At 38.0% G+C, this 144,020-nt stretch overlaps 6 protein-coding genes and 1 long non-coding RNA gene across 24 annotated transcripts in view; 4 read left to right on the top strand and 3 right to left on the bottom strand.

Moving 5' to 3' along the window:
* Positions 1 to 31,922: 31,922 nt before the first annotated feature.
* Positions 31,923 to 43,336, top strand: LOC134537625 (uncharacterized). Its single transcript, XR_010076014.1, has 3 exons — positions 31,923 to 32,849; positions 35,073 to 35,171; positions 39,998 to 43,336. It is a non-coding gene; the product is annotated as an uncharacterized LOC134537625 (long non-coding RNA).
* On the bottom strand, positions 41,920 to 48,724 carry LOC134537624 (uncharacterized). Its single transcript, XM_063378284.1, has 3 exons — positions 48,470 to 48,724; positions 45,264 to 45,422; positions 41,920 to 42,515 (listed from the first exon to the last, which is right to left on the bottom strand). The coding sequence occupies exons 1-3, from the start codon at positions 48,509 to 48,511 to the stop codon at positions 42,336 to 42,338; spliced, it is 381 nt and encodes a 126-aa protein (XP_063234354.1). The 5' UTR covers positions 48,512 to 48,724; the 3' UTR covers positions 41,920 to 42,335.
* A 94-nt stretch (positions 48,725 to 48,818) lies between these two features.
* Positions 48,819 to 89,886, bottom strand: LOC134537623 (uncharacterized). Its single transcript, XM_063378283.1, has 4 exons — positions 89,713 to 89,886; positions 57,424 to 57,491; positions 54,189 to 54,347; positions 48,819 to 51,886 (listed from the first exon to the last, which is right to left on the bottom strand). Exons 2-4 carry the CDS (start codon positions 57,466 to 57,468, stop codon positions 51,704 to 51,706), a joined length of 387 nt encoding a protein of 128 aa, XP_063234353.1. The 5' UTR covers positions 57,469 to 57,491; positions 89,713 to 89,886; the 3' UTR covers positions 48,819 to 51,703.
* On the top strand, positions 64,656 to 116,122 carry LOC134537621 (asparagine synthetase domain-containing protein 1). 8 transcript variants are annotated; one of them, XM_063378279.1, is made up of 9 exons: positions 64,656 to 65,004; positions 73,645 to 73,733; positions 107,006 to 107,199; positions 107,914 to 108,208; positions 109,605 to 110,218; positions 111,313 to 111,492; positions 112,517 to 112,758; positions 114,830 to 115,013; positions 115,487 to 116,122. In XM_063378279.1, exons 3-8 carry the CDS (start codon positions 107,053 to 107,055, stop codon positions 115,002 to 115,004), a joined length of 1,653 nt encoding a protein of 550 aa, XP_063234349.1. In that variant the 5' UTR covers positions 64,656 to 65,004; positions 73,645 to 73,733; positions 107,006 to 107,052; the 3' UTR covers positions 115,005 to 115,013; positions 115,487 to 116,122. The 8 variants fall into 8 exon arrangements, with proteins under 8 accessions (XP_063234349.1, XP_063234347.1, XP_063234350.1 ...); XM_063378277.1 differs by having other exon boundaries at positions 107,002 to 107,199; XM_063378276.1 differs by lacking the exons at positions 64,656 to 65,004; positions 73,645 to 73,733 and adding exons at positions 106,469 to 106,517; positions 106,617 to 106,662 and having other exon boundaries at positions 107,002 to 107,199; positions 115,487 to 116,121.
* LOC134537622 (thioredoxin domain-containing protein 15) lies at positions 97,075 to 106,309 on the bottom strand. The gene is made up of 6 exons (XM_063378281.1): positions 106,084 to 106,309; positions 103,927 to 104,048; positions 102,551 to 102,721; positions 99,994 to 100,196; positions 98,650 to 98,780; positions 97,075 to 97,492 (listed from the first exon to the last, which is right to left on the bottom strand). Exons 1-6 carry the CDS (start codon positions 106,130 to 106,132, stop codon positions 97,269 to 97,271), a joined length of 900 nt encoding a protein of 299 aa, XP_063234351.1. The 5' UTR covers positions 106,133 to 106,309; the 3' UTR covers positions 97,075 to 97,268.
* Positions 116,123 to 119,735: 3,613 nt separating the features above from the next.
* On the top strand, positions 119,736 to 128,164 carry LOC134537619 (U1 small nuclear ribonucleoprotein A). 2 transcript variants are annotated; one of them, XM_063378271.1, is made up of 6 exons: positions 119,736 to 119,841; positions 120,838 to 120,927; positions 122,656 to 122,828; positions 124,463 to 124,730; positions 126,592 to 126,697; positions 127,854 to 128,164. In XM_063378271.1, exons 2-6 carry the CDS (start codon positions 120,861 to 120,863, stop codon positions 128,011 to 128,013), a joined length of 774 nt encoding a protein of 257 aa, XP_063234341.1. In that variant the 5' UTR covers positions 119,736 to 119,841; positions 120,838 to 120,860; the 3' UTR covers positions 128,014 to 128,164. The 2 variants fall into 2 exon arrangements, with proteins under 2 accessions (XP_063234341.1, XP_063234340.1); XM_063378270.1 differs by having other exon boundaries at positions 119,740 to 119,906.
* Positions 128,165 to 131,740: 3,576 nt separating this feature from the next.
* Positions 131,741 to 144,020, top strand: part of LOC134537616 (vinculin) — a 53,322-nt gene continuing 41,042 nt past the window's right edge. For 2 of the 10 annotated variants that reach the window (XM_063378261.1, XM_063378257.1), the window contains exons 1-7: positions 131,742 to 132,098; positions 135,050 to 135,157; positions 135,392 to 135,537; positions 137,725 to 137,920; positions 139,398 to 139,542; positions 140,383 to 140,582; positions 142,558 to 142,746. In XM_063378261.1, the coding sequence (XP_063234331.1) occupies positions 132,042 to 132,098; positions 135,050 to 135,157; positions 135,392 to 135,537; positions 137,725 to 137,920; positions 139,398 to 139,542; positions 140,383 to 140,582; positions 142,558 to 142,746 (1,041 nt within the window). In that variant the 5' untranslated portion in view covers positions 131,742 to 132,041. Of the gene's footprint in view, positions 132,099 to 135,049; positions 135,158 to 135,391; positions 135,538 to 137,724; positions 137,921 to 139,397; positions 139,543 to 140,382; positions 140,583 to 142,557; positions 142,747 to 144,020 lie in introns of all 10 variants that reach the window. The other 8 variants (XM_063378259.1, XM_063378260.1, XM_063378262.1 and 5 more) reach the window with 8 other exon arrangements.

Genomic DNA, 144,020 nt, shown 5'->3' with positions numbered 1-144,020 from the left:
TAGACCTGAAACCCCAAAATGTATAACTTACGTAAAGTTAATAGGTGTTACGTGCACCTATTCAACTGAACAATGAATGATGAAGTTTATTGAGTGTGATCCTAAGGACATAATTTTTTTTAATGTAATTACTTGAAACATTAATGGCTATGCCTAGCCTATAGCCTACTTGTTCAAATAAAAAAATGTCCGACTACATCGCACCTACTTATAAAAAAACCTCGGAATAATATAACTACACCCTAATGTTTTTTTTTTCACGTTATAAAAACTTAAATGTTATCATACTTTTTTTTCCTTTCTTACCCTTTATGCCTTCTATATAATTCATCTGGCCCTTTTAAATCCCTTAGCTTGCCCATACACTCCCTCTACCCGTGTTTAGATTTTTTGTAAAAATGTTTGTTTAACATAAAATACCTATCACAGTACCTTTGATTAATGTCAGTTATCAGGTTATTTGTACTTTTTGTTAAACTCATGAACCGCGCTTTGTAAAAAAAATGTTGCCTATGTCCTTATATAATATACCCAAAGTCCGGGTCGTTTCAGACAAAAAAAAATTTTTTTTCTAATCTCTCTATGATACATTTTAGACATACTATATTGAAGGGATTTAGATACATATTACATTTTGAAGGAATATTAAGTTAACTATAAAATCTATAACAATTAATTTTTAGAAGATTAAATCACCTAAAATACATATTGATTCGATAGATTTCTTTCGTCTGTTTCATCCTTTATCGATCCAAATAAAAGGTGGTTTTAGCTTAAAAATATTTATTTAATTAAATATAACCTTAAAATAAAAATGTTACAATAGAAGTCAAAGACTCAGATTCATGTTATAAAGCAATACATTTCTTACAAATAAAATGCATTTTATAAATTCTACTCTACTGCCTGACAAACAAGAAAATTTTCAAAATCTTTAATATTTCTCAATACCGCCAGTCTTCCTGGAGTGTAAAGTGAGTCCTTTGCATGTCTTGACATGTATTTTCAGGGCAGTTCCACATGACAGTCTGTCATCACACATGTCACGCAGCTGAGAGTTCTCTATTTTTATAGAAAGAACAGTGATATATTTCATGATGCCTTGCACAGAATATGTGTGCGAATGTCTTACCACAGTTTAATCCTATTAAATATGCAATCAGACCTTCACAATTCTCGATGTGCCTTTCCAAGTGACTTTAGTGTATGAACTGACTATACAATACCTGTTGCACTGATATTTAACACATTTGGAGTTATTACTACAATCGTGTATCACACACTCGCGAATCTTCAAGTTTACGATGTTGTCACAGTATAGGCACGGTTGTGTGATGGAACACCGTCATTGTTGCTTCCTTGGTGAACATTGCCGTGGCTACCACCCTATAGGTACTTTGCCGATGATGGTACACCTTCCATCGAGGTCGACACACACATTTACGTCGCTGTCACCCGGGTCTCTGCCTAGTCCTTGATTAGATTCCCAATGAATGCACTTGTAAATAAAAAATACAACACATCCTTCTTCAGTGATGCCCACAAGCAAACTGGCCCCCCACTTCCTATGCCTATTACTCCTACCAGTGTGATGTCATTGCAGCCTTTCCGACCACTATCTTGGGACACACATTCACCAACACCATCGACACACATTCACCACCATCAATGCACTTTTCAACACACACTAAGACTCACTGAAACGCATTCACCATCATAGTTAGGTACACAATGCGGCACACCATAACACTCATTGACACACGCCTTGACACACACGTTCACCATAATCGACGCACATTCACCATCAACGACACACGTTTCGACACACATTAACACTCGCCGATGCACAATTCTACATACATTCACCATCATCACCACACAATTCGACACACATCAACACTCGCCAACACACAATGCGACATACATTCGCCATCACCAAAACTCATTTAACACTTTTGACATTCATTTCGACACACATTCACCATCATCGACACAATCACCTATGCAAGCCAGGATACGTTTGCAGGTTCCAAGATGTGAATGGTAGATCAATTTCTGATTATGGCATTTGGAACTAAGCATGAAATGCGATAAAGCTATCGTGATGTATTTATAATAATGTCTCTAATCTTAAGACTGACTTTTTTTTCGCAACTTTTGTATGATCGCCTCTAGACATAATACACAGAATGTTCCAGAACTCAATTTCGAGCCGAGACCAGTTGATAGGCCAATTAATTTCGGTTCTGAATTTAAAAAGTTTTAAAATATTACAATGCTTTTGAACTATAGGCTTTATTTTTTTAAAGATTTAAAATCAAGTTATTATTATTGTGACTAAAAGCTATTTTTACGGAAGTCTGAATGACCATACTATTTAAAACATTTCAAAATAAAATCAAAAGTGATTTATTATGGCGGGAAAAAACTCTTTGAACGACTTATACGACAAAACTTTCAATTGGGTTATTTTGTTAATCATACTGTTAAAATCTTATCTATGCTAACTTGGAACATTTTTTAATAGATACATATTTTTAATAATCTTTTTTCGTTAGAATATCAAAAAAATTTTAAGTATGAATAATCAAAGTTGCCCGGTAAAACCTTCCCCCCACCCCAAAGTTTATGATGTTTGATTTTATTTTAAATTGTTATTAATTAAGTGCTCATAAATTTGTGGTCATAGTATCTGATAATTTGGTGCAGAGCGGAAATTTTAAAACTTAAAAAAAAATGCCCGTTACTAAAAAATTATGAAACTTTTTGTCAGAACCTTGATTAACTGGTCTTTAAACTGTTCTAGGTTTGACGCGGAGCTCTGGGTAATTCTGTATAAAAATATGTTATATATGTTTACTAGCTCGTGTAGGCATGCGTTGCAATGCCTCAATCAATATATTTTTTTTATTTGTTTGAAGTAGGTACACATATATAAAAAAACTCTCTCTATCTCTCTCTAATTCACTATCTATAGATGTATATATCTATACCTCTATCTCTATCTCTCTATGTATATCTGTATATATCTCTATCTCTATACATCTCTCTTTATCTCTCTACCTCTCTGTATATATTTATCTATATCTATAAATTATATCTCCATCTATATCTCTCTCCTGTATATACCTGTATCTATATATCACTCTATAGCAATGAAAAATATTAAAAATCTATGTTTTACCTATCTATATTTTTATCAATTTTTCTACCTGTCACAGATGTGACAGATACCTATATAAAAACATGTGCGAATGGGTATCCGAATGGATCGGTGTGTCAAAATTTCAAAGCAATCGGTGAATAACTTTCATTTATATTTTTATTTATATAGATATGTACGTATTTTTTGTGTGTGTAAAGTAACTGGGAAAACGTTTTTACTGTGTATGCTCGACAGCCGTGGAATCTCAGCGGACTACGTGGTGCGACTAAAAAAAACAGCAGCTCTATTTCCATAAACTTGCTGGCGGCTGGGAAATGACTCAATTCGCCTATTACAGAGATCCCCCGGAGCTCCGGAAACAGCCCGCCATTACGTATACGCCCGCCTTGTTGACACTGAAGCCGGGGCGCCATTTGCATGCCAGATGATACGGAATAACCTTGGTGGGATGGGGGGAGGAAAGGGGGCCTCCGCCAATTTGAATTTCATTTCCGACGACGACGTTCGTGCGGTTTCGTGCGGCATCGGTTGAGCTCGGGGGAATGTTAAAAAAAAAAAAAATGCACTCCTGTATAACGGATGATTTAATATTAACTTTTCATTACGCGGAATGAATCAAGATCGAGTGCCAATTTTTTAAACATATATATATATATATATATATATATATATATATAATGAAGTCACGAGGAAAATTTATATATATATATATATATATATATATTTCCCTCGTGACTTGATAATTGTCTGTTTATCAGGACTTAAATAATTACTTAATTCTAAATTACAGTCTGTGACGTGTAATTAAATTGTCTCAATTTCGAAAGTTCTCAAAAGTATAACCGATGATCTACTGCCACTTTTCTTCAGTAAAAAGTGCAAACATACTCCATGTTTTGCTTTGTTACCACTGTGTGTGTGTTTGCTGTTGTAAAAGTAAAAGGTAGGTTGGGTTGGGTGTGTCACATAAATAAAGAGTACAGCCGTTATTTATGGTAAATTTCCGCACGTGTAGATGATTGTAACTAAAATGAAAGATTGGTTATGCTAGATATTATTACGATATAGGTATTTCCGGAGATGGTTGCTAAGCGCCTGTACTTAGGCTACACGCATTGCGTATTCGAAGTCCATGATGCCTATAGCCGAGGCGTCCGTTCCATTCCCAGGCGGCGAACTCCCATGCAGAGAGGTTTAAGAAACTGGCGCAGCGTTGCGAGAAGTTTTTGGAACTGAATGGCGATAATGTGAAGTAGATATGTGGTAAACTAAAACTGTCAATAAATTTTTTTTTTTCTCATGAGTTTATTTTTTTTATGACAAAACGGAGCTCTTTTTAGATATAGACCCCGTACTTTTAAAATACATACTTCTAGTACGTGGAAACGTATAATATCTCTGAAAATTTGTTTTTCTAACCTTACTAGAACTAAGTTTATTTGGAGGAGGGTTAGGGAGGGACCTAGGTAGAGCCTACACGCCTAGTCGTGCTGGGATTAACCATGCAGGGAGAGGGTCGCATGCATCGTGTGCTTTGTGCGGGGATTGGCCAGCCACGACAGCCATGGCTTATTGAAACAATGCTAAGTCGGGCCCCGGGTCAAACACAGGGAAAACCCTGGGCACAGCCATGCGGGTTGCAATGGGCATGTAGGAGAATACAAGAGACAAGAGGATGGTCTGGATGAAGAGTTGGTAGAGGCAGAAAAAAGAGTCTACCATTCGCGGATTGGGGTCTCTTGGACGCTAGGCTTGCTGTCGTTCTTTATTTCACTTCTGGATTTCTATAACCAAGAGACGCAACCCCTACACTTCTCCCAGTAGCAACTAACAACTAAGGAAAGATGATAAAAAAGCTAATTAAATACCTGTATATCCCCAGGCACCTGATTCATATTTTTTACAACTGCAGTGCGTCTTGCACATACCTCCTCTGTTCGTAAAACAAGTTTTATATAGGTATACGTATGTGTGTGTTGAAAATTAATTATTTGTTTTAAAAAATTACTGTATTTAATTTTGCATTATTTTGTAGGATTTATATTGCCATGCAATGAAAAATAAACTAAAATTAAAATATAACTTATAATTAGAAAATTTTAGATTCAGTTGTGTGAGTGTTGATTTCAAATTTAAAGGAAATGCGAGGAATCAGAAGAAAAAAAATGCAATCAAAAATATTCTGACAGTAAAAGGGTTGAAGTTTGGCTACTCTAGCTACTTTTCTTTTGGACTATGATTGGATGTAATAGAGATAGTGTTATACTGTTTTTTTTAAACTTAATGTTGTCGTTATTGTGTGTGTGCGTGTGTGTATGTATGTGTATGTATGTGTATGTATGTATGTGTGTATATGTATATATATAGGCCTATGTGTGTGTGTATATATATATATACACACACCTAGTCTAACCGCGAAACTGCACGAACGAGCGGTTAACCTCGGATCGGGGGTTAATGAATCGCTAGCACATGATGCATGCGACCCTCTCCCTGCATGGCTAATCCCAGCACGACCAGGCGTATAGGCTTCGGCCTGAGACGCACCTAGGTGCCTCCCCTAACCCGGACCCCTCCCAAATACACTTAGTTTTAGTCAGGTTAGAAAAAAAAATTCAGTGAATCGCAGGCTTGCCATCATTAGGCTCTCTCGGAAGTAATGCGGTGCTCGTGCGGTCACGTGTGCCACCTGTGGGCCGGAAGGAAAGACGGACCGACGAGTGCTCGCGAGGCGGACGTGAGACGAAGAACACGTCATCAACTTTCACTCGTGATAGCCACTCGTTAGGGAGCGACACGTCTCTCTTCCCCCCCCCCCCCCTTCATCATGCACCCCCTCTTCCACGGCCCGGCCAATCCTACGCCGTAAAATTGAAATAAAAAGTGAGCGAGTTTTTCAGTACTTGCCAGTGATATTTAACTTCTAACCTCGGTAACGAGGAAATCCGTGTGTTCTCGTGTTGCAAATGCACTTACAATACGAAATACGGACACGAAACTTTATAATTCTTAAAAAAAAAAAAATGCCGAGCGTGATAAATATACGTAAATTACGTTTTCGACTGCATACCTGGACGCGAACCACACGCAGATTCAGCATCCACCGCCAGAATTCGCTGCCTGAGCAGCTACTGTAAGTCACTCGATTTGCAGAGCGAAATTTTAAACGAAACATCTGCGATAAAAACGAAAAAAAAGACCCGAGGAAAAAAAATTCTAACCACCTGCTTTGGACCTGATTTTCTGCTAGGAAATGTAATAAAATACTGATCGTGTTGTCAAAATTCATTAAACAGTTACTACTATAAAGTTTCCCTTTGTCTTCAGAAACAGCACCGTGGTGGTTATATATTTCCGTTCCTTGAATCCCGTCGCGTTCACTAAATGACTCCCGCGAAATGCCGTACACCGAGGGCTAAGATGTTACAGACGGGAACTTGCTGTGGGCTGTGTCGGCACACGGGCCGCAAGTTTTGAACGTGAACAGCCTTCTACGTGCAGATGGGAAGTTCAGAATTGGGATGAACGACGTCCTTCATCTCAACCTTTCTTCCTGTACCCGCAGAATGTGGTCCGCTAAGACAGTACAAGTTGCATGGGGTTTGACCCCTGGTTTTTCTTTGGTAACCCGGCTCTCTTAGGCGTAAGCCCCTACCCAGGATGTCCACAGTTAGTACTTTCGTACTAGATCTAGTACTTTTATAAGTTTTTTTTAGTGGTATAGTACATTTACGTTCAGATCTAGTACTTTTTTTCTTTAATATAATAATATTACAGTAACTCCAATATGTTTTATTATTAAGCTTAATTTTTTTTAAAAAAAACTATGGAATATATGTGTGTGTGGTGTGATAATTTAAGTTAGAGCATTGCAATGTCATAATAACTTCCTAAATTGTTAAAACCATAACAAAATATAATTTAGTGCTATTTTTTTTTTTCAAATCTAGTACTTTTTTCTCGCCTAAATTGGTACGAAATATTTTTTTTCCTTGTGGACACCCTGCCCCTACCGGCCTGGGGCCCCCACGGGCGTGGATACGGAACACGCCGTATACGCGAGACAGGAGAGGTGTTACAGATCCGGCTATGTCCAGAGGCTGAGGCCATCCCATCCCAACTTAGCCACCGCCTACACTCAGCTAACCAGACAAGCGACTGCGTCCTGATGAGCTCTTGGACGTTGTGGGCACTGCTGGCGCCTACCCCGTTGTGCCACCATTCAGCATTTGCTGGGTATATGCTCAATATCATATCGTATTTTTGTTTTGTTTTTAAAGGCAAACTGAAGAGCTGCTTAGTTTTTTTTTATCAGTTATATTTACTAATATATTTGTTACGGTAGACAAAATTATATAACTGTTATGGTGGATTGTTTGTAATTCTTTATCATATATGAAATTTGTGATGTATTTCTGAACTTTCAATATTGTTCTACCTACCACACTGGGACCCCTCAGTCACCTAGTGGAGGACTATCCAACCTCTCCGCTAAGACCGGCTGAGGCCAGTTGCGTGCGCTGACAGCGAGTGTGTCACCACAGCCGCGGCGTCGAACCAGCGGCTGAAGGAGTGCCTCCCGTCACCTCCACGTGTCCTCCATTCCTTTTGCGGTTTGGGGGGGAGTGGGGGGGGGGGGAATGATTGACGGTTCCGCGAAAAGGGTTGTTTGTCAAACATTTTGGCTTGAAAGAGGCGTTGACTCGGTGTAAGGCCGTCAGGGCTCGAATTAGTAGCACATTTTTGCAGTCGTCACGAGCTGTTTTTTTTTCTTCTCATCTTCTTTTCGTGCGATTACGATTTCTATAAAATCCCGAAATGCCTCGATATTGCACTTTCTTTGCGCACTATTCTCCATATTTTTTATCTGTAGTTGGTTATATCATAAACTTTTTTTTAACTTACAAACATGCGTGGTTAAATAGTACACTATTTTTTTTTTATTCAAACACGGTTTACATCTTATGACGTTTTAAAATATATTCTATTTTCGTTACACTCCACTTTTCAAACTGGCGTCCAGATTTCAAAGACGTATCCACGTCAATAATTAACGAAACACGCAAATCGGAACTCGGAGTACGGTGTAGTATTTTACGAAGGATTTATCTGAAACCACGAAGTATAGCCCTTCGTTTATTCCCGTTGTATCCTTCGTCCGTAAATTTAACTGTAATTCCTAACAGTGTATACCAACACAACTAGCCACTGATTTTTTTTTTTTTTACTTCTAATTCCGTTTCCCAGCTGCCTGGTAATGCGTGGTTGCGTTAGAACTGTCCCTCTTCGCGATGCTGCGCTGCGCGCTCATTAAATATTCATTAGCTCCCGCTGGAGAGTGCTGGTGAGGGGAGAAGGGGCAGAAATATAATTCGAAACAGTTAGAGCGGGAGCGGCGGTGTCTACATCTGGCTCGAACTACACAGACTTCGTTTCGATGTTCTTGTACGATGTGTACACAGAATTGATAAAAATTCGACCGCATGTTCATCACAAAATATAGATTTAAAAAAAAAGCACGTGAAAGAGTTTTTTCAGTACTGGCCAGAAATGAGTAACATCTAACCTCGGTAACGAACTAATTATAATTTTATGATGAAAAGTACGTTTACGATGTTATTTAAGTGAAGTAAAGTTATTGAATATGATGAGATAAACAAACGAAAGCACCACCTACATGTTACTTTTTTCCGAAATATAACTCCTTATAGGGGTAAAAGGAAAAATTTTTATTTTACGAAAAAAAAAAAAAAGTTAATTTCTGTGAATCTAGTAGAATGGAAGATAAAAAAACTGAGCATGAATAAAATACGTGAAGAGTCACCTAAGGGGCTTCTGCTACAGGGTCTAGGGTCCTGATTGCGGATTGTGTTCGCCATCTTGGATTGTGACGTCACGGCGGCCTTATTAATGTCAAATTTATATAAAGCCTAGTGTTAAGTTAGCCAAAATTCTTTCTGGCAAAAAATTTTCATTTAAACTCGCTCAGTAGTTTTTGCGTTATGGAGAAATTTTTAGACCAACAGACAAGTAGATAATGAGTGGTGGCATTTTTTCATGGACACTTGTAGTGGTATTGGGTTTGAAAAATTCACTAATTCTGATTGATACGTACTCTCTAGTCTTAATATCTAGAGACCCGGAAAATTCGCGGGTTCAATGACCTCCAGGATAGACTCCAATATCCTCTACACACTCGGGCAAATGCCAACTGTTCATTGGCTGCTGACTTGTGAGTCGTCTCGACTGGGTGGCCTGTGATTCGACACTTCTATGAGTGAGGGTCTCTAATTGGCCCTCAGTCCTCCAGATTAACAGTGAACCAATGACATAAGCAGCACTAAGGTATAATTATTTGAATTTTAGCATAACACGAAATGAACCCGCGAATTTTCCGGGTCTCTATTAATATCCTAGCATTGCAAATAAAAACTTGTTTTAAAACAGCGTGATGTATTTTACTTACATTTAAACTTGATATCAGGAGATTATAAGTTGCGGGGTGGTAGCTTTGCGTTGCATACTCAGTGTTAATGATGTACACCTACTATCTACTCCTGATAACCTTATACATATATCATACGATACGGCTCGCTCGAAAATCCTTTAAAACGAGCAGGATTGCTGTACTGATAAGAACTGAGAATATTGGCTGATAATCAACGAAACTGTAAATTGTAAACTACTGTATTTGCTTTTATCAGTCGGAAACGCTGTTCGTTATTCGTCCAAACATTGATGTTAGTATCAGTGTTATATCAGGAGTTTATAAGATTACAAGATGTAACATTCTTGTATGCTACTAATCTATACTGATAAAAAATGTTCATAGAACTAAGTCTGTTCATTAGCCTACATCAAATCTTAAAAAAAATTACGAATCTACGTTTTACATTACATATAAAGGTTTGAATAATTTTTTTTCGCCTTTTTGTTTCAGCATTACTTAAAAAGTATTGAATGAATTTCAAAGAAACTTAATTTGTTAGTAAGACATTTCACTAACTTAAATCCTAGACTTTACGTCATTACGAAATCCCACCCTTAACGGAATGAAAAAAAGGGATATATGTTGTTGAAGTAATTAATTAAGACTCCGAAGCTAATCAAGCAGAAGTTAGGATTTGGTTTATAAATACCAAACATATAGTAGATGCCAACTTCATTTTACAATCCTCTGAAATTCCGCCCCAAAGTGGTGAGAACAGGTAGTTAGTTATAGTTTAAAGAAGTGGAAAAACATATCTACAAATTTACCAAAAACGTTAATTTTCCCTTTGTCTTTGTGAAGTTTGATTCGCGCCATCCGTCACAGATGGCAGCACCGATGTTACACATTTCCGTTCCGCTCACGAAATTACTCTTACCAAACACATGCCGAGAGCTGAGGTGCTGCGCATCTAAAAGTATTTACAGGCAGTTGACTACTACATATTTAACTTTCAAACTTACCATAGCCAAACAACGCAGCATAATACACGGGCGTGTTTTTTTCCGCCTATCACACGCGCGCTTCCTTAATTAATAATCCAGCCCCGCTCGCAAGGGTTGTTCTGGGCCGTTGTTCAGTTGATACCGCCAGTTAACACACCACAAAACACGGCGCAGTTTATCATTAAGCTCTATTTTACATCGTGTGACGTGCTCTTCCCTTCGCTTATTAACGCTTGCTTTTGTGTGCGTGTGTGTGTGTGTGTGTATTACGTGTGTAGCCGGTGTTTTCAACATCGCAGTTAAAACAAACCAACCCCCAACCCCCTTCCCTTGAGCCAACGTGGAGATTACTGCTCGTGCCCGTAATCACGGGAATCATAGTTTATTGTTATTTATGGACTGTAATTTGTGAGATAGCCACCTGGCATTTAATTACCCCCCACCACCCTTCCCAGCTTATACCAGGGTGAAACTTTTCGAATGAAGACATCGCAATCATCCCGCCGTGGGTACTGGAAACATTCTACAGCTTGGGGTATTTTCATTTCCTGTTTTTTTTTTTTTGGGGGGGGGGATGCATAAAGCGTTAAAAAGTACAAAATATACAAACCGTGGAACTGCAACATAAAGTTCAATTTTCTGCCCGAGCCCAAATGAAAAATATACTTGCGCTTTAACCTGCAAGTCCCGAATGAAAGAAGCTCGTAATTATGACGATTGCTAACCAAGGACATTAAGTGTGGTAATATTGTGGCACAAACGCCATTAGGATCTCGTTTTAATGGAGAACGCTTTGCAACCTGAGGTAGGTAGGAATTACCAGCGTTTTACGCGGGCTCCAGTTTAACCCCTTTACATTTTTTCAACTGTTTTATGCGGAAATTTGGGATTTAGTGATGTTGATTCACAACTAATGATCGAGTGAGCGTACATATTCTCTGAGAATAAAGCTTTAAGTATGCGAGCGTGTTAAGGAATGTATGCAAGGTAAATACAACGTTGAAGACATCGAAAAAAATAACTCAAAAAATAACAATAATTGTAAATACAATATACCTACCTTCTTGCGTGGTAAACACAAAGATCGTACCTACATACAGTATTGATGAGTAGAATTGTAAGTTGATTATTAAGTTGTAGAAGAATATGCAATTATATTTTTTTACTTTTTAGTGCATATTAATTTGTTTTGGAATAGTTTTTAAAGTCGGTTTTTTGGTTATAATTTGTGTTTATTTATTATTATTATTTTTTTTAGTGAATCTGAGTAGCTAAACTAATTGGTCTGAATATGGGTAGACCTACTAAACGTGCTGCTCATATGAGACAGCGCCGTTTAAATGAAACAAACGAAAACAAGGAGAAACGCCTATCTCAACAGAGGAAATCTACCTCGAGGACAATTTCACTGACTCAGCGTGATAGGCTACACGATCGTCTATCCAAAGAGACAGAAGAGCAACGTGCAAACCGTCTCAGCTTGATCCACGTTACGGTAGGTGACAAAAATATCCGGATAGCCTATAAAATATTCGGCCGAGTATCGTTAATTTGCTCCTAAGAATTGAAGAGTTCCGTTACTTTGTCATGGATCCCATAATCCTAACCTAACCAAACTTTCATCAAACTATCCTTGAAGTAGGTACATCCTTTCCAATAAAAAAAATAATGATCGAAATCGGTTGGCGTGATATTGAGTTATTCATCCATTTGTCCATACTTAATGCAAAGTTAAGACGTATGGTTTTCTAATGGATGCCATTGTCAGAACTGGACCAAATTGAAATGGGACCACACGGGAAGCACCTGCTTTCAAATAAAAAAAAGAATCATCAAAATCGGTTCACCCAGTCGAAAGTTCTGAGGTAACAAACATAAAAAAAATTACAGACGAATTGAGAACCTCCACCTTTTTTGAAGTCGGTTGAAAATAAAAATCTGACATTTAATTTAGTGCTAATGTACTTCATGTGATTTTTTCTTACACTTCAAAGAACTTTAAAATAAGATAAAACTATTGTTTTAGTATGACTCTTCAGTATGTCGAAAGTGCGTTAAAAATAATTATAAAAAAATTTCATGATGAAATTTTTACTTTTAAAACTTAAATGTTGAATCAGCTAAATAAACTTATTATAATTAGCTTTAAATTGTACAGCTCGCAAATGACATTTGATAAATATCTCGTGACTATGATTGGACAGCTATCGTGTTTAGCTCGCAGAAATTAACCTTAAATAATAGTAACGATTAGAACATATAAAATCTACCAATTTAAAAATAAAACTAATCTCCGAGAAATGCATTCACATGACAATAAGTAGAATGTAACTGTTTTAATGTAAACTATCTAATTGCAAAAAAAAAACGCACACCTTAATGGAATCACTGTGACTACAAGGCACCAGATGGCCCATCACACACTATTCCTTTGATCCTTCCACATTCCTAGGTTAAACTGAACTGTTACGTATATGATGTTTTATTACAATCATGTATTTCTTATGTATAATGTACTCACTGATTATTAATGTTCTCTTTGTGGTATGTATCCACTGTTTATCATGTCAGAAATCCTGAATGACCGCTTCATCAAATAACTTTATTAAATATTTCCAATCTTCCCATGGAGTTATTAGGTATGTAGTTTCTGCATGTGAGCCTTATCTCTTAGAAACAAAATAAATTAAATTAAATGAATTATTTAACATGAATTGTGAGACCGGGCTGAAAAGCATCCGAATTCACGTCAGTGTTATTAAGATATCGTACACTGTAAACATTTTTTTTGTAAATGTAACTGAAATATTAATGTAAAATTAAAGATATTTGTAAATTTGTATATTTACATAAAATTAACTGTATCACTACAAAAAATTATGTTCTCAGTAATACTGACTGGGTTGGGATTCTTACCCGGGAATTTATACTTTCTGTTGTCCCAGTACCTACATTAGTTATATTGTAAACCGTTCCCATTGTTAACTTCACGCATTAATAAGCATAATAATACAAAATGTATTCAAGTTATTGAATATTAGATTATTTTTTCAGTGGTATGAAAAAAAATAATGCTTGTATAAAACATATGTTAAAAATAAATATTATGCGCCAATTTTTGTAAACGAGACTAGAAATATTCAGTAGGTACTGTTTCCAAAAACATATGTCATACATGCAAAACTAACCACAGCAATGTGTTGTACAAATTCTTCTTGTAGTATTATTAACTATTTACTGTCAACTGTTTTCCAAAGAAAACTTTCTGAAAGTACAAAATTATTATTTCTTTGTACGTATGTTGTTTGTTTTTCAGTTATATTTCTTTCAGCGCGTTACGAAAAAGTTATGATAGTGAAATTTTACGATGTACGCGCACCATTCAAATAAATTTTCACTGGATAAAAAAAGGCTACATACAAATAAAAATTATAAATGTGCTTTAAATCATATACGTTATGACTAATATTGAATACTGGTCCATATTATTAAACACAATTATTTATTGTATATATTATTGATATAAATTGTGTTTATAAACTTTTTCACGTGTATTTATATGCGTGAGGTTTCGTTTCCGTATGTATAATTTATTTTTATTATGAATGATAAATTATTGCATTATTATTTGATAAATAATTAAAATTAATAAATTATAATTCATCTCGATTATGTTACTAAATTAAACAATTAATTTTATACACGTGTTTATATTAAAATTGAATACTGAGTTTTTTTTTATACTTTACCAACCGTATATGTAACATCACTCCTGTCATTTTCATATTTTTATTTCCATTAATTATTTGCATGAAATATTAAAGTTAGTTTTTTTTTATACCACGCCAAGTAAGTATGACTTCTAACGCGCGTACGTAAGTACCTATGTTTTAACGAGGCCGTTTAGGCGTATCGTCTCGCTGAACACATGCGCCGAGGGGCGCACACGCCTTGTTATTAGGCCCCGAATCACAGGCCAGGAACGAACACCCCTACACGTGTTTGCCGACCGGACGAGCCATGTTTATAAAAGGCGCTCTCTCGCGCCACCAATTTACCCGCCGCTCGCAGGGGTGTGAGTTTCTACACGTCGCCGCGTGATTAAATTCTTTCCACCCTCCTTCCCCCTTCCCTAACTAACCACCTTCACTTCGACGATAGGAATCTCGTCTGAAGACGGGGCGTGCTCTTCTTCGCGTCTTCGCCGTCGAGTGACGTGGTCGGAGGGAATAGGGGTGGGGCCGATGGAGTCGCGCTCGCCGTCAGACGTGTTTGTTTGGGATATTACCACCCCTTCCCTTATACTACACCCGTGCCCAAACAAACACCACCCCCGCCATTACCGTCGTAATGCCTGCCAAGTACCGCCGCGTTGCGTCCCGCCGAAAACAGCGAAGGCAGCGGATCGAGACATCACTTGGTACCTCGTTAAACGTGGCTCGGGAACCTGAACGGCTCGTTACGATGATAAAAGGGTCACGGGACTTAATTTGAAAGGCCACCCGCCTGCCTGGGCACATACACACGTGGTGTGCAGGGCTTGAAGAAGAAACCACTAGATTCGGAGAACTGATCAAGCCAGCCAGCTGGTGCCTTGTTTACGAAAAGCTTTTTTTTTTTTTAAAAGAATACACACGCTGAAGGCTGACGATTAGTTCCATTTCCACCAACTTCGTTTCGGAACAGTGTTTTCATAAGAGTTTTCAACATCTGGTTCAGATTCTCGAGAACGCTCAAGGGACTTTTATCTCAAGTTCTCCGCCGTTAAATGTTATGTAATTTTATGTTGAGCCCCAACTTCAATAAAGTATGCCAGCCTTGGGGAAAAAAACATTGTAGACCACAGGTCCTAGAGACGTTTTCAACTTATTTGTCGGTTGAATTCAGACTCATCCTGCATATCTCCGACCCGGCGGCAACCTTGCACTCGAATACAATTGTGTGGATTGTGCATTCATTAGCTGTGAATGGATAACTGGCTGCATTTTCAACCATGCATTGGACATATTACACTATGAGACTTGCTCTGATGGTGACGTCATTGTTAACAGTTACAACATTTTAATTGCAGCATGAATTTGTTTATGATTTTGATTCGTTCGTATTTTTCATTTCAACTCAGTAGGGAGGAAAATTGACCACAATTTTTTTTTTCCCCTAGGATAATTATTAGTAAACTTGTAATTGTAACCTACCTATACCTTTTCAGGTTGGTAGAAAATTACAAATAGACAACTAGGTTCAGATGCGTGTTTATTAGCTTATATTATCAATAACCCTGAGTTGTTAGGAAGCCCGCAAGTAAATTACTTGTAAACTTACGAGTATTCATTAAATGTTTACATACAAGAGTGTTTTTGCAAAACACTTTAACTGACTTTTAAAATTATACTTGTTATTCACAAACTTGTAGACTTGAAAAACGGGCTCCCAGGTGACCTTTTTGGCGGGAAGGGGGGGAGGGCGTAAACCGCCCTCAGTGACGTTTTCTTGTGGCAGGGTGATTCGTTGTTCGCCATTTGGTACCTTCCTCAGTGCGAGCGTGAAATGACGGTACAGCACCCGGTCTTGTGTGGCTCGAATGAGGAATAACCCCCAACCGAAACACTGAATGACCACAGACATGTAATCTCTTGCTGTGTTAAGGGGCCCGTCTAGTCGGGAGAGAACCTGTGTCGGTGAGGCGGGATGATAAGCGCGACGCTCGCTGGTGCTTCCAGCGCGGTGTCGCCTCTGAACTGGCGCGCAGTCTTCTCGTCGTGCACAAGAAAACTAAGATATCTGAACACCACGATATCTACCGTGTGTTTCATGCCTGAAATTTAGTCTGAAAACACGCATACCTATTTTCACTCTTCAAAAAAAATAGTTTAGAAATGACACGTGGAAACAGAACTACCCATCCGGTCTCAGAATATTTTTGAATACGTTTCGTCAACATACACCATTTGAATATCTTGAGCGGTTTTTAAATAGCGTGGTTTTTTTTTTTCTGAAGCTCTGCACGTTGACAGTATGCCCAGATAGGCGGAGCCACTAAACATATTCCAATAGGTGGCGTATAATGGTGACGTCAACGCGAAACGTCCACTTTTCATACCCCCTTTTATTTTACTTCCTTTTTTTTATGTGTGAACATCTTAGCTCTCGGTATACAGCATTTGGTGGGAGTAATTTTCGTGAATGTGACGTAAGTACGTGGAACGGAAATGTGTAACCACGGTGCTGCCATCTGTGGCGAATGGAGCGAACCGTAGTTCACACAGCCAAATCGGAACTTTGTAGTAGTAACTGTTAAATTAATTTTAACAAGATGGGTATTCTTTTGAATAAATTTCCTTGTCGGAAATCAGGTCCAAAGCCGGGGTATGGTATTTTTTTCAAGTCTTTTTCGCTTTAATCTGAGCCCTATTTATTATAAAGTTTAACATTTCCCTCTGCAAATCGAATTATTCGACAGTGGAAGTAGCTGCTCCGGTAGCGAATTCCAGCGGTGGGTTCGGAAACTACGTGTGATTCGCGTCCAGAAATCTGGTTGAAAACACTGTTTTGCGTGTATTCATCACGGCCATCGTTTTAAAGAATTCTACGTTAAATTTCGTGTCCGAATTTCGTATCATGAGTGTATTTGCAGCACGAGGGTACGTTAATTTGCTTCATACCGAGGCCAGCGCTGTAAGACCCGCTCACTTTTTTTTTATTCTTCTCCCCGCGCCCCGCAGATACGACGAGCCTGATAAGTGAATTAAGTTATAATCTCGAAGAAGAGATTTTCGCGTGCGCGCACTGTGGTTACCGTAATGGAGGTTTTGGGCCATGTCGAAGGAAAAAAGGAGGGGGGGGGGTGGAAGAAGTGGTTTACTCGTGTGTACAAGACCCGCCTCGAGTCCAGAGAGTGCTTGTTTTAGCTGATTCGTGGAGGTTTTTCGGGAAAGCGCTGTGGGACTTCCTAATATCTCGTTCAACATCCCCCTTCCCCCCCACCTCCTCAACCAGTTCACGGAATTACCGAGCGTTCTTAAATTGGTGGATTTAAGAAGATTACACCCCACCGTCTTGGATGAAAAAAAAAATTAAAATTGGTCAAGGCTTGATTTTACAGCTCTACGAACCCCAACCTCCCCCCCCCCCCCCCAGTGTCCTAGCTCTGGGCCATCGTCTACGTCAGTGATGTCTAACCTCACTCATTTCGAGGGCCACGTAGCTACCTAGGGACTGGAAAAATTCGCGGGTTCGATGACCTGCAGAACAGACTACGCTGGTCTCTTGTACAGTCGGGTCAATAGCACCAGTCCGCTGGTTGCTGACTCGTGAGCCATCTCAGATACATTGTAAAAAAGCTCATCTATTAGTTAATAATGTTCGCAGGCTTTCACGGCCATTGTCTGAAGTAGCTTGGCAACTGCTCTCCGATGATGGCGACTGCAATGTCGACCGAAACGTTGGTGAATTATTTGCCAAGGACATACGGCTACAACCCAGAAAAGCCAAGCTACTTTATCTATTAGGATTTATTATATCTTAGTTCCCACTTGTTACGACAGACGTTACAGGTTGTAGTCGAATTAGCCAGTAAACACTCGAAATTCTGACAGTGTGGACACTGAAACCTGGGGGGGGGGGGGGGGGGGGGGGTTGTCTAACGCGAGTCGCACGCAGAATTTATGGCCCTCGGAACACCGCGGCGCTGCACGATGAAAGAAACCGCCTTACCCCTCCCACTCGCAAAAAAAAAAAAACTCCGATCCAAATCTTATCTCTCGCGCTTCAGGGCTGCGCCCGTCCAAAAATAACCTTTTTTTTTCTTTTTTTGTTTTACCCGCGGGCGCATGCACTCGATAACTCTCTCTCTCTCTCCCCCCCCCCCCCCTTCTCCTTCTCTTTTTCGTCGACGTGCTCGAATATTCGATATTTCTGTTCGATTTCTCGACGGATAACCGGAGGAGGGAGGAAAAAAAAAACCTCGAGGGGAAGAAGTTGGAGCCAATTTCACGAAATGACTCGGGAATCGCGGTCTGATGGAGGGACAATTGGCCCGGGCCGGAGATAGAAATATGGAAAAAGGGAAAGGGGGAAAAAAAATGAAATAATAAAAACTTTGCCCATTTCGACGCACGGTCGCTGTGAAGGATGGATGAGGGTGTGGGTCGGAGCGGGGGAAGAGGGGGGATGGCTGTCGGGGTGAGACCCGGAGCGCGGGAAACAATTAAGGACAGTCTTGCCGGAGACGGGATCCGGCGGCCAAAATGGCGGCCCGCGCGATACCATCGTGCGTCCGTCCTCTCCTCCCCGTAGGACGCTGCAACATCTGCAGACCTTCGACGACGGCTTTCTGAGCCCGCCTGACGAAGAACGTTTTTCTTTTTCCTTCATGTTGTTTCTGCATATTTATTTTTTCGAAACTGATTCCCGTGTAGCGCGGGAAAATAAACTTAGTATGACGCTATAAACGTTTCGCTTTGTTCACGTTACAAGCCTACATTGTTCGCGCAATGTTGTCCGCAGTTGTACCGTGCCTTCTTTGCGCGGAAGGACCTTAAGAGTTTCTTTGAGTGTACGTATTTCGTTTTGCGTGATGGTCGTGATGATGATTGATGTCACGATGATGGTGATGGTGATGACGACGGCGACGATGAGGGCCACAGCAATGGCGGACTGGGGGGGGGGGGGGCAGTGCGCAGGCGCGAAGGTCGAGGGACACCGCGACACCACAGCCCTGAACCCCCGGGGCAGGCAATTCTGCACCCAATGAACCGGCGCGGAGTCACTACCCGGAAGCCACCACGCTCGTGCGGCGATGGAAGGAAGGGTCGCGGGTTCGAATCCCCAGCCCCTCGCGGCGTGCCCCACGGTAACTTACGGACACCAGTGTTCAAGCAGCTGTGAGACCAAAAATGTGGGCTAATCCTGGCGGCCCCTTCGTCTTACAGCCTATCGACGTAAAACCACGTTACAATTTAATGCATGTTTTTTTGGACATATGCCATTGCAGTTTTGCACTGTTTGTCATGGAAACATTCCCGAAATTAAAAAAAAAATTAAGATAAAAAATTCACAGATAACAAGACTGAATCAGGTGATTTTGGACAAACGGAACAAACGAAACTGCATTAAATCAAAATTCCTCATTGCATGAATCATTTATAGAACGTGCCACGTGACCGAGAAAAAAAACCCTAAGATATAATTCCCATTTCCATTAGTACGTTAGCTCACGTACATAGCAATAAATGCTATCTTCTCAGTGATTTGTGAATAAAGACGTACTCATTTACTGTTTGCTATTACGAATAAAGAACATGTTAATGAGTATTCACTTTGGCAGAATTATAGTGTTGACGTTCGCCATACACGTTTCATTCCTTCAACGCACATTTTCACTTTGTCTCACGTCAACTACTAAAAATTTAGCTGGCATTAGCACTGAAATGAAATGCTTCTAATCATTCTACCGTGTAGCTTTGCAACTGCCGCTTAAGGACTATCACGCGAAATGAAGAAAGCGTACAAGAAATACAGTACAGTGATACATTTTGCTGCTTCCGTCCCCATTATTATTATGTTATTTTTATACGCGGAAAATTTTTAAAAAATTTAGTTTTCGTTTTTTTTATTTAGTGACTTTATAAGCCTAAACAAAAGTGAGATGTCGGAATACTATTGTCTATTTATATTCTTCGAGTGGGTTTTCGAAATTTACCAATACGTCACGGTGAATTGTGTTAATGTATATTTCTATTATACTCGAGTGATTTAGGCCTTTTATAGTAGGTAAATTTTAGAGGTGAAAACTAAATGAACAGTATTACAGTAAAACACGTTTAATTGGATTAATTTATGTTATTAATTTAATTGGAATATGTTAGTAATTTAATTGGAATAATAGTAATTAATTGGAATTATAGTAATTTAATTGGAATTATTTATCTTAGTATAAACGAAAATAGCTAACAGCATAAATTTATTCGTATAAAATTACTGATGTATTAATTAGACACTACCTTGAATCGCGCAGCAAATATTTTTTATAAATAGAATTTTAATGTCGTATGAATAAACTGTACATACCTATATGCAAAATTTCTATAGTCCCGCGAATAACAAAATAATTTCTGTGAAACAAATCACTTTGTATTTCTGTTGATAATTGTTTTATATTATTTCTTTTTTAGCTTAAAGAACTACGCAATAATATATTTTCAGAAAACATTTTCCCAGAGATTTTGTGTGAATTACAAAATATTTTCCATGGTAACTTTAACGTGCATTATAAATAACTCTCTGCAACAAGCCACTCCTACTATAATTGGATGCTAGAAACTGGCTATAGTACAGGAACAATTCGTATGAAACTTATAATAGTACTTGCAATACTCCATTGAGTAAAAATAAAAACGAATTCCAATATAGAACGAAGCAAGACGGGAACGATGGAGGGCAGAACCGAATTTAAAATGCTACGAAGAACGACTGATATATGGCACTTCTTGGAAACTAATCTTCTTACGAAAATACTCCAGAAACTAAAGTCATTTGACCGTAACTTTGCCGTTTTTCCTTTCGTCTCCGGAAGGGAAAAAGTTGGTATTTTACCACAGGAGGGGGAAGGGAGGAAACGAGGTCCCGTTATGAAGAGGAAATAAATAGCTGGAAAGTTTTCATCGTTTCCTCAGGAATCAATTTCCCGGGAGCTGAATCTGAACCAGCATTGGCGAGAAAACCACACAAAGAATTTAAGCGAAATACGCGCACAAGACACCGCAAAATCCATGTCGAACTTCCCTCGCCAAGAATCCTTTAAAATTATGACTTGCTAGTGCCAAATGTTGCCCAATAGGCCTACACACCTACATACAAGAGTGCAACAGAAACAAAAGTTACCCAAAAATATTAGATTGAAGTACATCAGTACGATACAATTTGATATGTGAATACCTACAAGCGCGGAATAAATTCGGTAAATACCATTTTCTGGACATACGCCATTGAAGTTTTGCACTGTTTTTCATGGAGAATACTCAAAAACAAGCCTAAATCAACTGATGAACAGATGGATCCAACGATGGAACTAAACCGGTATTATGGACAACACAATGACGTATAGCACAGATGAAAACATTCAGTTCTTAAATATTATGCTGTTATGACATCGTCTTTCCATGATAGAAAGTGCAAAACTGCAATGGTGTATCTCCAAAAAATTGTATTTGATCAAAATTTCCCATTGCATGAATCTTTTAAAGAAAGTAAATTCGATAAAGCTGTCAATATTTTCGCCGGGTGTATAAAGTACGCAATAAACGCAAAAATTAAAAAAATTCGAATAAAGTCATTTTCAGTTACGGTACCTGTTTAAATGGTTAGCAACATTGTCTAATATTAAATGACATTTATCAAGACGTGTCGTACTAAAGACAAAACCTTTTTTGCAATAAGGATTTTTTTGTGTTAGCAGTGCACCTTCTCAAGGAAATTGTCATTATTTTAAATAACGATACAAGTTGCAGGTAGATACGTTTTAGATGTGTTAGGTAAGTTCAGGAAAGCTGGGTGGCAGATTTGAAGTTGAAACTGCAGAAAAATAAAATGTCAGTATTTTTAAAAACTTTAAGCAATTAAATATTAAAAAGATTTGTGAAATGATAAATGAATAAGGAATTTTTTTATAATGTTTTATATCGCAAGGATGACAGTGTGTTAACTTTCTTACCTTAGTTTTAGAAAGAAGTTGCTTTTTCAAAGGATGGTTAACTAACGAAATAATATTTTTACTGCATTTAAAATTACCACTTTATTTTACCACGCAGTAGTTTCTTACTACAGACAGTTTTGTTTATTTATATAAACAATCTTATTACATATGTAGGTATTCATCGAAGATTAGTAGGTACCTACTCGTCATGGACGTACGTACCAAACAATTAACTGTATTCAATGCTACAAATGTACAGCTGCTTTATTTTAGCCAAATTCGTGTTGCATGTGTATTTAACTTAAAAAAAAAAAAAACACTCCGAGCTATATTAAAAACTGGGCTAACTTATATGATCTGATCCATTTCAAACCTAGGACGGACAGAGAAAAAGAAAACCACCGATAGCAAACTTAGTTAGACATAAATGAGGCAATTAAACTAAGAACAGGTATCAAATTTATTTTCTAATTTACTTTAAAAGAAATCACACTGCCAAAATTTGTCGATACCAGCCGTCTAAGCCTTTGCTCCAGAGAGACGTCACAAATTGTTAGACAGAGACTTAAGAGATAGCTGCGCAAAAGCACACAGTTATGGTTTCACGATGCGATGTATAGAACCCAATACCGGACACTAATGGATAAAAATTAATAATATGGATACAAGCGCTACCTTGCGAGAGATGTATAAAACTTTGTTTAGAAAAGTGGAGGGATATTGCCAAATACTATAAATCACTCTCATAAAATCAGGGAAACCATTCAGTTTAGCGATCCTAGCGAGAGTGGTTTCCTACTTCGGTTTGAAGGAGATTTGTTATGGTTATGAGTGTCGGTAAATATTAAAACATTTAGGGCGATATCCGACATTCCAGTAAAGTAGCGAATAATAACTACCTTGTAGGGATACGAACGTTACCATCTCGCAGAACGTGTTCAACCCAATCCCTGTAAGGTAACGAAAAAGCATTCATTTTAATAAGGGATCGTCCATTAATCACGTGAGGCTCGTAAAAGGGGGGAGGGGGGTCGGGAAAAATCACGAAATATCACAAGGAGGCAGGGGGGGTGTAGAGAGATATCACGTGTATTTATTTAATTTTTTTCGCGCAATTTCTACTAAACCGAAAAGCGACGCGTGACCTTGACTCGCCGTAGCTAGGCAACAATATCCCCACCCGCCGTAAAATGAACCACCCGGCTCGGCTTGCCAGTCGCCAGTAAGACTGTGATTTTGGCGCCGAATACATGCGTAAATCACATATAAGCCTTTCCTTTATTATTTTTATGCCAGTGAGAATAAACCTGCAACCTTAATGTGTGTCTGGACATTTTTATCACTGTGCTTAATTTTCCAGATTTAAATTAGATTATACCCATATTTAAAAATAATATTCTGAAATTTTTAAAAATATTTTGTACCAAAAAAATACACGTGATTTATTGGGGGGGGGGGGGGTTAAAATTTGCTAAAAAAACATCACGTGATTAATGGATTACCCCTAAACTGTACCCATCATGTGGCTAGAAACTGATTTCAATGCTCTCTAGCGGGCGTTTGGCAACCATCGATAAATTTGGTACATCAAAAATCCTACAGGTTGAAGCACTATCGCGCAAATAAAATGTTTTCATTTTAATTTTCTCAAGTACTCTTAAAGTTGCGTTTATTTGTTTTTATGACAGTTAAAGTGTATAAAATGTTTGTCAGAATAGTTTCGCGATCATAAAGTTTCATTTGTCACACTAACACACTTGGTACGTCTCCTGACGATCAAAAAATTAATATAAACGAATTAATGGCACCAGAAGCGGGTCCGCTATTGGAACGAAATCAACGAAACAGCAAGCTCTGGCTGTATCCGAATACATAGGGATGCGTCCTTAGCACACACATCCCTACATCCCTTAGCAAATGCAGCCACAATGTAGAGGACGCATTTCTAATGGATGGATAGTATCCGAATACTTTTACTGCTAGCACCACCTGTTGACTGTCAGTCGTACTAATGTTTACGCAGCCATTTTGTGTAGGGATATCCACGAATATTCAGCAAAACGTAAATAATAAATACCTACCAATTAAAAAATAATGTAACGTGTATGTTATACAGGTACATGTTAGCGAACCAATTAAAATACATTTTATAAATTGTAAACTTTAAAAATACTTATGAGTTTTGAATTATCCTTTAAGTTTAAATTCGTATTTTTATTATATTTATTAACGCCTTCATTTTTTGTCTCTGTTTAAGTTATCACTTTCGCTTATAATGTTTTTAACAAATCTTATGCTGAAAATCTGAAGTAATATTATACACAAACAAAATAAAACCCGATTCCGAAGCTAATGGATGTAGGGACGCGTTAGTGGATGCGAGTGTCGCATCCCTAGAAATCTCGAATTAGTGGATGCGTGAAGGGATGCATCGGCATCCCTTGTGAGAATTCGGATTCAACACAAAGATGGCCGCGTCCACTACGATGCACTTTTAGTGGATCCCTTAGCTAAGGGATCCATTAGGCCAGTATTCGGATACAGCCTCTGAGCATGCGCGAAATTTGAGCGACGGATAGGATACCACAGGCGTGCGCACGGTAGGTGCCACAGGTGCCTTGGCACCACCATTAGGGTTAACGTTATTTTATTTTTTACAAGCACAAATAATACATACTTACAAAAATCCGTATTATTTCGAAAAAAAATATGTTTTCCAATCGTGTCGAGTTACAGATATGTGCTCATAACACTATCAGTATATCAATTATCAATCGAACTAACTATACACATGGTAACAAGCCAGTTGCAATTACTTGTGTTGTACACGCGGGCCGCGGCTACGAAACTTCTGAAATGGAAATACTTCTCATAGTTCTCCTCGAATTACATAGAATGCGCGCTCGGTGTCCACTGTTCACTCCACTCGGCAAGCGCACGGAATAATAGCCGCTGTCCGCCAGGGTTTATTTTAAAAAAAAGAGAGAGATTTTAGTTAGTTAAAAGGATAGGCTTACTCGATTACTTATATGCAGTCAGGGGCGGAGCCGGGGGGGGGGGGGCGTTAGGGGTTAACCCCCCCCCCTCCTTAGCACCAAATCTTTAATTAATTTCTTATTCATAACTCAAACAAATTTCGTATTAAAATTAATAAAAATTTTACCATTACTATATTTAAATTTAAGTACCGAAAACTGCTAAAATGGCACTATTTTACACCTTAAAATCCAAATTTTCCCGGGGGAGGACCCCCGGACCCACCGCTTTAATACGGGGGGGGGGGGGAGGCGGCATGCTTCTTAATACCCCCCATACACAAATCCTGGCTACGCCACTGTATGCAGTCGCCGACAAAACATTTTTGTTGTATTCCAAAAGTTAAAACTTTTGCCCACTCTTATTTGTGTATTTTTATTATTTTAATATTTTACATATTTAAGGTATGTTACAAAAACTCCCTTGATTTGTTGATTTTATAACTTAACATTTGAGAATGTTTTTTTCTAGCATTTATTTGGCATCTTCAGAAAACATGTAAGTACGGTTTTTCAAAGCCACCAGCATGAATTCCGTGCAAACAATGTGTGCAATTTACTTTATGGCTCAACAAAGCTTAAAACTGTAAATAGTTTAGAAGTTTTCCTGGTGATTATAACGTTCAAAGCCATAATTTGTCATAAAAAATGTTAAAATTTTTACATCTGTGTATTTAATGTTTTTGTTCGGAAACACCTTAAATAGCACCATTTTGCGCTTTCAAATCCATTTCTTCCGGGGGAGGACTCCACCTCCCGCTTTAGACTCGGGGTCCGTGAATGACAGTGCTGTTGTGTAATCTGGCACCACCACTACTGAAGTCCTGCGCACGCCTATGTAGGATACAAAAATCCATTGCCTAAGAATAAGGGAATGTGTATGCCCTATCGTGCATTTGGAATATGGTTAGGGTACAGGTGTAGCACATTCAACCCCTAAACCCTTATTTTTGTGTTTTGGAATATCGGCCCGAGGAGACTTGTGTAAATATATTTGAGAACGATTTTTATGGCTCAAAAGGTTTAGTTAATATATCAATATATGACGTCGTACCGACCATGGCCTTTAAGCCCGTGCTCCGCACCGCCAGTACCGTATCCCGTTTTCGGAGCGCGCCCCTTGCCCAGCCGGATTGAGTCAGGCGAGCGCCTCGGGCGTGACCCCAATAGACAACAAACCTCATTAACAGTCACCGCGGCCACTGGCCTTAATTAAAATGCCCGTAAATGTCGGAATAGGAGAAGTCCCTCTAAAACAATTCACAGTGGGACAACATGGTAGTAAATTTACAGTCGCCAACTTGATGTCACAATTTAAATAATTAAATACATTAAAACTATTGTTAAGCCTTAAGCACCCAATTACCAGGTGCTACATTTTAATTGGGCACCTGGAACATGTTTTAACTGGTAATATAGTAAATTAAATTAATATAAGTTTTTTGACGCCGACTCACAAAGAAGAGAAAGTTTCTCTTCCTTGCGAGGCGGCCATGTCCGGCAGTCTCGAACCACTCCGCGCCGGGAACAGACGTGTGTCCGTGGGCAGCATCCAAGTTTCTTTCATTTGATTACTTTTTATTCTGTACTAAATCTTTAAATTTAAAACCTTTTGTTAATTCACCGCTGCCCACGTCGACTCGGCGCGTATTTTGCGGAGCCGGGCCTATCCCGACCGTCTTCAGTGTGATACCGCGATACGTATCATAGCACAAAACGTACGGTACTGGCCGACTCCAGCGAAAGTGTTTTTACTTAAGGACGCCGTGCATATGCCTGCCGGCTGCACACACGTAAGTGTTTCGCCGAATTTAGGAGCCCGCTCATAGAGCCCCCCTGCACCCGTTAATGTTCGGCGCTGGCCGTCTCCAGCGAGCATCGACTCGCGTCCCGCGAGACTGCCGCGGTAACCATTAGTGTCGCGTAGTGTTTTTTTTTTCTGTGTTAATTGTGTAACGGCTAGACGTCGCCAAGTGTTGGTGAGAGTGTTTTGTAGCGGGACTAGATTAAAGGTAATTCTCACCAACTCGTGTACACTAATTTTCCGGAGTCTCCCGTCCTCCACACGGCCGAGCGGCCTTCACAATCAAGGGAGAGCCATTCAGGGTAGACTCAAGCCGTGTACCTGGCGGGGCACGCGGGGGCAGAGTACCCACGACCCCACACCAACGGCCTAGCAGCCCGCTAGCCTGGCGCCCCTCCGGACAACTAGAGCATCGCGACGCCCGTAGCGCCCGTCAGGTACCCCCCGGGCCTTTCACAGAGGTCGGGTGACGGCATATATGCATAATGAAGATTGATGTTGACGTCGTCCCGACCATGGCCTCTAAGCCTGTGCTCTGCACTGCTAGTACCAGATCCTGTTTTCGGAGCACACCCCTAGCCCAGCGTGAATGAGTGAGGCGAGCACCTCGGGCGTGACCCCACTAGACTCAAATAAACTTAAGGGCACGAAACCCCGGGGGCTCGACCCCATAAAACAATTAAGGAACAAGACACTAGGACACAATTATTAATTAACAGGCATTGTGTGTCGTAGCTACTCTGTGCGAGCACCGCACGCACGGAGCAGACAACGAACCTCATTAACAGTCACCGCAGCCACTGGCCTTAATTAAAGTGCCCGTGACAATGATCAAGTCAAATTAGGAGATATCCCACTAATTCAGTTCACAGGGAGACAATATGTTAATAAATTTACAGTCGCCAACTTGATGCCACACTTCAACAATTAAATACTCTAAAACAGTTGTTAAGCCTTAAGCACCCAATTACCAGGTGCTACCTTTTAATTGGGCACCTGGAACGTATCTTTAGCTTATAAATTATAATAGAGCAAATTAAGTTAGTATAAGTTTTTGGTGCCGACTCACAAAGGAGGTGAAAGTTTCCCTCCCTTGCGAGGCGGTCATGTTCGGCAGTCTTCAACCACTCCGCGCCGGGTCAAGACGTGTATCCGTGAGCAGCATTCAATTTTTTTCCACCGATCATTCACTCTGTACTTGATTTAATATCCAAACCCTTTTACTTCATTGCTGCTCACGTCAACTCGGCGTGTATTTCGCAGACCCAGGCTTATCTCGACCATTTCCTTAGTGATTCCGCACCGCGTCGCGGACCCCGCAATTTATGGCACTGGCCGACTCCAGCCAACTCGCTTTCGCTAAGATCGCCGGGCATACGCCTGCCGGCTGCAACCTCAAGTAAGTGTAAAGTGTAATTTAGGATCACGCTCATTGAGCTGCCCTAAGACAGTTAACTTTCGGTGCTGGCCATCTCCAGAGCACTAGTAACCGCGCCCCCGCGAGACTGCCGCGGCAAATTCACAGTGTTATGTTAGTGTCGTGTTTTGTTCTGTAATCAGCATGTGTTAATGTAACTGTACAACGGCTCAGATACCGCATAGCGCATTCGCATAGTTTTTGTAGCGGTTCTACCACCACGTAGTGTATATAAAGGGAGTACAGCGTACCCATGCGTACCACCGGAGAAGTCCGTGGATTAAACACCAATTTAACATAAACTGTGTCGCTTACGATTATTTCGCACCACTCCGTCCTCCACACGGCCGAGCGGCCTCACAACCAAGTAGGGAAGTTCAGGATAGATTTCAAGCCGCGTACCTGGCGGGGCACGCGAGGGCAGAGTACCCACGACCTATCACCAATGGCCTAGTGTCCCACTAGCCTGGCGCCCCCCCCCCCCCAACCCGGACAACAGCAGTACTGCCAGGCTTTCTACAGAGGTCGGGTGATGGCAATTTGTGATAATTTGCATGTTTTAGAATGTGTGTGGTTCTAGTAGTGTGTACTATGGTATTAAATCGGCATTGAAATCAGTTGGGATATACTTTTATAATGTATCAGGTGCATGGAAAAACTGCATAATATGTGCTATATATTGCTTTATTAATTAACAAAATGAAAATTTATGTGAAATCATTCTATTTATTCCCCCCCCCCCCCCAAAAAAAAAAGACATGTACCTAGTTATACACTTGTACATCTATTTCACTCTTTAAAATTTTCCCTTAAAATTTATCAAAGAATTTGAAACATTTTTTGTTCATATAAACATTAATTATTAATAGGTGTTAATCCAACCATTTGCTAAATAAAGATATAAGTATTTTTAATTTATGACTGCTTTAATTAACCATTATGTCAAAGAGGTTATACTAACCATCATCAGACATGATCAAGCATCATTTACGCTAGGCGAAAAAGTGGCTTCACCTACATCACAGCATGCCATCTCTTGACAATTCCTAACTCCATGGGCCCCGAGAGTCCATAGGCCTTAATAAAATGAAACTAGTAGGCCTAGCTGGTGACCTTGTGTGGCCATGACCTATGCCCAGACTAAGCCTCTGTGAAGAGCTAGCCATGGAGCCGATGTAAAAGTATTTAGAAAATGTATGCTATGGATTAAACATGGCCATTGGTGAATAAAGTCGAAGGGCCATGCTGTGCGAATGTGACTAGCCCTGACTCGAGATGATGGCGAATTGACCGAGGCCGTGGCCTCCTTGCACTACTCTGGCTCGCTTCCCATGTAAACATGTCTTGTGTAAGAGGTATACTGCAAGCCATGTTCTCAGTCTAATCACTTTAATCCAGAAAGTTGTAATTAATGAACATATAATTACTGAAATAAAAATATTGTCTATAATTTCTTGATTACGTAAATTTTGAGAAATAATTCAATGACAAAGCTGTGTCGATTGCTGCGCAGGAGACAGTTCAGTTATCGTTGGCGGCGATCGTTCGCCACACTACACTACGCTACACTACAATGAATCACTGGGGCGTTCTGATCGCACACACTCTGGCGAGTCGCCGATGCCACAATGGGTGTCGTCAGAATATAATATAGCCAAAGCGAACAAAGTCATTGCAAAAAAAAAAATTACAAAAAACACAAAACGTAAATCAAAAAATATTTTTCATATCATTCACTTGACCTCTTAGCTTTTTTAAAATAATTTTTATTGTGTTTGTATTTAATATTATTTATTTTGATACTTAAGCAAGATTTATTATTATTTCTTTTTAATTAATTATCAAAGGAATTTTTAAGTACTCTGGAGAGATTTGTATTTTAAAAATGGCCAAGTTTTTGGTAATGGAGGTTTGACAGAATTGTAATATGTTACATGTAGTTTTTTGGGTGGGTTAAATGCTAATGAAAAGAAGTGTGAATAATAGCATTTTAGTAAGTTCTTATCACAGTCATTTAAATTTAAATAATTGCATTCATTAATTTTTTTTTATGTGTTCATGTTTGTCATATGACAGTAAAATATTGTACTCTGAAGGAAATCCTAATTGATCCTTTCCCGCCATCAGCATGTACCTAATTTTAGCCACATTTAGTGGTATTTTCGTAGAATATTTTCCCCCTCTTGTGCAGAATATTCTAAAAATACTATTGACTTGTATAATAGCTCAGATAAAATTATATTTTCAATAAATTTATGCGTACTTGCCAATATTGTCCATGTTTATTATTTTACGTGGTAAAGTATTACCAAGTTTTCGACCATTAAGTAAATAGTTTTTATTTTTTGTATTGTACTTGTGAAAAATTTATATTTTGTTTGTAATTATGATGCAATTAGTTATTGTGTCCCTAACTCTAATTTTTAGGTAGACCCTAAATCAAAATTTTAATGCAGGTTTTTACGGAACATGGGGAAATCGTTTTAAGTGCGGCTTCTCCATATAAATAATATAAGCGTAGAAGTTTTAAAGAAAAGGTTTTTGAACAAATTGATAAAAATATATCATTGCCACCATATAAATGAAAGAATTTTTTTAGCAAACAAAGATTTTGTATCGCATATCGAAGTCTATCACTTGATGCTAATGGCATGATCTTTTGATCCTGAATACATTGTTCCTGTGGTACATGATTCTTGCTGTTGTAATTTAGTACATCGAAGGATAATTAATATAACAAAAATTGTAATGTGACAATGAATTATGATAGCATTAGCAAATCAAATAAAAATCTGGAAATGAATTTTTTTCACATTGTATTGTAATATATTTTTGTTTTGGCCAGAATATTTCAATGTACAAAATTAAAATACAAGCATCATGTACTACGGGATAAAACATACAGGATCATGCGATGAGGATCAAGGGATGAACTTGGATATGTGATACAGAACAGTTACCCTATAATGCATACGCTCGTGTTCTTAAACACGACACTACTTAGAAATATTTATGCCTACGTAAAGTTAGGGTAAACTTGTCACGTAAATATTGGGTTGTAGCCAATTTTACGTCAGTGAGGAATATTGTTTATTTCTTGCTTGCAGAAGATGGCTAACACAAATGATGAACTTGCTTCCGACTACATAAATTTGGAAATAAAGGTGAGGTCACATAATGAAGTGTATTTATATAAATTTAATACAAAATAAATCAAAGCAAAATAATGGTTGTCAATATCTGTTCTTATTATGAGGTTCATTAAATAGTAACGAGACATTGCTGTAGCTCAAAAACTGTCTATTTAATTAATATGAAACTTTCATAAGTTAAGTTGGCATCCTTGCAACTGTTATGATCAACTGTTGGTTATGATTAAATAAACAGTTTTTGGACTACATCAATTTTTCTCGTTACTTATTGAATGATGCCTCATAGAAAATTTTCTAGTAATTAGTGGTTCAGGAAATTTACATAAATATTGAAAGTTCAGCTTTTTCAAAAAGAGTTTTTTTTTACCATTAATTTTTTATTATGTATTTAGTGATGGGTAGTGGAAAGTTTCCAGTCGGAAATTTCCTGCCGAAAACTTTCAAAAATGGAAAATTTACAGACCTCATGGAAACTTTGAAAAAAAGTGGAAACATTGGGAAACATTGAATTTTTTTTAGCTGTAACAGTTGAGTGCTGTTGAGTATATATGCAAAATTTCAACCGAAATGGAACACATTGAATAAGGTATAGTTTTAACAGAGTTAGCTCAGTACCAAAGTAGAGAAGGTATGTGGGCCAAAGAATTTCTTTGGATGGCGCTTGAAAAAGGTAAAATTGAACCCTGTACTTGGTGGAAAGGTCTGTGTGGTCATACACAGCTGTCAAAAGTAGCAAACAGAATCTTAGGTATGCCAGTAACCTCTGCTGCTACAGAGAGGTCTTTCAGTACACATGGTAGTATACATACAAAACTAAGAAACCGCTTGACCACTGAAAGAGCAGGTAAAATATCATTCATTGCCCACAACTGGAAATTGTGTCACCACATCCTGGAGGACATTGAAAAATTGGAAAGGAAAGATTCTATTACTGTCATTGTGGAAGACAAATGTGAGAAAGTATAGCAGAATAAAAAACTACCACAGTGTGTTTTAAAAGAAGACAGTGCATCTTGTTCTAACAATGAAACAGAAGAGGAAGAAAACAGTGATTTCAGTTATGAGGACAATGATGATTTCATTGGTTTCTAAGACCCAATATGACTTAAATAAGGACATGTTTGTTTCCAATTCAGTTAAAACTGTAACGTATGTATGATTTCTTATTATGAATGCAAATAATTGTTGATCAATATTTTTTTTAGTGTTCTATTTGTTACAACTTATTTGTCTTTATTTCCAATCAGTTGATAAATTGTAATAATATAGTGTTAATATTTTCAAATCTATGTAGTCAAATATTTTAACTGTTATTGACCAGGTAATTGTTTTTTCAGAAGGAATCATTTCTTTTAAATCTGCAGTTAAGTATTCTTTACCTTAATTTTTCTTCCACTACATTAGCTTTTTGTAATGTTGAAAGCAGCTGATTAAATAATTTTCAGATTTAAAAACTGATTAGGCCTACTTGCAATGAATTTGTGAACTGTATTTGTAAAAAGAATAATTCCACCTAAATGTTGAAATTAATTTAGAACAGCACCCACAGTAAATTCTACATCGCTAACGAAAGATATTTTAATGTCCTCTTAATACTGCAACTATGAATATTGTATTTTACAATATGAAAATTTCATACAGTAGAGACAGTCACATGTCTAATTCTCTGAAATGGTTATTTATAAACCAACATCAAAGTTTCCTAAAATTTCCTATGTTTTTCGGTTTTTGGAAAGTTTCCATGAAAATTTCCAGGAAAATTTCAGATAGATAAAATTTTGGACATTTACCCATCCCTATGTATAATTAACACTAGTTTATTATCCTGCAGGGTATTGTAATATTACATCATTCCAAGCAATTTTATATCTGTACCCAATTATTAATTTAGACCTTCAAAAACCTTATACTAGAATAAAATCTAGTAGCCTGTCAGAAAATAACACAAAATTTAAAGGTCTATATAATAACCATCTACTATGTATAATTCAGTTTTTTGTTCCAAAAGTAACTTAAAATTAACATCTTAAATAGATTAGTCAGAAGAAAAAAATATAAAGAAATATGTAAAAAAAAATTTCATAAAATACCCAGGCTAAAGGCAGTGAATACATTACAGTTCATATTTGATAGGTAGTAAAATTAATTATTCTGTGAATTCCAAAACGTATTAAATTAGTGGTAACAAGTTAGTAACAATCCTAGGACACAAATAGCAATCAAATAAAATCTGTGTATGGAAAGTAAAAAAATATAGAAATAGGTACTTTGTAAACAGAGAAGAATGTCCTGAATTTAAAAATTAATATGTAAAAACCTGCTGTAGTATTATTATGGCATGCATAGTGTTAGTCTATTGTAGATGACAAAAAAAAATGTATATTGTTGGTTAATTCACATTTTTTGGGAAAAGTGAGACTTAAATTTTAATAAATAAATTAAAATTATGTACTGAAAACAGGGGCGTAGCCAGGGGGGGGGGGGGTTTAGGGGTTCAAACCCCCCCCCCCCCCTCCTTTAGCAAAAAATCTTTAACTAATTTCTTATTCATCACTCAAACAAATTTCATATTAAAATTAATAAAATTTCTACCATTACAATATTAAAATTGAAGTACAGAAAAATTCCAAAATAGAACTATTTTACACCATGAAATCCAAATTTTCCCGGGGGAGGACCCCCGAACCCCCCACTTTAATACGGGGGGTCCATGCTTCTTAACACCCCCCATACACAAATCCTGGCTACGTCACTGACTGAAAATAGTGTTTTGAATACAATACTGGCCTGTTAAAGTATTCTTTTTTATGTTGGAACCACAATAGTGTGAATGTCGCGACAGGATAATTTTATAACCAATCACTTTCGACACATCCGTGAAGTCAGCTTGAGATAAATGCTGGGTGCAACGTTAAGAAATAAACATGAGAGATTTTGGTTTTGTTTTGTTTTGTTGTACTAAATTTATTTTGTGAAATCTTTAAAGTGTATTTATGAACCATTGTTTTTCCAATGGAATCTTAAATTTTATTTTAACATATTTCTTTCAACCAAGCTGATTAAGAAAACCTGCATGCATTAATGGCTGTTGTATGTTTGTTAGGTATGCAATATTTAATTATTAATTTTGGTTTGTGGAGGTTGAGAACCGCATGTTCTCAATAACGCTGTACTATTTTTCTGACCTGCATTATTACGGTACTATTGTCATCGTTATTCCAGCTTTAGCATACATGGACTCATTGTTTTATACTGTCAAAAAAAAATTTTACTTCTGAATTTTAACACATGAAATAAATAAATCTTCTTTTAATAATGAACTAGTCTACCAATATATTACAGTTAACATGAAACTTGTGTTTTTTTTCCCAGACTGAAATTAAGGAAGAAATTGAGATATTCGACGAAATGGCTCACCTTGATTCAGAAAGCACTTCTACAGTTTTGGAATCTGATGCCAGTAAACCCCAGGTAATTACTGTGAAATTTAATTAAACACTACAGGGCCACGGTTATGTCTGGTTTTTGATTTTGGCGTTAATCAAGATCAGTACAGTACAATGGTATTTAAACTCTTTCAGGCTATTCGTCCAGTGAAGTGGACGATTTATATCTCCATTATACCTGGAGTTTATCAAACCTTTAATGTATGGGTTAAGGTGTACCTGCTTTCTAGTGGACATCATACTATGACTATGAAATAATAAAATTTTATTTTTATTAATTATTGTAATTATATAGTGTAAGAACCACAAAAAAATTCCAAAAATTAATCAGTTAGCTACATCTAAGAAATTGATAGTATTATTGAAAGGTTTACAAGTTGTCATAAATTTTTCTATACAAGGAAAAAAAGTTGAGCATTGGTCTTATTCAAAAAATCATTTTGGAAATGTAACTGTGAAATATGTAAAGTAACCCACTATATAACAAGAAACACTGTTCTGAAATGAAAACTGACAGTAACGATAAACTCTGAGCCAATTAAAAATGCCGGCGGCACAGTGATGTGACCTGGTTGCCAATGTCAACATGAAACATGCGATTCGATTGGTGTCGAGTTGCAGAATGTGTCGAACCATAGAATGCCGGGTTAAATGAGTTTCACTGTAGTGTTAATGGTTTATACTTACTTGAAAAAATCTGCAGGTTTGATACAAAAACATGAAATCAAGTATGTCATACTGAACTGTTAGTAATGCAAAACATCTTGTTGGGCACTAAAAATATATTTTTTTATGATTTAAAGTGACAAATCCCTAAAGCATGGTACAGTAAAATACTTTTTAATTCTGCATGTTTAGGACTGTATCTGTGTCAGATTAGTGATTTTACTGCATTATGAAAGGTAGTAAGAGTTTTCATGGAAACACGAAAGAAATATTAGTATAAATGATGATCTCTAAAACTATTTGTAACAGGCTGCTCATTGACTAGAGAAAATGAATGCTGCTGTTTAAAAAAGTTTCTGACATTACATTGTGAAGGCTATGTGATTCAGTTTTCTGCTTTAAAAAATCATTATGTATTATCCACTCGAAGCGGCTAATTGATGCCAGAGTGCGTGTTATATATATATATATATATATATATATATATATATATAATATAGTTAAAAATATCTCTGGTTAGCGAAATTAACCGTAGTTGCATGAGGGCTAAAGCTAGATTTTGTTTGGTATCTTCAAAGGAACTCTTTATAAATAATCATAAGAATGCCATCATGAAGTCAGTATTGTTAGGGATATTAACAAGACATCAGCAAGGAATTAGCATGAAAACATCATTATAACCTAAAAATATTTTGCGATCCAGATGGGATATAAAGATGTGAATATATTACACTCACATTTTACCTTTATAGCTTACATAATTTGCTGGATTTAAGAATACGGTAGTGTTTAATTTATGGAGTACCAATTTTACTTTGTAATGAGATTCAAAATTTGTGTCATAAATTATATTATGTGCTTTTTTGCTTGGTGAACACAATTATTTTTTTTTAATTTTAGTGACATGCTTATTGATTTTTGTAGAAACATTATTACTTTACTCTCATGATTGACCTCGATGCCATATACTGTTATGTGATCAGAATATTATTTCAACATGCAGCGGGAAACTTTTAATGTCAAAAATACATAGTATCTTAAACATGGGATTGTTGAAGTCAAGTGTGTCTTAATTAAGTTTACTGATGCAGGAAGTTTTTACAAAATGAAGGGGGCTACTTACCTCAGCACTTCAGGTCTAAAGAAAGGTCTGTAGTGTTTCCAGATCCTGCCCTCCCCAGATTGTCTAAGTATTTTTGAGAGGAATAAATGTTACTATTTATGTAAGTGTGATTATCAATATTTTATTTTTTATGTAGCTATAATTTTATGTATGTGTTTCATAGTGTGTGAGTGACTTCTTATAACTTAGCGGTGTCTGCGAAAGAAATTGGGTCCAACACTGAGGCGCCAAAATAATAGACAATATTTTATATCGCATTCTATGATGAAGAGAAACTGAGACCTTCGCCAGGACCTTGGGAGAGCTCTCTGATCAGGGAATCACATTACCTTAGATGCAAGAATAATCTTTGTCACCAATAGGAAGGCAGCTTTTCTAGGGAAATCCCCAGTTAGTACTGTTTTATGTGTTTTTTGTACTGTGCTTTGTTTTTGTCGGGCGTTGTTAGCACGCCAAGAGGTCACACCATTTCAGCAGTTCAGCAAAAGGTAGTGTGCATCTTAAGAAGAATGAAATCCGAATGCATTTCATATCTTTTACTTAAGAATCACTATTAACAATTTTGAGTTATTTAAGAGTCCTAGACAGAACTTAACACCAAACCACCTGCAATGTTGGGCGACATATTTAGAGTGTTTATGTATGTGCAAGGAACAGTCGTCATCTTAGCTGGGCACGATTGTGACTTGTTACAAGCCATAGAGTATTGTTGGCGACACTTGCTTATTCATCAAATACATTTTTATGAGATTTTTTTTTTTTAATAATACATATTGACCTGCTGAAACTGAGTAAGGTAGGGAGCATTCTCTTTAAAACTTGTATTAGCACACAATCATAAGCAGCGATAGTGCAAGTAAGTGGCAATTTTTATCTTAATTGTTCAGTTCTGAAAAAGCACTTAAGGGTCTTCAGCCTGAGATTGCGTTTTCTCAAACATTCTTGGGGGAGGACATCCTAGCCACATGCCTGGAGGGTACTCCACTCCATACTCTCCTGGGCCCAGGGTTATCCCCCGCCCAAGGGGCGTCTTATGGTACGCTGATTGGTGACCCCTGTATCAACCATGCCATTTGCAATATGTGCACCAAATTTTTCATATCATTTTCACCATCAAAAAGAAAACACCCGGAATTCTTATAAGCATTTCTTCAGTGGCTTAAAAAAAAGAAAAAAGAAATTATCTAACAAAGGGAAACTTATTTAATATGACATGAACTTAAAATAGCCATGTTTTTATTATGAAAGGAAACCCAATTTCCACACTCCTGAACATAAACAAATGTTGGACTTATGTAGAGACAGTACTATAGATACAGTAGAGTCTCGCTAATCCGGACTCCGCTAGTCCGGACATCCGGTTAATCCGGACGGATCTAAAAAAAAAAAAATGATGAAAAATAATGTTGTGACAAAGGATAATAAGAGAATACATTTCTAAGAGAGGGTCCTCTTGCCCTCAGTTGCGGGGAGTCTTACCGCTAGTTTTCCGCTCATCGTCTGTTTTCCAAGAAGTGACTCACTCTATACCTGCGAGTTGTTTTGTTTTGTTCCCTTCAGTCGACTGTTACTCGTGCTGGTGATAGGTGCTCGTGACAGTTTTTTTTATTCAGTGCGAGTGTTGTATTGTGTGCACTTATTAAGAGCAACGTAATGGCTACTAAACGTAAGAACGTAACTGTAACAATGGAGCAAAAACACCAAGTCTTATTTCGTATTGATGCTGGTGAATCATTAACTAGAATCGTGCAAGGTTTAGGAGTGGGAAAACAAACTGTTTCTGATTGGGAAAAAAATTGGAAAAATTGAAGATTTTTGTGCCAAAATGGTGAGTAAAGACAGTCTGGGTAACAGAAGCACGTTAAAAAAACCAAAAAATGAATTTTTAGACGAGACTTTGTACATTTGGTTTTGCCAACAACGTGAAAAAGTCGTTCTGCTCTCGGGCATAAGATTACAAGTGTTCGCGCTCAAACTCGATGAAAAATTAAATGTTAAATTAATTGTAAATTTAATGTATTATATTATTTATAAGTTACATACATGTGTATTTAGTTTCTTAAGTACTTTATAATAAAAAACAGTTGATTTTTAAGCATAAAGATTTTTTTAGCCTATAAAACTTGTTTTTGATACATTTTAAAGTTGATTACAGTTAATCCGGACTTTCGGTGGGCCGGACAGGGTCCGGTCCAGACAAGTCGGGATTAGCGAGACACTACTGTATTTGTAAAATCTCTGTTTCAGCTTCATACTTACAATGGCATGTCTTAATTATTTATCAGTTTTATTACTATGCAATTAAAATATACTTAATTTGAGGTATATATTGGACCAGGTTTATTGATCTCACTCAGTACATACTTATGTACTTAAAACCAAGCACTATTTTTACTTAAGAACTTTTGGGGAGTAACAATTTTAATAACAGTAATATTGTATTTGTAAGACTAGGTTTATAAACTACGCAAGGTGCAAAAAGTTCAACAACTGTATTTAAAATACTTGTAACTACACACTACACACAAATGTAATGCAAGCATAGACTGACTTTCAGATTGTGTTTTCGTCTTCCATATTTTAATTGAAATATTCTGAAACCTTTCAAGATGATGATACATGCATAGAATGCAATGGTGTTTTTTTTATTATATACATCATTTAACTCGTTAAACTTTCACACAGTGTAAGAAAATAATTCTTAAAATCAAGTTATTCATAATTTCATATGTTTTCATTGGCAATTTGTGCTTTATAAACGCCTGATTCAACAATTGAGGTAAAGTTTAGTTAGTGGTGACACTTGAGTGGGAGTTGGAGGTATGCATAAATATTTTTTGTAAAATATTGGTGATATATCGCTTTAAAACTAAATTTCCAAAATATGTTAATATTTTAATACTGCATTATTCAAAATTATTTTCTTAATTATTAAAAACAAAATTAACCATAAGTTTTATTTACAGTTCACTCAAATGTTATAAATATTTACTCAGTTAACCTTCATCTTTCAGTATAACGAAGAAAAAAAAGTGGTATCACATTTATTTTATGTATTTCAGACTGTGACTGTTCAGAAGTTAGTCACGGTAAAAGAAGACTGCGATGAAATATGTGAGAACATTGAGGTGTGTGATGGACAGCCAGACATTTTGTCACCTTTCAAAGAGCAGACACCCGTCTGTATCGATTCGCCATCGAATGTTGTTGGAGGCGTGAAAGAGGAAGAGTCCCGCATCGAGTCCCAGGCAAGTTCAGCTGTCTGCGAGCCTACGCGCGGAGCGAGCTGCGAGCCGGCTTTGCACGGCGTTCGTGCCACTGCGCACGTGCTGCGCACTTCACCCGTGCATTCGCCCTCATGGCCGAGGAGAGTAGGTGCCACGCCCACCCAGCTCAGCGCTGCCACCCTGTGTGCTGCGAAGCACCGAATTCCCCTCAAAAGTAGACGCGTTTCGAAAAAAAGAGTGACGTTCATTGAGGAAAATTATTTCTTAAACAAGGCGAAAGCTTTGAGGAGGAGGAGGAGAATGCTAAATGGGGCTGTGATGCAGTCTCTCTTATCGGCTCTCGTTCGAATAGCTTCAAATTACAAAGCACAGATGAAAGCAATAAAGAAGTTAAAAGATATGATTGACAAAGTTATCGTACCAAAAAGGGCGGAGTGAAAATCGAGAGTGAAGAAATCAAAACAGTTTTTACGTGTTTTAAGTACAATATATATTTTAGTGTAATGGGATTTGTGCCCCCATAAAACCTTGAGTTATACAACTGGGTACATGTTGAACATCGCAACTTTTTGTTTGAAACAATACTATGTTGATTCTCAAAGGGAAAAGTGAAATATGATGAGTTGTTTTTTACCTGTGGCTGTTAAAATTATTTTGAGTGCTTGTTTACCTCACTCCATGAGGATTACCTTATTACAAGTTGTTTATCAAGTCCAAAAATGAGTTATTGGTGGCGTGGCCATTGGTACCAACTAGTTAAAAATGCAAATTTTTAAAATTAGAATACTGTTAGTAATTTTAAGAATCTTAAAAAAGAGTACATTGGTCGGGTAGGTGTAATTTTTTTTAATATAAATAATATCTCTAATGTAAATATAGTGACGTAAATATATGTTGACTTCAATAGCGTAGCAGAAGCTGTTTTCAGAAAGATGGAGACTTAAATGTCAGTATATTACAGCTGGGCAACTGTTTTCTATCTTTGTTTTCCATTTCAAATGAATATTGAAATTATTCTTGACATGGAAACCAATTCAGGTTAGGAAATGTAATGTACAACGAAGTCCATATCTTTTTTAAAACAGTCTCGGCTATGCTGTACGTATTCCTTAATGATCTCTGGAGAACCACAAGATCAAATTGCAGCTAGTATCAAGAGAACATTAGGGCAGCAAGAATGATCAGGGCAATCTCTCATGGAAAACAAACAGTCTCGGGTATGAAATTGAAGCACAACACAAATTTATGTCACTATATTTACATTACCGGTAATGTTTACAATCAGTTTACGCCAACTGTTAGTCTGAAAATGCCATACTTCACATGTGGCTACCATAACCTAACCTCTACTTAAAATGGTTATTACAGGGAAACACTTGTTCAATGCAGTGAGCTCTTGCAGAATGATTAGAAGACACTTGATAGGAAGTAATGAGATGCAGTTTTTAATGTTTAAAAAAAAATTGCTGACAGTTGTGAATTCAAAATTACCTTTAAATGATGTTGAAAGTTACACTATGGTTTTTTTACTAAATCAATTGCAAATATGTATGGTTTAAGAAAATTAATTTTTTCGAAAGTTGCATTGGGTGATGAAAAATTTCTGTCAAAGTGTATTCCTGTTCAAGCAGTCTATTTAACATTGTATTATAATATTAATATATATATGTTATATAAGGGTTATTTTGCTAAATGAAAATTAAAGAATAACTTAAAAATAAAGTGGGTATGTAAATATTAATATTACAGAACTAAAATTTTATATAAATAATAATAGACAAATATTTATTTACAAAAAAATGAAACATATGTCTTAAAATTAAGCATGGATTTTTTTTGTTAAAAATATCAATTGTTATTTTTAATTAAGTGTTATAAAAAAAAAGCTTTTGTATAAAAGTATATTTTTTGAGCCTTTTTTTTTCTTTTTATACCTTTGTTTCATCAATACATGTTTAGGAACTGATTATTTATGGTTCCCAAAATCTCTTAACAAAACTGAGATATTCGGTTTGCTTGTCCATTCAAATATCTCTGGCATCTGTACGTCGGGGTGTTGTAATCGCTCGGATGGAGGTTCAAAGCGGCATCGAGATGAGCATGACAGCGTCTTGGACCAAATGAAACAGCGTGGCCTAAGAGCTGATGCTGTTGCCGAACTGACGCCCGGTCATTAGTTCCCAAGGAGCGTCAAGCAAGCGTCCAGCAAGAACAGCACGCTGTTGATGAGGGAAATGGAGCCCTTGGTGAGGCCTAAATACTTGACGTTGCTGGCTCCGGTCACAACGTTCGTGAGGATTATAGCCCCACTGGTGGCGAACAGCGCAAACCCAACAAGGCTGTAGAAAATGTCCTGCACATAAAACTCCAGCAGTCACTTCTACGCTACTAAAAATGTTAGTCTTCATAAATAAATTATTTAATTTAATTAGTCATGTTAGTTTTTTTTCCTTGTATTACTTTTATGCGAGGTAGGCCTGTGCATATTCTAGTTTTTTTTTTTTTTTTTTGCAAAGCTAATATATCAAATGTTTGAGTCAAACCGCATTGCGTATATTTTTTCGGTGAAGCTGTATTACACATATTTTATAAAATGCAGAATTGAAGTAAGAAAATTGTTTAAAGTTTGTAATGTTTGAACTGATTAAATCACTAACCTGTAGGGCCCTAATTATAACATCATCCAGTAAAAATTTTAATATAATAATGCATAATATTAATATTGATCATTCATGAAAGTAAATGGAGTGCTACCTTTTGATTTTTTTTTTTTTAAGTAACCAACTTTATTGAAGCAAAACATATTCTACACAAAAAATAACCTAAATATTTTCATGAGTGAATCTTAGGTTTCCAAAGTTTACAGCTTTGCACCACGACGACTGCTATGTCTCCCGTTTGCAAACAATCTTGGTTTGAATCCACCGCAAATTATATAACCTTAGTAGGAGGCAAGCAATCTGCCCCTTGAACCTCCGTGGCAATGAATAATGTTATACTTAGATTGGGTATTAGATAACTAGCTAATCCCTGATATGCGTTTGTATGTCTCATTCATTTTTTTTTGTAATTTGATTGAAGTAGGTACACATAGACAAAGCATCTCTCTATATATGTCCCTCTAGTAAATCTCACTATATATATACATATACACACACACACACACACACATATATATATATATATATATATATATATTTTGTACTGTATAAATATATATCACTATGTATCTTTCTATCTACAACTCTATGTCTATTTTCCTATCTATATCTTTATCATCACAAAACAAGGCGAACACGCTAAATTTATCTAAATTTTAATCTTAATCTTTTTACTGATCACAGATGCGACAGGTATATAAAAACAGCTCGTATTTGAATGCAACGTGGTGTCAAAATTTCAAAGCAATCGGTAAAGAACTTTCGTAGAATTAGATTTTGAATGAAGGAACATTAACATTTTTATTTATGTAGATAGTGGCCCGTACTTTAAAAATTTAATTGTTATAAGTGCAGTATGAATGCTAAGTTGTATTAAATTGATCTAATCACAATGAATCGAAAAAAGGTTGGCGAAATTTACAAATTGAGCTTCGTATTTTACTATATTCGTTAACTTTTTTTTTACTACTACTATTACTACTACTACTACTACTACTACTACTTCTCTTCAATTAGTGAATGTATTAAGCCTGTATCACATGATAAATGGTTTCATACAGGATGCGGTAAAATATTTTACTAAACCTTCAATGTGAACTTGCAAGCACACTGCACTACATGTTTCTGTAGAAGAAACCATTACCCGTAAAATGTGACTGTAGGCATAGTTAATTGTGTGCTAGGTGAGATTGTAAACAAATTCTAAAATATGTATCCTACACTATGGAAATTTTTTTAAGTGCAGCAGTTCAGAAGTCCACATATTGCCCGCTTTAATTAAACAAATAAACAAATTACCACTTGCATCACTAGGACTTGCCTACTTCCACCACTTGATTGCCTCACAAACCAAACCTTCCCCAGGAAATTAATTGCTCTGGACCATTGTATCAAACCAAAACGGCCAGCGATCTGCTAAAATTTGCACCGCGTCGAAATATATCCTGGCACCAAACTTCCATGGAATCTTACATTGTGCGATAGAGCCTTAAGGGGCCCGCCTCGTCAGGGGTGTGTGTGTGTTAGTGAGGCTGGATGATAAGCGCGACGCTCGCTGGTATTTCTAGTGTGGTGTTGCCTCTAAGCACAAGGCTCTGAAATGGTGCGCAGTCTTCTCGTCGTCACAGGATAACTGTGAAATTTGAGCGGTGACCGTAACATATTGCGGAGAAATGAAGATAAAGGGGTAATGCAAGTCCCTTAAGTGCTTTCAAGGGTCTGGGTGTGTTGTTTCATGCCTAAAAATTACTCTGAAAACATGGGTTTTAGCCATTTTAACTCTTCTAAAAATACAGTTTAAAACTTTAATCCGAAATCAAAAGTACTTTTCGGTCCTCGGTGAACTCTTAAATGCTTTTCGTAATAAACTCCACCCGGATATCTTGACTAGTTTAGAAATCGCGTTGTTTTTCCTGAAGCTCTGCACACTGTGTGTGCCCGGGTAGGCGGGCCCCTTAAGGGCCCAGCCTACCTGGGAACACGTACATTGTGCAGAGCTTCAGGGAAAACAACGCAATTTGAAAACTACTCAAAATATCTGAGTGGGGTCTGTTTACAAAAAGCATTTAATAATTTTCTGAGGGCCTATGAGTAGTTTTGTTTGCGGATTAAGTTTTTAAACTCTATTTTTAGAAGAGTTAAAATGGCTAAACGGCATGTTTTCAGTGACACATGTGCAAACCAATGTTGAATATGGACTACTTGGAAACAATCCCTGCCCCTTCGTGCACGAGGCATGTCGGACTATAATGGGGAGGAAATACATTATCGTGGGCCACTAAGGATTTCTGTAATCTTTGAAAATAATCTTTCTGTGCCCTTATGTAACCAAGTTGCTGTTTTATTATTTTCTCCTAGCTTTTTTCTTTTCTTTTGTTTAAATTCTGTAAGGGAGTAGACCAGATCCCCCACAGGCCACATCCCTGGATGGTTACACTCACCACATTCGTGGATATGCTGTCCCGCAGTAAAACTCTGGCGAACACCGCAATGAGAATGAGGGAATACCCCGCAAACGTGGCCGTGACGAAGGCATCCTCCAAGTCGCTCAAAGATGCCTCGTGCCTGTAATGCAGCCCCAAGCAGATGATGGTCAGAACCTGTGCAACAGGACAACACCGGGACATCACTTGACACTCGTCGCATGAAAGACGTAATCGAGTACAGTAGAGTCTTGATTAATCAATTTAATGTGGGCAGCGGCGGCGACCTCGGATAACATCAAAACTATATTGTCTTGGTTTTCATTTTGCCCAGTGGTATCATCATTTTCCCGTGTGATTTTTTCCGGCTTTTTTTTCCCCCCATGTCATTCCATGATTTTCTCAACTAGTAAATGGCATCTTTGAGGTTAATTTTTTGTAGGGTTTTGACAAGTCCATTAAATCATTATCTACGTCCTCGAGCAAATATTTAAACATTCTCTGCTGGTAATGGCACTCTTGATAACGTGGAACCTGGGTTAATCGGAGCTCCGTTAATCAAGGGACTTCTGCAGTGTTTTGAAGATCTGCAAGTACTACCTTGTAGAACAGTGGAACCTCAGAAGTTGAAAGTTATAGAGCAAGGTGGTGGCAGTCATCAAAAGAAAAGAATATGAAAGTAAACAGCAAGCAAAGAGGTTTTTGTTCTTCCCCACCTTCCCTAAATAAAATTCTGCATATGCTCCTGGCAGCAAGTGTGTTGGTAATCTAACAAGATTTAATTTTATTAAGTATGCTGAGTAGTATGGATTGGTTAATCTGCATACCACACACTGTGATTTGTTAGCAAGGTTTAATGATTTGTTTTTTATTAATGACTGATTATAGTGATTATAGTAATTTTTGTATAAACTTGTTAGATGTGCTTCCATGGTATATACCTTTCTTCTTGAATTAAATTTGGTTTGTATTCAGTAAAGTATTAAAAATGTATGAACGGTGTAGTCATAAACAAATTTGGTTTTAACTTTTCAAGTTGTGTTGGGATGAGAAAATTGGGCAAACTTCGAAATAATTGTAAAATTTATATTGTTTTAAATTCATTGTTTGAAATTAATATTTAATGACATACTTCTTACTTCAAGCCAAAAAATATTGTTAGGTTTATTTTATCATTGAAATGAAATGACTTCATAAGTGGTAATTAATTTTCAAGAACTAGAAATTGTGTCCCTTAATTTAAAACAAACATTTATTATATTTACTCACCGTATGAACTACCATTTAGCTCAATTTCTTTGAATCTGTGTACCAATTGAATAACTTAGGCAATTTCCACCTAATGAAATTCGTTTTTTTGTTATGAAAATTAAATGTAACCTAGGATGGTAGGGCCTATGTCTTATGGGGTAACTTTATTCTTAGTTATAGTAAAATTGTGTGAACAAAAAATATTTGTTGCTCCAAGAACTTACGTGAATTCTTAAATAATTCTTAATTTTTATCATGTGTCGGCCCACAGAATCGATGGGTGCTCAAGGCTTATGTAATCAGAGATCAAACCTTAACGAGTGAAAGGGCGAGTCATTAACTAGGTAAACTAGTTTGTCTGCGGATTATTCTTGGTGATACTCACTACAGCATTTAACTAATTAGGAAACGCTCAGTGCTCGTAGACAATATTGAAAAGGGGAGGTGAATACTAATTGTGATATTTGTAGTAATTTGATGAGTGTGTGTGTAAAGGTTCATTGGTTATTCTTGAAATTACTACTGTCACCATTTTATCTTTTGTTTAATTTTATATGGCTACGTCACTATCATATCACTTTTCATTTGTGGATATTTTCTAATGTTTTGTTCTGTGATTAGTATTATGATTTAATACATTTATCACCGTAATTGTGTAGTTATTTTGATTTAGTTGTTTTTGTGAATACTGTGTGGTTTCGTTAGTATTTTTGATGTTGTATATGTTTCTATGTATTTGTCCTTTTATTGCTACAAGATATGTGGTACTCTCGTCCTCATATGTTGGCCATACACGGTACTACGGTGCAGACGAGGAGGGTAGTCCATATAAGTATTTCATGTGATATCCTTGTATTTTTTCCTTGTGTCTCGTGCCCACTACCAAAATCTTACGACTGTCAGTGGGCATGTCACAAAATTAAATAAAATCAAAAAATATAGAAGGATGGAGCCAGGAGATTATGTGCGCAGTGTTGACAGCCTTAAATCGAGATATCTCATATTAAATATTATGTGCAATTATCAATTTTTTAGTTTTCAGCAATAATCATTTGTTAAACCAGTGAAACCTAACCGTTGTACCAAGGTTTATAATTATCCCAACAATATAGCGGCAGATAAATTTTTATTATGACAGAGGCAAAAAAGAGGGGGGGGGGGGGAATAGGATACAAGTATCAGAGATGAAATTTCCATGTCAATCGTTAGCAGTGACGAAAACTGAGTAGAAAAACACAAGCAGCATTGCAAAAATTTTGTCGGAATCACTGCTGCATCATTTCTACCTCTTCCCTGCCATCTCCCCTTCTGGCTGTAACAACTAACATATAGCATGCTACGCACCTATTGACTCATTCGACCACTAGTGCATGCGTTGGACTCGGACTTACTCTCCTCTACCGATTCCAACACCAGGACTTAACTATTCCCCTTGTGCAATTGTAATTATCGTAACGCTCGAATGTTTTAGCCCCTTAAGCAAAAAAGTTTCACTTCAAAAAATATTTGGAAATTTTTTTTGCAGGAAAAATTACCATGTTTGCTCATATCAACAAAAATTAGAAGGAATTTTATTATTTTATAAAACAGTATATGATTGCCTTGGCTGTTGAATATCAGCCTATCATAAGTTTGGTATTCTTTTCTATATATTCAATGGTTAGATAGATATGTGATCATTTGAAAATACTCTTGACCATAGAGCACAAGGATATTAACCGTGTTTTTTTTTACAATACCTTTCAAACAAGACATACATTATTTTAATACCCATTTCTCCTTAAAATTAAATATTGCTGTAAAATTTTTCTAACTACACATCCAGGAATACAACCTATTATGCATTATCACATTAGAATTTTTTTTTAAAGAGGATGCTTGAGTAATGCCCAAATACTCAATCTTATTTTTTAAATTGATTGTTATTCATTTTACCTTCCTGCAGAGCAAAAATATTATTCTAAATTACTTACCAACTCAAACAGTTTTAAAATGATAATATTGCTGACTGCCATTATAGCAGTTAGTAACTATTATGTTATCTATGTTTTGTAACAACTACTACACTAGAAACCTAGTTTTTTTATCACATTTAGTATTGATATTCAGTGGGAGTAAAAAAAAAAATAAGAAGTACCCAAATAAAATGGCCATAGAGAAACACTATTTGATTTACAGTAGTTGTTAAGATTTCTTTCTTTCTTTCTCATATCCTTAAAGGCAACAATATTTACTATATAATTTTTCGTGTGGGGGTTGAGCAAAACTGAATCTTACAACATGACATTATTATTTGAAACCTGAAAGAAAAATAGAAAATAGTTTGTGAACAGGTATTTGAAGAATTTATTTGTTTTGAGAACAATTACACAATCAACAGCTTTTAACAACAATAATGGTCCTTATGTCTTAAATAAAGCTGTATACAGTAAAGCACATACGGTAACAGGCAGTGTATGACAGCAGGTACAATAAATAATTTCATTTATGAACAGTCACATTGACTCGGGTAATATTGTGGGAGTACTGTAAGCCTATGTACATGCACACCTACAGTAATGATCAAATTATACTTTTATTAGTACAAAATCAAATGCAATATGGTGACTTTTTTTACTTAATGCAATAACTAATAGCTTCCTTATTATTATTTATTTTGAAGAATAAATTTTGCATCGAACAGTATAATTTTTTTTTACTATATAGCAAAACATTTATATAAAAATTCAATAATAACTAGACACCTTTTTCAGGCACATTTACAAAAGCCTTATGTGTAGTACATACAGTGATAATATTTATACATAAATGCCCTTTTTTTATATTTTATTTTTTTACATTCAATAACACTTTCATCTATTTAGAATCATACCGTTAAAAAACACCCAAAATATTTTATAGTAAACTAGTGTGAAAAATATTTATTGAGATTATTCTTTTTTCAAGGTTAAAATTTTATTTGTAAAAACATTCAAGAAATTTACTTAACAACTCTTCATTACCCAAAAAAAAAAAAAAAAAACATTTATAGATACAATTTTATAACACAAATCCTACTTTACAAAACAACATTCAGACTTAACAACCTCTTTACTCCTCTAAAAATTAATCATGAAAAACTACAAAAGAAACTTCATAATTAAGTTGAGGTTCTTAATAGCAAACTAATAATTCTAAATAATAGAAACATATAAAAATAAAAATATAGAAAAACTTTTCATGATAGTACTTCATATATCATACACAAATTATTGTAAATATCAATACACAGTAATCTATCCAATAGGGACTTCCAATTAGATTTAGTATGTTATAATTTTATTATTTAATAAAAAAATATTTTGATATATAAATGATTCTTCAGAAATGGTCTACAAACTTTAATTTGAACGTTTGCCATTTCATTTCATGTGGTATTTTTAATGTACCATGCTTAAACATGTGGTTATTTTAAAACTGCCACAAGGCACTAATCAAAAATTTGTGAAAGAGTGATGTTAATTAGGTCTTTTTTGTACTTAGTAGAGAAAAAATGGTTGTTGTAACTCTTACTTGTAAACTACTATTGCAGCCTAACACAGATGGTATTTAATAAATTGCTTGTATATTCAATTTGTCAAAAATATATAAATGTGATACAAATACAATTAAATATTTTTAAAAATGTCTCAAAAATATTGGCAATAAGACATACTGACATTGATATAAAAAATATTTGTCAATAAAGGATTGACAACTGAAGAATTAGAGATGTAGCTCCAATCTTTTTTATTTACAAATAAGCTATTGCTTCAATATTTACTCATCAAGCAGGTAGCTAGCTGAGTTGCAACATCTCTTTACAAAGCTCATGGTCATAACTATTATTTTCCTTGTTCATGTTTCAGAAAAGACGAAACACCAATAAGGTACAAAATGTACACCTGATATCAATAGTACAGCCATTAAGAGAGAGTACGTGAAAAAAATACTGAACACAAAATTTAAACAAAATTAAAAAAAAACTCAAATTCCTGACCAATGTCAGTTTTGTGTGTTTTATCATGTCTCTCTTAATATTTGTGATATTGTTGTCATGAATACATTATGTTTTCCAGGCTCATTAATCCAAACACCTAAAAAAAAACAGAGTTTCAGAATTCTTTCGGTCCAGGAAGTGAAAGTATAAGTCAAAAACAGTTGTTTTTCAGTAGAGAGGTTTTTTAAGGCTTTAAATCATTTGACAGCAAAAGCCTGCGAGGCTTTGAAAGCAATTAAATTTTAACATATTCTTAACATGTGTTGGTATTTCATTACTATTAATTTCCTAGCAGGCAAGATAGTCGGTCCCACACTTAGATTGCAGTACAGAGCAAATGGCTACCACTGTTGCCAGATTGATACCACGTGGTTTGTCAACATTAAAATGATTATTTTGTATTCTCTTGATATACATCATGTTTTATTTTTTAAATTATATTTTTCTTGATTTCTCAAAAACCATTAAATATTTTCTTTGTAGATATAGTATTATTGCATTTGTACACTTCTGAAAGGAAAAAAAAAAATCAATTTCTAAATACCAATTATTACCTTACAGGAGAAACTATTTGTAGCAGTTGGTCACTATTAATGACGAGACATTTCATTAAATTATGTTCTTTGCTCAAACAGCACTAACATTTATAATCTTAAAAGAAATAAAAACTTTAATGACAAAAATAGTTGAAAAGAAGATGGGTGTTTTTCAATTACGTTTCCTGGGTTGGAAGAATTGAATATGATCAGAAGATGAACCTGAGTAAATACAACTAGAAATTGTATTTAAAATACTCTTATTCAAAATTAATCCTTTGAAAAATAAAGTTTTTTTAAGTACATTTAAAAAAAAATTTCATTAAATTATTTTTTTGTCAAGACTTTTTGCTCTTTGCATACATCTGGCAACAGAGCACACTGAAACAAGGACAGTGCTAGTAGCAGATATTTGTGCATTGGAGAGAGAGTGAGAGAGAGAGAGAGTAATGCCCATTAAAATGCACACTGCAATCTAAGGATGAGACACGCTACAGTTGTCAATGATCTGAAATCCGCGAACCCCTCTCCAAAGAGCAGCAGTGTTGCACTTGAGCTGGAGCGAGAGAGCTGTGCACGCCGGACCGAGCGGGAAGGGGGAGAGCGACGCGGAATGGACGCAGGGGCCATCGTCGCGGAGGATCGGGAGGGGCCTACTCCCCGCGGTACGTGAAGAAGCCGTCCAGCAGGAAGAACACGCCGTTGATGATGGCGAGGGAGCCCTTGGCGAGGCCCAGGTGCCGGGTGTCGCCCGAGCCGAAGGCGTCGTAGTACTTGATGCACAGGGCCCCGGAGGCGACGAACAGGGCGCACCCGGCGAGACTGTAGAAGATGTCCTGCCGGAAAACACGGAAACGGATCCTGAGCAGCCACCCCACGTGCGACAGTGGCGGGTACATACAGGGGCGCGGGGAGCAACATCTCTTTACAAAGCTCATGATCATAAACTATTATTTTCCTTGTTCATGTTCCAGAAAAGACGCACGTGAAAAAAAGACTGAACACAAAATTAAAAAAAATATATATAAACTCAAATTCCTGACCAATGTCAGTTTTATGTGTTTTATCATGTCTCTCTTAATATTTGTGATATTGTTGTCATGAATACATTATGTTTTCCCAGCACCAAGCACGGTTCATGGCAAGGGGAGGGGGCACACCACCACCCATGTTATACAAGGCACATTCAAACGATTTCACGCACTTGCCCAGAACGGCTTCATTATTACGGATAAAAACTAAATATTTTTGCTCAAAAGACTTGATGATTTGTATTACACCCATAGCTCAAAGTGTCTTTTGATGGACCACCCACCCCCGAATTTTTTCTGTACCTGCCACTGATCTGCAGTGAAACCTCATTAAACACAAAGTGTTTTCACAGTCCCCAGAAATTATTTAGGAGTTACAGTGTTTCGTACTTGGTTTGAAACAAAGGTATCGTTCCAAAGGTAAACAACTGAAAGAAGTAAAAGATGGTTAATACAAATACCCCGGAACAATGTAACGAAACAATGTGAAGTTTAAACTAAAATAATTCTCGATGCCACTGCTCTGGTTCCGTGTTCGTATGTTGGTAATATTTCTTTTTGATAGGTAATTTATAAACCTTTGCTTTATCCTTCTGTCTTAAATCTTTTAAAACGTAGTACAGTACAAAATATTGTTTTAAGCTATAGGTGTAGCTATCCTAAAATAATATTTTACAATTCATAAAAAAAATGTACACACGATGCTGTATAAAACTGAGTGCAAGTTTTCTTGGAACATATTATATTTTTTTAGGTGTTTTATGCATTAACTAACCTAGAAAAAATATTTTTTTAAATATTATTTGATTATTGATGTAGTAATTATATAAAAATTGGGATAAAATTTTGTAATAGTACTGTTTATACAAACTTCATTATTGCAAAGTGACCAAATTATAGTCCTGTCAGGTTTTTAATATTGAGGTTTGACTGTACTCAAGTTGACGTGTCCCAACCCTAGACGGGCCTAGATCTGGGAGGTATGCAACAGCCATCCTCCATAAAATGTGAAGAATAAACAATTTCAAACAACATTTTAAATCAAACCTTAAACTTAAATTTTGGTGAATGTTTTGATAATATGTCTCAAGAAATTATGATTATCTTTGATGATAAAGTGTACTATAGTTAGTTTTATAAATGCTAATGATTGAATTCCATTGAAGTCATGTCATAAAATGAATGAGACAGTACAATTTTTGGACAAGTTTAATTTTTCAACATGATAGATTAGTATTTACTTACACAAAATTTACATTAATAATAAAAAAAATTCTTCCGAAATGACTGCTGTAGTTATTGGGTTATAAGAAAATACACATTGCAGACAAACTTGTTTAGTTTTGATAACTAAAACTAAGTGAATTTTTTGGAAACTAGAAAACAGAGCGTGTATAATGTAAGTATGGTTATAAATATGTTTCTTAAGACTGATAATAAAAAGCACAACACATTGTTAGGTTGATAACTACTTGGCAGTAAAAAGCAGTTAATACTGCTTTATGCCTATAAAATATAAACTATATATGAATTTGCATTAGAAAATTTTAATTAATTTAAAATATTTTTTTTCCCCACCCCAACTACTAAGTTCTGAATAATCATACTGAAAAAATTCTTTTTAAGTATGATTGCATGAGGTTTCACAAGAAAGTATGGTATTTCAAGAATTTTATTTCCTACATGCTGACATTTTTATTCATTTTCACAATGTACTGCAGATAAGTTGCACATTGATTGGATAAAATATGAAATGACTTCCCACAGATTTTTTTCCTACTTTTTAAGTTTAGATTTGCAGTCATTTCAGTTTTGAAACATTGCAAGTTGGGTAGTTCACAAAAAATACCAGTTTTTAAATATTTGATGATATACACATAAGTAACTTTCAATACAAATAATTCAGTTCATCTGCCCACCCAAACATTTTTTTTTTGTGTTCAAAAACTACAATATTCAAGAAAATATCTACAGTAAAAATTACTCTACCAATTCAGCACCCTCCAAATGTGTCGCACGGGGCATAAGTTCCACCCGCCCCCTCTAGTTACATCACTTCATTAAGATTCCTGCATACAGGCGTACAGGCACAGAGCAATACACTTACCACTCTCTTGGTAAGGTTGTCGCCCAGAACCGCTCCAGCGAATGTTCCGACAAGTATGATGAAAAACCCTGCAAACGTCCCTGTGACCACAAGGTTGTCCAAGTAGTACGCTGGTCCGTTGTCCTTGAAATGCATGCCCAAGCAGGTAACTGTCAACACCTGCAATCCAGGGGGGGGAAAAATAATTGTTACCATCACACATCACGGCTGTAGTTTGTGCGTACAAAAGGCGTGATCAGAGTAAATATTACTTATTTACTATTACTATGCATACTCAAACCAGTTGTTTATAAACACTCCATATCCACAGAGCCCAACTAAAACACAAAATAGTTCTCACTACCGCAAGGTGTATTAGAAGTACTTAAGTTTTATAAGGGTTATTCCACACCTAAAAAAAAATATATATATATATTTTTAATACTAGGCATGTGGGATATCATTTTGAAGCTTGTGAAGTAGTCATTATCTATTTTAGGTGCAACCTAATGGCTCACTCAACATTTCAGAGATCGGAGAGACCCACACGCTACCGCTAACCTCTACCAAATGATGAGAAAAAAATTGTTTAAACAATATCTAAAAAATAAATTTTATAATGTATATCATCCTATCTTAATCTACGTTGGTAATGGAAATGAAATTTTTTCCGGGAAAAATAAATTGGTTATATTTTTCGAGAAAATTTTCCACAGAAAGGTTTTCCATTCACATCTCTTCTTAAACATCTATTTGTGCCAAAAATAATTCTACCAGAGCAGTGGTGACCAACCTGTGGTCCACGGACCAAAGTTTGGAAGTGGCCCGCCACACCAACAGGCAATCACTACTGAACTGAAATCGAGCATGATTTGTACCGTACTGTGTATTATAATTTTAATTTATACTGAGGAAAGCTGTGATTTCATTGACATACTGCTCAACTTCTTGAAGATATGCCCTACTAAAAACCAAAATGATAAACTCTTAGGAATGTGGAACAAAAGGTAAGAGCTGTTTTTTTAACCGATGCTAAAAAGATTACAGGTTGCAAATTGGCTGCTAGATTTTTTTTTTAATACGGTAGCGTGGCTTTTCATTGTCATTTTTTTTTAGCCGGCAAGCATCATAACCGTATTGACCCACATTTCTGACACTAGGGTGCGGTAATGTACACCTCAGTGTTGCAGTAAATCACAGGAAAGTATTTGTTGCGCAACTCGCGGAGGCCCCTCCCAAGGTTTCATGGGGCTGTTCATCAAAACGACACGCAATGTTCACGCCCACGTGAACAGGAAGAGCTTTACGGAGCTCTAAAGTCAGGAATAGTTGCGAGCAGTTTATTTCCAACTAAATTCACACCTGCCAAGGACGAACTATAAATCTCGCAATCTCGCAAAAATTGTTCCCTGCCGTGAGAGAAATGAATGTGCTGTATTTGGTGGTTCAGACAGGGCTGTTGAGAGAGGGGGGAAAGGAGGGGAAGCGGGGTATAATCCTCAGGGCTAGGACACCAGGGAGAGGTGTGGTTGAGTTTTGAAAATTTGTTTTTGTTGTTTCAGTTTACCCTCATAGTACAATGAAAATCAAAAGTCTATTTCTGACAGAATTTTTTGGAAACCTTACGAGTTATGCAATACGCACATATCACAATTACAGTTATGACGGGTGATCTATACAGTGTGTATATATATATAAAGTGAAACTTCTTTGGGTGCGTGTAGAGTAAAAATTTCAAGTCAAAATTTTAATGCAACATTTTCTTGAAATTTTTTTGTGAAACACTTCTGATTCGAAAAGGACAGAGAATAGGTACTCGGCCAAAGAGATATAAAGAGAGCACTATGCTATATACATTGCTGGGCTCATTTTTGTTCGCTTTGTGCGATGATTCGTCCCGTGACCAAAAAAAATTTAACCAAGAGAGATGAATGAAAGAATAAGACTGAGTGTGTGTGCTGTGCTTGTTTCATGAAATAGATATAGGTATCTTACACATTCAGCTCTGAATGCCTTGAATTTTATATTTGCTACCAGTGTGCTCGCGTTCCTCCTTGTTCAACCAGCAGCGCATAGATAGTGTTACCTACTATGAATTTCATATTTTGTTCAGAGATTTGGCATGTTCCAAATGTTCCAATAAATAAAAAAATAAAAAGGTTAGGATCCTTGAAACCTTGAAAAAAAAAAAAAAAATTAAAGCCAAAAATCCCTGTGTTGTGTTATATTGTTTTTAATAATTGTGAAAAATGGCATTTCAATATGTTAAGCAGTTAACCAATAATTAACAGTTTAAGTATTTGGTATGCATCAAAAGTCAACTAAAAATCATGAAAGTAATATTCTCAGCATGAACTTTGTGCCAAAATGAAAAATTAATTTTACTTTGTTTGAGCTTGCAGTTCTTATCAGAAATTCATTTTGACATTTCTGACATCTGTTCTATATATTTTCCAAATACACAACAACTTACAGATTTATTAATATTCTGAATAGTTCTGCCCAAAACGTGCACATTGCGAATTATTTTATTGTAAAAGTGCACCATATATTTGTAAAAAGGGCAATATGTTGGTAAAATTAGTATTAAGAAATGTCTGAGTATAATTTTTGTTGGAAAACACATCTTTATTAATAAAAATAAAATATAAAAATAACACCATAATCTCCTATTTTAAAAATAAAATGATAAAATCTTTTCCGTAGTAATGACAAATGCATTGTATTTGTAAGATTTTTTTGTATTAATTGTAAGATTACCTATCACTTTGTAGTAGGCATAAATATTTCAGAGGTTTCCCTTATATTGTTTTGATGACTCCTACACTATGTATTTTATTTTGCTATATAACATTATTCTTAAATTATTCTATCAAACTTCTTTGCATTCAAGTACATACCTAAATATGTACCTAGTATGAAGTCCAAAATTTGCTGAAAGAGTGTGTGTGAAACAGTCCAAATTTATTTACACATCATTGTTATAAAATTACAGTAAATTATTGAAAGTAGGCGTTGAGATATTGTTTTGCTTAAGTACAATTTTACCTACTGTAACTTAAATCTTTGATTCTTGAAGTATGGATTTTGGCCAGATATGAATGATCTGAAATTTTTTTTTATGCCAAAGTTATAGTTCAGCAGATACCCATATGTAGCTTAAACGTTTTGTTTTCATTATGCTAGTGAGACTTAAAATACTTAAGTAATTTACTCTTTACTTCCATAAATTTAATTATTTTGCAAAACCACTTACCAACTGCAGAAACTTCAGGATGGTGACCTTGCTGACCGCCGCCATTGCAGTAGTTTAAGTTTGAGATTCTGTAAAAGAAGAAAACCAAGTTTAAAAATCCATGCATTTAAATTTTTTGTAATTCACTGTTTCATAAACTGTCACAAGCTGTAATTTGCTACACCAAATTTGGTAACACTTATAATTTCTCTTTATTCAAAACTCAAGGATTCCAGTTTTATTTTTTTTATTTGATGCAGTTAAGTCTATACACAGGGAAATATATGGTGTGAAATACAATAATTTTGAATGAGATGTTTAAGTTGGGTAATCACAGACAAGCATGCTACAGAAACAAGTGACCCATGCCAGGACATGGCTTTGGTATTTTATGTGTTTCTCCCCTTTTCCCCTTGCCAAAATCATACCCCTCTCTTCATCGCACTGTTCCCAGCCTCCACGGCAATGGCTTTATAGGAAGTGGGGATAGCAACAATTAGGTTTGCCTCCGTACACTTCTATTTTCACATCTGTTGCGTGATTAACAAGCGTTCCATTCAGTTGTATGTTAAAATTATTCCTCTTAAGACACTAGCCCAGGTACAAAGCCCGGGACGAGGATACTGTGATACTGAGATTTGGCACAATCAGTGGCGTAGCCAGGATTTGTGTATGGGGGGTGTTAAGTAGCATGCCCCCCCCCCCCCCCCCCCCCGTATTAAAGTGGGGGGTCTGTGGTTCCTCCCCCGGGAAAATTTGGATTTTAAGGTGTAAAATAGTGCTATTTTAGCAGTTTTCGGTACTTAAATTTAAATATTGTAATGGAAAATTTTTTATTAATTTTTAATATGAAATTTGTTTGAGTGATGAATAAGAAATTTAATTAAAGATTTGGGGCTGAGGGGGGGGGGGGTGGAACACCTAAACCCCCCCCCCCCCCCCCTGGCTACGCCACTGGGCACAATATTGATTTTTTTTCTTTCATAGTCACACTTTAAATACTTTTTGTGTTGTTTGCCCTTGTTTGTTCGTGAAATATTAGTTTAGGGCTGCTAAGTTAAAAAAAAAAACCTATAAGCGCTATTATAAATTTTGGCAGTCAATGCCGAAAAATTCCCCGCCCTCTTTTCCACTTAAACATTAAACCCTGGCTACGCCCTTTTTTTTTATTTCTCCCTTTATTACGTCATTCCGAGTTTTATAATCACAATCATACCAAAGGACTCGGGAGAGATATGAGTACACCCCACGTGAACTTTGATGTCTCCGCCTGCCTTATCGCTCTAAACCGGCTGACTGTTCTGCTGCGCCTGTAGTATCATGAGGCTGTGTGTGGGTGTGAGCGCGTGCGCGCGAGACAGAGATGAAAGGAAGGCGCTGTGTTCATTCTCCCCGACGCAGCTGCGTGCACACAAACATCCGCAGGAATAACAAGAGCAACCTGCGGAGGCGGGCGAGAGCCATAGAGTAGCGCCGAGATAGAACCGACATTTGTGGACCTCGGCCATAGACCATTTATGTAACAAGCAGATTCTTGTCTTCTGCGAATGAAGCCGCCATTGAATTACGATTTGCCAACGGAACTGTGAACATCGAAATGTGCATTTGTTTTAAAATGGTACCTACTCCACAAAACACATGTTTTGATTACATGCTAAGTAGTAAGTATTAAATTAAATGTTTTAGTGACGAAATATCAAAATATTTTTAAAATCACGCAATACATCATTTTATAATCGGGTAACCGTTAAATATATGACACTGTTTTTTTTTTACTACGCGTGCAGTCTATATATGGCCGCAAACATGGCGGTCGCAGACGGCACATTGTTGAGGTTATAAAATCTGTTAGCACTTTATAAGTCCGCAAGTGTTTGAAATCTCGTGTATTGCATGATTCACGAAAATATGTTTCGAGTCAAAATAACTTCCAATTCCGTATTTAAAAAAAAAAAAATGTCGCCGATAAAATCTTACGTATTTCGACAGGTTAATTGACTTGAAGGCTTTTCGACGGCAGGGCCATTAGAAACGATGAAACGTGGGTGATTGTAAAATGGAGAATTGGAATGTTATAATTTGTGGAAGGAAACGAGAGATCCCGAAAAAAAACCACCAGCAAACGTCAGTCACATGTCACGCTTGTGGAAAAAAAAAAATGGATTTAGATCCGAGAGTCGGATCCTAATCGCCTTCGTGGTGGCAAGTGATACGACTACTCCACCACCGTCGGGAAAGAAACGCGCAAGTAACCGTTATCAAGACTGCATCGTTCACTTCGTTAAATCTGCGGCGAGAACGTCCTCCAGCTGGCGACGGGCGGACGGGACGCCGGCTGCGCTCGCGGCCACGCGATTGGCCGCATTCCTCCGGTCACTTTCTACGCTGGGGCCGACGACGCCCACTTCGTCCGCGGCTCATCGCCGGCCGTGACGTCACCGCGGCAATGCCGTCACCGCTGCTTGCGCGCGAGTCCCACGCTGTCCTCTAGAGGGCCCGCCTCGCCAACAGCAGGGGTTGGCCACGTCTACGTGATCACCCGTGGGGGGGGGGGGGGGGAGGAGGAGGCTGCTGAGCTAGGCAATCGCCCCGGGGCCCCGCGGGGGTCACTTGCAGGGCCGGCGCGTCCATATGGGGCGAACTAGGCAGCCGCCTAGGGCGCCAAGTAGCTGGTGGCGGCGCAGCACGACACACAACAGCTCATATAACATGTTTAACGATTATTGCAACTAGATGAAAATGGATTTTTGTAACAGTTTGGAATGTTTATATTGATATAAGTAATTATTTAAAGTCAACGGTGAGCTGTTTATGATTTGTAATAAGTAAAAAAAAAAAAAAAAAACAAGCCTGCTTACATTTGATTGTTGACAAAATCTTAGGCTTACGTGATGTATTTTGAGGCAAGGAAAAATTTTTTTTTTGGTTTCCGGGGGGGGGGGGGGAGGGGGCATTAAGGTTTTTCGCCTAGGGCGCCAATTTACCTTGCACCGGCCCTGGTCACCTGTTTACCAAGTGTCCTGCTCAGAATATCGACATCAATGGGAAGAAGAGAAATAAAATTTTATTAGCGTGTAAATGAAAGTTCTGTCTTAATACCAATTTCGATTCATGACTTCACATATTTTATTGTCAAGTACAATTACGCGATTATGCCGGGATTTGATTGTCAGCATTTATGAAACTGACCCAAGGTTAATTTATCAGGAAAAAAAATTGGTTGTCTGTAAAGTCGGTTTACGGACGATAGTTTAACGTGACGTCATAACAAAACATTGATGAAATGATTGCATACTTTTATGAATAAAATTGAATTATTTTCACTGAATTATCACTATTTTGTATGGATACAAAGAAGGAGTGAAATGAAATCTACAATTTAATTGATAAATTAACTTTTATTTGCACTCATTAATTCAAATAGGTTTATTTCTTTAACGAAGAGATTATTTTAACTATAACTTTTATACAGGTTTGCTATTTAACTTCTTCCAATCTGTGTTATTCTGTTAAGGATAGGACGATGATAGGAAAAGTAGGAAACGAATGGGAGTGTTTCAAGTTTAATGTGGCTCGAAAAAGTCAAATCGATGGTTGTTCCAATCGAGTGGAAGAGAGATAGATGCGGCGCAAGCGTACAATGAGCGTAACGGGACACTTTTTCGTGCGTGCAGCTGGCGTTCATCAATTTATTAGACGTCACATCAAAAAATTGCTTGCCGTAATTTAAAATAATGGCTGAAAGGTGTGTTTACAGAATAATTTTTAGAGTTTCTTGAGAGCACTCAGTTCTGTTTTCATTTCTCCGCCATATAGTTTTATGGCACAAGTCTCATAATTGTCCTGTGCACGACAAGAAGACTGCGGGCCAGTTCTGAGGAGACATGAGACCGCGCTGGAAGCACCAAAGAGCGTCGCACTTACTATTACCACCTCACTAACACAAATACAGCGAGCTTCTCAACGGCATGGCGGCAATGTGTATTGCATGCTACAAAATCTCTCGCGCAACTAAACGTTTTCTTTAGCAATTTACTTAAATGCCGCTGTCATAACACATCGTTACGAATTTTTTTTTATGGTAGTGGTGGTGATGGTGGTTGTATACGCACTTAAATTTTTTTTTTTTTTTTCATATCCTTAGAATCAAAAGTAAGCTTTGTAAGACTCAACTGCATCTCGCCTCTGGAACAGTCTCGGCCAAGATGCTGGACACCAGAGGTCTACCGAGATAATAATAAAAAAAATTCTTACTAAAAAAAAAATTGGCTCTCTAAATTCACAGACATGTAACCAAGGGAATACTGAACAAATGTGTTTATGAGTGTGTGAGAGAATGACATCATAATAATAATTTTAATTATATTTTAGTATTTTATATGTTTTATGTTAGTACTAAACTTGGATGTTAAATTGGTAGATGATTCATCAGTGATAGCTGTTATTTTTTAGTATGTAATTTTATGTTTTATTCCGGGATAGAACTTATACGTTGTATGTGTCTCGTGGTTCAGTGTAAGATAAGGCGTACACGCCCTAACTGAGAAAATAATATTTAATTTTAACTATACCTACTACTACGAATACGAACGTAAAAAGAGAGCATCAGCAGAAGTATGTTGCTTACGTTTTAAAATTACAGTAACTTGTTTTATAATTAGCTTAAGTTCTCATGGAGCACGTTTTGAAGCGACGTTGACAGAATAGATAATTATGTTTAAATACAGTGCTCTCTCAATCCATGTTCACAAAAACGTAACGGAAACATTAGGCTTCCTGAAATTTCACAATATTTTTCCCCTTGACATTTCGCTAGCGATACCTCAAAGCTAAAGTGATACCAATCACAGTTTCCTTACTCAACAATTAGTGCAATCGGCACGCAAGGTCGTAGTTGAAATACGACTAACGAGTTTTCTCGATAGTAAATCTCCGTCGAAGCATCAGGAAATTATACGTTGCGGAACGACTCAGAATATAGTGCGCGTCATGTTTAACTCGTCACAAATTTGACATTTCTCAAAAAAGGAGTAGGTACTTCTGCCACAGTTCTGTCGACTATGTATTGTATTCGCAAGCAACTTCATGTCGTTTTCCAGTGTTCGCGAATAAACTCCACGTGTCGCTTTGCTAATGACAGGAACTGGACCACCACTGGTACTACGTTTCAGAACTACTGTCAAATTTGAGTCAAGTTACAGAAGACAGACCTGACCATTGCTCAGCTGTTGACCTGTGGTCGTGTCCGAATTCAACAATGCGGGTGGGTGGCGGAGTTATAGCGGCACAAACCACGCTTTCATTATATAGTTTAAATTTTTTTTTTTAATTCTAGGAATTCTTGGAAATTCGAGAAGTTTCTCAAAAGTTCGAAAACTTTATAGAACATTTTTGTTATATTCGTAAATCTTTTCCACTACCGTTAAACTTCGCTACTCAGTGAGTCTATACTAACAGGCTAAAACATCTTCGTACTTCTCAAGAAAAAACCCACGCACAGATACTGTTTCCAAACTATCTTATTATTAACTACCTAATGCCCGGCATACGTTACAATGCCTCAATTCTTTTTTGTAATATTTTTGAAGTAGGTTCATATATACAAAGCATCTCTCTCTAATTCTCTATATCTCTTCTCTCTAATTCTCTAAATCTTTATCTACATATATCTCTATATTCTGAGTCGTACCGCAACGTTGTAATCGAATACGCGCGTGTTTTTATATGTCACCTGTGACAGATAAAAATATAGATAGGTAAAATAAAGATTATTTTCATTGCTATAGTGATATAGGTCTATTAAAATATAAAAAACTTTTATTCGTGCTTTACTTATTCTAATATTATTATTTAATTATATGTTATATTGAGTTCGTTAAAAAGCTGTCAAAATTTCAAAGCAATCCAGTGAAGAACTTTCTGAGATTTAAGATTTTTAAACTATTCTACACGTATTGCGATTCCAGAAGACTTAAAATTTGTTTTACCACCCATGAGGGAAAATATGTTTTGGGGGTCGTTGTAATTTTGAATTCAGTTATTTACATGGCCATGGGTTGCAAACACCCACTCCCTAACTTCTGACCTCGATGTTTGAAAAACAAAAAAAAAAAAAAAAAAAAAAAAAGCGTGTGCTTTGAGAACGCCGAGGAATAATAGAAAGATGGAGGCGGGAGCGCTGTTTGCGGAAGCCCGGCCCACTGTTTGGACACAACGCAAACAGCCAGTGATGTCACCGGGCAAGACGGGAGTACAGCGTGCACTCGCGTCCCATGACGTCATGATAGTTCACGCAGGCGACGCGAGATAGCGCGCGCTCCGCCTCAGCCGCCGCCGCACAGCTAGTGGCGGAACTTGTTCAACGCATCGAGAGATCGGGTCTTTCGATGTATCGCTTGCATTATATCGATGCCGATAAAATATCGACATTTTCGATATATATCTACTAAAATATTTTAACTTTTACTCATACTGAGTTCTTAATATATCTAAGCTAATACGTATAAAGGTATTGCCTGATACAAGATTAGCTCTTTGTGAAAACAACTAAGTTTTATTTTTTTCCCCTTTATCATAATACCTTCTATGTATGTTTCGATAGTTTTTTCTATATTTTTTTTTGTTTTTGAGTAATTTATGTGGATTCTTTTTACTTTAAAAGTATTATTTTATTCAACTTCGATATTATCGGAACATAGTCTCGATCCCAAAGTATCGATATATAGAACCTGATACGTCTATATTGCCGATAAATCGATATATAGTTGCAATCCCTACACATGGCCTGACTATTTTGCGCCCGCTCGTTGAATAAGGGCGCGGTTACACGGGACCCTGAACTACTTCAGGTGAACATGTTTAAGTAAACACGTTTACAAACGCGAAAGTGTACGGTTACACGGTAATTGCTGAAAAGTGTGTTCAGCTCTAAAACCGATTGTCTACTGTCAACGAATGACTGTTGTTGATTTTCTCTATTTTGTATCCAGAAAACGCGGGATTTTCTCACTTGTTTATACACTATTGTCAGCAGAAATGGGATGTGTTTTCATATTGCTCAATATTTTTTTTTACAAATCGGGAATTCAAACAACATGCACATTTCTTAAACTTATTTTTATTACTTTTTGAGCGAGAGTACCTATCTCAGTTTTAAGAAAATTAAGGACAGGATCAATTAAAAAATATATATAATTACCTGTTGATTTTTTTTGTTGCATTCGGTAAAATATTACTCGAACTTGTGCCAGGAACACTTTCCATCTTGAATTTCTGCGAAGGACTGTTTATATTCTAAACAGCCAATCAGAGGCTAATGTAGAAGATATGTCGTTCTGAACTACTTTGCCCACCTGTTTAAGTTAAATGGGAAATGGCCTCGAACGAAACATGTTCAGACTGTGTGTAACCGCACTCAACAGCTGAACATGTTCACCTGAAGTAGTTCAGACTCCCGTGTAACCGCGCCCATAGTCACCGGCCATGCGTGACACTCCTCACTGCTGGTTCTGGTGGTGTTGCAGATAGTCTCACCTCGCTGCGGTCATGCTTCTAGCGCGGTGTCGCCTCTGAACTGACGCGCAGTCTTCTCGTCGTGCACAGGTAACCAATATCATTATTTGGCGAAGAAATGGGGATAAATATATGTAATGCAAGGCCATTTAGTGGTTTAAAGAATCTTTACCGATTTTGTTCCATGTCTTAAAAATGATTCTGCCATTCATTTCCACTCTCCTGAAGTTACAGTTTATAAAAGTAAATACTGAAAACAGAATGCCCTCAGCGCATTCGTAAACAGGCGCCCCACTCGGATATGTTGAGCAGTTTTCAAATCACGTGGTTTCTTCTGAAGTGTGTTTCTGTGTGTCCGTCCGGGTAGGCGGGGGCCTTAATCCACAAAACAAGCGTTGTTTTGTCAGAAATCATTAAAGTCGACGTCACACGGACCCTAATTTCAATGGCACATTTCCTATTGAAACATCTGTGGCGCAGATTGTGTGGCACGCAGCATTTTTCTGGGATGAATTTAAAGGGGAGAGATAATAATCGAATGACACCGTCTTGGTCACAAAGAGTTATTACGGCGATAACAATTTTCTATCAATTAATTTTCAAAATTTTTTTTTTTTTCGATTTGGAGTGTTTTCGATACAAAAGGTCGGGTTTATGGTGGCAAATGTGCTCGGGTAAGCGGAGAAGAGGGCGTTACGCCCCTAAATTTTGAAAATTTTAAAAGCATATTCTTTTCGATATAGAGTTTTTCCGAGGTCGTGTTATGGTGGAAAATGTACCCGGGGTTTGACTTTCTCCCCCCGGAGGGGGGGGGGAGCGTAATACCCCTATATTTCGACAATTTAAAAACGGGGTTCGTTAATGGCAATATGGGTACCAGGGCCGGTGCAAGGTAAATTGGCGCCCTAGGCGAAAAACCTTAATGCCCCCCCCCCCCCTTCGCCGGACACCCCAAAAAAATTATTCCTTGCCTCAAAATACATCACATAAGCCTAAGATTTTGTCAACAATCAAATGTAAGCAGGCTTGTGTTTTTTTTTTCTTATTACAAATCATAAGCAGGTCACCGTGGACTTTAAATAATTACTTATATCAATATAAACATTCCAAACTGTTACAAAAATCCATTTTCGTCTAGTTTCAATAATCGTTAAACATATTATATCAGCTGTTATGTGTCGTGCTGCGCCGCCCCCAGCTACTTGGCGCCCTAGGCGGTTGCCTAGTTCGCCTATATGGACGCGCCGGCCCTGATGGGTACTATATCTGAGATTATCTGACCGCTCTTTCGGCGTGATCACACGCGTATGATACAGACATTCCCTGAGATTTAAGTGTGATGAAACAGTTTGAATTAAATAAAAAAACGCCAAAAAAATTCCTCTATAAAGAGTACTTGTAAAATATCATGCTAATTGTTATACTGGACCCCCCTCTACTAAACAAAATCCTGTTCATCGGGCTGGGTTCGAAGCTGGGACGCGACCGCGTGACGTAAATCTCGACCACGCCGTGTCGGGGGGGGGGGGGGGGGGCCGCCCACGGGCAGCCTTCATTTCACAGACGAGAGAGCCACACCCGAAGTTTCCCGAAGTTTACATGATTTCACAGTATCTTTAACGTAGCTATCCTAACCTAATCAACCGTCCACAATGTTTTAAAAGTATTTATAATGTAGCTAACCTAACCTAATTGATCATTAGTATCCTTGGGAAGCCTACAACTCATGTAGTTTCGGTTCCCTGCAAGAATTTCCGAAGATTTCCGAAGTTTTTGCGTTTTTGGCATTAACGCCACTTCAGCCGCTAAAATCAGAAGTTTCCAATGAAAACAAGCATGTTGTGACTGACCTAACATAACCTAAACCTTCGATATTTTTTTTTAATTTCAATTTTTGAGAGAAATCCGAAGTTGCGCGAACGTGGTAGAGAACCGAAACTACGTGAGTTGTATGTAGGCTTCCCTTAGTATCCTTTTATCGACACCGCCATATTTATTTGCAATGAACAAAAAAAAAACCGAAGATGCACGATCGGGCGTTTGGCTCTCTCGTCTGTGAAAAGAAGCCCCCCCCCCCCCCCCCCCCCGCCCACGACGCATCTGGTGCTTCCTGCCTCGCCCACCGGCCAACTGGACGATCGTCAACGGCCATCGCCGCTAGGCAGGCGGATGCGGGGGGGGGGGGGGGGAGGAACACATCGCGTAATCGGCGGATGACTTAATCCGACAAGAATGGCGCGGGGCGGCGGTCCCGTCGGAGACCCGCTGGCCTCGTTCACGCCGCCCGGCGATGCGAGAAAGCGACCCCGTGACGTCTGGTACAGCGGTCGCTAAAATGTCGGCGCTTCAATTAAAAAAAAAAAGAATATATCTATAACGCAAACACAATCTCATGGCTACTGAAGAATGTGATTTGTAGATGTATGATTCTGTGACGTCTGAACACGATACAACTACATACAGACGAATTAAGGACTGGTTTCGTGTTTTTATCTATATTGATGAACAATTGAACATGTATATATTCGTTCGTTAAAAATCTCAAATCTCCGAAAGTTCTTCACCGATTTGCTTTTAAATTTTGATACAACGTTGCATTAGAATACCCACGTGTTTTTATATAGGTATCTATGCCACACCTGTGGCAGGTAAATAGATAAAAATATAGACAGGCCAAAACATACATGTTTAATATTTCCATTGCTATACAGTGACACGCATAGATGTAGAGAGATAAACAAACCTAATTATCGGCCCTTGGCGAATTCTTAAATGCTTTTCGTAAACAGACACCACTCGGATATCGTTCAAATCGCGTTGTTTTTCCTGAAGCTCTGCCCACTGTTATGTATGTCCAGGCAAGTTGGCCCTTAAGGTTTCCAGACTTGATATTTTCATCTTGCTTTTAAAAGTCTTGAAATGTAACCGGGACCCTCCGTTGCCCCCCCCCCCACCTCCCTTGGTGTGACCAGAGCCACGGGGATTTTGAAACTCCCCCCCCCCCCCCCAGGTTTACCAACAAGTTTGTACGTCCCTCTGACCTACAAGCGGTGAGGCAATGAACACGGTGAAGCGAAAAGGCCAACACGTTAAAAAATAAAATAAAAATAAAGGCCACCTGTTTTATCCTTTTGGAATCCCCCTCAAAATGAGTAAAAACATGTGGTTTAGGTAGTACACGTCCGCATGCCTGCGTCATGGAGGATAAGAAGTTGGTGATTGGGTTCATTCCTTCTTAGATTTGTTAATTATTTAAGTCAAAATCATCTCATCTGGACAGCAAAACTTTTTTTTTGGTTACAATGAAACTTTAATCCTTAATACTTGGTAATGTATTGTTAAAATCTTTGTTCAACAACACACACTTAATAGTGGGTTTTTATTATTTTTTTATATTTTTTTTACGATAATTTTAAAAAAATGTGAGGTACACGCAGAAAAAAATATCTAGACTTTCTACTCAAACGATATCTGATTTTTCGTGTGAAATTTTCACAAACCGCCAGCTGGCACAGAATATTATTTTTTTACATGGCCTGACAGTGCACAACAGAGAAAGGAAAATATTTTCTTATCCACGTCGCTGAAACGGACATGATATTTTAGTGTATCATTTATAAGTAATTATAAACGTGCGTTAAAAATATTTTTAATGTTACTTTTTGTATGTAATTTAAGTTTGTAGTTTTCGTTTTTAAGCACGTCGCTTTAATTCTGCGTTAAACCATTGGTTGGCATCAATCATATAATTTGTACAGACACGTTTTTTCTCTACATTATTTCTAGAGAAAATAATATAGGCCTAAGTTTTTTTTTCTTCTAACAGAAATCGTACGTTTCAAGGTTGTCGTGAGTCATTTACAATGCTGATTCTCTGCCTCGTGATGCTGCGAATGAATTAAACAAGCGCTTGATAATGGAAGTCTGGAACCTTGGACTACGGATGTGTCACAGGAAGTCGAAGACTTACTCATTCAGTCGAGCGTTTCTTTTTCTCCAGGAAACATTCATTATTACAGTCCTAGACCTTCAGTCTGAACGACAATTACGGAACACATGATACATTTAAACCTGCACGCCACATTTAAAGTACATTAAATACTTGACGACAAAGTAAAAAAAAAAATAGACGTGATTTTTTTTTCCCACGGCACATATTCATAGCGTGAAAATAAATATAGATTCAAAAACTATCTTGAACCGTCGAGCCTTTTTGCATTTAACAATCAGAATTTGTTCGCCGCTTTGAGCTCCAAAGGCAAAAAAGTATTCTCGTCGTTGTATCATAAGGCCGGGTATGCACATGATGTCTGGGGAATGGTCGAACTTACAACTTCGGGTCACTAATACGTGAACGTACCCTTGTGCTAACCGAAAAGCGTCATCTTAATCAACACGTTTTAGGCCATGCCAATGTTGATAATATTATTTTCTGTCATTAAAATAATTAATTTAATACTGAACACCATATTTGTATAATACAGCCACTATTAATTTAAGGTATCACATTAAATTATAAACAACGATTTAAAGAAGCCATATTTTCAATAAGTTTTACACGATAAAATGATTACTATGGCCTAAAAACTGTCCACATACACGCCGTTCGAGATAATTAAGATCTTTTTTTGGCAGCTGCCTCACCGAATATTCAAATATTTTACAGCTCAATATTTATTATGTTAATTCAGGGTGTCCACACAAATCTGCAATAAAATTTCCCTGACTTTTCATGACCAAAATTTAAAATTTCCCTGACTATTATTTAAAAAATAATGATTTGCCTATATTGCGATTTTGTGCCAGAGATAATGTAACTTTAGCCTATGCCATTCCCGCAGCTTGCCTGGAATTATATAGCAAAAATAAAAATTCAAACAGAACCTAGCATACGCCATTTTACAACGTGTATGAATATGCACTAAGCACAATCCGAAAAGAAGAAAAAAAAAATTCTTCACAGTCTGGGTGAGAGCAGACTTGAGCATGAAATTTTTCCCCTCAAAGTACTATCACTGGGGAATTTCCATAACTTTTCCAGGATTTCAAGTGAATTCCCCTACTTTCCTGTATAAATGTCACAGGAATATGCTAGTCGTCCAGGTACAAATGCTTGCCCCAAGCACGTGTCAAACAAAAAACTGGGCGGGGCTGTGTCGCGACACGCGGCCGTTGGTTTTAACGCGAAACGTCAGTGTCAGCGAGTCGCTCTTAGTGCGATGGACTAAAATTTAAACGAGACATTGACTGCATTCTAAAACTTTTAATACAGAACAGACAACTGAATGGTGCTACATTCACTCGGTTATGTCCACCGGTGCAGGTACCACAGCGGTGGTGGTCAGGGCCGGCGCGTCCATATAGGCGAACTAGGCAACCGCCTAGGGCGCCAAGTAGCTGGGGGCGGCGCGGCACGACACATAACAGCTCATATAATATGTTTAACGATTATTGAAACTAGATGAAAATGTATTTTGTAACAGTTTAGAATGTTTATATTGATATAAGTAATTATTTAAAGTCCACGGTGACATGTTTATGATTTGTAATAAGTAAAAAAGTAAAAAAAAAAAAAAAACACAAGCCTGCTTACATTTGATTGTTGACAAAATCTTAGGCTTACGTGATGTACTTTGAGGCAAGGAAAAAAATTGTGTGGTGTCCGAAAGGGGGGGGGGGGGGGATGACATTAAGGTTTTTCGCCAAGGGCGCCAATTTACCTTGCACCGGGCCTGGTGGAGGTGCTCGAATAGTCGGCGTCGCTAACTGCAGTCTCGCTCGCTCGGCGACACTGGGGCGCCTGTGCTTTGCCTATAGCCTCCTCTTTCCAGCAAGAGGTGTGATTTATACTTCCGGCTGGCTCTTGAACGGCTAGGGCTCACATTTTGTATTTTTTTTATAGGCTTACTTTACATTTTCACATATAAATATCGTCAAAAGTACACAATTTTTGGGCTTAAATCGATCGATCTAAAATAAACACTAAACACAAACACACGAATCACCGCGCTATCACGTCTGAGTGTGAGTTTCTCTGAGTATAAAGGAGCGAGAGCGCCGGTTGTGACCAATCAGCGCGGTTCGGCCCCCCTCCCCCTTCGCCTTCAAACCCGCCCGCCCGTGACGCAAACCTAAGTTTGTATCAGCGAGCCAGTGGCGTAGCCAGGATTTGTGTATGGGGGGTGTTATGAAGCGTGGCCTCCCCCCCCCCCCCCCCGTATTAAAGCGGGGGGTTGGGAGGTCCTCCCCCGGGAAAATTTGGATTTTAAGGTGTAAAATAGTGCTATTTTAGCAGTTTTCAGTACTTAAATTTAAATATTGTAATTGTAAAAATTTTATTATTAATTTTAATATGAAATTTGTTTGAGTGATGAATAAGAAATTAATTAAAGTTTTGGTGCTGGGGGGGGGGGTTGAACCCCTAACCCCCCCCCCCTGGCTGCGCCCCTGCAGCGAGATGACTACATGCATTAAGTGACACCACGACTTATTAGTTAAAGGAATTATTATGGCAAGACGATATAGACATTTTTTTTCGTGACGGTACATAATTTCTGTTCCGTTACCCGTATGTTTCGGTGTGATTTTAAAGACGTCTCACGTCAAAAGGTCTCCTGAACGGAGTGTACGCGTGTCGTGGTACGCTCTCGTGTCGGCCAGCAGAAGTATCGACTCCCGTCGAACAACACCACGCCCTCGGCCGATCTGGGGAAAACTGCGATTCACTGATCCCCGATCAGCCCACTAAAGTACCGTAAGTTCGCCTCACGCCTGCGGAAGACCACTATCGGAAATTAAAAAAAAATAATAATAAAAAGGGTGTGTGTACTAAAGAGCAACAAGCGCACGAAAAGTTAATAAAACACGCAAGTCGCTCACGCAAGTCGCTATACGTGACCAACCCTACAACTAGAAACTATAAGACTGTAGAAAATGTATTTGTTTTCTGGCATCTTTTTCATGAAGTACCTTTTAAGATAGTAAAGATTGTCGGTAATAGGTGGTATCTTGCTAACATTTTGGAGGTTATTTCATCTGTCCGTTTGTCGAAAGTTAAAACTTGGCAAGGTTTTAAAGGACGGACGGATTGAATTTTTCGAGTAATTTTATTGTTTGAATGTCACGTGACTGGCTGATGGACAGGCGGACGGATGACGAACGGCTGAGACGGATCATTACGAGTCCAGGGGGGTTTATTCCAAGTTACTCGGAAAGGAGTTCCCGATCGTAAAATGACGATTATCGGAAGATTCCACGTGTTCGGTAATCCAAGTTACGTGTGGCGGTTCGATTCGCATGACTCGGGGTCAGTGAATATAGGCTTCCCGGCCAACATCGGGCGGTCCGGTTTCACGGCCAAACGGGAGGCAAAAACCGGTTTTTCAGGCCCCGGAGTCACGAGTGCTGCCATTACGACCATCCCTCGTGACCGGCCGAAAGCTCTTTCGACGTCTGGGCGGTGTTCCTGTCTGGAAAACGAGCTAGCAGGGACAGCGATCAAAAGACGCCATTTTGTTTTCAGTAGTATTCACAACATTAAATTAATTGCAGCTTAGAATAAGATAACAGTAATGGTATTATTTGTATCCTCAAATGGGTCAGTTTACAACTCTGAACACAAGTATGTTTCTGGACTATCTTCGATTGGACCACAGCTGTTTCGACACGCCCTAAAGGTATTGCAAACCAATAACAAACCAGAAGCAACTTAACGGCCCAATCACATTTTCTCTTGAGGACCACAACAACAACAAAAATTTAAAAAATACACATCACCATCAACGCCATTTTTGGGTCATGGGTCCTTTTTCGGTGTGAACGTTCAAATTGCCCGCCCGCCCTGGGGCGCACACACGGTGCGCAGAGCTTCATTAGAAACCGCACGCGATTTGAAAACGGCTCACGATGTCCGAGTGGTGTCAGTTTACGAAACGCATTCAATAATACGCTGACGGCTGACTTGTGGTTCTGTTTCCGCATTTCGTTTTTTAAGCTGTACTTTTGGGAGCGTGTAAATGGCTTGAATGCGTGTTATTCCAGAACAATTAAAATTATTGAAAGGCCTGTGCGTTAACCCTCCATCAGTTCTCCGCTATCTAATGTCACGGTTACCGCTCAAATTTCACAGCTGTCCATGGCACGCCGAGAAGACAGTTCACAGCCTTGCGCTAACAGGAGATACCGCTCTGGAATCAGGGGCTTAGCCGGGGGGGGGGGGGGGGTGTTGTTTTGGGTGTCCAAACACCCCCCGAAATATATATATATGTACTTATGACAAAATTTACACTTGTCTAGCTGTTGCAAATGCACTTAGATGAAACTAAGAAAGAACCCTCGAGCCGATAACCCTTAATATTCAGCAATGAGTTTTCAACAGTGTCTCGTTAAAAATATCATAAAGTCAGGACACAAACTTATGTTATTTAAATCCAATATTTTAATTACGAAAGTGCTTAAATAGCACCAAATTGCACATTAAAATCGAAATTTTTCCGGGGGAGCGCCCCTGGACCCCCCCTCCCCCTCCCTAGTACGGGGGCAGGGTGTAAGTAAACGCTCCCCGAAAAGAAATCCTGTCTACGCGCCTGCTGTAATGCACTCCGCTGGATCAGATGCGTGCAAGTGGAAACCGTCGCCTGCTCCTAGCGTTCGTTTAACTTGAGATCCACACAACTGTGTGAAGAGTTATCCGGGAAGGATGCGCGCCATCAATCCTCTTTTCATTTGCAGGGTCGCTGGAAGAAGCCCGTTTGTCGGCGACGTGTTGGGGAGCAGCCTCGCGCGGGAAGATACACGAGGCGCCAAGGCACTTGGAACGGGTGAGACGCACAAACGGGCTGTTTTCTTGCGTGTCAACGAGGCCGACCCCTCCTAACCCCCCCTCCGTTTTCTTCCTCCTCTTCGTCCGTTTGATGAAGTGGACGGCGACGCCACATTTATCGCCACGACGCGTGCGGGGGTGACGAACGAGCCGCGACTCTGTTCGCCCGAAAAGGACGACGATGGGGTATTTCGCTGTGGCAGGCGTTATGTTACAAGCGCTCCACATTTTTCGCGACGCCAAGCGCCGCATGTGCGGACGTTCCGTCTTGTGCAATGGGTCGAGGTCTTGGGTCGGATGTTGATCTCTCGTAACACACACTCGCTTGGTCCGCCAAACTGCGTTGAGGAACTTCCCGGCGTTCAACGCGCTGTGTCGAAAAGACTCGTGAAGTATTTTTCACTTTTATCTAACCAGCATTCACATAATAAAAAATAAAAACAATATTTTAATAGGTTTATAACAAAAGTTTCAACACATACATATACCGTACGTAGCTTAGAAAGCAAAGGTCAAAAAAAAAATGTTAGCGAGTCTTTCAGTACTCGCCAGTGATGTGTGAACATCACAGTGACTTAGAACCTTAAGGAGAGTTAAAAGACAAAAGACGCCATCTTGGTTTCAATCATTTTTATGCCTTAACCATTTTTCTATCATTTACTTTTCCAAAATTGGCTTGGTCAACGCATAGCATATAATTTAAAGGAATGCCTTAAGTTAATAATGACTGGCTTCTACAAATAGTTTCCCTTTTGAAGTTATTGGCGTTTTGTATTTAATTTAATTTTTTTTTTGGGGGGGGGAATGACTACAACTTTAATAGTTCTGTTTATAAATAAATGTTAATAATGATTAAGCTATGTTTTAACAAAAGCAAATTTTCAATTTTAAGTAACTAAAAATTGTTTTTGGCATAAAATGCTTGAAACCAGTATGGTGTCCTGTCTGTTGCCATCTTCCTTTAGAAATATTATCGAGATCGCAAATACGAAGCTTTCTTGTAGCCTTCGCAGGTTACACGTATGCGATTTAAAAGCTGTACCGGCGGAAATAGCGAGCGGATAAGATAAAAGTAGCTTGTAGGAAAACGTAACCTTGAAGTAGTGTATTAAGGCGCGTGTGTTTTCGGAGGGCAGGCGTTCTCAGACGACACTTTCACGAGAGGAAATCTGATTGGTCGTATCAGAGACAAGCTCTATGGGTACTTCCTGTTTTACGAGACTCGACTCGCCCCGCCCGAATGCCTTGAAGCCCGCACAGTAATTCCGGAGGTCCCGACTGAATCTATAGTTTTGTATTTTTTGTATATGATTCAAATTGGTTCAATAACGTAGCACTACTTGATAGTTGATAAATTGTTTATCACTTAATATTTTTATTTAAAGGTTTTGATAAACTGAAAGGTAAATTTGTATTTAAATACCAGCATGATTTGAGAGCAATAAATCGTGGTATATATCTAATGTTGAATGAATGTTTGTATGTAACTATAGGAAAACATTTTATTTTTAGGATATCATTCAAATCAAAAATTACTGGTTTCTAGAATTTTTAGAAAACGCTAAATACCTTGTAATAATTTTCAGAACAAAAAAAAAGTACAGGAGAATTCATCGACAAGTTTTGGCATTTTTATGTTATTTTGAATATTTTTTAATATATTTTTATTTGATGTATAATAAAGTTAAAATACTGCAAGTAGGCATCAAGAAACTTGTAGCACTCACGCACAAGCTTGCTTTTGCGTTAAATTTCCTGAAAAACCTTAGATTGGTTGTGTAAATATGTGTAAAAAGAGGACATAAACAAATAATAGGTAATAAAAATAATACATTTGCAAGGTTTTATAGTGTGAGGTTTAGTTCGCATTGAGATATTCTGCCGTGGTGTGGTAACATTTTTAACTCTTTCAGTCACACTTTGGCAATTCCTTAAGATTTTGATTTTTTTTTTATCGTAACTAAACTATTGTTTGGATATTTTTGTGTGGTGATAATCTTACGCTATACTTATAATGTAAATGCATACTTATTATATAATAATTAATAAAAGTAAATTAAAATTTCTTTATTTCAGTCATGGTATTATTTATGTCCACTAGAATGTAGGTACACCTTGACGCTCACATCCAAGGTTTGATCAACTCCATGTAACATTGAGATACAAATTGTCCACTTCAGTGAACGAATAGACTGGAAGGGATAAATCAGAAAGTAAATAAAAACACAAATTTTTGTTTAAATTGTTGAAGATTGCTTATTTTTTTAAAATGATTCTGGTAATTTATTGCACATCTTTCCTCACCTAACAATGCATTTTAAGTGGTTGCTTGGTTCGTCAGTTTTGACTAGTCAATCGATCAGCTGGCTTGCAGATACCGATCGCCATCAAAGTCAAAAGGCGCAAAAGCACGCGCGCAGTCGCAGTGCAGTCACGCCCCAGCTCAGTTTCCAGGAAAGCCTGTATAGGCGCGCCACGACCTCGTTTCGCTGGATTGGCGAGCTTAAAAATAAAAACCGCCGAGAGATAACGCCGCCGTTCAGGGTAAGAAGCTTCGCGAAAACCCAAGTCTTCGGAATCCACGCCGTGGCAACCGAGACCGCTCTTCAGAGTTCGTCTGGCCGCGCGAATAACTATTTTTGTCTATCCTCAAGTCATCGGTCCTGGTACGACTTGTCTTGACCTGATGGGAAGCCTACAATTCTCATGGATGAGAGCTACACCCGAACAGTTCCGAAGTTCTCCGAAGTTTGACGATCGCTCGTGGAAAAAAAAAATATTGCAAGGATTTGTATATTTTACGATCATAGATCATAGAATGTTTTAAATACCGCAAACCTAACATAACCAACCTTTCATTTTAGTTACGATAACCTAACCTACCCTTTCGGGGGGGGGGGGACATTACTACACTAAACGAACCTAACCTAACAAAACCTTTCATTTCGGTGAACTTCGGAAACGTTCGGGTTGTGGTTGTGGCTTTCATCCCTGTGAAATGAATGCTATCTTTGACCTGATAGCTCAGTGGTTGGAGAGATTCTAGCTGGTGAGCCAATAATCGCGGGTTCGACTACCAGCCGGATAGGGTTCTTTTTTTTTTTTTTTTTTTTTTTCAAACGTATAAAATTCCCTTCCTGGCTCCCTGAGTTCAGGGTGTCCACATTCTGTAAAGTCAAGGAAATCCTGGGAAATTCATTAAAAAAAATTCTCCAGTGGTAGTAACTGGAGGGGAACATTGCAAGCTCCAATCTGCCATCACCCAGACTGTGAAATAATTGTCTTCAGATGGTGTTTTAGTGCATAGGCATACACACTATAAAATTTTTTGTTATTACTGAAAAAAAAGTAAGAGTATAAATAAGGTTTCCTTAAAACCTAACTCAAGCATTCCATGCATTTTTTTTTCAGGTTGTGATCTACTTTTTTTTTAACTTAATTGTAAGTAAAACTTTACTCCCCATTAATACGACTGCCATATGCATGTGCCTGCAATGTTTCGCACTACACCAATTGGTAGGATGTATGCGAAAACGCTTATTTGTTTTCGAGACAGAATGCACAAATATTTTGAATAACACACACACACACACACACATTAGTTTAACGCACCATATTTGTGTACAAGTTTGAATGAAATATGTCAAGCCGAGAGATTCGCCTTAATCTATCGCCTTGTGGATTCACGAGATAACATTCCACGACTAACATTGTTTGTCCAACGTTCCCCAGAAATGTTTACAAAGAGTATGCAACTATGTATAAAGCAGGAAATTCAAGGAATTGCGAGCGACAAGTTTATCTGGGCTGAAAACGTTTTAATTGCTTGTATGTATGTATTTCCAGATAGCAATTGTTGCCCTGTCTGATATGCCACGCATGTAGAAGGTTCGCGTGCATTAGCTTTTTACGCCATTTCAAGACAACCGGTGGCTTATAACAGGATACGCAAACAATAGGTTTGTAATACCTAAGTGTTGAATGATTCATTGCGTTATTTCCGCACGTGACTGCACTCGAGAAAATTTTATGTAGCGTGTTAGGGCACATGTGGCCCAGACACAATTTCTACAACGTTTTGGACGGGAATAAAAACATAACGATGGCTTTGTTAAAAAAAAAAAAAAAAAAAAATTGGTTGTCTGTAAAGTCGGTTTACGGACGACAGTTTAACGTGACAACGTCATAACAAAACATTGATGAAATGATTGATCCAGAAGAAAAGGAAATATCATATTCGGCCTGAGACTGAGCCGTAATAGGTTTTTGCAACCAAACCATTTAGGCATTAAAAATATTATATTCTTTGAGAAAGATTTTTTTTTTTAATTTTTTTATCTTTTGCATGATAAAATCTACCTCTGCATACTTTTATGAATAAAATTGAATCATTTTTATTGAATTATCACTATTTTGTATGGATACAAAGGAGTGAAATGAAATGTGCAATAAAATTAATAAATTTACGTTTATTTGCATTCATCAATTCAAATATATTTATTACTTTTGAAATGTTGCGTGCGCCGTATTTATTTTTACAAGTACAAAAAAAACTTCGCAGCTGCCGGGTTTCAAACCGACATCCTTTAGTTTAAAAGTTAGGTACGCTAACCACACGCCCACGAGGCTATACTAAAGAAACGTAGTTTCAGATGTTATATATATTATAAAAAGTTTGTTCACGGTAAGGGAATAATATGAACACGATTTTATAACAAATACACCAAACTTATTTATAATGTGTTACAATATTTTTTAAAACATTGTGCAAAAGATCCCGGGTGTAATTTGAATTATTATGTGTAACTGTAAAACACCATTGTTGGTTCAAAACGTATTTGAATTTTCAACATTACTTTTAAATAACTGTACCGATTGTGCTGAAAATCGGTGGACGATCGTTAAATTACATAATATTAATAATTCAAACGACGAAAATATGATTGAAAAGTCAAATCGATGGTTATTCCAATCGAGTGGAAGAGAGATGCCACGCATGCGTACAATGAGCAAAAAGGACACATTCGTAGTGGGACATCCGTAGTGGGACACTTTTTCGTGCGTGCCGCCGGCGTTCATCGATTTATTAGACGTTGTCACGTCAAAAAGAAAAGAAAAAAAGTGGCTTTAACTACGTCAAATCATGCCGTCTCCTGACGATTCCTAACTCCACAATTTAAAAAAAAATCACGTGATTGATTTAAAAGTGAAAGTTGGTGGAAAGGGGAGAGCCACTTGTACTACTTTTGAGATGGAAAATGCATTCATTCGCCGATCCTTCGGGTCTGGACCTCTGATTTGCGCGGGCGGTGTTTTTACAAAGACCACAGCGGCGTTGGTCTGTGGAGCAGAAGGCAGAAGGAAACGTAAAAGGAATGGAAGATTTATAAGAAGGGGGGTGGGGAGCGGTGGTATTTTTCGACGTCCCCACGGCCACGTGTCCCCCCCCCCCCCCCTTCACACCTTGCCACAAGAAACTGCAGCAGTTAAACAGGGCGTGGCCACCGCGTCACGTGGTAGAAGCAGCTCGCGTGTGCCCTTGCAGGTGAAACCAAAGCACACAAACAACATCCCCCCCCCCCTTTGTCCCCCACGCAGTATACCAACGCTGGCGCTGTGTGTACCACGTATGTATGCCGCAAAGGTCAGGGGGAAAAGATCCCTCTGGCATTTCGTGCGAGGGCGTGACCCTTCGTTTATGGTCTTTTCTGATGTGTAAAATCTTAGCTCTCTGTGTACCGCATTTGGTAGGAATAATTTCGTGAATGGAACGGAAATGTGTGACCACGGTGCTGCCATCTGTGGCGTTCGGCGCGAACCAAAAGTTCACAAATCGCAAAGGGAAAACTTGATAGTATCAACTGTTTGATGAATTTTTAACAAGATGGGAATTATTTTAATGAAATTCCTTGTAGAAAATCATGTCCAAAGCCAGGTATTAGTTGTTTTTTTTTTTTTTTCCCGGGTCTCTTTCGCTTTTATCAGAGCCGTTACATTATATATATATTTTAAGATTTCGGTCTGAAAATCGAATGATTCGATAGTCAACGCAGCTGCTCCGGCAGCAAATTCTAGCGGCGGGTGCGGAAACTACGATTGATTTCGTGCAGGTAGTGTGCATGGTCTGCTACGGAAACCCTCAAGAAAACTAGGCAAACTTTCACTACGATTCCACGCTGTTCAATATCACGAGTCTGTAAACAAAGTAAACATTGGTGATGCGCTCATCAAATGCTCGTGCATTTTATTTGCTTGTAAACAGAAGCTTTCTAAACCCTGGGCATCCGTTTACTATCCGCAACACTTTTTATAATAAAATTTATTCAAACCGTTTCAATACGTATTTTTATAAGATTCTGCTGCTACTACTACATATAATGTAATAAAATTGAAAAATTGTGAACATGTTCGTGAGAGCCAACACACATGTTACACAAAAACATTTTTTTTTCTTTTGTCAACGGTAGTTTGTAAGAGAACATGTTTAAAATTGACAATATATTTTTGTAGGGTTTTTTTTTTTTTTTCAGTTTGTCTGAATTGTGTTTATTGTGCCTTCGTAAATAGGGCGGAAGTATCATTTCGCGTACGTAATTTGTAACGTCACAGAACGAGGACCAATCACGCGTGCCCACGGTCACTGCGGCACGTAACTTCACGCCCGACGAGCCGATCCCCGAAACCATCCTTTGTTTCGGCGGGCTCGCCCCGGAGGAACCACGAGAACCGATGGGAGCTCTTACGTGGCGTCGCAGAGGTTGGCAGCGCTGCAGAGCCTGCGCGTCCCTTTTCCGACCGCAGAGAGGGGTCGCCGCCCAAGGTCAAAACCAGGAGGGGGAAGGGGGTGACCCACGCCAGTTCCACAAACCTGCTCCGGCGAGATACACATCGCGCAGGGGAGTTACGTATCTGGTTCACGTACGCAGGTTTTCCTGTGTCCTTCAATCTGACTCCTCCACATTTGGGTCGCAGTTGCAGCTCCCTGCCAACAGCCGCGATGCATGCGACCACTGGCGACCCTACACTTTGAGGGGGCCCACTTGCTTCTGGGGCCTTATTGGGGGTATGAAGTACCCCCCCCCCTCCCTAATCCCCTCCCCACACACACAGAGAATAGTGGGGGTTAGGGAGGCCTCCCCCGGAATATTTGATGAAACAAAACTCTTTAAAACAACGTTTTTTAAACCAACCTGGAACTTAAAATTTCGTCGACGATTTTGCTCGAGAAATTCTGATGTTCTGTCCGGATAAATCATTGATGGCCAAGTTCTATTAAATACTGACGGTCAAAATCGGTGAAATCGCGTAATTGCACGCGGCGAAAAGAAAAAATCTTTTGAAAGTTTTTCTAATACGGAAATGGCTACACTAGTTAAATGTGCGTCGTCTTGTGGATGCTGAGGTGTTCTGAAAGGTTAGCTAACAGAAAATAAAATCTGTTGTCGATTAAAAAGTTGTGCCGGGTGACAGTTTACAGCTTGCTTCAGGCGATGCCGCGCAGTTACAGGAGTGTTCAGCCGGAGGCGGCGGGACAGGGCTAGAGCACTCAGGCCGGTTCGCGCCGAACCAAAGGAGCGACAGGATTTACCAACAGAGCGATGAGGCGCCTCGTGAACGCTGCAGACTTGAAGCGCTGGGCGCTGTCGCAGGGCCACTAGCACAGAGGCTAGCATGGCTGAAATCAACTCCGACCACATGGTTCATGCGAAGACCCGGTACAGATGGACGAAGACGGAAGCAACTGAAACCCCGTATGTATTAAATGTAAAGTAAATGTTTATTTACAATTGACAAATGTAAAATATCAATTACGATTAACCAGAATTTTTTTTTAAATACATACATTCGAAAATGCGAGTTTAATTTCTTTCCTCTTAAATTATACCCGATGGTTCACGAAAGACGTTTTCTCACAAAAAAAATTACGGTAGTGTAGCCACACTACCAACCCCGGTTTTTTTCTCTCACGTGAATACGTCTTTAAAATTTCTTCCATTCAAAAAACGAATGATAACAAAATCGGGGGGTACAGTTTGGTGTTGCAGCTACATATCTATCATCTCCAACCAAAATTTAATTACACCACTGGTTAGCTAAATGGTCAAAGAATTAGTTGAGGACTGTGACGAATCGCGCTTGGTGGAGGGGAAGCGCCGCCATTTTGAGGTCTTTTTGCCGCGTTTCGAGGTTTCCATTTTTAGTATAACTTTTGACTCGGAGAAGCTACAACGTTCGTTTGAGTTTCAATCGTCAGCTCTCGTCAAAATCTATCGATTGCATATATAAAACATTAGTGTAAAATAGTTACTGTGGATATATATAGTGTTAAAATATTTTAAAAATATATTCAAAAATATATAATGTCGGCCTATACGCGCCCAAAAGCCGAATCCAAATACAGAGATCGTATACGGTTGGAAAGGTCTTCCCAAAAGCAATCGAATGATACCAATAAAACACCATATTGACCGAGTGAAGCAGTGCCAGGAACGTAAAAGAATGAATGCGGCCGAGCGGATCAACGACGGTGCCAGTACATCTGCAGCTGGGGCGATTGAAATTATGCAAGTGGATGATGACGTGTTCAAAGCATAAAAAAGCGTATTTTATATTTTGTATGGAAAATATTACCTGTTACGTAAAAGTATTCACGTACAACACACGGCCGTATCCATGACACAGCCACACCCCATTTTTTCTTCTTCTTTTCGGCAGCTCGCTCGCCACTATTACTTCCGCGGTGTTGCCGCCTTCTTCGCCGATGCTGTACCGGCGCTCGTTTCACACGCCGGGTTTCGTCAAATCTGCGTAACCGGTTCCCAGGCAGGGGCGGTCATGTAAGACGCTAGTCACAGAGGCCACGAGTCCTAACGCCCTTGGCAACCTGGTCTGCCCACACACATCCACCCATACAGGTGCGGCGCCATCGTGACGTAATAGTCCTAATCCGCTACCGCCGATTCTGATGAGCTCCCCAAATGGACGCTAAAGACGGCAATAATGGGGCCCGACAAGTCAGGGGATGTATCTGTGTTAGTGGGGCGGAATCATAAGTGCGACGCTCGCTGGAACTTCTAGCGCGGTTTCGCCTCTAAAGGCCCGTTCTAAAATGCACGAAAACGTAACAAAGGCAACCAATGAGATTGAACTTCACTGTTTTTTTTTTTCCTTCAGATCCAACATCAAGACAGTAATGCTTTACAGGTATAATACAAATAAACCACAAAGTAATGATAGAACACTAGATATTCTTCTACTTGAAAAATCTCAAAATTTAAAACTTAAAAAAAAAAATTGATACCAGCGTGGCCAAATATTTTGCTTATATTCGTCGCACGGAGTAACCGGACGAGCTGAGCATGGCCGAGCTAATACGTATGAGTCCGTTTGCGCTTGCGTGCCATTTTAGATACTCCGTTGCGTGGTGAGTTACGTCTCGTACGATAGCCCCACATGGCTCACACACAGGAGTGCTTTTAAGTAGTCTCTATTTAACGCCGGTTTGCAGACGTGTTACTGAAAGCATTTCTTTCATAAAAACTTAACATGTAAATTTCATGCATTTTTATAACATTAATGTAGGATCTGATTTATACGAAATCAGCAAACAACTGACTAAAGAACAAAGTATTAGAGAAATAAAATTAAAACTAAAATGTTTAGTTTTATTTTTTTACGAGCAAAATTATTACATAAGTTTATATGTGTAAACATTGCAGTCCTAATGGTCAGGGGCGCAACAACTAAATTTCCAAAGGGGGGGGGGGGCAATATACCTTTTTATAAAGAATCATCGATCCCCCCTATTGAAGCGGGGGGTCCGGGGGTCCTCCCCCGGGAAATTTTGTATTTCAAGGTGGAAAATGGTGCTATTTAAGCAGTTTTACTATCTAAAAATTGATTACATAACACTTTCTTTGCCCCCATTTTCCCCCACTTCAAGGTTTCAGAGGGGGGGCAAAATACCCTTCCCCCCCCCTGTTATTGCGCCCCTGCTAATGGTCAACTATTACAACTGTTCCCTGAGATTTTAGTGTGGCAATATTAATTTGAAATCCGGTCGTGCAGAAGACTTGACTATATCTGCACAACGGTTATCTGGACCTCCTCCTTCACAAACTGCTGGTTGGCAGCCCTGGGCGGAGACCTGTCCTGCCGACCACGCACCAACCAGCCTCGCACGATGTGCGCGCGCACCGCCGCGCCGTCACGACCAGAAAGGATTGGTAACGCGCGTGCGTGGAAGATGGCAAGGATATATGCTTGTGGGGGAAGGAGGGAAGAAGGGCTGGTGCTTCCACTTCCGCCGCTGAGGTCACGGGGTGGACGACCTCTTGCGCCTGTTCGCGCTGCCCGTCGAAGTACCCATACTTAAGTACCTGCGCGCGGGTGTCTATGTATTGGGTCGTTACCACAACGCCGAATTTCAAAATTGACCACAACGCTGACAGCTAGAAAACTGCTGTGTACCACAACGCCGAAATAACTGAATGAATTTGTGTGTGTTTCTTAAATGTACCTTAACGCCGAAATACCACAATCAAACCTAACCTTACTTAACCTAACCTAGCGTAATATAACCTAACCTAACTCAACTTAACCTAACCTTTGTGGCAGTCCTGCAATGACATTTTTCGGCGTTAGTGTATTTCGGCGTTGTGGTAATTCGGCGTTGTGGTACACATCAGTTTTCTAGCTGTCGGCGTTGTGGTCAATTTGCATTTCTGCGTTGTGGTGCGTCCCCCTATATATTCTGTGGTTTGAAGCCGCTCTGGTTAGCAACTGCCAATGGGTGACCGGGTGGAGAAGTTGTCTTTTAATACCAGCTCATGGTCTGCGCCATCTTAGGACACCCAAAACATTGGCTTGTTTATTTAAATGACTTCACTACCACCAACCGCATCACCAGACCTTGCCGAGAAACATTTCCGCAATGTTTTGAGCGTGAGTATATCGCAGTGTCGATGTAAAAAAAAAAAAAAAAACCTGACTTCAACTGCGTCTCGGACTCCCAGCATGTCGTCTCCTGACAGTTCCTAACCCATGGCAATTGGTTGGCAAATCAGACGGTCGCTGTACAAAGGCTAAATAGCTATAAATGAACACGCCACTAGGGAGAATATTAAAAACGCCGTCATGAAGTTTGTGCTGTTAAACACAGATTTTTAACAACATACCTGCAAGGATTTAGCGTTAAAAAAATTATTATATAACAAATGCTACAACTAACTATTGAGTACTTAAAATCTGGTGACTAAAGTTTGTAACGAAATATAAAATTCAAGGGAGCTGTCGTGAAGAAAACACACGAGTATCGCTTGAATAGTAGTAGGTATATGAAAAGGAAACGAAATAACAAAAAAAGGCGTGTGATTCACAGCCTTAAACGTATTTTAATTTGTTTTAATGCTTATTTCATGCAATGAGTTTGTGGAGGAAAATGAGTTCGCGCACTACAGCGCGCCGCGCAGCCTTGTGGAAATTTCCGTTGGTTCCATTGATTGTAGAAGGTCGGTGGGACACGAGGGAGGGGGGGGGGCGCACATTACAGACGCCGTTTTGTGATTCCGCGAACTCGGTCAACACCGACTACAGTTCCTTCCGTGGTGAACATGGCTACAGGAGTATCGTGTGATTAAGTTTTGTTTCAGTTTAGTTTCGTCAGTAGTTTTGAGGTTAGGCTAGTTTAGTTTTTAATTTCGATGTCATGAGCAGTTCTTGAGAAGGAATAAGTATATTGTTTTTTTTAATACTGTTTACTGGAATCGGAAGAGGGGGAGGAGCGACGAAGGCCGATGTGGGTTCACCCGATTTAACGAGAAGAAAGAAATACACGGGACACCGCCTGTTCCCCGATTTACTTAACAGATCGGCGGAAGTTTTTTTTGACGTGACAACGTCTAACAAATCGATGAACGCCGGCTGCACGCACGACAAAGTGTCCCGTTACGCACATTGTTCCGTTACGCTGTGTCCCGTTATGCGCATTGTACGCTTGCGCCGCACCGACAGAAGTGAAAACTTAAAACTTTGTTTATACTTAAATGTGTGTCTACGTCAAATGTACGTAAGAAAATGAATCTGATTACTAGTACAATTTCAAGTATTTATTCTTTTATTAAATAAGTAGCATCTGTCGGCGAGTGCAGCAATAATAGGTTATGTTACAAATGACTAAAAAATTATGGTGATTCATATAATTGATGATAGATATTTGATTACAGTTTATTTATATGAAAAATTGTTCATAATTATATTTAAACTTTATAGCTAAACGCCAGTTTTTAAAATTAATTACAAGTCATCTACACGTGAACTGTTTCGTCGACTGTTTATGAAGTGAAGTAAAAAGATTCATTGCTTATTACAACAACAATTTCGGCAATAAAGGTTAATTATTCTTGCATTTTAAAAATCTGATTACTAGTATAATTTCAAGTATTTCTTCTTTTATTATTAAAATAAAAATGATTCAATTTTATTCATAAAAGTATGCAATCATTTCATCAATGTTTTGTTATGACGTCACGTTAAACTATCGTCCGTAAACCGACTTTACAGACAACCAATTTTTTTTTTTACAAAACTTTTCGAATGTCTCCGGAAAGAATTTCCGCTCCGACTCCTCCCGAAGAGTTCCGGCCTGGGACTGCGCCCCGCGGGTGGACAGGGGCTGCGAGGCGCGGGGCGGGGGCCATTTTGTGCTGTTTCGACGTCCCCGCCTTCGCGGCGTGTTTACCGTCGGCCAACAGTCGCTGCGCCGCGAGACACGCCCGGTCCATTAGCCGCGCGTCTATCGCCGCCGCGACGTGGTCCCCTCACAAAGAGTCGCAACTCAACGCTACAACTAGCGCTCTCGTCATTCTTTGGAAATCAGCGATCTGAGCGGTGTTTATCGGCAACCTAGCAACCTGAAATTCATTAACTTTTCGAATGAAAATGCTGGCTACCTTATTTTTTTTTTTTATTGTTCGTTGCTGGAGAAATTCATCTGAAATGTTTTGAAACTTTAAAAAAATATAATAACTGCATAGTCACAAAGTATGATAGTTGAAAATCATAACTTAAGTTTCAATTGCAAAAAAAAAAATACACACGCCAGAGCAGCCGTGCTTATTTCACTGCTACCAAGATAATTCAGCATCGTCAAATAATTTTCCAAAGTAGGTACAGTAGTTTGTAATTACACTCAATACGCCAATCCATTAATAAAACCATTCCATAAATTCTAAACTGATAAATGTCTGTAAAATTACTTTTCTGCGAGGTTTCCGTTTTGCTTTCCGTCGTGCGGCACGACGCGGCGAAATTTAGAAATGGAATCTTCTACTTATCGCGGGGGCCCGTCGGGTGCGCGCGTGTGTGTGTGTGTGTTTCGTCGTGCTGACGTCACACGGCGACCACTGGCCGCTGGGCTTGTCGTGTCGTGTCCGTCGTGCGAGCTTCGGCGCGTACGCGCCACAACTTGGTAGCGCCGCGTCTCTGGACCGGCGCGGCGAGCGCCCGTCCCAAAATACGTCCGGAGTCCATCCTCCTCTCGCCCCTCCCCCTTCACGCTCCAGCTGCCGCTAACCCACCAGTAAACTCAGCTCCGACGACTCGTACACAAGGCTTCGCGTGTTTCCCAGCGGAAAGCAGTTAAAAACTAGGGAGAGACGGCTGCAAAGACGACTTCCAGCAAGAACTCGATGAAGAAAAAGGGGGGGGGGGGGGGGGGCGTGGACTCGCGTCCATTACTCAGCTTCCTTGGCTCTATTTTTAGACACGCTGAATTGGTGGGTGGGGGTAGGGGCGGCGACTAAATAGGAAGTGGTTGAATTAGGGCTAGTTTACGATCGAGTACTTGAGTGACTGTACACTGTAAGAAATTACAGCAAATTTACAGGACTTTTCAACGAAGAATTTTATAACTCAAATGAACGAAGATATCTTCATAATTTCAAATAACTGAATCTTCCTGGAAACACTACGCCGTATTTTGACTTGCTTGTTGTATATTTCGTCTCAACAAAGGCAAACACACGAGTGGACAAAATAAGAGTGTTCTTGTTGTATGCTTCAACCGATTGGATTCAAGTTCAGGGTTAGTGAGCTCGTGTGTCCGTAAAATTACGAAGATCCCTGGATAATTTGTAACCAGCGTTCTTCGTAAATTGAAGGTGCAAATTGTTCACAACGTATACACTTTATACTCGTGCACACTCATATTTTGAGGGGGGCGGGGAACTAATTCAGTGTTCCCACTCTCCTACTTTAGACAATTTCCCTGTATTCCCTGCCCAACAAAATATTTTTTTCCCTATCTCATTAATCAAGGTAACATAACCGCGGATTTTGTCACTATAGCAAAACTGTTTCATTGAAATAATTTTTCCACATATTTTGTGGCGTAATATCAGTGGACGTAGAATGTTATTCTGGATGATGCAAGGTTAGCGATTACATCACCAGCAATTTCAACTGTGTGAGAAGCCGTGTCGCATACGGCTACTGTAAGTGGCACATATATAAGTATGTAAGTGTCAATAGTAATGTAAGTTTTTTGGAATACACGTGTTAAAATTTTAAAATTTATTCCCATTCCACCCCCCTTTTTTCCCCTCGAAAAAAAAAATATATATTTATATAATCCGCCACTGCTAAACGAGAAAAAAAAATCCAGTCATTGAGTTTAAATTTAAAAGTTCAGATTCATAAAAGTAATAATATCCAGCGAAAGTTGAGTAAAAAAAGGGGGGAGGGGGTGAGAAGCTATAGTGGTCTAGCAATCCAAGAGTTAGTAACTGGGAATGCTAATGTCCAGAAATGATGCCTGATAACTCCTTGGGGAAAAAAAATATAATTATACTTATCAGCCGGCTGGAGCCGAACTCGAGACCTCTCAGATGCGATACAGGTCATACATACCACTGCGTAACCAAATAAATACGTTCGGTGAAAGAAACTTGCGAAACAGCGTCTTTGTGTACCCATTATTGAAGCCGCCACTTTCTATCTTATTTATTGCCAAGGCTCCGGAAGTGCGCAAATTTATTAATAGGAGCTGTCAGAGACAACCAACAGCGTGACAATGAAGCAACTGGTTTAAATAATTATGTTTGAAACTTAACATTTTATTTCCTTGCGCCTTAACGTCAACAGAGTGATCTGTAGGAACACAAACACACAACACAAATCAGAGGTATTAATGTAATAACTACAATAAGGAATCACCACTGCATTTTTCTAGAGTTATTTCGTGATATGAAAAACCCGAAATTAGGAATAAACCCGGGACCTCTGAAACGCCACCGCGTTCTGTATTTTATTTAACCGTCGTATTATAAATATTACTTACCTAAATACGTAAACAAACGCCCTAATAAATTCAGGAGTTTGACTCGGATCTACAACATCTCCACGACCGCTTCTTGCAACTCGAAGGCTTCTCACCAATAATACTGATGGATAGACCCGTTTATGGTGATGCTACGGGGGAGTCTGCAATGCGCAAATTTTCAGCTACACGCACTGAAAAATCCGCGTTCGCAAATGTTGCTTCTGCATTCTGCAAAAGAATTTTAAAAAATATCCAATTGTATTAATGAAGCTAACCGAACACAATGCTCACCTGGACCCGCGAAAAGAACAAAAAATTAATCCAAAAATAATAATAACATTTAGGCGTTTAATTACGCATTACTTCATTTCTGAAGGAGGAAGGGGGATAGAACCACGCTGTTGGTGGAATGATATATATATATATTAAATTTCTAGGATTTTCTCTTTGAGTACGCCTCTAAAATGAGGATGTGTGTAAGATTCGTTCTGCTATGTAGCAAGTTATCGAAAATACTAACAAAATGTTTATTCTCTTTGGTGGCTTTATTGTTTCCTTCTCAAAATTATTCAATAGTTATTAAATCCGTTGCTTTTGAACACCTCAAATGAAGCTTAAAGCCACACGGGCCACAGATAATGTCCGAAGACAAACTCACCTCGCAGCAGAAGACGACGGACAACCTCTCTGCTCTCGTGTGGTCACGCAACTGGCGAAACTTCTCTTCGCTTGCGACGCCTCGAACCGCTCCTACCACCTCTTCGAGTCTGCTCGGGTTGGAGGCGGGGCGGGCCGAAGATACAGGATTCCAGCGTCCAAGGCTGTCCGCTGCGCGAGGAAACTGCGCACTGCGCATGCGCGGTCCGAGCGCGCGTCGCTACAGAGTCCTTGATTCACCTACCCTGAGTCAGACGCCCGAGAAGGAGAAATATGCATTCGTGCATCATTTCTGTTTGTTTTTTTGGTGGGAAAAAGTATGTTTTTTTTTTCTCAGCTGTTCGAGTTATGGATGACTAAAGTTAATAGGCAACGGAGTTAACATGTGTAAAGCGATAGCAGAGTTTTATTTTTTTTTTTTTAGAATTGTCCAGTAGGGTTATGTATCATATTTTAGCTATCATAAGCCCATTCATTCATTCTTGAATTCCACTGAAGACACAATGAAGGTCTATTTTCACCACATGATTAGGTACGCGTGTTTCAAATTTACAGTCCCCAAAAAATTCCTTCTCCCTCTTATCGTGAAGTTTCACTTTTAACGCGCAACATGGTTTTCACATGTATAGATGATCGTAAAAAAAAAACTTGGTTTTTTTAAGTAAGGTGAGTCCTTTTAAAAAAATGTAATCTTATATTATGTTTAACTATTATTTTCTAGTCTTTTTGGCTTTTATCGGAGCCGTTTCATTAAATAGATTTAAAATTTCTGTCTGCTAATCAAATTATTCGATATTCGACGTATGAAGTTGCTCCAGCAGCGAATTTTAGCGGAGGTTGCGTCCAGAAATTTAATTTTAAAACTCAATTTACGCATATATTTATCACGCTCGGCATTATTATTTTTAATAATTCTACGTTAGATTCCGTGTCCCGAGTTTCGTATTATAAGTGTATTTGCGACATGAGAACAAATGTCGTTGATGTTAGATGTTGACACATCACTGGCGATTACATGTTTATTTTTATTCCGACCGCAGAGTTGCACTTGCGAGCGGCGGTCTCCTGATATGATGTTAGGTAACAGATCGGGGATATGTGAACCTGAGGCGCCCTCCCCCCTTCCACGATCCGTGGACGGAGGAAGCGGAGAGCAAAACAATCGAACGCGGGAGAGCGCAGCGGGCTCGTGGGAGCGGAAACGAGGCTGCCCACTGACGACCAGTCGAGAGTGAAAGTGGCTCGTGGAGACCGTGTTTTGTTTAACCTGCCTTCGCGCCGACCTTCATTTGGCGGTTCCCAGTTCGAGTTGCGACTTCATACAAAACATAACCAAATACACTGCAAATCAGTACCGGTCAACGCTATAAAATATTGGTTGTCCGTAAAGTCGGTTTACAGACGACAGTTTAACGTGACAACATGATAACAAAACATTGATGAAATGATTGCATACTTTTATGAATAAAATTGAATCATTTTTATTGAATTATCGCTATTTTGTATGGATACAAAGAAGGAGTAAAATGAAATCTACAATTTAATTGATAAATTTACTTTTATTTGCACTCATTAATTCAAATATGTTTATTACTTTAACTATAAATTTTATACATGTTTGCTATTTAATTTCTTCCAATCTGTGTTATTCTGTTAAGGATAGGACGGTGATAGGAAAAGTAGGAAACGAATGGGAGTGTTTCAAGTTTAATGTGCCTCGAAAAAGTCAAATCGATGGTTGTTCCAATCGAGTGGAAGAGAGATAGATGCGGCGCAAGCGTACAATGAGCGTAACGGGACACAGCGTAACGGGACACTTTTTTCATGCGTGCAGCCGGCGTTCATCGATTTATTAGACGTCACGTCAAAAAAATTCGCACCTTGTAGCAAATGCGGCTGGCTCAGGTAAGACTTTTCGGGAGGGACCTATCATGCACAAAAGAAAGTATGCAGTTGCGAAACATCATGGCCACTGCGCGATCGCGCCGAACAGAAACAAACGCGCCGCACCGTGGCGACGTGAAACCACAGAAGTATTCACACTGAGTAGCGCAATCACGGCAGCAGCGGTCGACAGACGTGCATACAATGGTGCGATTTCAAATCAAGCAATACAGCTGCAATTCAGCTGTTTCCACGAGTGATGGCGGTATCAACGTTCCACGCTGAATCACAGAAAAGTTTAATTATTTAGAAGCGCAGGAGGGAATCACAAACTGGGACATGCCTGCCTAATAATACTCAGAGAGTTTATATATGTATTGTTGGCAAGAAATCGTTACGTTATTGTTCAACAAAGGATCGGATATATCAAATATCTTCCCTTTTTACGGCATTTCTTCCGCTGCAGCAACAATACATACAATATGCACTTGCGAGGGAAGAAAATAAACTCAATACACTCATTTCTGGAACAATTTCACGGAGAAAACATTTTTTTATGAAATTACCTAGCAGGATAAATGATCACTTAACTTTAAACAAGATGTAAAATTCGTGAAAGGTTATATTTATTATTAACATAGCTGCTTTATATGGTAGTTGTTTTTGACGTGACAACGTCTAATAAATCGATGAACGCCGGCTGCACGCACGAAAAAGTGTCCCGTTACGCACATTGTTCCGTTACGCTGTGTCCCGTTACGCTCATTGTTCCGTTACGCTGTGACCCGTTACGCTGTCGGCGAGTGCAGTAATAATAGGTTATGTTACAACTGGCAAAAGAATTATGGTGATTCATATAATTGATGATATATATTTGATTACAGTTTATTTACGTGAAAACTTGTTTATAATTATATTTAAACTTTTTAGCTAAACGCCAATTTTTAAAATTAATTACAAGTCATCTACACGTGAACTGTTTCGTCGACTGTTTATAAAGTGAAGTGAAAAGTTAACGTGGTTTTCATTGCTTATTACAACAACAATTTCGGCAATAAAGGTTAATTATTCTTGCATTTTAAAAAACTGATTACTAGTATAATTTCAAGTATTTATTCTTTTATTATAAAAATTAAAATGATTCAATTTTAACCATAAAAGTATGCAATCATTTCATCAATGTTTTGTTATGACGTTGTCACGTTAAACTATCGTCCGTAAACCGACTTTACAGACAACCAATTTTTTTTTTTTTGTAACTGACTTCACACTCCAGCAACAATTGTGAAACGGGATGCAACGAGCCGCCAGAATTACGAATTAACGACGATGTCTTTATAAACTCTGTAGCGGCATACTCGACACCCATTCTCCCCCGGGCGAGGAGTGGTTCGAGATGAGTCAACGTGCCGTTCCTGTTCCCGCTGCTGTCCGCGCGTGACTGTTCGCGTCACTCGTCACGTGTGTCGGGGCCGGCGGCGTCACCGCCCGGAACGAGCTGCGTGACTCTCCCCCCTCCCCGTGACTGTTGCCGCGTGTCGGTCGGGTGAGCGGGGGGGACGTGACGTCACGCGCCCGCCCGTGTGACGTGAAGCCACCGGCCATTGTTCCTTATCGCGTGTCCAGTTTATAGCAAAGCATTATAATTCATATTTTCTAAATTAAATATACACGATTATTTGTACAGGGTTCTACAAACTGAACGGGCGTGTTGGTAGTCCAATTTACAAAAAAATACATATTGAGCAAAAAGGCTCTAGGGGTCCAAATTTTTTAAAAATATTTTTCTTAAATTTTGCCAAAACTTAACCTCTTTACCTCTATATATTTTCGATCGCGTGTTTTATTATCTGATACTTTTTTTTTTTATTGTTTGGTTGATGATGCAAGGCAGTAAGTATTAGATGCAAAGAATTAGTTGTGAACTCATAGTCAGAAAAATGGAATCAAATAGGCAAAAAGGGTCAAATTTAACTTAATTTAAAATAAACTAATCGTGTTCAAGAAGTTCAGTTCTTTTAGAAACTTCCCTAGGTCATTGCCTATTACAAGAGTTTTGCTGATAAGAGTACCTATTACTGATAAGAGTTTTATACCAATTAAGTACACCGTTGTATAACAACACCTAGGGAAGTTAAAAAATAATAAATTTAATTCTTGAACGCAATTAATTTTTTTTAATTAAGTTGAAAGTTGACCTTTTTTTTAATATTTGTATCAATTTCTTTCTGATTAAACAGTAAAATACTATAAAGTTTCCCTTTGTATTTCTGAACTTTGTTTCACACCATCCGCCACAGATGTCAGCACCGTGTAGTTCCGTTCCAATCGACTTCCGTTCCATTCACGAGATTACTCCCCCCAAATGCCGTATGCCGAGAGCTAATATGTTATACATCAGTAAGGAGTCGGGGGGAGGGGGGGGGGAGTAGGGAAGTGCTATCGCCTGCTTCTGGAGTCGCGCCTATGAAGAATGGTGATGATATGAATGGTTGGGACGGAAATAAGTGCTGTAGTGGGTCTGCGGCTTCGCACGGCGTCGTTACGCAACGTGCCTGCGAGTTTAGGCAACCCCGCGCGAAGGCCAGCGCATCGAGGTTGCCTATCTGTATGCACCGAGCAGCGGACCTGCGATCGTGCGCTTGCGAATTGCGCGTCACATCATGTGCGTGTGCTTATTATGGTGGCACGAATAAAATAATAATAAACGATTTTTCATGTTTAGAATTCTAATAGGGCTCAAAAGTTACGTATTTGCATGCTGAGCAAGGGAAAAATGAAAAAAAAAAAAAATTCTACATAGTATCGTCAGTTTACTTAAATGCCCTAAATTTTGTAGTAACAAAACCTAAATATACCGGACTTTAATTATAAAAATAAACATGTAAAGTTGTTTGGCTTTTAAAAGCGTCTAATTACTTCATTTTAGCTGCCCGATGACAGAAAAATAAATTTTACAAACCATGCTCTTCATCCGTGCAGTAGAGCTAACATTTTTTTGTAATTTTTGTGAGAAATTGGGGTTTTTACCATTTTACGAACAAAATCACTGTGGTATTTTAAACTATACAAGGCCATCTTTCGTAATGATTAGTAAATGTGATCTTATTCATTCTATTCTGATAAAAATAAAGTATTTTGCAGCTCTTTAGCCATTTCACAATTTTTTTTTTATGAAATGATCCAGAACTCTCCCAGAGATGGTGGCTGCAAATTTGAGTTTCACCCACACCATACCCTACCATTCGACAGATAAAGGTTTCATAAATTATGTTGTCTGCAATTCAGATTTTTGATATAATCTAGACTTTGTGGATCATAACAAAGATGCTCTAATGTGGCCATCTTTGTTTTCTTTACCGCACACTTTTTCACAAACTCTTGTGACACATTGATGCATCTTTCAACAGTTTGGGCATGATATGGAAAAATTAAAAAAATCAAACTCTGGAAGAGTTTTATTTTGCAGAACTGAAGCAATAGCCTCTGTTGTCAATCCCCAACATTGAAGGGGGGTGACAGCTTACCTTTTGTCTAATCTATCTGACCACCATAATCTAAGACATTAAAATTTAAAGATGAAATCGCAACAATTCTAACAGACTTCCCCCTTTTATATTTTAATTTTTACCTTTCATACTGTCCTGTAACCAATCTTTTCTTGTTTGTAATGTTGATTATCCACTTTAATAGCCAACACGTTTCTGGGTGACAGAACACATTTATCTACAGTTGCGGTCTAGTTATATCATCGTGAAACCTGAGTTACATATTTCTTCTCAATAAAGTGGGAAAGTGAGCAAAAGTTTATACTAAGGCCATGTAGTAGGATTTAAGAGCTTACTTATTCTACTAGCATTTGAGTAATATAGCATACCCATCCCTACGAGCAGGGCAGGTTTTGGCATTCTTGAAAAGATGAAGAGAAAACTATTGTTAGCCAAGTGGTGACCTCACACCCAGAGACGGAGGCTAGCAGTCTCTATGTCCGATTAATAACATAAAATAGTACCTAACAGTTTGTGGGGCCCTGGGTCCATAATGTGCACAGGTATAGTTTTGTGCACGAAACAAAGGGCCTCAGTAGAGAACGCCAATAATTTCTCCAGCTCTACAGCAAGCAAGTGCAAGGATAATTTAAGTGTGTGGAGAGCGGGCCCACGCACTGCTGAAGAAAACATTATCAGCTGCTCCAATTGTTCATTCGTGGAAGGCCCAGTTTATTAGCCATCATTAGACATCCTCAAAAAACAGTTGCTTATTCGTTGTACTAGTAGTTGAAAAATTCAAAGCATTGTAAAATACATGAAAATAAAAATGGACTTTTCTTATATCATGGTTGGATGAAGAAAAAAAAGTTTCTAGAATAAGCTAACAGGAACCAAGCTCAGCCAATCAGTGCCATTGAGAAGGAAAGGGGGTAGGTGGTACACACCATGTAGTTTTTCAAGAGGTTCTTCAATAAAAACAATTTTTTTGTCAAATACTTTTTATCATTATACATATAACAGAAATAATTTTCATTTGCACAAAATTAAAATTAATTGAAATTTTAATAAATATTTTGTGTATAGTAAATTGATTGTTATATTCATCATTTTTCAACGGGTGCTTTACAACTAACTAGTTTCTCATAATTATGAGTACTATTTGTCTGACCTTTCACAAATCACAGATGACCCGTAGAATAATTTTTTTCAATAAGAATTAACAACAAAACATAATTAGCAATACCTACGTAGTGAAACAACTGAAGGAATTGCAATAAAACATGAATAATGGAACAAAAATGTAATAGCTCATCATTGCATGTGAAATTTAGCCTTAATGATCACAAACCTTTTGCATATTTTTTTTTGCACATCAACCTACCATTAAATGAGCATGGACATGACTTTTAGCTACAGCATCTCTGATCCTTAGATTGCAGTGTGCATTTTAATGAACATTACTCTCTCTTACCAATGCACAATTTCTGCCACTAGCACTGTTCTTGTTTCATCACAGAAAACATAAGTTTTAGACCCAACTTTTTAATGTAATATAAATTTAAAAAAAATAAAATAAAAATCTGAAACATTTTATTTTGTAAAGTAAAATTTTGAATGAGATTTTTGGAAACACACTCTCCTGTTGTAATACGTCAAGAACATAATCTGATAAAAAAAAAATTATTATTTCTAAGGGGAGACAAATGAAATATGCCATCTTGGTTTCAACCGTTTTTGTTAACTTTCATTAAAAATATTTGGCTCTTTAAATCACAGCACATACTTTCATGGAATGGCTTGCTATTAATAGTGCCTTACAGCTACAAACAGTTTCTCTTGTAAAATAATGTTTAGTGTTTAAAACCAGAGTTATTTTTTTTTTTTTCTGATAGAATGGCTACAACTGTAATATGTAATAAGTACTGTCAATAGACACTGTTTTATGGTCTTAAAAACTCAACAATTAGTAACATTTAAAAAAAAATTAATGATGGTATACAAAATAAGAATTTTTAATGATAACAAGCATGATAGTAGCAATTTGGCAACATTGTTTGCCATTTACTCGGTACTGCAATCTAAGCGTGAGACGGACCACACTCCAGTTCGGCCTCCAGCTGATGCATGTTAAAACGCATGCACGTCTCACTGAGAGAGAGTGAGAGAGAGAGTGAGAGAGTCGCTAATCGTCGTGCTCGTGATGGGCCTCGGACTCGCGCCACGTGTTCAGCGCGGCCTCGACGAGCCACCGCCACCACGAGGACCGGCCGAAGAAGTAGCCCGCGCACACAGCGATGAACAGCCACGACAGCACCAGGCAGTAGTCCGTCTCCTTGGTCGGGACGCTCGACACCGGCCCGAGGAAGTCCGCCGACTTGACGAACAGCATGTTCCGCGGTTCCAAACCTGCGAGACAAGAAAACCCCTACACAGTGCCTGTTCCATCTCAAACCAATGAGCACCGAGTCGGTACCCAAGCTCCCCCGGAGCAGACTACAATCATGGAGGTCTAGAACACAGACACGGCTACACAGCGCCTGTTAGATCCCAAATCAACGAGCACCGAGTCTGTACCCAAGTTGTCCCGGAGCCAACTACAATCTTGGAGGTCTAGAACACAGACACGGCTACACAGCGCCTGTTCGATCTCAAATCAGCGAGCACCGAGTCGGTACCCAAGTTGCCCCGGAGCCGACTACAACCTTCGGAGGTCTAGAACACAGAGCAGATTGTTCCATTTTTTTGCCGTCGGTCTCGACCACTGGATTTCCCAGTGAATTAATACTGACAGTACTTGTGCATTTGTTGCAGGGTCACAAATTCTCTCACCAGATGATTACTAGATAATTACCAGATAACCGGATAATTATAATAAGACTTCCAATTTCCTGAAGAAAACCACGAGATATATTTTTAAAAAATTTGCTTAAATTGCACCAAAAAAAATCCGTAAATCAAGCTAGAAATTCAGAACTGTAGACAACTAGAGGTTTACATAATTAATTGAAGACTGTCATTTGAAGATGATCAACAAGTGAGATTTTTTGACAAAAATGTGATTGAAAATAAAACTAAAGAATCAAACAAATAAAATCTATGATTATCTGGTGAATTGTGGTACCACCGAAAAGCATGTCAATGCACACCATACACCACATAGTACCAAAATGCAAGTTATATCATGGAATTAAGTAGCATTTAACCAAAACTTAATTCAAATCATAAAAAAATTAATCTTTTAATGTTTGAAATTCAAGGAATGTCATATCCGGACAAAAAATTGTACCTAAGTGCATGGACCAGAAAAATTAATTTTTTTTTATTGTGAATCTCTTATCGAATCACTTTTAAACCACTAATGCTATAACTTTTCAAAAAATGCCTACTACTCAAATACAACACTTTTTGAATTTTTGATTTAGTGTTCATAACCTTAATTTAATGGCTTATCAACTGTTCTTGGCTTTATGTTGAGTTATGGCACATCCTGTACATGTAAATGTGAGTTCATTAACTTCTATAATCACGACACAGAAAACAAAGTAACTTGTTAAAATTCATACCGGTATACTTGTTGACGAATTTACTGAATGCTTCTAGAGTATACTCAGATTCATTGAATTTGGCAGCCGGTCGACCATTATGAAACAGCATTAATGTCGGCACACCAACGATGCCATACTGCGTGTTGAAACTGTCAAATAAAACAATTTTTCGTAAGGCTACATAAACTGATAACTGAAATGTAGAATTGTACATGCATTTTGATGTGCATATATACATACATTGAAACAAAACTATGCCACTATTATGCTTAGAGAGAAAGGAGTGTAGGAATAATTTCATTAGGTGGAGGGGGGGGGGGGGGAAGAACCTCTTCGCCTGCTGTTTGCTTTCAATTTCTTTCCTTTTTTGGTAGGAATAATACAATTTTTTTTTTAAGAATTTCTTAGGATTTTAGGAAATGTGAGTAAAGTGGTTCTATCCCCTGCTCTCCCAAAAAATGAAATTATGCATAGGTTTATACAAATACTTGATGTTGATTACCCCATACAAGAGCATTTGACTGGCTTAGAAAAATATAAGGTAACTGATAGTTGCATTGTTATTGAATCTCGTAGGTACTGTATCTTACACATTTTTCCTTTCGTAATGATGCAAAATATTTTTTGCAGTAACCATTCGAGGAAAAAAATTTAAAATGTTTTGTAATGACATTTCTGAATGCAAGTCAAGTATGTATTCGAGCAATGTTAAAATGTTTCACAAATTCAAGCAAACTCTGGCTGCAACACTAGTTGTATTTGGTTTTAAGGTATAATTTAATTACATTGAGTTTTATTACTGGTAACTAGGTTTCTGTAAATACCGTTTCGTTTCCCCTTTATTCCAATCAAATTTTGAAACAAAAATCAAATATTTTTCTAATTTAATTTTTACATTCTGTGAAAAATTTTTCTTCACATTTCACAGGAGTCAAAGAAAAATTAATCCAAACTACAGTAAATTAAAAGAAATTAAGGGGAAAAAAAACTTTGGCAATTAATACCAGTAAATTTTAAGTTTTAAATTTTTTTTGTTGATCTGGTTACATACATAAAATTTAATATTTTTGATAATTTTAATTCATAATCACTTGATTATTTCTTAAATATAAAAAAAAATGTGTCAATAATGTTGCAGTACAAATCTAAATTTCTCATTAAATCTTTCTAGTCTCATAGAAGTTACATTCTTAAATTTTTTTTTGTGAAAGAGTCCGACATGGGGTAGGCATATTAAATTTATTGGTAACAAGTAATTTGGAAGGAAAAAAAAAAGTTTAATTTGAAATGCTGGTTATGAAATCAAATTATTCGTGAATGTTGAATATTTTGGGAGGACTGGCAGGCCCTGGGAGTACGTGCCAGTGGAACTTCATGGCGTCCACGGCGACCATCTTGATGCCGGGGTAGGCCCTGGGCAGGGCGTTGAAGTGCGGCGCCGCCATGCTGCTGAAGGGGCACGACCGGGCGTGGAACAGGACGACAGCGCAGTCGGCCGGCGTGCGCCGGCTGGTGACGTTGGGGTCGACGGCCAGGATGCTCACCAGCCGGGTGGAGTTCACCAGCTGGGCGGCACAACACTCCACAGTTGGCACCGACCACCGTCCGTCACCGGACGGGGCCCGACAGTATAGAAGTCGCCAGCCCAGGTTAAAATATCTAATACGGTTTTGAGGTAGTTGGTTAATTCACCGCCGCAATCGCCACCATCTCTGGGGCATCGACTTGTGGAGGTCCCTAGCGGACAAGTATCGAACTCTTCAAACACCCCTTCCCCACCCTCCCTCGAACTCGCATCATCCTCCACCCACCCTCCTACCCCACTCTCATCACCTACAGTTTTGTGACGCACAAACTCCCGTTGAACGACCTGGAGCTGCAGTGAATGTAGGGTGGGGGGTGCGGGGGAATGACAGCGGGCGACAGTGCTGCGCTCTAACGTGCAAATAACAACCTAAGCCGATACAGGGCGTTACGGCAGCGCACTGCAGCGGTGAAGTTCCCAAGCTGCTCATCATACGCTCCTGAAAAACGTAGAGTAAATCCTATCCACTCGCGACTTCTATGCAGTATAAATATTCAAAGCTTTAAGGCCCCCGCCTACCTGGGCACACATACGGTGTGCGGAGCTTCATTAAATAACCAAACAATTTGAAGAAATCAAGAAATCAGAGCAGTGTCTGTTTACGAAAAAGTATTTAAGAATATGCTGAGGGCGTTATGAGTGGTTCTGTTTCCGTATTTCGTTTTCAAACTGAATTTGTTAGAAGAGTGTAAATGGTTAAAACATGTGTTTTCAGTGTAAATTTTATGCGTGAAACGTCTGGTACAGATTCTCGAAAGCATTCTAGGGAATTTCATTTACACCTTTATCTTCATTTCTGTCCCACATGTCGTCATGCTTACAGCTCAAAAATCATAGTTCCCACATGCACGGTGAAACAATTGCGCACCAGTCCAAGGTCTTGCGATTAGAGGTGACACCATGTTAGAAGCACCTGCCTCACTAACACAAATACACCCCTGAATATGAGGGCTCCTTAAGGTATATATTTTGAGCTACCTATAAAAAATTTTAACATTTATTCACATTTTTTTTCAGTGTAGCCTGTACTTTCATTTTTAAATATCGAGAGTGTGGTTTTTTTATTGGGGAGGGGGGGGGGGGGGGTTTACATTGTAATGATATTTCACTGGACAAATACCATTACCTGCATTGTTTTTTAAAGGCAACTAACTTCAAAGTGTTCATTTTTTTGGAATTTGGTTTATTTTTGTATACCTTGGTCTAATTATCTTCATCTTGTCCTCTGTGTCAATATACACAATACCATTTTATTTTCCCAGTATATGCATGGTCTGGTAATACAGTTTGTTTTTTTCAACTTACTATATTTTTACCTGATTTTCCCTGAGATCTAAGTTGGGGATGGACCAATCAAACTTAATGTAGAAGGAATATGGCCTATGACTAGAGACAAGATTTTATGGTTTTATTTTCAGGCCAATTTTGTTTTTAAAACAGGAGATTTTGGTGTTATTGGTTTTCCTTTTTATGAAATCTGTTTATTAAAAAAGATAGCATATTACTAAACAAATATAACACTTAAATATTCCATGATACTAATTTCTAAAAAAACAGTGGCATTTTGACTGATACATGATGCCCTTTTATAATGCAATGATTTGTAATTAGCATGTCTTAACTATTCAGAACAATTACAATAAATCTGTTAAATATTTTTATGTTTGAAAAATGTCCTAACCGTTAGTATCATAATGTAAAAATTAGTAACTAATAACAGTTGCAATATCAGAAAGTAGTAAACTTATTCCAATATTCTTTTAGCATCAAATGTGATACAAACTTCATGTTAAATAAATTGTTTTTATTTTATTTAATATTTAAAAGATTATGTATTCGCCATTAAAGTCAAGTTTTGATTAAATTTTTGTGAATGTGTCCGACATGGTGTAGGCCTATCTATTGGTAACAAATATAATTTGAAGAAGAAAAAAAAAAAAAGAATTAAAATGTAGAATCAAATATCAAAATATTCATGAATATAGAATATCATATTATTCAGAAACATAGAATTTTTTTGAGTATTCGCAGACCCCTAAATGTATCTGTATTTTTCTTTCTACAGATTAATTTATTACAATTTGTTTTAAATACCTTTGTACTGTACATTAGTTTTTCTTTGGTATTCACATTCAATCTATACTGAATTTGAAAATCCAGCATAATCTCTATTTCGGTATGGCCGTGGTCCCTTTTGTGCCGGATTAAAGACCTTACATTGTATGTTGTCAAAGTTGAACATTCAGAATGAGGCTGTGAAAATACTTTGCACACACAAATGCCATGCAAGTATCAAAAGGTTTTACTGAAAGCGAAGGAACCAAACACACGTACCTCCACCGGCTGAGCTACGGCGTCCGGGACGATGGAGCACGCAATAACTATGGCCGACGTGTTCTTCACTTCACTGCCCGCGCTCTCCTCGGCTGCCCGTGCGTCGCCGTCGGTCCCGTCTTCCGCTGCGACTCGCGGGGCATCGCCGGACGTTTCCGGCGCGTCTTCGACCTGCCACAGAGCAAGAGCGACGATCCTCGACGTCACCGCCAACCGCTTTCACGCAAGCGAGAGAAGCGTAAGCGAAGTACCTCGTGCAGTTCATCGCACTTATCCGGGGTGTCTGCAAGAACATAACTTTTTTCAGGACCCTTGAGGGGCCCTGCCCTTCTGGGCGCACATATGGTGTACAGATCTTCAGAAAAAACAATGTAATTTTAAAGCTGCTTAAGATATCCAAAAAAAAAAAAATATTTAAGAATATGCTGAGGATTGTGTTTTTAGAAGAGTGAAAATGGCTAAAACACATGTTTTCAGGATAATTTTTAGGCATGAAATTCGATACACATTCTTGAAAGCACTCAAGGGCCTTGAATTGCACCTTTATTTTCATTTCTCTGCCATATAACGTTAAGGATACCACTTAAATCGAATAGTTGTGCTGTGCATGACGTAAAGACTGCGTGCTAGTCCAGAGGCAATACCGCGCTAGAGGCACTTAGCATCCCACCTCACTAACACAAATAAACCCATGACTAGGTATGTCTCATGGTCATTCTGATAAATAATAAGCAAAATAAACATAATACAATATTGATATCCTATTTGAAGAAACTTGCCTATTATTATATCAGCAAACTAAAATCTTTTCAGAGATAATTTACACATGATTAAGTGTGCAGTTTCCAACTATTTACATTTAATGTGCGACTATTAACTGAAATGACGAGTAAAAAAACCAAAACAAAGGGAGCAAAAGGCTGCCAGAAAAAACTTTTTTACTTTCAGAACTATTGATAAATTAAGAACCTTTTAATTACTTTTGAGACCAGTTCTTCATGTTCATTACTTTTTCATAATGTTCTTAATTTTCATGACCTGTAGACACCCTGACATCACAATGTTTTTGAAATAAACCTTAGAAAAAAAAATTGTGTTTCCTGCAAATGACTGAAAATATTAAATATCCAGTAGGCCTGTGTAAATACTAGTTTTCTGACGTGTAATCGAATTGTGAATATTGTTCTCAGCAAAGCTGTATTAAAATTATTTTGTAAAATACAGTACCGGTATTGTACACGCTTCTCTCTCTCTCTCGCTCTCGTAAACACCCCCCCCCCCCCCTCAAGCAGGTATGCAACTATCTAGCAAGTAAATTAACATTTAAGCCAGATGGCAAGCTTGAAGGATGTTGACAGATGACGGACTCAACTCACAGTGACGAAGGAAGGCTGATCGCTGCCATCTGAGTTTTCATTTGCTTCCTTCAAGGCTTCAGGAGGCTGAGATGTAACATGTTCTGGTCTGTCAGCAACTTGCGGTGATGCAACGGATGTTGCTACAAGAAACAATAGAAATGACAACAAACATCAATTTAGCTACAGAAAAAATATGCCCAGTCTGTTGATATAGTGGTCAGGAATGAGTGAATTAAGTAATCATTAATTAATTATGGCTTAGCATCTAATTGACATTGGAGGTCATTAGAGAGAGCGAGGGGTGGTCGAATGACAACTAAACATTGACGGAGTAAATCAGAGGAGGAAACTGAAGTGCCTTGAGAACATCCAAAGGCTCACTGCAAATTACACCACGTTTCCCACATGCAAAAATCAAACCGAGATTGCCTCGCTTGGGACGCGTGATCTGACCAATACCATGGACCCTGCAGCTGTAAGTCCCGAGTTCGATTCCCGACCTGGTCACTTGTGGAATTGTTTCTCTCTTCAGGACGGGGAGTTGTGTTGTCCCTTCACCTGCATACAGCAAAAGGCAATGACGAACCACAAGCAAAATTATCTCCCCTAGTATGCGTTGGTCATACCGTCATCAGAACTTCTGCATTTTTTTTTTGTATTCTTCCCTCGAGCGGTTAATTTAAACCCACCGAATATATAGTCTTTACTGTACATGAAAGTTAAGGTGGGCATATATTTGAGCTAGTTGAAATGAAGTTTGTTTTCTCAGCTATACAGTTATTACCAGAACGCTTGTTTCATCGTAACTACTAACCTCTGGCATTCTTTGGTCAATCATTGCAATAGGCATCACTTTATAATTGAACTGGCAGTGGATGTCTACATTGAATGAAAAAATTAAATAAAAGGATTTGTTTTGTATCACACGGTTATGAACAGAACGTAAGGCAACGTGATTATAGTGGGTTTTTTAACGAACTAGTAGTCAACTCATTCTAAAAAAAAAAAAAAAAAATTGGGTAGGCTTGGAGGTAAGGAAATTTACCGTCAACCTTTGCTATTGTTATGCTTGGTGATCATGTCAACGCAAGACTTGGTCGACTACAATAAACATCACTGGACTGGGATTTGAACCTGTTACTTCCCAAACATGAGTTCACTATTCTATCAATGCACTGCCTTTCATGGTTCACACTGCTGGGCTTGCATTCCACGCCATGCCACCACGCAAGCTTTATCATACACATTCCTTCATACATTATGGTTCTAACAGGCAGATCTGCGGTCATGCAATTTGGGACAGTTTGGTAACTGAGTAAGCAGGCTGATATATTAAGCATGGCATCTAATGTATTATTTCCTTCAATTTTGCATCAGGCTGTGACTTGAAATGTTTGTAGCAAAGTTCAACGCAGGGTCCTATCATAATCTATATACTCTCAGTTGACATATTTTTAGATAATGTTCATTAAAAAAAATATTTTTTTTTTTCCATGCAGAATGGTTAAAAAAAATTTACTCCTATTATGTGTAACATTTTACAAGTACTATACTTGTGTCAACTGAAGCATGTGCACTTTTCATAGATACACCCCATAATTTTTAAGAAAATAAGTACAAGTTCTTCATTAAAAGACAAGAGTTTAAACATGCAGCACCATCCAAGCTACCAACAGGGCCCTTTAGAATTATATTTTAATACTTGAGTTTACTTTCAAAATTAGATTTAGCAAGTTCATAATCTGAATATAGTTCAGTTATACCACTTTCTCTTGCAAAATTATTTTTCTGAGCACTTAGAGCATACCCATAAAAGAACAAAGACCCAACTGACTTAAAACCAGCCTAACATAGGCATGAACTTGCAATACTACCATGACAGGGAGGTTAGACTATATTGACCTTTTTCAGAATGTGAAAACATAACCTCTAAACTCAATTTATAAAGTTTTGAAACCAGCATTTACATAAATATTTTTGCTAATTAACAAGGAACAAATTCATGCAAATAAATGTTTGATTCTTTTTCAAATCCGCACCATACTGCAGAATGCAGACGTGGGTAACCTAAAATAATATTGTTTCTTTACCAAATACAATTTAGATTTAAAAAATCAAAAAATACATTACACGAAATTAAATTTTTAATGACGAGAGAGCACAACGTTCAATTACCTAATGCATGTATGAAAAAGACACCACAGACCAGTCTAACCACTGCCATTTCTTATTTGTTTTGATTTTTGAAGAGAAAATAGTCAATGTTTTTGTTCGTGTTGGTTTAACCTTTTTGCGACTTATCCAAACGTAATTAATACGAAAAGTTAAAGGGTGTATTTTTGTTGTATTCCCACAGGTACATACTAACATACTAAACAGAGATTAGAGGAAGTACTTTCTCTAATCTCTGATATTAATAATCAATTAACTATTAATATTATTTTTATACTTATTGTGATTTGTACTGTCCAAATTGAAAACATTAAACAGCCGTGTTTCATTTGTAAACAAAAGCATTTTTTTTTATGTTTGAATCAGCTGATTTATTCTTTGGTAAATAAACTTATGTGTAGAGTATAAACATTTGTCTACTCGATTATTAGACAATGGTATGATGCGTAAGCATAAACAATCACTGTTGGTAAAGAAAATAGGTTATGTTTTGTATCATAATTAAAAATGTGTGGAATTTCGTTTTTTATTACCAGTGGCTCCAACTCTTATGAAGATTGCGACTTGTATTCGAAGTATAAGGTAAAACTTTTTAAAAAATATTTTTTTTTGTTCTAAATTATAGTTTTGTGAGTTATAAAAATATATTCTATGGTTTATAAATTTACAATTTTCACATAATGTCTCAAAACAATTTTTTATACTCTACACAATCAAATTTCAGTTTCAAACTCAGTAAACCCTCTTCCAGGACAAAACAGCCTGATCTCAAGCAGGGTCTGTTTAATGTTGGGTAATCTTGTTATTTTGCTATTGAATTGCACTATGAATCTTATCAATACACATATTGTTTTGGTACAAGATTTGAGTCTGCCCACCTTCTGTTCAGTTATTGTGTGACTCAAATAATTTTGTTTTCAGACAGAGCTGGAGGAAGCCCTGAGACGCAGGGGACCGGACGGGTATTCGTGTATGGTCGTCCGAATCAGAGATGACTGCACCGCTCGTGTGGATTGCAGCGTCCTGTGGACGCAAGGCTGCAGGCCGACAGAGCAACCTCTTCTTGATGCAAGCGGAGGAGTCTTGCTGTGGAATGGCGATATATTCGCTGGGGAGCTGGTGAGTGTACTCTTTATTTTGTACAAACTATAACATCTGAGAAAATAGTGAATCCATTATGTATCCTTCCATCATAACCACCCAAACAATAAAACCAGCAGTGCTTCTAAACTTAACTCCATGTGCCACTCAACTTTGATGAGTTTTTGCAAAAGTTGCAACTAGGTAGGCTACTGGTAGTTGCACCATTGTGTTAAATTTTAGTCCTATTTGCCTAGTGGGTAATAAAGTGTATAAGTAAGTGAAAAACCTTTGATATTTAAATGCCATGTAGGATAATTTGGAGGTATATAGCTCCAAATTCTATATTGGTTTATGTTTAAAAAAAAAAAAAAAAAAACTGGGACAAATTGGTACTCATGTAACAATTGAAAACTTAATATAAAACACACTTAAAATGAAAAAAAAAAAAAAAAGGCAAAATATTTTATTGTAAAAAAAATGAAATTTAGGTACCTACATATAATTGCATACAAAGAATTTTTTTTTTTAAATCATGAAGTATATAATTGAACAGAAACAATATTTGTATTGCTACTAAATTTATTTAAAAAAAAACATTTCTGGTATTTTAATTTAATGTAATTAAATACAAGTGTGAGTTTTAAAAATTTATTTTTTAATTTAACCTCCAGTCTACTCCATGACTAATGAGTTTCCGTGGACATCGGGACGGAAGTGCCGTGAACAGCCAGAAGTGTGGTACGTCCGCAGGCGAGGGGCGACGGCCGGTCGGACACGGAAGTGCTGTCGGCAGAGCTGTCGTCGGGCTCGTTCCTGGAGGTGATGCCCGCCGTGAGGGGCCCGTACAGCGTGGCGTACTGGGACCCCCGGGCGGGGCGCCTGTGGTTCGGCCGGGACCGCCTGGGCCGCCACAGCCTGCTGCTGCTCCTGCGGGGCGAGGGGGCCCACCAGGTCCTCGGGGTCACCTCCGTGGCATGCAGAGGGCTGCAGGGCGTCGTCGAGGTCCCGGCCGTCGGTCTCTTCTGCGCCGAGCTCTCCGGCGGGGGTGGGTGCGGGCGTGTCGGCGTCGGGTTGTAGAACTGCTTCAGCCTGTGGTCTGGTCAGCGACCTTCCTCCGTCCCTCCACCACTACTCGTCTTTCGCTCTGTTTCATTCTCCTCTCTCCTGCACTCCTTCAACTACCTGCTCTTCCCACCTGATCCTCGGTATTCCTTGGGGGTCTCCCTTCTTGTGCACATCAACTCTATCGATTTCTCTAAGCGTCTCATGCTTGCTTTTTTTAATGATCTGATTCAGGTCCAGTAACTCCTGCTCTTGCTTGAATTAGTATCTCATTCCTGTTGTTCTGATCTTCCCAGCCTCTCTCTTATCTTCAGTCCCAAGTCTCTGCTCCGTAAGTGACCGTGGGCACATAGTAGGTATTGTACAACACTTGTTTGCATTTTAATGGCACATCCCTCGTCCATACCAAATCTCTCACAACCTGTAGAATGCATCTCTTTGTCTTATCCTTACTTAATATCATAAATGCGAAAGTAATTCGGTCTGTCTGTCACGCTTTCACGCCAAAACTACTGAACCAATTTAAATTAAATTTGGTACACAGATAGTCTAGAGCCTGAGAAAGGACATAAGCTACTATTTTATGCCACCAAGGTCAATTTAATAATTTTTCTGATGTAAAAATTTTTACTTTGTACAGTTTCAGGTTTATTTGTCACACAATAAAGAGTTTGGACATGACGTGGAAGAATCCGTAAGTACGTATGTTGTGACTACGACAGTGTTATGAAGAAGTGCAAAAATGCATATTAGTGGTTTTCTATGAAAATATTTCTGGTTTTTGGCCAGTGAAAAGTTATGAAAGACCTGAAAAACTCAAGTTGGTATTGTTGGACATCCTGTTTTTCTTCTATTGTAACAAAGCAGTGAAACTAAATTTTATATTTAGGGCAGGGCTCTACAAATCTTGCGTCGCCATGACGCCTAACTTTTCCTTGCTGGCAACGTTAACTATGATAAAATTATTTAAATGATGAACAATAAAAAATTTAAGATTTGATCCAAAATGCCATGTTGTGGCTTTTGTGTCTCACCTTTAATGCTTAGTCTCATGGGGAAAAGTTCGTTATTTCATTACATTGCCATCATTATCAATTTAGGGAAAATCCTGTGAATTTATTGATACCTGTCTTGCATTTTTAATTGGGTCACAAATTCTTTCACCAGAATTTTCTAAACGTTAAAGGTTGTGTGAATGATCCTTATGATGATTAGATAATATTTAGCAAGTATCTGTTGATTCCAGACAAATCTTTATATGCAAGACTGCTATCGTGAAATGTTCTCTCAATGAACAGTCATGACAAGAAAAAATGAACTAAACAACAAGGTGTGTTCTGTTCTGTTGTGTCCGACTGGAGAATGAAAACCTGTTCCAGGCCTCGACCGCCTGTGCCTCTACCCGTGGTCGGACGTGACGGAAGACGAGCTGGTGTCGTTCCGAGAGGAGTTTGCGGTGGGCTGCGCCGTGTCCCGGGACAGGCTGCCCTCGCCGGTGGGGCCGGCGGCGGCGAGCGAGCCGGCAGAGGGCGAGCTGCTAGCCGTCTCGCTGGCGAGCTCGGGGCTGGCTCCCGCCGAGGTCCTGGGGAGCCTGCTGCGGGACGGCCCGGCGGCGGCGAGGGCGGAGGAGCTGGCCGGGCTTCTGGGCGAGGCGGTGAGGGCGCGGGTGTCCCTGCAGCCGGGCGTGTGCCGGGCGTGCACCGGGGGGGCCTGCGGGCACGCCCGGACCGCGGTGCTGTTCTCTGGCGGCCTGGACTCGGCCGTGCTGGCGCGCCTGGCCCACGACCACGTGCCCCCCGGGGACCCCATCGACCTCCTCAACGTGGCCTTCGAGAGGCCGAGGCGACCTGCCGGGCCGCAGGGCATGAGGCGGAGGCGGGCGGGGGAGCCGGAGGCGGGCCCTGCCTTCGACGTCCCGGACAGGAGGACCGGCAGGGAGACGTTACGAGAGCTCAGGAAGAACTTCCCTCAGAGGCAGTGGAACTTTGTCGAGGTAAGACCAACCTTTAAAATTCATTCCTATTGGTTATTTAAATGTAGCGTTTTAACTGTAACCTGTAAGGATCTGTCTCACATGCCGTGTATTATTATCATTACTTTTATTCGACTGCTATTTCTGAAATTTTAACTAATTACCTCCCTTGCATTTGTTGTTGATCTGCCACAAATATTTTCAACAGATATTCATGGGTGCAAAAAGTCGCGATGATAACCCACGATATTACACTTAAATGAATATCTGCTGTAAATATTTGTGGCATAATAACAAATGTAAGGTAGTGCAAAGTTAAATTTTAGAAATAGCCCTAACAAAGTAGTGATGAAAAAAATATATATATATGTATCAACATGACATGTGAGATCAAGCTTCAAGAATCATAAACATGCAAAATTGCAGCCAAATACAATTGGACAGCTAGAAGAAAGTACAACTAAGTGTAGGATAAGTTTGAATTTCAAGTATTCCATCACTTTTTCCATTTTCATATCTAAAAGCTCTTGAGGGTGGAAAAGGGGGGGGGGGGTGGTCCCGTGTTCAAATTATACATATGGGAACATAACTTCAGTTACATAAATACAGTTGAAAAAGTTTATAAACACATTTCTGTCACTAATATTCAGAATAAATAAATGTTTTTACTTATATGGACCAGTGTTCGATATCAGTCACTTAAAGCATATGATTTAAAATCCCATTGTTGTTGCATGTTTCATGCGCATCGTGGGCAATATTAATCCTAAACTACTTGACGATAGTGTTTATTAGAAAGTTTAGAGCTTGATTTACAATATAGTAGACATTATTATTATTTTTTGCTAAGGAATTTAAAATAAACGATACAGCTTAAATTCCAATTTTTGTGTCAATATAAAATTTATGACATTTTTTACAATATTTGACTTAACTCTTCTGCCTAACCAGTCTAGATACATAACTGATACCTTTCCTTCCTGATGTTATCAATCAATTTTTTTTGTGCCTCTCCACTTGAAAAATTTCAATTTAAAACAAAAAAAAATTTTTTCACCCCTTTGCCCTCTTAGTGTGTTCATTTGGTTGATGGTCAGCGGTCATTATTTCTCTAGATCAACGTCAGTCTCTCTGAGCTGAACGAGCAGCGGGAGAGGAGAATCGGTCACCTGATCCACCCGCGAGTCTCCGTGCTGGACGACAGCCTGGGGTGTGCCCTGTGGTTCGCCAGTCGCGGGGAAGGACTGCTGGAGCAGCCTGGCGGGGAACTTGCGAACTACACCTCTCCGGCCAGAGTAAGAGACTGCTTCGCTCCAACGCAAAATAACACTCCCGTTTCATACAAGTGATGATTGTGTCACCTTCAGAGCTGTTGAACTCGTAACTCCGAGCTCATGCATGGTTCTTATTTCTTCAGGATTGCAAATTTATTAAATTTATTAAATATATTAAATATTGTGTAGGAATAAGTCAACTTTTTGAAAATCCCTAGACATGTTGTTTACAAATGCCACTCAATAAAATTTTAATGCTTTATGAAAGAGCAAATTTACTTCTGTTTATATAACAACTAAAGACGATAAAGTTAACATAAACTTAACAGGTCTAATAGTCTTGTCCCTAGCTATGAAACATCAAGCATAGAAAAATTTAGTACTTGTCATACCTTGAAGATAGAGATAAGATTTTATGGTTTTATTTTTAGGCTAATTTAATTTTTCAAACAAGGTAGTTTGGTGTTTTTGTTTTTATTTTTTATGAACTCTGTTCATTCATAAATATAGCAAGCGTCCGGGAGCAAATATTTTAGTTCGGGCCCCTTCCTCATTGCTTAATGTACAATTTTTTAAAACTCCACAGTTTAAAAAAAAATCCTAAAGAGTAAACGTTACAGTGGCCATAACTGTAACCATCATCTGGATAAAATTCCATAACTCGTAAGGTTTGCAGTGAATTTTATTAGCAATAGAATTATATAATTTTTTGTCCTTCTGTCAAGAGTGAACAGGAGCATAAAAAAAAATATTTTCCAACTCGTCCGGGCCCCGTCGGTGCTCGGGTTCCTGTGGGATTTTGCCCCTCCTGCCACTTTCCGCGCTCTATCCCCTCCCTTTATCGACAGCCCTGATCAGCAGCGTTCGTGATGGCGCCGGTGTGTGTGTGTGAGCGGGCAAGTCGTTTGGGACTGGCGTTTCTGTCGTGTCTTTACGGTCGTTTTCGCTCACGCAGTAAAATTCTTGTTACCAGAATGGTCCTCTGAAAGAAAATCATGGAAAGATAAGGCCCGAATGTCGACGAGACCTCTCGTCGTTGCCGCAGGTCCTGCTGCTGGGCATGGGGGCGGACGAGCAGCTCGGGGGCTACGCGAGGCACCGCACCACGCTGCGTCGCGGCGGCTGGCAGGGGCTGCTGGCGGAGCTGCGGCTGGAGCTGGCGCGGATCTCCTCCCGCAACCTGGGCCGCGACGACCGCGTCGCCGCCGACCACGGCCGCCAGGCCCGGCTGCCGTACCTGGACGAGGGCGTGGTCTCCTTCCTGGCCGGCCTGCCCCCCTGGCACAGGTGCGGCGAGCTCCCGGCCGTCGAGTAGCGATAACCGACACGCTTCTGGCTTGTGGACGTACACCATTGCTAGTTTTGAACCGTACATCGTAGAGGAAACCAGAAGAAAGGGCAAAGAAGGATGAACACACAAACACGCGTAAAACAAGCCGAAATCGACCGATGTCAAATGTTAAATGCAAACGCAGCACAGAAAAAATTCCAGTGATAGGAATTACGTAGTCAGAACAATATCGCAGCACAGACGAACGCGGTGGGCTGGCAACGTCAAGATAACGATAATGATTTCAATCAGTTTGAACCAGGAGTGTACACAGAATTTAATTATTTTTTTTAGGAGGGGGGAGAGAGAGAGAGATAGAGAGAGAGAGTGTGTGTGAGCAAGTGAGCGAAAGAACCACTTTTCCTGCTGTTTGTTTTCAATTTATTTCCATTTGTTGTTTGTTGTTTTCACTTCTGATGAAATTTTTATTTATTTTTTTATTTTTTTAAACAAAGCTTTATACCTAGTTATCTATCCAATAACGTTTAAACCATAGATAATATACACAGCTCATAATTGACACTTAAAATGGGAACTTTATTATTTTGAGTGTTATCACTATTTACGCCAGAGGTCTTCATTTCTAACAATCAAAAATTTGCAGGCAGGAGTACGCATAGTAGAAATTGCAATATCTGGTAGCCTGTTTTACCAACAGTTATTAAATCGCATTGATTGAATTACAGTGAGTCGAAAATACGTAGTAACTTTCTACTCGGCTAATAATGCCATAGTCTATGCAATGACCATTTCAATAATAACAATTTTGAATAAATTTGCACTTTAATATAACAAATCCAGTGAAAAATTAATTCACTTTAGTTGGTAGCCACATATTGTGTGGTGTTACTTACCAGATAGTTTTACATCTCCTACTCATTTACTTAGAACATGCCTTTTTATTACAAAACAGCATTAAGTGTTTTTCACACAGTTTAAATAACTTTTACTAAGCAATTAATGTGAGGCCACTTAGTCTTTGACATGTAATTAGCACAACCTTGCACATCCAAGTGCAACCTAAAAAAATTTAGTTGGCATTTTATGAGAAAGTACATAATGTTAGCGTAGAGATGGCTACTGTGTCGGCATGTGTACGCAATCTGTCTGCTGGCATAATCATAGAATATTTGTCCTAGGTTAGAGCAACCCCAAATTAAAAAGCTTTAAAAAAAAATCATGTTATTGACACCAGAACAATATCTATAATAGCAAGACAACAGAAAGATGAAGGAAATGTTTGGAGCTATAACTTGTCAATCAGCAGTTTTAAATAGACTAAACTTGTATGGGGGGGAAAAAAAAGGGGGGGGGGAAGATGGGAGCGGATTAGTTTGTAAATTCCTTACTTTTAAACTCTACAGCATAGAAAATGAGACCAGTCATAAAGTAAAGTTCTGCCATGGAAAATGCCATACTTCGTTGGCTGGCTGCTGTAGGAGTGGTTACAAGCAGGGGTGAAGATGGAAGGGAAAGAAAGTAAAGAAAAAAAACATGTTATACGCTTATACTGCTGTAGCTATGTCATCATTCTAAAAGTGTTTTATCCTCACCTTCCTTTCCTTTCCTTTCCACCCACCCACTGTGTTCAGACTCCATGCAACAGCGGGCATGAGTACTGTCATATTAGAGAAATAGTAGCTTTAAGCTTTTCAAACTATCTTATGCACCAGAAAATATTGACTGTAAAATTGTTTGAAAATTTCATGACACTGTTTCAAACGATTTTAAACGTTTCGTAGCTTATCTATGTGGAACCTCTCTATAATGTACCTCACTTTAAAATATAAAATATTTATTTTCAGATGTTTTCAAGATAATTAATGGGTATACATTTTGTAACATTTCAGTGTTAAATACTTTTATTATTAAAAGTGTGAGTTTTTCCCAGGGCACATTGTAATGAGGTTTCACTGTATTTTATATGTGCTGTACCATAAAAAAATTGTAAACCCACTGAAAAAATTTCAGATAAAATATACTTTGATTATGATTGTGGACGTTCATTGTTGATGTTTTGCATCGCAGGTGTTGCCCGGTGGAGATGCTACCATCAGGATATGGCGATAAGACACTGCTGCGATTGACTGCGTTGAAACTGGGCTTGAGTAATGCAGCATTTCTGCCAAAGCGAGCTTTTCAGTTTGGGTCAAGAATCGCTAACAGCAAGGAGAAAGCGACTGACGTGTCGCATCGGCTGTGACGTTCGCAGGTCAGAGCTGGCATTGTATTCATGTAGCTGCTCTGATCCAAAATGAATTTTTTTTAATAAATAAATTTTTTTATTGAGTTTATCTGTGTGTATTCATAAAAAAAAATTGTACTGTGTCTTTTGAAGCTCATTAAAAATTCTGTGTTTATTCAGATTTTCAGAGTGACTAGTGCAGAAAACAATTCTGTTCGGATTTAGTTCTTTATCTACTTGGCATAGTTGTCAATGTATGCATGAACCTAGGATAAAAATGGAGTTCAAAAACTTTATGATTAACTAAGATAGTTAATTAACCTTGTGCAATAATATTTTCCTACAACTTTTATGAACTTTTTCTCAAGACTGTAGTGATAGTTTTCTTCTTAAAATTATTCATCCAAACAATCATTTTTTATTATTTTATTTTTAAATAATTTGTTGTAAATTTTTGTCTACAATTGTTTTCTGTATTTAAAAAAGTAATTTTTTTAAAGGTATTCATTGGCTGAAGGCGTCTGACGTCATGTAGAGGGTGATATGCAGCTGGAAGTTTCCCCGTCAACACAACAGTATGCGGTGATAAAATAAACTCGTCATTGTGAAAAAACTAAACAAGAAACATAAATTTTTTGCCCTATTCCTTAAGGTACATAGCCTATAATGGTTTAGTTTTTAATACCTCATTCACTATAATATATCAGGAAAAACTTAATATACACCACACACTGATTTTAAGGTTTGTCAGGTGACTTGTTAAGATGTTTATTATCAAAGGATATTGCTTTCCTGATGACACTAGAAAGTTTATGTAAGCATGCAAAATGTGCACTAAGGATCAAATATCAAAAAGATGTTTTCTAATCGATGATGGATATACCATTTGTACAGAATTGTAAGTTTTTGGGTTCACATTTGTACAATGGTAATCACTTTAGAAAAACTGTCTCAAAAAATGCTCTTGGTTTTTAGTATATTTTTAAGGAATATACCTATGTTTAGAAGATCTTAGACATGTTTGTATTTAGGTTCAGGTGTATGTAGGTAGTATGTGTACGTGCATGTACACATATACCTATGTATGCAAATGTACATATATATGTATATATGCGTGTTACTCTATTTACTTTTCTCCTATCTCATTGATTTCAATAAAGTTTTTATGGGGAGGATTTCTAAATTTTAATTTATTTAACTTTTGTATTTTGATTAAAATTAAGTTACCAAACATCATAATTTTATCTAGGCCCTAAACGATAAAATCCGCAATAACTTGTTAAAATATTCAGTGCTTCAAAAATATTTAACCAATAAAGCATGTATAATTTCAATTTTGCTTTATAAACACTTTGTCACTCTGGGTCCCTACGGGGAATTATTTCTGACCTATGACGTGTCAGAGCTATCGCTGGCTCTTGTATCTGAGTGATGCTCTCACCAGGACTCCATCATAACGGGTGTGTGAGGTAAATATATAGCCTCTCCCGCTTACGGCAACCCATAGCCTTCAAGTGGCGCCAGCGTTGACATAACTGATATGGGCAATGCCGGGGGTGCTCACTGCTATGACTCGGTGTGTCGGAACAAGTATTCTGGTAGGCTAGTGGGATGAGGACGGGTGACTACACCCGTGGATCATCCAATCACCTATCGGGGGGTTTTCGACTCCCAAACCCTAGGTGGTGTCTCAAGGCATCGGGCTTACAGTTAAGAACCCAGGATGCGAATGGAATAGTGAAGAGCGGATGTGTGGCTTGGGGTCACCTCTGGCTGGGTCAACCCGGGCCTTAATAGGTTGTAACCCATTGACAGGGGAGAGTTTGAGGTGAGTAACTAAGGATATCCCTGACCCTTTTGGGGGTGACTCGATGCCAACAGCTGCCCGGGACAGCACTCTACCTGATTATGAAGGTTGCCATGGGACTGATCCTTTACTAGAAGAAAGGTATTATTCCCTGATGAGGTTTTCTCAAACGGCCCTGGATCAGTGTTGGAGATGGACTCATGGTAGCAATGGTAGCTCCTATGCTTGGAGTATACTCAGAGGAGTCCCCGCTCTGATGACGAGTGGAAGTGGTGAATTACTTAAAGCTCGTGTACTAGCCTGCACAGCTAGTAGAGGCAGATGGCCTCAGCTGGATCACGAGTAACTGGGTGACCAAGGGGTGCCAGAGATGTGATAGGTGTGGGTCCGTGTCAGTACCACTGGTTCCTCAGTGGGGGCTTGCACTGAGGGTAACCGGGGGTTATACGGCAGGTTAATGGCTGATTCGGTGGCGCCGATGTTGGGACGGGTTTCCTCAACCTCTCGACATAACTGTTTGGCTGTCAATAACCATTCCGCATTTGGAAGAAACAGCATGTCCGTTTCTTGGCTTTCAGAGTCCATGCCCATGATTAGAATTTATTCCTATGTGGATATGTAAAAGAACTATCCTTCACTCCTTGGGAAATAGTTACCGGGGGAGCGGATGTGCACAGTTTTGTAGACCGCGAGAAACTTATTACTATACTGCCCACTGAAGTCCCAGGTTAATGATGCATTGTTAAATTTTCTTGCACATTCAGCCTGGAGGCAGCCCCATGCTGGCGAAACTAAAGAGCCCAAGGGCAAAACCACACTACTTGACGACAGGTCCATGCCTCGTTGCCCGTACAAAACTAGAGAGCCCAAGGGCAGGTCCACACTACTTAACGCTTGGTCTACACCTTGTGGCCCGTATGAAAATAAGAAAATAATAAAAAACGTAAGCACGTTCCAGCGGAACAAAGCTAATGAATTTAAGAGATTAGAAATTTTGGTCCAAGGTGAAAGATGCCGGCCATGGGGCAGATTAAAAATGATTAAGATAAACTTATACCATTTCAATGAGTTCAGAGATGGCAATGAGAGACAATTGTACAAACAAATGTTAAAGGAAACACCTCGGAATTCTTTTTTAAACTAGCTTTTTTAAAATAGGTCAATCATTACTTAAATTTTAAGATATATTTGTTTAACTATATTGTTTCTAATGCTCCATGGTGCTCGAGCACGTCTGGCCTCAGCACCTAGTGAACGACAACTGTTGCGGCCCCGGGAGGCGCTGCACCACACTGGTTGCATACAATTGCTTTTTTTAATTAGTTTTTGAATTAATTTTACAGTCCAGTGAGCGGTGTAAGGATACATACATACACTTGGCGGAATAATACACACAGTCGCTGTTCGGTAGCCAAACGGGTGCTATGGATGTATCGAAAGCAGGGGCCATTTGAATATGTGCATTTCATGGTGCTATGAGTGCATTCGTCGCACATGCCTGGTTGAGGTGCCCTTGAGACCAGGGGCTTAGCCGGGGGGGGGGGGGAGGGTAGGTGTTCAACCCCCCCCCCCCCCCTTAACATCAAATCTTTAATTTCTTATTCATCACTCAAACAAATTTCATATTAAATTTAATAAAATTTTTATCATTACAATATTTAAATTTAAGTACCGAAAACTGCTAAAATAGCACTATTTTACACCTTAAAATCCAAATTTTTCCGGGGGAGGACCCCCAGACCACCCACTTTACTCCCCCCATACACAAATCCTTGCTATGCCACTGCTTGAGACATAACGGCCTGTGCAACCAGAGGGAGCTCCGGTGGTGAGTGTGTAAGTAGAAAATCTTGAGTTTTGTTTGCTAGAAATGATTGGCATAGTTGTGATTTATTTATTTCTTTATTTTATTTAGAATAGTAACATATATAAATATATTACCATCACACTACATTCCGACAAAATCCACATGGAACTGTGAAGCCAGACTATAGAAAAGGTGTGTGAATTCAAAATGTAAGGGTATGCAGTTGCTCCATTTTTAAGAGCACCCCCCCCCCCTTTTTTTTTGTCCATACAAAATCATTGATTATATCTTATGAAAACCGTACCTATTGGAAAGAGCTTTTTTTTTTTCCAGTCACTGTGGAGCAAAGTCCATTTTGATGAACTCTCCTTAAGCTTAATGTATATTTTTGTGAACAACAACTTATGCCAGGGGCCAGGGGCCAACTGTTGTCCAAGGGAAGTGAATGTAAGATTTTGGATGAAATATCTAGAAATATATTGGGTAGAGGCCCATCAACCCAGGAACACATTGGGCCCTGAATCAGAGTATAGGTTAGTCAGGCCGCCAAGGATTAATAATATCCCTTTACACTCTTTAGATATGTATTCTGTTGTCAATAAAAAAGGTTTGCGATATGATGTTTATATAAAAAGAGTTGATAAATAATATTGATGGAAATGTGACAGGCAACTGCACGTTTGCCTCACAGAAATTCATGCACAGTTTATTCCTGCTTTACGCTGCTGAGCATTAAAATAGTAAATGGTGAATAGTGGCAATAAGCGCTCCACAATCACATTCCGCCGTGCGGAGGATCCTCAACACTTATGTGTTCGGGCATGCATTATGGCCTAAATGGATAAGAAATGAATATATGGACAGTTGTCTGTTACTAAGTGAGAGGTGGTGTCTGTATAGTGATGCGTTAAATATATTATGTGTGTTGGTGCATACTTAGTGTTGACTCTCAATATATTTGAAAAAAGTACTTTTATATGTTCTCTCTCCTATAACCGAGCAAAACTTTCAAAGTAAATTACAGTATTTTCTGAATCCAATATGGCGTTTTGTTTAGCGAAATATCTTACCGTTGGTTTTATCGCATTTGTACGGGAAATGTGGTCCAACGTAAACAAAATATACTACCAACATTTGAAATTAGTTCAGTTGTTTACAAATAGTTGTACGAAGCTTGTGCGTTGGGTGTGTGAATAAGCCGGGAGTTATCTGAAGATTATTGATCCCAGTGAAAAGAAAAGGTTACTCCGTAATTATTTGAGTGTTTTTGTAATAGTACATATTGTTAACTTCAAGTATTGCTAAGGTAAAAAAGTTTTTTATTATAGCGGTCTCGTGTGTGTTCTAATACCATACAGTCTATATCGCATTATGATAGTATACGGTTTGTATCACGTGGAATTTAAAAAAAATTAAGTTATACAGAACCACATAATGATTGTAACTTATTCGAATTACCGTAACTTCAGAATTAAATTGTATAGGCGAAAATTCTGGCCCACACTGATAGTCTAGCGGGGGGAAAAATATAAAACTAAGTTTTTAGCTTGTTTCTTGTTAAACTGCGTTTAGTAATTTTAATGTCGCTAACTTGACCTAATCATTTGTCATACCATTTCACATTATTTAAAGTACTACCTAACTAAATCAAACGTCCATACATTTGAAAGTTTGATAAGGTTAGATTACCCATAGTTGAATTACTATTAAAACATATGACCTGTTAGGTTAACTTAGCTTTATTAAAAATACTGTAATAATGGTGTGTACGATTGGTAAAGTTAGGTTAGGTTAGCAACAATTATAATACTGTAAATTGATGTGAACTGTTGGTTAGAGTAATTATCGCATGTCGTGGCTTTTTAGAACGGAAAAAAATGATCGGAAAACATGGTTTTCACATACTTCACACATCCCTAAATTTACTCAGAAGGGATGGTTTGTAATTCCTACTAATTTGTGAAAAAAATTAAAATTTTATATCTTACATTACAATACCTGTACTTTTCTGCTGCCACCATTCATAGTTTACCAGTAATAATAGGATATATGATTCCGAATACTAGAGATATTCCTGAATTAGCCCTGCTCTTACAAGCGTTTTGCAAATCCATGTCTACTAATGTATTTAGCTTATGTGCTTCAGCATAAATTGAAGTTATTTATCGCAAGTATTATATGTATATATTTTTAATTTGTGTAAAAGCAATTTACTCTTTCTTTTCCTCTGTTTTCAGACTTTAAATACTACATAGTTGTGATGATGGACATAAGGCCCAACCACACTATCTACATAAATAATTTAAATGAAAAAGTCAAGAAAGAGGGTAAGTAATTTAACTAATTTGTCTTGTACAGATGGTTGCCATTTTTTTTGGTTATAGTTTTTATTTCCTTTTTAGGGATCTCATTGAACTGTAAAAAGGTTTCATGAAAGAAATACTGTACTTGCTACAGAAATGTTACATGCATATATTCACACAAAGATTTTTTACACTTGAAACATCTCTATAAACAGCACATTAACATTGTTTGCAGTCTATTGTGCATTTTACTGTGTCAAACCCACACTGTGTTCCATGGTTATCTACTGTTAAACTACTTGAAGTATCACAACTCCCTCTTAGGAAATGAATCATAATCATGTAAGGACTTAAAAAAAAATATTATTGGGATTAGTTTTATATTTAATTGTGGTTCTTCTTAAGAATTAGCAACATTTGATAGTAATGTTTAAATCTAACAAGTGTTAAGATATAAGTTGAATACCAACACTTCTTTTGTGCAAAAAGTTTTTAAAAAATTCCAAAATACATTTTAGAATTTTTTTATATGTTGCTATATGTAGTAGTTCCCCCCTTTATAATCATCTAAGTAGAGGTTTGATTAAGGTAGTCACTTGTGAAAAATTGTATTTTTCAGTTTAACAGTTGGTGTAAATTTATTGTAAATATAACCTGTTATGTAAATATAGGGACGTAAATTTATGTAGTGTTTTAATAGCATAGTCGAGACTTTTTCTCCATGCCCTGATTCTTGTCACTGTCCTACTCTTTTCTTGATACTAGTTGCAACTTTATCCTGTGTTTCTCCAGATATCCTTACTAATATAGTGTAGCCGAGATTGTTTTAAAAAAGACAGGGACTTTAATGTCAATACGTTACGGCCGTGACCAAGACTGTTTTCTGCCCTAATTTGTTTGCCAGTTCAAACATATCTGAACTTCTAGTGAAAGGGAGGGGAATAATGAATATAAAATGGATATTTATGTCACTGTAGGACTATGCAGCTTTTTGTCCCTAAGATTGTTACAATTGTGAATCTCTATTGTGTACTTAGTTTTATTGATAAGTAAATTATTAAATATTTTGTTCTTTGTTCAAGTGGATACAGAAGTGTGAAGTTTAACTTCTAATGCCGGGTACATTCAGATTGAGGCACAAAACAAAATTTTGTCTCATAGTACTTGACTTCCATGTATTTACATCAAAGCAATGCACACAGAATCAGACGTGGCACGACGCCACAAAACTGTTGCGATCAGACACAAAACGACAACATTGAATGACTGCTCCAACTTCGTTGCAAGCAGACTGTCTGCTGGCTGCAGTGTTCTGCGCATGCACGAGTTTCAAAATTTGGTCGACAAAGGCATGCCTTAGTGTGTTTATAGCTGACTGGTTAAAGACTGTTTTTCATTGTTACTTTAAATTGAGTAAATGTTCACACTTAAGTGTTTTAATTGATTTTTTCTCAGCATGGAGCTGGATGCTGATTAATTAGTATGTTTAGCACAGAAAAGATCTACTTATATAATCCATCTTTAAAGGAGTATCATGAAAATTTGATTTCACTAATGTGAGAAGAAACAACGTAACCAGAATACTGTGTTAAGCTGTCGCGAGGCATCGCGTCTTGTCTGATTCTTTGTGTGCCCAGCCTCACAAGCATGGTAGCCATTGTTGCTTTGTTCTACTTAGCTCTGCGTTGTCCGTATACTGATAACCTCAGAGATTGCGTGAAGTATTTACACATGTTATGTTTTGTTGTGCAGAACTCAAGAAGTCGCTGTACGCCATTTTCTCACAATTTGGCCAGATCTTGGACATTGTAGCAATGAAGACTCATAAGATGCGAGGGCAGGCATTTGTCATTTTCAAGGAAATCAACAGTGCTACGAATGCACTTCGTTCAATGCAAGGATTCCCTTTCTACGACAAACCAATGGTATGTATGTGATGTGACGTAAGCCTATGTAGCAAATATTATATATAGGTAAAGGTTTTTTTTAAACTTGGTTTTTCCGTAGAAACTAACTTAGGTCATGAATTTCTCTATATGGTCTTGTGAAATATACTTTTCATAGTTTCTGGGTATGAGGGGAGAAAATTGCATGTGTACCATGAAAGAAAAAAAATGGCTTATAATTATTACAAAATTAGTAACTCTTCAATTAAAATTTATAAGAGAGTGGTACAGATGTGGATCCTGTAAACAAGTAAGAGTTATAGTTTTTATGTATGAATTGTAATAGAATTTATTCAGATATTACAGTAACGTACTCTGCATTTCAATGTAAGTTGTAATACCTCGACTTACACTACCCCATCTTACGCGAATCCGGAGCTACATAATTTTTAAATATTCTCTTCCATTTTTACGTCTTTAGTTTTAACATCTCGCGACTCTTGATTATTCGCTCCATTCACAATATGGTTAGCATTCTACAAGAAAATTTTGGCTGAGAAGAAAAGTCTTTGATTTGTCAGATGACTTGGTTTAATTTTATGAAGCCTCCTGTGTCAAATAACGTCAGTTTACATTTCTGCAATTCATAATAATATAACTTGTATTATCTAAGGTTTTATTACTAATTTTTTTCTTAATTGTTTCTTTAGTTTCCAGTCACAATTCAACATATTTTAAACGCAAAACTGTACCCTGATTTACGCAAATTTGATTTACAGGGTTATCACTCTCCCACCTGTCGTGTAAGTTCAGGGTATTACAGTACTATCATTGGTTTTAATGGGTTGTGGTAATCTAGAGGTCAATCACTTAACTCCCACCAAAGCGACCGGAGTTCAATCCATTCTTGGGTCAATGCTGATTTTTCACAAGGGGGAAATGTGGCAGATGTTACCATGTGCCATTGGGTTTTTCTCGGGTTAGTCCTGTTCCTCCCGCCCTTCCATTACCTAAGTGCTATATTCTCGTCTCGTCACCTTTCTTAATCTTGAGAATGGGGCTCTATGGAGCATGGATCTTTTTAGCACTCAAAATAGATAAGTAATAATTTTGTGGATCAGTGCAATTTTAATTTTCTTAATTTAAAAAATGCAAATTAACAGGCTAATTTTACATCATACATCATTTGCTTTAAATAGGGATGTGTCTGTTGAATCCTTGAATTTACCATTGTACTTATAGTATTTAAAAGATTTGTGTTTATTGAAGGGGAGGGGGTATAGTCAAGAAAATGTAGTAATTACAAAAATTCAACTTCGATGACTAAAGTATACTATGTCAGTGTGTACTCATCCTGTGACTTTTCTCCAAAATATATTACTATATAATTTTGTAAATAAAATTATTAGTATATATAAATAATTACGGAAACTTAGTTAGTGAAACGAACATTTAAAGATTTTAACACAATTCCATAGTTCTTATTTTTTTTAGTTCCCTGTACACAATTTAATTTTTTACCCTTTGAAACCTAGATTCAGATTTGAGGGGCAAATTCGAGGTACTTTTGTGATATTAAAGTTCAAGAAACTTGGGATTTTTCGTATCACGTGTTTAGTAATTTGTGTGGTTGAGATGTGACGTGTGTGGAAGCAAACGGGGCACGTTTGCAGAGGATCCAGTACTGCAAGACGGACTCGGACGTGATCGCCAAGATGAAGGGGACGTTCACGGAGCGGCCGAAGAAGGCGAAGCGCGCGCTGCCCGTGGCGGCGGCCGTAACGGAAGACTCGGCGGTCGACATGAAGAAGGCCAAGCGCAAGGCGGCCAAGGAGCAGGCCCGCCAGCAGAGCCTGGTGAACGCGGCGCCCGCCCCGGGGGTGGTCCAGCCGCTGGCCCCGGCGGGCGGGTACGGCCAGCCGGTCCCTGTCGCCCACCCGGGTAGGTCCTGCCACTCCTAGCACTGGTATCCGCCAATCCTGTTTAATTTGAATCGAAAAATATCAAATTATTCAGGAGTAAACAATACGAATACGCTCGTGACCATGGGCGTCACGACCCCCGGGGGGGGGGGGGGGGTCACGTCCCCCCCCCCTCCCCCAATAATAAAAGTCTTCAATTTCGGCCCCCTCCGATAACATATTAAGTTTCGTAGTCTCTCCGGATGTTCAAAATTAATGATTTTGTTTGGATACAGCACCGGCAGATTTATGTTAACTGTGTTTTTTTTTTTACAAATTTGTTCTCATGAAAATATTTAAAAAAAAAAAAAATTATATATTGCAACTAACTATAATTAGAATATTTAGGAAAGAAAAAAGGCCTAAAAAAACCACCTTTTTGCACCCCCCCCCCCCCGCTTTTTTTTTTCAGGGGATGGATATTCCTCAACAACTAAATCAATTGAAGTCTCCCCCCCCCCCCCCCCCCAAAAAAAAAATATATATATATATCCGTGCGACGCCCATGCTCATGACTGACGCACTGACTCTGTAACGCTGTATACATTCTGTTGTCATGAGATTACAGTGTAAAATTGTCATTGCTCTTTGCTAACCTGTTTCTCCTAACATTACTGCCGAGTCCGTGGCACAAAGATAATATTCATGGGGGCATAGTGTCATATTATGATGAGGCCAATAGTTTCAGCGTTTTTCAGTTACAACTAACTAGAATCATATATTTTTTGAATACTCGCAAACCCCTATAATGAAAGTCATATTCTTTTTTAATTTGATTTTTTTTCTTCCTAAAATGTGGTGAAAACTTCATGCTAAATAAATAACTTTCATTGAATTAAACATTCCATGAATTACATATTTGTCACAAGAGTTAAGGTTTGATTGAAAATACTGATTAGTTACATAATTTTAATAGCATTTCAGAGCTTTGTGGTGCATTAACTTGAATTTTGGTGTTAGTTGCATTGACATGCTTTGCAGTTTTATTTTGGTTTTATCACTGTTTACCATATAATCTTGTGTCTAGTAATTACATTATCGACCAGTGAGCACTTCAAGAAAGCTTTATTATGCATAGGCAAGTCGAGTGTCAAGCCTGGAGTGAAATGAATCTGGAAACAATTGTGGCTCTACTTATAAGTAGAGACAAGATTATGTGGTTTTATTTGCAATCTGGTTTTTAAACAGGATATTTTGATGTTCATGTTATAGCTATTACATCATTTATCATATTATTCATCTATTTTAATGTTTCTAAATATTTATTTTATCAAATAGTGTGCTTCTGGCATGCTGCTTTTTAACCAATTTAAAACTGTAAACTACTTAAAGGGAAAAAATGTCAGAAAGTGAAAAAAAGTTAAGATATTTAAAAAAAATTTTATAGAAAAAATGGCTTTTACTTAAGAATTACCAAAAAAATGGTTAAGTTTCAATTAATAGGGTACAGAATACAAATTTTAAGGGGAGTAAAAGGCAAAAATGAAAATTGGTCCTAATTTTTTTAACTAACATAATTTTTACATAAATATTTTTGCACTGCTTTTGCCTTATTTTAACGCTACTTTTGGTCAATTTCATTTACATTTTTATGTGGTCTCTAGTGATGTTATTTCTTAGGTGCTTAAAGATGAGCATCATGTTGCTTTACTGATGCTTGTTGTATTGGCTAGTAACATGCGATAGTAACAAAATAACACAGTTCCTTGAATATAAATAATTTTAAAGCTTTTCCTTCTGCAACTTCAGTTTGAACATTATTTGAAAACAATACTTGTGTCACTTTTTTTGTGAGTACTGTATAGTGGGGAGAAAGTGACTCGTGTCTTGTCTGTCCCCAGTTGGACCTGTGTCTGCGGTTCCAGAGCAGCCACCCAACCAGATCCTGTTCTTGACGAACCTTCCAGACGAGACGAGCGAAATGATGTTGTCGATGCTGTTCAACCAGTAAGTTTCAGGTGTCTTTGAGGTCTCGCCTGTCGTACATTGTGACAGGCTTGTACTCGCGTGACGTTATGTTACAGAACGTTCTATCTACACAGACCTTGCCCATTCATAGTTGTCATTTTTTTTTTTTCATAGTTTTTATAATTGTGGTAATCCAAAAACCAACATTATGGAATTTTTAATTAATGTCACTAGAAAACAGAAAAATTGTACTGAAATACAAAGTGGCTGTAACGATAAACTCTAAGCGAACTTAAAACACCGGCGTCCAAGGCCAACAGCACGGAACCTACCCAAAGAAATATGAATGTTTGAGTGACTTCATTGGTGCCAAACCATAGAATGCCGGGACTGTCACTTTTCCTGTCCTGATGTAAGCAGTATTCTGCAGTAAGTTGTGCAAAATTGTAAATGGACCCGCAGAGCCAACTGTCCTTTGAGAATATCAGAAACTCCCTCCAAAACAAGTTTGTACATATGTACTTAGTAATTTACTGATCGATAAATCCTTTTAGAGAATAGTAAAAAAAATTTGCAAGAGGGATCAGGATCAGGCCTAACCATCAAATATTTATCCACAGCCTCTGGTATATATAACTTAAGTAATGCATTTTATGGCACATGGTCAAACTTTATATACTTGCTATTATGAACTGGTTCAGTTTTTAATGACAGTTGTAGTCTTGCTTTGAGTAATCAAGGTTTTTTTTAAATAAAAAAAATATTTACAGAGTGTTAACCTGCGAGTAGATATTAGGCAGTAACAAAGTATCTAAGCTAGGTAAATTTTTGATGTGTAAACATCGTAACTCTTGGTACATGGCATTTGGTAGGAGTAATTTCATGAAATTGGATAAGAATTCAATGAACAGAAATGTGACACAAAGATAGCGAACCCACATGTAACAACATAAACCTGTATGTAGTCATTTTTAAAACAATTTGGCTAACCATACAATGTCTTTGGATTAAGTTCATCGTTGCATTTATATTTTTAAAATAATCGACTCAGTTTTAAAACAACTTTAAAGAAAGCTTTCATGCAGGATTATTTATTTTCTGAATATTTGTTCCATGTAGGTGTTTTTACTGCATGAAGTTTTTTTATGATTGTATTTGATTTATATATATATATATATATTTTTTTTTCCTTCAGGTTTCCTGGATTCAAAGAAGTACGTCTGGTGCCAAATCGTCACGATATTGCATTCGTTGAGTTCGAAAATGAAATGCAGTCCGGGGCAGCAAAGGATGCTTTGCAAGGATTCAAGATCACTCCATCTCATGCCATGAAGATTTCATTTGCCAAGAAGTGAATCATTAAAGTGGTTGACTATAAAATTCCTTGGCTGGTATTTTGTGTGCAGATACAGGATAGGCATGGACTTTTTTTACATGTAATTGATGAAACTTTGTGGACTGAGTCAAAGTACAATTTCAAACTAAATAAAAAGTGAGTTAACAGTGTTAGTTTCTCCTTTATGTAACCACATGAAAAGTGTTTTCCGTTAGCATGGAAATGATTAAATATGGTAACATTGTTTTGGATACTAGTTAAAAAATATTATAATAAAATATATTCATTGGAAATACATTTTATATGATTACTAGCTGAGGACACACTGCTTTGTTGGGTTTGTTTTTGGTTCATCAGTGCAGTTAATTCCAGTCCAGTTCATTCTAGTAGTATATTTGAGAACATTCTGGTACATTCTCACTCATTGTAATACCTTCAATGACAGGTGTTTGGTGATCGATGGTTTTTGTTCTGTGGCCAGTTTATTCTAATGCATTCGAGAACATTCTAATACATTCAATGAGGTGTGGTCGGTGGTAGCTGTTGGGAGCCAGTGGTGAACTTGCAACCTCCCCCCCCCCCTCCCCCCCCCCCCCACACACACACAATCATACTGGAGAAATTCCAAAACATTTAGGAGATTCCGAAAATTTTGCAGAACGCTTTAGTCGAAATGTATGAAAATTCCGGAGATTGGCCGCTTTCACCCACCATATCTCGTACACCACCACAGCTATCGACATGATATCATCATAGTGCATGATGGGAGACTCGAGGTTACTACCACACACAAACACCAGTGCTCTCTGGTGGGTAGTTGTGATGGCTGCAAGGTGAAAATACGGACACACACACATATATATTATTGTGCTACACTTAAATGATATCGTCGAGAGATGGGCCAAGTTTCGAAAACTCAAGCCGAGTCGAGCAAATAGCTTCATCTCGACTCGGCTCGAGAGTCAAGTTCATTGTTCTTGACGGGACGAGACTGTATACATATTTGACATGTGCAGCTTGCATGCAATCACTTTACAGTAAAACTTCGTATTCACTGAGTTTTATTCAAGTATGGTGTATTTTACATAATTACAATATGTACCCAGAACACGTGTATCCCATCATTTAATTTGTGAACACAGCAAAAAAACATTGAAAAGAAAATATTTTAATGTTTCACATGTATATTTTTTCTACAACAGTTTCAATAAATAGTATTGATGTTTGGAATGAGTGTAGTAAAACCGAAAGTGATATGTCTTGTACTGTATGTTTGTATCTTTGATTATCTATTCAAAATGTTGAATGACTTACTGTTTGTTTTTGAGAGAACTGTTAAACATTTAAAATTGAATTAATTCAATTTTTTAAATACGTGATATGATTGAAAAAATGCCTAAGTTTATTCATTTTTTTAAGAGGAACATATCGTTGCTAACCAGAAAATGACGGAAGTAAATGCAAAATCCTGTCCCAAGTTGTTTTTACACTTTTCATTTCAGTAAGTTTAATTTTAAACACAGTTTTTAACACAACTACAAATTTAAAAGGTTTTTTAAGGTTATTTAAATAGTGAAAGCCTTACAAATTCTGAGAAGTTAGATGAATAACAACTGAAGTTTAATGTTTGTAAGAGAGAGGTTAGTTACATTAATAATATATTTTTAATAGTAATTAATACTTAGATATATTGTATATAATTAATGATTCAATTGAGTTATTATTCCTCTTATTTTCCAGAAGCTACTCTCCTACTGAATTATCAAACTATTTAATACATTTGTAAATTAGGCAAAACAGTGCTAAACCTAGACTCGGTTAACATTTATTTTGTTAATTTGTCCGGTTAAGTTCCATTGATAATGGTAAACAAATTACATACCATAATGTAATCTGTACTAGTTACGTTTCTACATGCGTTATTTATTTTGGACCACAGTATTATAGCATTATTTATTTTAATACTCTACAAAAATTCCTTTTGCAACTTCTCAAGCTTGACTTTACTAAAAATTTTTGCAAACTCAATTATCTCTTCCTGAAGAGAATTAATTAGTTGATTTCAGTAATGCATATGGTGCTTCTCATTTCTGCATCATTTGGTTATCAACACAAATTGTGATGTATTTTTTTCCTTTTCATTTTCTTTCCGGTGGTTTACTTAAACGGAGGAAATACGAAGGAAAAAAGATTCTCTGAATCAAGTTTTTTAGGCAAACATTTTTTATAATCAATGGGCAACATTGATATCACTTACAATTCTAACTGAAGGTCATTTGGTGACATTTTGCTTGAATTATTCCGAAATAAATAATAAAATCTCTGCACCTTGCTGCATATACAGGTAAACTCACTTAAGAAGGAGAGATAGATTTGAACTAAGTTGGTTTTCAAATTTTGCAATGATATATGTTAATAATTTGATAGTATATGTTACAAAAAATATATAAAAATTAATATTCGAGCTAAATTAATCACTTTTTTCCCCAAAGATTTCAGACATTAACATTATTTGTTTTGTTTTTAATGGAAAACATTTTATAAAGTATAATTATTTTTTTGAACATGTATAGTTTCATTTATTTAAAATTCTAATTTCTGCGTACATTTCTGATACTAATCATGTTTAAAATTATAATTAAAGGTATTTAATATTTTTTTTATGTGTAACAGTTGTAACACTACTTATTTATTAAAAGTCAGCATTTAAAACATTTTAGTACTTAAAGGTAAGTATGCAGTGGGTCCATGGTGGCAGTGATCGCTGAGGCATTGTACTCATTTGAAAAGGGTCGTTTGTTCTACACTAGGTACCTCCCGGCATGACTCGCTTATAAGCACCAAGGTGATACCAAACGTGGTTTTTTACTGTCAATCACCTGTATTTGGTGGGTCAGATCATTACTGCTCACTACAGCAATTATGGTTTTAATCCTGGTGAGGTTGATATGTGAAATTTCCCAAAGTGGGAAACAGCTGGTAGGTTTTCTCTGGTAGGAATTTTTTTAATAATAAATTTATCTATTTCCTCCTTTTTTACACCAATTTAATTTTGGAAGAGTATTTATTTGGGTATAAGTTACAACTTATTCAGAAAATTTAAATGATAAGGTCTTGATTAGTGTGTGTCAAGCAACATGGAGCAAACTTTTGTTATTAGAGTGGAATTAGATTTCATTAAACAAAATTAAGATATTCTATTCAAAAATACATTACTTAAAAAATTGAGTTCATATAAAAACCACTTGGTTTAAACTGTATTAAAACTAATGTGGTTTAAATCAGCCAATCCTGATACATAACCTATAAATAGCTACCAAAAATTAAATTGCAAAGATGGGAGAGGAATGGAACATACGAAGCAAATTTATACAAAGGGCCAAAACGTAAGAAAGACGAACGAAGAGTTATTCTATAGCACGTGTAGTGCACATCAGTACTGCAAAAATAAAAAATGGTTCGGCTACAGAATAGCATTTCCCCCCCTTTTTTTTTTTGTACATTTTCGTTTCTAATTGAATAACGGATCATTAGGAAGATCGCAAATTAGCTGCAATAACAATTAGTCAAATGATTCAAGACGTACCGCGCGTAATACATTTTTTTTTATTTATAAAGTTAGTGTTAACTTCGAAGTTTAAAAAATATATATATATTTACATTATTTGTCACGGCAAGAAGCTTGTACAGAATCCAGAGCAAAGAGACTGTTAACGCAAGTAAAAGTTTTTTGTAACAAGGATTTAACGCCAACGTTCACATTTTTATCCTACGCACTTTTAGTGGCGCTCGCCCACTTGTCAGTTGTCACCAGTTACCACAGAATGCCTAGCTGCCTACGTTTGACCTCTACAGCTTCCTAAAGTTCTCGCGAGATGGTGCGAGCGTCACTTCAGCCATCACAATTGCTAATTTTAGTCTGAATAATGTGGTGTTCTTAGCGAGCAGTTAGTGGATGTAAACGTTTGTCGGCGTTCGGTTTTGAATTTAATGTGCTTCGCGATTTGGTCTGTGAAATCATTTTAGGTTGTTGACAAGTGTCTAACAATGCCTGTGTTTCACACGAAGACCATCGAGAGTATTTTGGAGCCTGTAGCTCAGCAGGTAAATTACTTCGTCGCTGTTTACTTTTAAATGAACAATGCTACTGTCAAAAGAAAGACAGAAATAATTAATGAAAAAATTGTTTTTGACGTAATTTCAAAGTATAAATAATTACTGAAGTGTGTAATTTTTATGATTTAGTAAATTGTGATCACTAACCCGAACAAACTTTCAATTCGAAATAAATGGGCGTGTCTGCATTTTTGACAAATCGTGTTGGTGTTACCGTCACGTGATAATGATACGTCAGGAATGGGAGTACGCGGCATCAGCTGCTCAATGACGTCACATACTCGGTAGCAACATTACCTAATATAGGAATGTCTAAACCCGTGTAGTATTCTCCTAACTCCGTGCCCGTATTCGAGTTCCATTGACTTGAACTAAGGAGACTTATGTACCGTATATTTGTCACTTACATTCACTTAAAAGTAAAGGCATTTTTTATGGTAATAAAAATACCTTTATATCTAAATGGACCCTCTAATCAAATTGTAAATTGCCTCTTAAAAAAGTTAATTTTAAATAAATATTTATATACTTTTCAAAGGCCCTACCCCGTTTCTCATTCACACACTCAGAGGGCCATTTAATGTTGTAAATTAAGGCTTTATTCACGTGGCCTGTACCTTTGCAACTTCTGTACCCAAAGGTTCCAAAAGATGAATTTTATTTCTTGTATCCATCTTTCAAATAGTATTATCCTCATTCCCTTAAACAGTCTGGCTTTAAGTATTTTAATGGTAAAAAATTTCCTTAACTTCATGGGGGAGAACAATTCCCCCTTTATTGTTGTCAATCTTTTGAAAGGCAAGGAAATCTATAATTAATCCTACAATCCATTCTTGTTAAGTCAGTAGTTACCCAACCTGCTCTGAATCAGCCTATAAGCATAAAAAAAGAAGGGAGTTTATACTTATTAGTATGGTTTTGCTTTTGCATAATCTTTCATAGTCAAATTTGTAATTTTTAGGACATACCTACAGTTAAGGACTAAATACATATAGAGAATTTAAACCTTCGGTGTTTAAAAATCAATGCTACTGGCTGTTTTATGTTGTTTTAAAAATTTCTTCTTTCAAATAAATTAATTTTGCTACTTGAAGGTCAATATTGTTGAGAATTTTAACATTTAACTAAAAATTAAAAAATTTTCTTTGAAAATTTTTAACCAAAAATAAGTTACTTTAACTTATATTGTGAAGTAGCCATTAGTTATCGAATTTAAATCATCTGCAGGGTAATCCATTTAATTAGTTACCGTTATCAAATCAACAAAAAATAAAATTATTTTAGTTTACTAGCTGAATATAGAAAAATGTGACATTTCAACATTTTTTTTAAAAATTTTGTAGACATCACTTAAAAAGTTTGCATGTAGGGAGTAGCTGTAAAAGAAATTTATACTTCATAATCTGTTTTATTATTAAGTTTTTTTTTCAATCTTTAAAAGTGTTCCAGGAATTATACGTTATGTGTTTTAATGCTAAATAAACATATTTTTGTTGAAGAGCCTACAAAACTGTATTTCCTCCAGCAATTTACAATTGCCCCATTGCATTTAGGTGATGGTTTGAACCCAAGACAGCGGCAGTCCTATGGGGGGGGGGGAGGGATGGTGGTTATCCCCTCATAACCTCCCTAGAACTTTAATACAGAAAACTGGAAAGTTAAAACAAAAAATAAATTTACTCCAGGCCTCACCTGACCCGTGAAGTCTGTTGAAATATTTTGTTTTTCATTTGTTAATGCTACTCTGTGTAATTTTTTAAAACTTTATTTTCTAAACATTTAGATGAAACCATAGTTTTTTTGATCACTTTTTAAGATGTTAAAAATATGTTGAAATAAACTTTTGAGAAGTATTGGACTCTCCATTTAATTTGAAGGTGTTCCATACTACTCTAAACACTCCTTTTATCTCTCTCTCCCCCCCCCCCCTTGAAAAGCTGAGTCTGCTACAGTGCCAACAGCAGGTTTGGAAAAAAAAATGTGTGTAAAAAATGATGAGGTGAGGTAATGGTGGTGACAAGAGAAGGGAACAGAGCCAAGGCAGGTACGGAAATATACAAGGACGAAGCGAGAAAGTGGACAGCATGCCGTCAGTCCTGGGATAGCTGTAGCGTGGTGCGTCCGCAGCGTACACAGCGATTAGTCACGAGCGAGGAGGCGGTCTTTGAAGGCTGTGGCAAACTGCATCGTTCCAGCGATTAGTCCTGTGCAGGCCGTTTGAAACTGAACTGAACCACGTGGCTTCCAGAACCAATCGTGATTAACATCTTGGCCGTGAACCTTCTGCATGTCAAATCACTGATTTTTAATGGTTACTGCCAGGACAGTCTGTTTCTGCAGAGAAAATGTCACTCACCCAAGTACAACGCAGAGTTTATTATAGGTACTGTACTGATCTAATTTAGGCCAGTCAATTTTTGTTAGTACCTATAAAAAATATATTGTAAATTTTTTTACAGGATTATTCACTCTGAGCTACCTCTACTCACATGAATTATTCCGTATATAATTTGGAGAAAAAAAGTCTTATAAATGCCGGTCCTTCTCCCAATATTTACATGGTAATTTGAAACATTAGAAGAATGAAAAATTCAATATTATTTATCCATTGAGATGTAAATACAGTGATGTATTATCAGACCATAATGTTTACGTTTGACCATCACAATTGCATATAACAAGCTTACAGAGGATGTTCAAAAATGTTTCTGGTTACTTGCATACGCTTGGCCGCACTCTCATTTACCACACATGCTTTATACATACCTGCACACGGCTGTATTTGATTACTGCAGTTTCTTACATGATTTGTATGTGTTGAGTCCTTAATCACACATGAAACCGTTCATCATAGATCATTTTGACTTCAGAGTTGTTATACTTGAAAGATGGTGGCTCTGTGCGATATGTCGAGAACTGTACGTGAGTGATCCTTGCAGGTTTCCAGGCTCGTCATACTCCATGAAGAAGCCGAGGATGGCAACGCTATGCCCGACTTGGAGCGGCCGGTCATGGCCGTCAGTCGGGCTGTCACCAATCTTGTCAAGGTAGTGTCGATGCTCCACGCGAACAGTCATTGTTTTTAGTTTAACTCAATGAAATGGAAAAAAAAAATTAAGTTTTCATCATAATAAAATATTTTAATTGTTTTTTGAACTATTTATGTTCCTGATTTCATGTCCGGCCTTTTTTTTATAACTATTTTTTGTTTCTTCCATCGTTTGAAAAATAGCTGCGCTCAGATCGCGGCAGTAATTAATGCTGTACACTCGCGATGACAGGTTGGTCGTGAGACCATCAACAGCAGTGACGACGCCATCTTGAAGCAGGACATGCCGGCAGCCTTGGTGCGAGTGGAAGGGGCGTCGAAGCTCCTGGAAGAGGCGTCTGCCATGTTGAAGGTGGACCCTTACAGTAGTCCAGCGAGGTGAGCGGGCTGGCTTCGATTGGCTGACGACCAGCGCAATGTTACCTAGCGTACCCTCTTCGAGGAATGGCAGTCATAAAAACTGTATTTTCTTCTTAAATCAAGAAAGTATAATTTTAATCAACTGAAATTACAGAATTACTAAGTACAAAATATAAACTGAATTTGAGACAGTGATTTTTTACAGCATCAGGGTCCTGGGTTCCATCCTAGCACTCCGGCACGACTCAAATTTATAAGCATGGATTTGGTACCCGAGTGGCTCGGAGCTCACGATAACCTTGGAAGCTCATCCCCCTTAGCCTCTGTGCGTAACAGTATGTCATAAAAAAATATGAAACAGAAAGAAATTCTAGTGAAAATGAGTAAGTGTAGAGCAAGTTTATGGAATGAGTGCTACGCAGGAAGGAAAGTAATGTGGTTTTACCCATCTGGTTTTTTTTTTCCTGTTCTGATAAGTTGGGTACCGACCACATCACTGATAAGGCCATGAGACATTCTTTCTTCGTTTGGCAACAGTCCACATGAAACTCAGGAGAAAGTGTTGGTATAATAATTTAAGTATTGTGGGGAGATTAATTAAGTCATAATAGGTACTGTTACGAATGGAAAAACAGGTTCGAAAAGGATAGCCAAATTAATTATGTACAGTTTTATTGATTAGCTATTAATTACACTATTTATTAAATTACAAAATTTTAAATATCTGTTCACAAATTAATTACTCTTTCATCAAGTCCACAGTTTACTCTCCCCACTGGAAAGGTCTCGACAGTGGCTCTTTTTACTGCTCATTTTTTTTTTTGCTGTGCATCTCGGTCTAAACACGCTGCTTCCCACTTCTCACTCATCCGCCGCGCACACAACACAGTCCCAGATGCTTCGGGTCCTGATGCACCTATCTTCACACACGAAGTCCGTTGCTGTCGCCTGCTGTCACAAGGGGTCACTCGCCCTCTTCACTTCACTGCTCTCACAAACCTCTGTCACTCGGTCATCGGAGGTTGGCGTCGTCTCGTATACCTGGGACATTCTGCCCTGTAAGGCACCAGGACTGTTTGGAAAGGCGCTGGGAAAGGGAGCGGAATTGGCATTACCTGGGTCGCAGCGGGTTTTCCCCAGGGATAAGCATGATCAGCCATTGTAACAATACTGAAAAGTTGAAATTTGTTTGTTAAGTATACAGGGTGTCTACAGGTCATGAAACTCACAAAAAGTTATCACAACTGAAGAGGTGTCACAAAAGTCATGAAAAAGTCTTGAAATAAGCATTAATGGTGCTAGAAGTCATGGTAAAGTCCTAAAATAAACATTAATGGTGCTGGAAATCATGGGAAAGTCCCAAAATTGAACATTAATGGTGCCAGTAGTCAAGGGAAAGTGGTCAAATAAACATTAACAATTCTAGAAATCATGTATCTTTAACATTGCACCCAAGAAATTTTCATCTGGTGCATTGTACTGTCTACTCAACACAAATGTGTACATTTCTGTACATTGAGGGCACCAGCAAAACAACTACAGAACGTAACTCATCAATTATGAATAAACAAGGCTCTGGCAGGTTGTAACATAAATTTATGAATAGTCTCATTCTAGCTAAAGATTTCTCTTCTGGTTGTGAAAAATTACATTTCACTGAGGAAAAAAAAGTGCAATTACCTGTATTTTGCTACATTTTATTTTACCTAACTAAGGAGGTAATGTTTGCAATTAATGATTTTTTATCCTAACATACTGCTTTAACTTACACTATTTTAACAGAATTGAAACTTTTTAGATTTAAATTTAGTCCCACTTGCGACTTGATGATGTGGTTGGGAGTTATTTCATAGGAAATTTTTAACTCTCCTGAGATGTGGAACTTTTTAGAGACCTGTTCGATAACTTTGACATTCAATAAAAATCAAATGAATTTTTTTTAAACGTTCAGTTTTACCATTGAGTAAGTAGCCAATGTACATAAAATGGAATTCAAACATGAAAATTTTTCAGTATGGATTATTAGTTTCTTTCTCCTATGTAATTTGTATGCCCTAGATATGTTAAAAAAAAATGTGACTTTGAAAGCTAATCACACGAGAGAAAAAAAAATGAGATGCAAGGGAGGGAGCTGGTTTAAAGAGTGCGCACGTGGAAAGGGCAACGCGACGTGTGAAGTGCTCCCCCCCCCCCCCCCCCTTGCAGGAAGAAGCTGATCGAGGGCTCGCGGGGCATCCTGCAAGGCACGTCCTCGCTGCTGCTGTGCTTCGACGAGTCGGAGGTGCGCAAGATCATCCGGGAGTGCAAGCGCGTGCTGGACTACCTGGCCGTGGCCGAGGTCATCGAGACCATGGAGGACCTGGTGCAGTTCCTCAAGGACCTCAGCCCCTGCCTCAGCAAGGTCGGTGCAGCAGCCTCTCTGCTACTTTCGATGACGCTTGTCTCGCTTGTCTCGGTTCGGTTCATGGCCCTGATCTTAGTTTGTATGGTTAGTTATAGTTTAATCTACACAACACATAATGGATGTTGGCATACACAAGATTGATAAACTGTGACTTATCTAAGTGTTGGCACATCTGAGGGTTTTCGATGTGACGTCTAATAAATCAATGAACGCCGGCTGCACGCACAAAAAAGTGTCCCGTTACGCTCATGGTACGCTTGCGTCGCATCTATCTCTCTTCCACTCGATTGGAACAACCATCGATTTGACTTTTTTGAGGCATATTAAACTGAAACACTCCCATCCATTTCTTATTTTTCCTATCATCATGCTATCCTTAACAGAATAACACAGATTGGAAGAAGTTAAATAGCAAACGTGTACAAAAGTTATAGTTAAAATAATCTCTTCGTTAAAAGTAATAAACATGTTTGAATTAATGAGTGCAAATGAAAGTAAATTTATCAATTAAATTGTAGATTTCATTTCACTCATTCTTTGTATCCATACAAAATAGTGATAATTCAATAAAAATGATTCAATTTTATTCATAAAAGCATGTAATCATTTCATCAATGTTTTGTTATAACATTGTCACATTAAACTATCGTCCGTACACTGACTTTACAGACAACCAATTTTTTTTCTTGTAGAAGGTTTTTATGCATTCCATTTTCTTGTAACTCTCCACTAGATGGAACCTTGGTTAATCGAGCCACAATTGTATATTTATTAAGGCTATTACCATTCTTGTGATCTCTTGAGTATTAGGAATAGAGGAATGTACAATTAAATGCCATCCTGAACTGGCTTCTAACCCTCATGTTTACATAATTTGGCTTTCGCATGCATTAAAGATTGTTAATTGTGCGCAACGCTAACTAGTAGCCAACTTCACAGCAATGAAAAAATTTGTGTAGATCAGTTCCAATAGTATCTCTGCCTTGTGCTAAGCACTATTGACAACCTTTTTTAGTTTTACTATATAAAAGCCAGAGTTTGTAGACATGAAGGTTACAACCTTGTTCAGTTTTGTAATAATCATGTAGTATTTTTTTTTATGTATAGTATACAAATACTGTTATCATAATTAACCTTTTTTGTGCAAAAAATAAGTATTTTTTCTGCAAAAAAAATCCTTTATACATTTAATGAATTGCCTATTTTCTAAACTGTGTTAGTACTTAGTATTAAAAAAGATTTAAAAACTAAATTTTTTACTGTTTTCATACATTCAAATTTCAATTTTAAAGATTTGCTTCACAAAACTCAGTTTCATCAAACCCTAGTGGTTTCGTCGTTGGCAAATCATGTCGCGTCTCTCGAGTTGTCCGGAAGTGTCCCACGTGGCCATTCTGGAAAAGTGGCCGGCCACCAATCCAGCGGACGGTGTCTGCCGTGTCCGTCTCACGTGCCGTGTGCCGTGTGGGGTCAGGTGTCGCGGGAGGTCACTGCCAGGGAGAAGGAGCTGACCCACCAGGTCCACAGGGAGATCCTGGTTCGATGCCTCGACCAGGTGAAGACGCTCGCACCGATACTCATCTGCAGCATGAAGATCTTCATACACATCATTGGCCAAGGTTGGTGTTACAACACAGCTTACACACACGACTGATATTTTGTATCGCTTCATATGTTTGTGGAATATGTAGTAATTGTTGATTCAAGTTTTGTGGCTGTGTGTTTTAAGGGGCCGAAAAAATTATAACAAAGGTCATCTGTTTATTAAATATAAATTTGAGCATCGTAAATTATTTTTATACCTATTTGGTTTTACTACAGTCTCGCCATCAAAAATAAATTATGTTGGTCATTTTAGTACTCAACTTTTAAGTTTAAAATAGTGTGTAATGGCTCTCATGGCAAGAATCACTATATTGGTGTTTCTACGTTTTTTTGGTTGATTATCAATATGCCCTTAAGTTCGTTGATTACAAGGTGAGGTTTATCAAAAAATTCAATACAAGGATTATTATGAAAAAATTTTGGACTTATGCAGTTTTTTTTTGCCATCATGGCTGACAAGCGCGAAAAGTATTTAACATGTGAAACCCTATCCTTGTTAATGGGCTAGGTCTCCAGGTATAGTTATGTCTCATCCTTAAATTGCAGTGTTCATTTTAGTGGGGTTTATTTTCTCTTTCCAATGCAAGATTATTTCCTTTAGTGCTGTCCTTGTTTCAGTGGGCTCCGTTGCCAGATACACCCCATAGAGCACAAAAGTTTTTAGACACGACTTAATAATGTTGAGAAATTTTTTTAAAATTATTTTGACCCATTTACTCTGTACTGCAATCTAAGTACGAGACACACTATAAACAATTTCTTAATTCCTCCAAAAGATATGGGAAACATGCGTGGTTTCATGCCGTAGTTGAAACTGTAGCCACTGTGTGATCGATTGGGTCGGCATGCGACAGGGGGTAAAGGCGTGGACGAGGCGGCAGAGAACAGGAACTACCTGTCCCAGCGCATGACGGACGAGATCAACGAGATCATACGAGTGCTGCAGCTGACGACGTACGACGAGGAGGAGTGGGACGCGGACAACCTCACCGTCATGAAGAAGACGCACAACGCGATCGAGGGGAAGATCAGGACCGCACACGACTGGCTCGAGGTGGGGGGATTCCCGCACGCTCCCACTCCGCTTGCAGAGATGCGTTGTTCGATGTTTTACTCTCGCCACTGGGGGATAAATGCTTTAAAATACGCCAAGTTGAATCTGAGCCATTGATTTCTTGTGTTTAGAATATGTGACCCATTTATAATTTATCAAGTTATAATACATTAGAGTGGTATTTTAATGTTCAAATATTATCATCAGTTTATCACACACAGAAAAAAAATTTGGCCATGGTGTTTCAGCGATTAGTAATTTACATTACGGCCTTTTCATTTTTAATTTTAATTTTTTAATACTACATTTTTTTTGAGGAATTTTTATTTTTCGTCCCTAATTATTCAAGTTGAAATTTCATCACAAAATTTAAAAATCAAATTGGCTGATGCATTGCATAAAACATGGCTTAAAAATTCTGTGCACTGAAGACAATTAAAATTTTCCACAAGATTACATATTATGTTTATAATTCATTTTCTAGGTTTTTAGAAAAGTATATTCTACCCTAGCTTTTTCTTCTCTTTTTCAACTTTTTCATTATAAACCTGCCCAAGAAATTAAATCGTGTTTCGAAAGAACGAATGAATTAGTTCTCAACGTCTCGTTGAAATCTGGGTCATTGGGGACAATGAAGAGTGGTAACATAAGGATGGAATACTGATGGAATGAATCGGCGAGGGAACGTAAGTGCCCCGACAAAACCCACCAGCTCTCACTTAGCCTTATCACTCAACCACTGTGTTCTGACAAGTAAGAAGTACAGTTGGTGTTTCAGTGTTTAGTTGTTCCCTGTGGCCTAGTGGTGGAACCAACTTTGAATTCTGGGGAAAGCGGTTCATTGGAGGGTTTGGTTTAAAATAGAAGTCAAAATTTTAAAAAATAATAGATCCTTAAGAGGCTATCTTTATGCAAGACGTTATGAAATCAGTGTTTTTTCCTTCTTTTAATTAATGAAATAGTTCTGAGAGTTTTATGGGAGAGATAATCACCCCCCCCCCCCCCCCACCCTGTCGGGAAACACAACTGCCCGTGCAGGGCCGTAGCTAGGGTTTTCTGGGGGGGAGGGAGGGGTTCAGACTAACCATTAAAACATTTTTTTTTTTATGAGTAAGTTTTCTTTTCGATTGAGTATAAAAAAAAATTGTGTACATTAAAATCTCGGAGATTGGTAGACTTTTAGCAGTTACACATTTACTCATAGAAAGCTAAGTAATGATTTTGCTTGAGAAAAAAAAAACCAAAAATTTTATAGTTGGGTTTTATTTAATACGTTATTTTAAGATGATTGGCGTTTTCGTTAAAACAAGTCATAAATAAATATATATATATATATATATACATATATATACATATATATATATATATATATATACATATATATACATATATATATACATATATATACATATATATACACACATATATATATATACATACATATACATATATATATACACATATATATATATATATATATATATATATATATATATATATATACATGTGTTATTTAATACCTAAAACTGACATGACAAGTTTGTACGAGTATAAACCATCATAAATACAGACTTCTTGCAAAAAACACAATCCCTGCCGCTTCTGTGTATGAAGCATGTTTCCCCCCCCCCCATATTAAAGTGGCGGGTCCGGGGATTCTCCCCCGGGGAAAATTAGGATTTTTGGTGTATAATAGTGCAATTTTAGCAGTTTTCGGTACTTAAATTCAAATATTGTAGTGGTGAAAAATTTTATTAATTTTAATATGAAATTTGTTTGAGTGATGAATAAGAAATTAATTAAAGATTTGGTGCTAAGGGGGGGGGGGGGGGGAATGGGTTTGAACCCCCTAACCCCCCCCCCCCCTGGTTACGCCCCTGTATGTGGGTAAGGTGGTGTAATTTTCTTATTCTGTCTATAAATGTGTGTAAGGGAAGGGTCCGGCCGTGATCGCCGGTGGTCTCTGTCTGCACAGGACCCGCTGGCGCTGCGGGGCGGAGTGGGGGAGAAGTCGGTGCGCCAGATCGTCGGCCACGCCCTGAAGGTGGCGGAGCGCTCCCTCCCGCACGACGCGGAGGCCATCCGCAAGCTGTGCGGCGACGTTACCACCATGACGGACGCCCTGTGCGAGCTGCGGCAGGACGAGAAGGGGGCCACGCCCCAGGTACCGTCGCGCTCCTCGGCTGCTCCTCGGCTGCTCCTAGCCGGTTTACCTGTTTATGCTGGCCTTACTTTTAAAATATTCATCATGCCATTATATATATATATATATTTTTTAATTTCATATTACATCTTTTATATATATATATATATATATATATATATATATATATATATATATATATATAAATAATTTGATTATTTGTTAATTTTATTTTTTTGTTATTTATTTATTTCTAATTGTAACATGCCAACTAACAGGACAAAGCCTTTAATGGTAGGCACACAGTTTCTTACCAGTAATATATATATATACACACATACACATACATACATTTTACATATCAGTGTTCACATGTACATATATATTGTGACAAGTCACAATCATGCCCGCTTAAGACAATGATCATTCCTTGCACATAAAAAAAAAACTTGTAAAATATGTTTACTTGGATGTTGCGCGTTTTCGGTTTTAATCTTTTTTTTTTTCTACGGATGTTGATTTACCTTAGACCGTTAATGGTTGTTTTCGGATAAAAGTGTCTGAAATAAAAATTTGAAATTTTTTCTTCTCGACCGTCAAAATTACATGTCTGTTTCACGATTCCATGATGTCGCCGGACATAAAAATAACTTTTCACTTTTGCCGGTTGCTCCTCACAGTCGTGTGCCTTTACGAAATAAAATCCCTAGCGAACTCGTCGTCTAGGTACGAGCAAAGTGAACTACATCTCGGTGGACCAACTGTTCACCTTTGGCCCTGCGCTGCATGTCTGGGGCCTAAATTTATAGTTGAAAGTTTAAACCTACTGCGACGTGACCCTGGCTTCAGATGTTAAATTGTCCGCATCTAAATGCTCATATGATTTGTGAGAGTCGCCGCCCTGCATGTCCTTTCGTCATTGTACTTGAACAACTGACAAGGCTACGCAACTGTCTACAGCCATGCAGCTAAGCGACTTCACTGACGAACCGCAACACCGTTCTTACGTACAAGGACACAATACCACACAAAATACATTACCCTCGCATCTGGATGTTTCTGTAAGAAACCAAACATACAAATCACAAAGCTCTTTCTGAGTGGTTGGCAAAAGAACCTGATAAATTTACAGCTTTCCATGGAATTTAAAAAAAAAAACTTAATTTTTTTCATATTGTGGAATACATACAGAAACCACCAGAACATCTCGGTAACTGATAAACTGTCCAAAAATTTGGTGCCGCAATGTCACGCATTTGTCTCTCATCCTTTCTTTTACCGAACCAATACCCAGT

This window comes from Bacillus rossius, chromosome 12 (genome assembly GCF_032445375.1).
Source record: "Bacillus rossius redtenbacheri isolate Brsri chromosome 12, Brsri_v3, whole genome shotgun sequence".
NCBI lineage: Eukaryota > Metazoa > Arthropoda > Insecta > Phasmatodea > Bacillidae > Bacillus > Bacillus rossius.
The sequence above is the reverse complement of the archived record's forward strand: the minus strand, read 5'-3'. Positions and strand labels throughout refer to the sequence as shown.

Bases quoted from the DNA above. Each gene is read 5' to 3' on its own strand.
- LOC134537624 (XM_063378284.1), bottom strand. From the start codon at position 48,511: ATGGCAGTCAGCAATATTATCATTTTAAAACTGTTTGAGTTG. The intron at 45,423-48,469 runs GTAAGTAATTTA...CCTGTTGCACAG, and splicing joins TTTTAAAACTGTTTGAGTTG to GTTCTGACCATCATCTGCTT. The intron at 42,516-45,263 runs GTGAGTGTAACC...TTTTATGTGCAG, and splicing joins ACAGCATATCCACGAATGTG to GACATTTTCTACAGCCTTGT.
- LOC134537623 (XM_063378283.1), bottom strand. From the start codon at position 57,468: ATGGCGGCGGTCAGCAAGGTCACCATCCTGAAGTTTCTGCAGTTG. The intron at 54,348-57,423 runs GTAAGTGGTTTT...CCTGGATTGCAG, and splicing joins TCCTGAAGTTTCTGCAGTTG to GTGTTGACAGTTACCTGCTT. The intron at 51,887-54,188 runs GTAAGTGTATTG...GTTTTCCGGCAG, and splicing joins ACAACCTTACCAAGAGAGTG to GACATCTTCTACAGTCTCGC.
- LOC134537622 (XM_063378281.1), bottom strand. From the start codon at position 106,132: ATGGCAGTGGTTAGACTGGTCTGTGGTGTCTTTTTCATACATGCATTA. The intron at 98,781-99,993 runs GCACGTACTCCC...TTTATTTGACAG, and splicing joins GACGCCATGAAGTTCCACTG to TTTCAACACGCAGTATGGCA. The intron at 97,493-98,649 runs GTATGAATTTTA...CTTGTCTCGCAG, and splicing joins ATTCGTCAACAAGTATACCG to GTTTGGAACCGCGGAACATG.
- LOC134537621 (XM_063378273.1), top strand. From the start codon at position 106,588: ATGTGTGGAATTTCGTTTTTTATTACCAGTGGCTCCAACTCTTATGAA. The intron at 107,200-107,913 runs GTGAGTGTACTC...GTACGTCCGCAG, and splicing joins ATATATTCGCTGGGGAGCTG to GCGAGGGGCGACGGCCGGTC. The intron at 111,493-112,516 runs GTAAGAGACTGC...TCGTTGCCGCAG, and splicing joins ACTACACCTCTCCGGCCAGA to GTCCTGCTGCTGGGCATGGG.
- LOC134537619 (XM_063378271.1), top strand. From the start codon at position 120,861: ATGATGGACATAAGGCCCAACCACACTATCTACATAAATAATTTAAAT. The intron at 120,928-122,655 runs GTAAGTAATTTA...TTTGTTGTGCAG, and splicing joins TGAAAAAGTCAAGAAAGAGG to AACTCAAGAAGTCGCTGTAC. The intron at 126,698-127,853 runs GTAAGTTTCAGG...TTTTTCCTTCAG, and splicing joins TTGTCGATGCTGTTCAACCA to GTTTCCTGGATTCAAAGAAG.